Source organism: Corythoichthys intestinalis, chromosome 2, assembly GCF_030265065.1.
Source record: "Corythoichthys intestinalis isolate RoL2023-P3 chromosome 2, ASM3026506v1, whole genome shotgun sequence".
Taxonomy (NCBI): Eukaryota; Metazoa; Chordata; class Actinopteri; order Syngnathiformes; family Syngnathidae; genus Corythoichthys; species Corythoichthys intestinalis.
Window position 1 is genome coordinate 24,091,158 of NC_080396.1, and position 124,052 is coordinate 24,215,209.

A 124,052-nucleotide genomic window follows, 5' to 3' on the forward strand; every position below is an offset into this window, starting at 1 on the left:
TTGTTCACCAATAAAATATCCATCCTCACAACCGGCTGTCTGCTTTGGGATCCCCTCCTTGCTCACGCCTCCCTAACACATATATATATATATATATATATATATATATATATATATATATATATATATATATATATATATATATATATATATATATACAGTGCCTTGCAAAAGTATTCAGCCCCCTTGAATCTTGCAACCTTTCGCCACATTTCAGGCTTCAAACATAAAGATATGAAATGTAATTTTTTTGTCAAGAATCAACAACAAGTGGGACACAATCGTGAAGTGGAACAACATTTATTGGATAATTTAAACTTTTTTAACAAATAAAAAACTGAAAAGTGGGGCGTGCAATATTATTCGGCCCCTTTACTTTCAGTGCAGCAAACTCACTCCAGAAGTTCAGTGAGGATCTCTGAATGATCCAATGTTGTCCTAAATGACCGATGATGATAAATAGAATCCACCTGTGTGTAATCAAGTCTCCGTATAAATGCACCTGCTCTGTGATAGTCTCAGGGTTCTGTTTAAAGTGCAGAGAGCATTATGAAAACCAAGGAACACACCAGGCAGGTCCGAGATACTGTTGTGGAGAAGTTTAAAGCCGGATTTGGATACAAAAAGATTTCCCAAGCTTTAAACAGCTCAAGGAGCACTGTGCAAGCCATCACATTGAAATGGAAGGAGCATCAGACCACTGCAAATCTACCAAGACCCGGCCGTCCTTCCAAACTTTCTTCTCAAACAAGGAGAAAACTGATCAGAGATGCAGCCAAGAGGCCCATGATCACTCTGGATGAACTGCGGAGATCTACAGCTGAGGTGGGAGAGTCTGTCCATAGGACAACAATCAGTCGTACACTGCACAAATCTGGCAAGTGGCAAGAAGAAAGCCATTTCTCAAAGATATCAATAAAAAGTCTTGTTTAAAGTTTGCCACAAGCCACCTGGGAGACACACCAAACATGTGGAAGAAGGTGCTCTGGTCAGATGAAACCAAAATTGAACTTTTTGGCCACAATGCAAAACGATATGTTTGGCGTAAAAGCAACACAGCTCATCACCCTGAACACACCATCCCCACTGTCAAACATGGTGGTGGCAGCATCATGGTTTGGGCCTGCTTTTCTTCAGCAGGGACAGGGAAGATGGTTAAAATTGACGGGAAGATGGATGCAGCCAAATACAGGAACATTCTGGAAGAAAACCTGTTGGTATCTGCACAAGACCTGAGACTGGGATGGAGATTTATCTTCCAACAGGACAATGATCCAAAACATAAAGCCAAATCTACAATGGAATGGTTCAAAAATAAACGTATCCAAGTGTTAGAATGGCCAAGCCAAAGTCCAGACCTGAATCCAATCGAGAATCTGTGGAAAGAGCTGAAGACTGCTGTTCACAAACACTCTCCATCCAACCTCACTGAGCTCGAGCTGTTTTGCAAGGAAGAATGGGCAAGAATGTCAGCCTCTCGATGTGCAAAACTGATAGAAACGTACCCCAAGCGACTTGCAGCTGTAATTGGAGCAAAAGGTGGCGCTACAAAGTATTAACGCAAGGGGGCCGAACAATATTGCACGCCCCACTTTTCAGTTTTTTATTTGTTAAAAAAGTTTAAATTATCCAATTATCCATTATTTTTTTTAACAGATGACTGTATCCATGTCATAAGAAGACAAAATGTTGTTGACTTACCCAGTGAGAACAGTTTGCCAACATGACAGAATGAGTGTTGCAAGAAACTCAGTGAGCTGATGCCCAAAATATTACGGCTGTCTCAGTTTCACCAGTGAGCTGTCGCAACAATAACCACGTGACTACATTATACCAATCAGACATAACAATATTTTTCCTCCACTAAATGGCACTCATGCTCTTTGGACGGGGAATGGGTTGTAGTGTTCTAGTCTGTATTTGATGATTTTTGTGTCCTCCTTTTGGTTTAATATGGTCATGTAATAGGTTATAGTACAATATAATAATAACAGTTCATATGGAGGAAAAAAATTCAATTCAATTCAATTCAATTTTATTTGTATAGCCCTCAATCACAACAGAAGTCTCAAAGGGCTTTACAGAGGCAATATGATACACAGTTAGAAATGAAGCAACAAAGATGAATAGATGCAGTTCAAGTCCTGGGTCTCCCCTATCCTTAAGACCCTCCATGCCGGCAAGGAAAAACTCCAAAAACTCCAGAGTCAATTGGGAGAAAAATGAGAAACCTTGGGGAGTACCACAGTCAGGAGAGATCCACTCCCAGGACGGATAGACAGGAACCCCAGAACGGCTAATGGGAATTAGCAAGCGAAATTATAGTCCGTAAAAATACAGTGGAGTGAAGGTGCAAGAAGAAGTCCCTCTAGTCAGATGAGACGGGGGTAGCAGCGAGGACGTCTATCCAGCCAGGGGTCCGGACAGTCAGGATGCTGCAGCTGAAAAATAGCCCCTCCCCAGAGGGGAGGGGGGAAAGGGGACACCGGGTGACTAGTGATGAAGAGACTAGACAACTAGATATTAACATTGGAAAATAGAAATAAAATAAGACAAGTGGTAGGTAGAGTAAGAAAAGGAGATAGAACTCAGTGGCTGTACTGCCCCCAGCATTATAGCTTCTAGTGCAGCTTAGACTAAACTGTGAGTCTACTCCGACTTCAACTAGCCTAACCATAAGCTTTGTCGAATAGGAACGTTTTTAATCTAATCTTAAATGTGCAGACTGTCTCGGCTTCTTTAATACTAGCTGGAAGCTGATTCCATAAAACAGGGGCTTGGTGGCTAAAGGCTCTAGCTCCGACAGTACTTTTATGAACCCTGGGAACTACCAGTAGACCTGCATTCTGAGATCGGAGTGTTCTGTTGGGGCGGTATGGAACCAGAGCATCGGTGAGATAAGGTGGCCCCAACCCATTAATGGTCTTAAATGTAAGAAGAAGTATTTTAAATTTAATTCTAAACTCGACTGGAAGCCAGTGAAGTGCCTGGGGCACAGGGGTGATGTGCTCTCTTCTATTGTCAATACCATTAAAACAAAATAAAAGAAATCACACATTGTAAGTAGTTACTCACAATGTTACGCATTAATTGGGTTTTCTTTTTAACAAATACTTTTTTTACTGTTACTTGAGTAAATATTTTGTATCAATACTTTTACTTGTGTTATATCATTTAGAGGTAACGCCACTCTTACTTGAGTAAAATTTTTGGCTACTCTACCCACCTTTGCTTGACAGAGGCGAAAAAGTTTTTTTGTGTGTGTTTTGTTACTCCAGTTTCTTTACTATTCAATTGTCCCCTGGCTTTCCATAGAGTTGACTATTTAACATGAACTGGTTTGTGAGACATCCCACAATTAAACTTGTGACGTAACAAAACTAACTATCCTAACACGCTCTCGCTTGTAGGAGAGCACAGCGACTTTACACCATCCCAGCACATCCGAGGGTCGTTTGCTCAGTGTGAGTGGCTCTATAATTTTTTCTTTTGTTTCCCTACTGCAATTAGGCTTTACTTTTACTGTCATATTTACTGTATTGTATTTTACTTTACATTGGTAACACAACTTGTTGGTGTCTGATCAGTTTGGTAGGTCTGCAGGTATGTATGGGAACTATACCAGACTATTATTTGATTCTTTATTCTACACAATAGGAAAAACAACATGATCTGTACGTGGTATATGTAATGGTAATGAGAACAAAGTTTCTATAAGGTTTAAATAATAATTTGAGAGTTTTTTTCTTCAGTTTTTTTTTTCTTTTTGATGGTATGCATTGTCATAACAAGAGTATAACAAAGTTTGGGCCAAAAGTCCAAAAATTTACTCTGAAAAAGATATGTTCTTTGTGTAAACTATGTTTTCAAGTGTATTGTATGGTTTAAAAAAAAAAAAAAAAGACTTACTATCAAAATTCCTCAGACTGTTGCTGCAGGCATTTTGGCAGCTGTCCATCCCATTTTTATTGAGGCAAGACACATATTTTACATTCTCAAACCTATGTATACTGAAACAATTATAGATCTCATTTAATTATGTTTCCAAACTGACTTAGCATGAAATCTGGGCCTGCCAACCGAAACCCAAAATTGGTATATCAACAGACGGATAGGTTAATTATTAGTGATGCACTTAGTGATGCATTTTTCACCCAATACCGATAACCGATAATTTCCTCCTCGTTCCAACCGATAACCGATAATGTCAAGCCGATAATTCCATCAAAAGATTTATGTAAAATTTTAAAGTATACACAAGAGAAAATATTACTGTGCAAAAATATTATTGCTCTTTTTTTCAACATTAAATGTGAACAAGTAGTAAATTCCAACATCTAAATAAAGACAGATTGTCTGACATTGTGTAATGGTAAACTTTTGGCAACAATTACTTACAGAGTAAATACCTAAGTTGCACAAAAATGGCTTTAAAAGTAAGCCATTCCTAACGTATAACATTACTACACAGCAAAAACACAACTCCTTAAAACTAGTTAAATTCCCTTGTTTTCAGTGTAAATTTATTGGAAATAAGTGAAATTAACTGCCAGCACTTCAAGTATATTTCACTCAGATTTCTTGAAGAAAAATAGCCAGCTGAAAATAAGCTTAACAGCCTTATTTTAAGCAATAAATTATTATACATAATCCACAAAAAAAAAAAAAAAAAAAAAAACTTGTCAGAAATGTTCTTTATTCAAGAATATGTATGGTTCAAAACATTATTTGAAAGGAATTTATTTCTTGATTTAGGTGAAAAATGACATTTTTTAGATGTTTGGCCTTAATAAGAACAAATGGCAATATTTAGTTCAAGTAAGTGGAATAATCTGGCGCATTCATCTGTTAACTTGTCTTCAACACTCAAAACAAGATGGGGAAAATTATTTGACTAGATTTAAGAAGAATGATCTGATTAAGACGTCATAAATTTAAAGCGTACTGAATGCATTACTGACTTCTTGTGAGTGGTTTGGTGCATGTTACAATTATCAACTAACCACTGTGCCGTCATGATAAATAAACATGCTTACTTGACATTACTTGTCCAAATGTCCGTGGTAAAACTGATGTGATCGGCATGTCTTTCACGAAGAATCGTGGTCGTATAAACTGCATTATTTTTTCATCCACGGGTTTGGCTATCGGGTCATTTCGGGAATTTCCTCCCACCTGTGCCCTTCAGTCTGTCCGGCCGCCAAATTAGCACCCGCGCCAGGCCTCTGTCTTGAACCGGAGTGGCGGCGTCAGCTAAGTTCGTACCGGATACCCACCCGCCCCGGCCGGCTCGCTGCAGCGAATTCGGTGCATGGCTCTGCTCTGCCCGCCTAGGGTGAGGTGGCAGCGGCGGCCTGCCGGACCGGCGGGCTCCGTTGGAAGACAGCTACTTTTCAACTATCGGTCTCGTGAGGTGTTTAGCCATAGATGGAAGTTTTACCACCCACTTTGGGCTTTATTCCCAAACAACCTGACTCCGGGAGGACCGCAGCATCTCCGTATCGTCACAAGCCCCGTAACTTCCTTTATAGTTTATTTGTGTTTACAATAGCTTTAGCATTCGTGCTAGCAGCAGCCTCGCATTCGTTCCAAAAATCTTTGTGATGCAGTTTTAAATGGCTAATGGGTTAGTGGTGTTCCATGAGGAGGCTTTCTTTACGCCTTGTGGAACTTCTGCAGTGAATGTTTTGTAGATGGCGAGAGCGTCGTTTATTTCATTTCACACACGGGAAAATCAACGCACGCCAGTGAGAGCTCCTCACCACTGATAACACCGCCTCCTCAATGACGCCGTACTCCTCAACTCCTCCTCCCACAGGGGCTTCAGAGAGGGGAGGGGTTGAGCAGGCGGCGGTGGAGAAATGGAGAAAACTGGTTGGTTGCGCACATTTGGAGGCTAAATCAAGTATATAATTATCGGATTGCATTATCAGTTGATTTTTTTTTATTTATTTGTGTGACGTCATAATTGCCATTATCGGCCGATAATTATCGCTAACCGATATTATCGTGTATCTTTATTAATTATACTCTTTTCCACTTTGTAAAATGTTTTGTGATGCCAGTCACAAAGTCATTTTAATGTAATGTAGCTGATCGGAGATATATTTTTCAAAGTAACAAATATCTCTCATGCAAATGAAATTACTGTTGTAGACTGTCCACTCATATTGAGTTTGCTTTTAAACAGAAAAACAAATGGAGGAACCACCTCGACCAGAACTGTTTGACTTCCATGGCGTCTCCATGACAAAATTCTTCACTGACAACTGGGAAAACGTAAAGAAATTCAAGGCCAAACCAGACGATATTGTCATAGCCACTTACCCTAAATCAGGTCAGGATATAAATGATGATTTACCCAAATATATTTATCCACTAATTCAAAAGAGTTCATTCATATTTTCACCTCAGGAACCACATGGGTCTGCTACCTGCTGGATCGTTTGTACTTTGGAAAGACACATCCAGAGAAAGAGACATCTCTCCCTTTATATATGCGAGTACCTTTTCTGGAGCTCTGCATCCCTGGTCATCCCAAAGGTTCAAACACATTTATCAAATCAGTCACATGTAAGATTAAAAAAACAAAAATGGCTGTTTTCCGGGAGTACCCTAGCTAGTACCTTGTTTACTGAAGGAATCTGACCTTTTAGCCAGATTGCCGGAATCCAGAAACGCTGGAACCGCGCTCACGCAATTCCAACAACCCGGGCCGGCGGAAGCCCAACAACCCGACCAAAAGGCCAAAGTCCGCATGTTCACCTTAGTCTTAACCACTTGTACTGACTCCATTTTAAAAGCTGGAAAAAGGCCTCAAAACACAAGTTGACAATTTATTCCAAGTCGGCAGCAATCATACAGCACAGAGAGACCCAGTCGAGGAGGCAAACCGGATCCAAGGTCACCATATCACAAGTTAACAAAAAAGTCCCGAGAAAAATGACAACGATTAGTTAAACATTCAGTCTTTTAAAGGCTCTGGTGAGGCGGGCTGTGGTCGGGAAGAAGGGTGCGTTTGGGCATTGCTTAAAGCCGAGTTATGCTTCCGCGTCAGACCTGCGCCGTCAAGGAAGACCCGATTTACGACCCTGCGCCGTAGCCTTACGTGCTCCTACTGAATTTTCTAGCCCTAGCGTCACGTCGACGCATATGATGTAGCGGAAATCGACTGTGATTGGTCCGCTCAGACTGTTGTTTCCGGTTCACCGCGAAATCACTGCCATTATCAAACATGATTTTGATACATGCAAAAATGGACCAAGCAGACGAGAGTATCAACGAAGAGCAAGTACGACAAATTCTACAATGTCTAGAAGACATTATGAAGATTGCCAAATGTCAAGCAATTCGTTGGAGGAGATTGCTGAAAATACGGGGCTGGAAGTCAGCCAGTGATTGAATAAAAAAAATAGAAGGACCACCGAGACGTGTGTGTGTGTGTTCGGAATCGAACGGTCACACGAAGCGGTGACCCAGTCGGCCAAAAACTGCCAGCTTTTTATCACTTTATGTTGTATTTTTGGTTGGTGCACATCATCATTTTTTTGTGTTCATATGTTTGAAGTGAGTCTGTGACTTATATACGTGTCACACTTCAAGTATGTGAAGAATAAAGCGGAAGTTTGGTGTCAAAAGAGTTGTTTTGATGTTTAATTTTCAGCAACAGACAGTTCACACTCAGATACATCATCACTGATTGAGAGTGCCTCGGTGCTTTTATGATAACGTTAACATCAAGGCTTCAAACGCAAATCGGGCTGGAGGGCTTTGCAGACCTCGGACAAAATGTTGGACGCAGTGCTTGACGCCAGTTTGAAGCTAGCCGCCACAGCCTGCTGGTTTCCACCCAAAGCTAGAACTCTGTACATCAACTCTGGGCATCAAAAGTCTGCCAGACAGCCTCGAAACCATCTTTTGCGTAACCTGCGCCTCAACATTTGTATGATCAACATTTATTCAGTGTTGATGAGTTGAAGATTTACATTCAAGCGTTCCATCTTGCATTGTTTATTTTTTCTCCGTTAAAGTAGACTAGAGGAAGTCAACAAGCATGCCCCAAAACCGTACAAACATAACGCCACACTCCTCTAGTGGCTTGGCGGTGAATTACAGAGCAACGCGTTCCCTCATAGCAGAACTATCGAATGCTCATTGACGCAATAGTCATTTCGCCGTCACCGCAACGCAGGAGCATAACTCAGGCTTTAGGATTATTCTCTGTGTGGTTTGGGCAGGAGGGTTTTGGGTGTGACTGTTGTCAAGGCAACAAGAGTTGAGAATTTTGCCACCTCAGCGCCACGTGAGTGCTGAGTGTCAACTTCTCAGTCGCGGGTTCCTCGTTATCAAGTGTTTCTTGTGGCAAGACAAGATGCCCTGCCTTTTGTTCTGGACTGTCCAGAAGAGCTGATTGCGGGATTTGGTGGTGCAGACGTGGGCTTGTAGATGTCTTGCCTATCACCTGCTTGTCAGCGTTAACCTTGCTCAGTCAGCTGTATGATGCACGAGTTGGGCTTCCATGGTCAGAAGGCAGCCTGTATCTGTTCTGTCCTTATCTGCCCGTTGTCTTGGCGCTGCAAATTCTAATCATTTCAAGTCCAACTGTTCATAATATCAAATATATTCTGCTTGTTTTTCTTAAACCATGATACTGTATAAATGCTATTTGTTTTATATTGGGTGTGTTAGAGTAATACAGTCAAACAGTAAATACGAGAAAAGATACTATTCCCTTCATTCCAAACATTATGGAAAGGGTGTAGCCACTGTAGCATTACCTTGATCTGAACACAATGCCATACTTGAATTGCACTTCTTGGTTCTCTTTTCCATTAAGGAAAAGACCTGGCAGACCAGCTCACCATCACTCCTCGTCTCATTAAAACTCATCTACCGGTTCAGCTTGTACCAGATACATTTTGGGAGAACAACTGTAGGGTACGTCCATCACATCTGCTTACAATGTATCTGTTGAAGAATTTAATGCACATATTGTTTCTCGTGCAGGCAATCTACGTAGCTCGTAACCCTAAGGATGTTGTGGTCTCACATTTCCACTTTAGCCGCATGAACAGCATCCATCCTGCACCCGGAGACTGGGATGGCTTTCTGCAAAGATTTATGGAGGGGAAAAGTGAGGTCAAAGTGTAAATAGTGTACATTTATAATCACAAATGCTCCTTTGTGAACAAGCATTTTATGTCTTCAGTGGCGTATGGAGCTTGGCACGAGCATGTGGTCGGATGGTGGGAGAAGAAGCAAACCTATCCAAATCTGCATTATATTTTCTATGAAGACCTGACTGAGGTGATATTTTTGGTGCTTGTTTTCATGCAAAAGTCTTGCAAAAACATTACTTCGTATACAGTATAACATAACACTTTTAAAATGGCAGAAAACATGCCATGTAATTGTTACTACTGTCAAAAGAACATGAAATCCCAACTAGGCATGTACTGATATCAGGCCATTTGGGGGCCCTAAGCAAAATATTGCAAAGGGGCCCATATTTTTGGCCCACCATTTCGTCACAGTGCACTGTGAAACCCACACATGCAATCAGGGCCGGAGTGGGACTCATTTTCGGCCCTGGAATTTCATGCCTCAGACCGGCCCACTCATTTAAAATTATGTCATTATGCATACACGTGTTCAGTGTTCTCTAAAGCCGTGTACTGTAATTCTGTGTATTCCAATTCAGTGCAGGTAATGGTTGTTTAACAAGGTGGCTTTATTTTAACAAGTGCAACACAACATATTTTGAACAAATTTAAAAATGGATTTAAAAAAAAAACTATATTAAATGATACATTTGAAAAATAAATTAGGGCTGTCAAACGATTAAAATTTTTGATCGAGTTAATTACAGCTTAAAAATTAATCGTAATTAGTCGCAATTCAAATCATCTATAAAATATGCCATATTTTTCTGTAAATTATTGTTGGAATGGAAAGATAAGACACAAGATGGATACATACATCCAACATACGGTACATAAGGACTGTATTTGTTTATTATAACAATAAATCAACAAGATGGCATTAACATTATTAACATTCTGTTAAAGCGCTCCATGGATAGAAAGACTTGTAGTTCTTCAAAGATAAATGTTAGTACCGCTTATAGAAATTTTATATTAAAACCCCTTTGAATGTTTTCGTTTTAATAAAATTTGTAAAATTTTCAATCAAAAAATAAACTATTAGCCCGCCATTGTTGATGTCAATAATTACTTACACAATGCTCATGGGTGCTGAAGCCTATAAAATCAGTCGCACCCAAGCGCCAGCGGAGGGCGGCAAAACTCCATAAAACACAATAAGTGGGCATGTCATTGTACTGTCATTTAAATCTGTCTGAGCAGGGCATGTGCGTTAATTGCGTCAAATATTTTAACGTGATTCATTAAAAAAATTAATTACCGCCCTAAAATAAATGAATAAATAAGACCTCTTTTCTGCAACATCAACTATTAACAAAATGAGTGCTTACAGATAAAACAAACATAGCAACATAACAATATGAAAAATAAAGAATACGTATTGCACAATGTAACAACTTCTAATGATACTATTATCCATTTTCCATTTCCACTTTAAAAACGCCACGTAATTGATTATATTAATTCTAATGTTCACTCGCTGAACGACATGGCAATCCTACCTTCCAGCTCTGCACCTGTGGTGTGTTCATTATGGCTAATGCTTGCTGCTACATATCCCTTGTGAGGTGCTACAAGAAGCCAAAGTTTCCACAATTACATATTGTCGTATCACACGGTGCAAGTTGCATTTTATTCGCCATCTGGCCTTACCACTTTCGTTGTAATCCTCTGTAGTTTGAGGCAGCAAGGTCGTTGCATGAAAAAAATTAGCTATTTTCGCGCATTTTGCCGATTCTTTCACGAGTGCTTTTCTCTTTTTAATTCTTATTTTTCAGCGCCACCCTTGCTCTTTTTATCCATCCGAGCACCGAGATAGCAGCTAATTTGGCTCAATACAGACTACAATTAGGGGGCGGAGCTGCATGCTGTATTTTTCGTCTGCACACGTGAGGATGAGTCTGGAAAAAAATAATACTGTTTTTTTTTTTAAGACGGCCCACAGGGACAGCGGTAACAGAATGTAAGTTATACTCAGTGACACTGTCATAAATAAATACCAAACAAAAAATTATAACAGTGTAATTTTTTTTTTTTTTTTAATAAAACCCGGACCGGCCCTTCTGGCCGGCCGGCCCTTCTGGAATCGTCCAGAAGCTCCCGATTAGTCACTCCGGGCCTGACCAAGCCATACGTCCATATTTTGTATATTAATCCGATTTTGTTGCACTGCATATTTCAAACTTCTCACCCCAAATGATTGTTAGTACTTACAGTAGATAGCGCCAAACCTTTTTCTAAAAGAGGAAAGAAAGAAGTTAAGACGAACTTTTATTTTTTTAGACTTGTAATCAAGTATCAAAACTCACAAAAGTCAAATAAAGCAAACTGTAGTAAACAAAATAGAATATAAATGAAACAATTGCCAGATTGGGGGCCCCCTAGTAGTCAGGGGCCCTAAGCAGCTGCATAGTCTGCATATAGGCTGGGCCGGCCCTGACTGATATGACATTATGACGGTAACCATAAGCCAAAATATCACGGTTTCACAGTATCATGGTATTGCAATTACAGCTCTATGAGATATCTGGGTTTAAAATAAAGCATTTTTTTCCCCCATTGAACAGGATTTTTATTTTTCAAAACATATTAGCAAATGGGAACATAATTATAATGTTAAGTTCAAATAAATTTAAATAACAAAATATTCTAAATAAAATTAAAATAAATGCAGTCCTTTAAGTAAGCCATAAACCCACAGCTCAACATTATTACCTCAGAACAAAAATTATTGAATTATTTTCCATAAAAAGCACGTGTGTATGACTCGTATCATCTTTACATTATACACACACTCTCTTTCTCAACACAGAGTTGCGAGAGAGAAAAAAAAACACGGTTTAACCACAGTTAAACACACTGGAGTTAACTCTCGTAACTGGTCGGAAACGTTCATGACAGTAGTTACCGACCTTTAAGTTTGTATAAATGGGAAATCATATTGGAGGTATTGCCTCCTGGGCAGCCACCCTCCGCAAACATGTTTTATGGTTGGCCCTCCTCTAAACCGCGGCCGTCTGTAACTTTTCTGTAGCTGAATCATTCCCATACCAGCGATTTTGTTTTCTTCGATGGGGGAAAAAGTTCAGGAGTTTCACCTCCTTCAGCCATCATGTAGCACAGCTGACTCACTGACAACGAGCAACAACTGGTGGGCAGGGTTGAGCCTTACAGCTTCAAGCGAGGGATTTCTCCACGTTTTTTAGGACATAAAAAATTGCTAATACCTTAGGGACGGTATGACGGGAAAATGTGCTGTTTTGAAACCTTGAAGTTTTCACACCACGGTATACCTTGAAACCCGTAATCGGCACATGTCTATTTCCAACAGATGCTTTCCAAACAATGCCAAATGCTAACTTTCTTCAAAAATGTTGTGTAGTCCATGCTACATACTAATGTTCCTAGCAACAATCATTTCACTTGACGATAATGTTAGGTTAAAAATTTATGTGTAAGTAAAGATATACAGTATTACCATTCCAGTAAGTAAGCATTGGACCCCTAAACGTACAGTTTTATGTGTCATTTCTGAGTGTGTAGTTAGTTACGAATTCAAAATAAAGTGTTTTGTAGTTGTGTGACAAAGCCTTTCCTGTGCGCAGAACTTGGGACGTGAGATCGACAAGTTGTGTAGTTTCCTTGGCCTCTCCCCCTCAGCCGAAGAGAAGGAAAGTATCATGGATGCTGTAAAATTTGACAACATGAAAGACAACAAACTGACCAACTTCACCAATGCCCCTTTAATGAATCTGAAGGTGTCTCCTTTCATGAGAAAAGGTACAGAGTATGACATCTGTGAGTCTGCTTGCAAAGTTGTCCTTTTGGAAAGCCATCTGAATTTATTTCTGTCTTTTGAAGGGAAAGTTGGTGACTGGAAGAATCATTTCACCGTGGCCCAAAGCGAACAGTGTGATGAGCACTACAAGCGGAAAATTAGATCCCCAGGATTGCAGTTTCGCACTGAAGTTTAAGGCTTGAACCTATATAACTAACCGGTTTTTGTTTCTAGACTGTTGAAAGCTAGTCAAACTGCACTAGCAAGATTTTTAAGTTTTCTTGTTGTAATGTATTGTTGACACAATTACAGTCCCTGACAAAAGTATTGTCGCCTATCCATTTTGTAGAACCAATTGCTAATAACCTGACTTTTAATTATTCACTTGGTTTCAAAAATGGCTCATGTGAAAGCTAAGGCCCTCCCAAATTATGTTAAACGTACAAAAATATATTTGTTTCACTGAAAAAAGATTTATCATTTTATGAAGATACAGTGGGGAGAACAAGTATTTGATACACTGAAAATGGGAAAACCCATTGGCAGTGTATCAAATACAGTGAAAATGGGAAAACCCATTGGCAGTGTATCAAATACTTGTTCTCCCCACTGTATAAAGGTCAAATTTTCGCAAGACAAAAGTTTTGTCGCCTACAGAAAGTAGTGTGAAAATTGAACAAAAAATGTACTTCAAATACAAAAATGTTACATAACATAAGCGGATTAAGTCGTGGTGCTGTGAGATCCAAATTTAATATTTTGTATGACTTCCATGGTCTTGAAGGACTGCATCCATGCAGTTTGGCAATGATTCATACAATTTATTGAGGAAGTCATCAGGAACATCAAATAAAGCAGTCTTGCATGCCTCCCAGAGTTCATCAACATTCTTGGGTTTTGTCCTCCAAGCCTCCTCCTACCCCAGACATACTCAATGATGTTCATGTCTGGTGACTGGGCTGGCCAGTCCTGGAGGATCTTGATCTTCTTTGCCTTGAGGAACTTTGAGGTAGAGATTGAAGTATGCGATGGAGCACCATCGTGCTGCAGAATCTGTCCCTTTTTATGGTTAGGAATGTAAGAGGCAGCTAAGATTTGTTGATATTTCAGACTATTTATCTTGCCTTCCACCCTGCAGATCCCTTGCACACCCCCATATTGGATGAAACCCCAGACCATGATTTTGCCACCACCAAACTTCACTGTTTTCTGAGTGAATCTCGGATCCACGCGTGCTCGAGTAGGTCTCCTGCAATATTTGCGGTGACTGTGGTGTAATTCAATGAAAGATTCATCTAAAAAAATCTACCTTTTGCCACTTTTCCAGCATCCATCCTTTTGACAGGCTGCGGGCCTTGGCAAACGCCACACGGTTTTTTTGTCTGCACCCTGAGAGATCTGCAGGGTGGAAGGCAACATAAATAGTCTGAAATATCAACAAATCTTAGCTTCCGCTTACATTCCCAACCATAAAAAGGGACAAATTCTGCAGCAGGATGGTGCTCCATCGCATACTTCAATCTCTACCTCAAAGTTCCTCAAGGCAAAGAAGATCAAGATCCTCCAGGACTGGCCAGCCCAGTCACCAGACATGGACATCATTGAGCATGTCTGGGGTAGGATGAAAAAGGAAGCATGGAAGACGAAACCCAAGAATGTTGATGAACTCTGGGAGGCATGCAAGACTGCTTTCTTTGATATTCCTGATGAATTCATCAATAAATTGGATGAATACTTGCTGAACCACATGGATGCAGTCCTTCAAGCCCATGGAACTAATACAAAATATTAAATTTGGATCTCACAGCACCACTACTTACTTACGTTTGTATTTGCAGTACATTTTTTGTTCAGTTTTTACACTACTTCCTGTAGGCGCAAAAAACTTTTGTCTTGCTAAAAGTTGAACTTTATATCTTCATTAAATGATCTTTTTTCAGTGAAACAAATATATTTTTGTACATTCAACATCATTTGGGAGGATCTTAGCTTTCATATGAACCATTTCTGAAACCAACTGAATAATTAAAAGTCAGGTTATTAGCAATTGTTTCTACAAAATGGATAAGCAACAAGACTTTTGTCAGGGACTGTAATTCATTAAGCTAATTGATTTGTTCGTGAGTAGATCCATGAGTCTATGAAATGTAAAGGATTCAGACACAGTGAACTTAAATTAAAATCATTTCATAAATTCATTTTTATTTGAAGCCAAACATGAAATTCAGAAAAATGAAATATCAAATGTAAGATGATCCAAATAAACAGATCTAATACTGAATCTCTGAGCTGTAACTACACACTGGAGCGGGCACATTAATTCATTTCCTGTAGCATGTATGCTTTGTACAGGGGGCAACACTGAAAACACGTAGAGCTTCCTGCTTTGGCCTGGAAAAAAAAGAGGCGCGAACAGCAAGTGGGTAAAATCTCAGAAAGCCATTTCAATGTAGAACACAACACAATCCATTGGACTCAAAACACGAAACAACTATAGCATCTCTGGAAGAACTGGACATGATTCTGTCATGGTGTGATACATAAATAAAGGCAAATTATTCCTTGAATAATTTCTGAAATGATGATAGTCCAATAAATCAAATACATATTATTTTATGTAGATCCTTGCGGCAAAGTACACATTTTACATGCTTAATCAAGCTGCTTTATGCACACATGGAATATTTTAACTTGAAAATACGTTCAGCAAAATAAAAAATATCTCAATATTTTCACAAGGCATTCATCAATAGTTCAATCCTTAGCGCAACTCGGAAAGCTTTGATGTCAAAATAGCATTACGGCACTGTCAGCAAAACACTTTCGATTGTCTTTCACAGTGACAAATGGACTTTCATTTCAAATATATCATCATTTAACATAAAAATATTAGTATTTACATTTTCGCTTCTACACAGTATAATATATATCCAAAAGTTACTTTTATCTCTAGTACTAAAATATTTCAGTCTAGTGCTTTAATGAAAAGTTAAGCGCCGCGTTTGTGACTTTTTCGAGTGCCCTCCTGGAAAACTGTCAGGTTGAAATTTAATACAGTGGGGCAAATAAGTATTTAGTCAACCACCAATTGTGCAAGTTCTACTACTTGAAAAGATTAGAGAGGCCTGTAATTGTCAACATGGGTAAACCTCAACCATGAGAGACAAAATGTGGAAAAAAAAAAAACAGAGAATCACATTGTTTGATTTTAAAGAATTTATTTCCAAATTAGAGTGGAAAATAAGTATTTGGTCAAACAAGCAAGGTTTCTGGCTGTCAAAGAGGTCTAACTTCGTCAAATGAGGCTCCACTCATTACCTGTATTAATGGCACATGTTTTAACTCATTATCGGTATAAAAGACACCTGTCCACAATCTCAGTCAGTCACACTCCAAACTCCACTATGGCCAAGACCAAAGAGCTGTCGAAGGACACCAGAGACAAAATTGTAGACCTACACCAGGCTGGGAAGACTGAATCTGTAATAGGTAAAACGCTTGGTGTAAAGAAATCAACTGTAGGAGCAATTATTAGAAAATGGAAGACATACAAGACCACTGATAATCTCCCTCGATCTGGGGCTGCATGCAAGATCTCATCCCGTGGCGTCAAAAGGATAACAAGAACGGTGAGCAAAAATCCCAGAACCACTCAGGGGGACCAAGTGAATGACCTACAGAGAGCTGGGACCACAGTAACAAAGGCTACTATCAGTAACACAATGCGCCGCCAGGGACTCAAATCCTGCACTGCCAAACGTGTCCCCCTGCTGAAGAAAGTACACGTCCAGGCACGTCTCCGTTTCGCTAGAGAGCATTTGGATGATCCAGAAGAGGACTGGGAGAATGTGGTATGGGCAGATGAAACCAAAATAGAACTTTTTGGTAGAAACACAGGTTCTCGTGTTTGGAGGAGAAAGAATACTGAATTGCATCCCAAGAACACCATACCCACTGTGAAGCATGGGGGTGGAAACATCATGCTTTGGGGCTGTTTTTCTGCAAAGGGACCAGGACGACTGATCTGTGTAAAGGAAAGAATGAATGGGGCCATGTATCGAGAGATTTTGAGTGAAAATCTCCTTTTATCAGCAAGGGCATTGAAAATGCGATGTGGTTGGGTCTTTCAGCATGACAATGATCCTAAACACACAACCAGGGCAACATAGGAGTGGCTTCATAAGAAGCATTTTAAGGTCCTGGAGTGGCCTAGCCAGTCTCCAGATCTCGAAAATCTGTGGAGGGAGTTGAAAGTCCGTGTTGCCCAACGACAGCCCCAAAATATCACTGCTCTAGAGGAGATCTGCATGGAGGAATGGGCCAAAATTACAGCAACAGTGTTTGAATAGCTTGTGAAGAGTGACAGAAAACGTTTGACCTCCGTTATTGCCAACAAAGGGATCGCAACAAAGTATTGAGATGAACTTTTGGTATTGACCAAATACTTATTTTCCACCATGATTTGCAAATAAATTCTTTAAAAATCAAACAATGTGATTTTCTGTTTTTTTTTTCACATTCTGTCTCTCATGGTTGAGGTTTACCCATGTTGACAATTACAGGCCTCGCTAATATTTTAAAGTGGGAGAACTTGCACAATTCGTGGTTGACTAAATACTTATTTGCCCCACTGTATTCCTAACACCGTATTTTTCAGATAAGTTGCACCTTTTTTATCCGTTTGGATTGGCCTGAGACTTAAATTAAGATGCGCCTTATTTTTTTTTCTCACTAATATCAGACGAATTTTTCCTCTTTGTGTATTTTTTTGGGTGGTGTGACTTATACTCAGGTGCAATTTATAGCCTGAAAACACATTATTCTTGTAAAATTCAGTCACTAGCATTCATATCGCCCATTACTAATAAGCGCTTGTTCGCATGCACTGCTTGTTACAGCCATTGCGAATATGTTTTCTGTTTAACTACTTCAATATGAGGACAAAAAGGTCAAAAACAGCTGGGGCAGTCTAAAACACTTTATAAACTTAGGAATAGCTGATAAATCACCATGTTCAAGATGATAGGCAGAGGGTATACAAACAATTACACAGAACAAAGCGAAATCACTTATGGCACATCTGTACATTACAAAGAAAATTCCCAGGACCATTTGAACATAGATATGATTACTTTTGATATGCACACAAAAACAAAAGCTGTGGGATTTTTAAGGGCACATTTTGTCTTTTACCTCTAAAAATTATGATGCTTAGCAGTGTTACCAGGCTATGATTTGACGATCTAAACCTAGTTTAAGAGGAAGTTTAATGCCCTCCTATTAAAAATAAGAAAAAAAACCATAAGAAACTTTACTTTGGAGCAAGACCACTTTGGAGTGTGTTGGATCTCCATGTGTTCATCTTCATCGTTCAACTACATATTTTCCAGACGGTTTTTTCTTTCTTTTTTTTTTCTTTTTTTGAGATGGAAAATGCGTGCCTGCCGTTTTGCTTTCATCATTCTAAAGCCTAACAATCTAATCTGAGCATATGGACTTTGTTGTTCTGTGGTTTACATATAGAGTTTGTTGATCCCTCCCATGCTTGTGTGGGTTTTCTTGTACATTGTAAATAGATATATGTTAGCTTTATTGCAGAATCTATACTGTGAACGTGCGTGAGAATTCTTGTTTATTCATTTTATGTGCCCTGTGGTTGGCTGGCAACCAGTCAGCTTGGGTAGGCTCCAGCTCACCCGCTGATATTGCTTTCCTAGTGAGAGCAAGCACTAAAGACTACAATGCACGGAAGGATGTTTTATAGTTCAATTATTTTTCTCTGTAGGATCTGTCAAATATTTGATGGTGTATTTGAGGTGTTCTGGCCCCTGGTTCTCATGGTCAACATTTGGCTCATAGGTCAATAATTTCACTGCTCACACTAGCAGAGTCGTCATGTCGGCTGACTTCCAGATAACTTCGTGAAGCGACAGGCCTAGTGGCCTGCCCCCGTCCCCGGTCAGAGTCTGGCGTGATAAAGGGCCGCGTGTCGTCCACTCCATCCTCCCCCAAATGTCCCGTTGATGTTCTGGACGGGTGAAGTGAAACGGGGCAGGACACTGATGAGGGTACGTATCCCGCCTCGTTCCCAGCCCACCTGTGACCCTGATGGGACGGTGTGGGTGGAGCAGTCACCTGCCTGCTGGGCACACTGCTAAGAATGCTGCCCCCCAGAGGCATGGAAGACTCCGTGGGAGCCTCACTGCTCTCTGAAAACTGAGGGTCACTGTTCCTACGCAGCCAAGGACCCGGGCTGACTCCTGATCCAGGGGAGGGAGATTGTGAAGTTTGGTTAAAAGGATGGAACAAGCTTCCACCTTCAAGCAGGTGTTCACGGTGCAGAGCCTCGTCGATGCTGCGGGTGAGATTAATGGGAGAAGGGGGACGAAGGTCAAACTCACATAGTGAGAGAGAGGTATCCCTGTCCGGATCCACACTTCCGCTGACCGAACGTTGTGGAGTCAGTCCTAGGGCCTGTAGTCTTAGGAGGGAGCCCGCAGAGCCGTCAGATATGCCACGTTCTGCAGAATGTCCCCTGTGGTTGCGTGCTCGGTTGCTATCTTTGACGCTCTGTGGTTGGACACCTGTTTGATCGTGATTATGGTTCCTGATGAGATTCTTTGTAATGTCTACTCCAGATCGTTCTTGGCCAGCCCAATTGTTGGGAACCTCGGCTTGTCCTCCTCCGCCAACACCATTACTCTCTGACTTTTTGCAAGGCTTCCCCGTCAGACTCTGGACTATCTTGGACCAGCAAGTGTGTCTATTAGAGGAACCTCCAGAATGTCCGGGCGACGGCATGTCTCCTGTTGTTCTTCCGTCTCCTGTTCCGCCCTCGTCTCTTCCTCTGCAACACTGAGGCCTCCAGAACAGCCACGAGGCCAAGAGCAAGAGGCACAAACCCCAGGCCAGCTCTAGGAGTCTAGCCCAGAAATGAACCAGCCACCAGCCCCAGTTGAAGCTCATCCAGTCCCCTAGAAGTCCATAGAGCCAAAGGGTGGCATGAACATGTAGCCCACAGCACAGTGATCCTAGTACAGCACAAGCTGCCAGAACCTTTCCAAGAATCACTCCTTCTCTCCTGCTCCCCGTCCAAGCCTTTCTCCTGGTCTCTTCAGCAACTCCAAGGTGAGCAATGGGAGGGCATCGTATACGTGGAAAGACATAAAACAGGAATCCCAGACAGAGACCTAGACCCCAGCACAGGGAGAGAACTTGCAGGGTGACAGGCACTACAGGTGATAGGGCTGGGGAAAACAGATCTGCCGCCAGCAGCAGCGTGCACTGCAGCACTGCCAGTACGGCAACTAGGGGAGGACGCTCCAATGTTGAAGGTAACACTGTTACTCCAGCCACCCTTAAGGCCAGCAGGGCCAAGGCAGCCTGCGTCCACACCAGGAAGTGCAGCGGCAAGTTGTAAATGGCTGCAACTGCTGATCGAGGCAGGACTTTCTGTGTCCCGTAGGGGTCAATCAGAAAGAGACACGCCCTAAGTCCCCCGACCAGAAACAACAGTGTATTGGCGAGAGCAAGAGCCCCCCGATGAGGACAATTTGAACCTGGGGACAAGATGAGCCCAAGAGCAGAACCGGCAAACAAAAGCAAGAAAAGGCTTGCTGACCCGTAGACATGGAGCTGCCACGCAAAAGACAGACTCCTGCTCAGGTTGCCCCAGTAGATAAGGCTTCCATTTGAGGAGGTCTCAGCGCTGGGTGACAGGGATGGCTTAGAAATTTGATGAGGATCCACTAACAAATTGGAGCGGTTCTTCGGCTCGACTGGTGCAACACTGGCAGTCAGCGAAGACAAGTTCCCTGGAAATGAATAGAGCAAAAGTATTGGTATTAATATTTTAATTACTTTGCACCTATGAAATACCTTCTATGTATACCACAAAATCTCTTAAAGTGCGAGTTAATATAACATACCTGTCAAGTTGTACGGTTTCGGCGTAATTTGTACAAGTGAGCAAAGATTTTTAAATGTGTACGCCGTACGTTCAAAATTTGTACGTTTTTCGTGCATTACGTTTTTTTTCCCTCCGTTTGGATTTTGTCACCGTTTCGGCAACAAGACATTGCGTGTTACTATGTGTTACTACGTTGGTTGAATGACGCGAGAAAAGTCAGAGACACGGAGAAAGAAGAGTGGGAGTGGGAAAGGGGGAGTTGTGGCGCCGTTGCAAATGCGATGCTATGCTAGGTGGCTCCAATAATACCTGACTGTAGCCGACAGCCTACAAACTACGCCCACATGATGCTATGCTAGATATCACATGCATATGAGCTAGATGCGAAATGATACACTTGCTGGCGTTGGTAAACAGCTGCCATCTTAAAGCAGTATACTTCTTAGAAAGGCTCTGTTGTAGTGAACCTTACTAGCGAACCTAAGTAACCTTTTTAGAGCTGAAATGAATACTCGAGCAACTCGAGTAACTCAAGTTTAAAAACTGATCTGAGAAATTTTATTCACCTAGAGTAATCGTTTAATTTTGACAGCTCTAAGCTTCACGTTTTTCTCGTACTACTTTTAATGCGGGACAACACGCTGATGTCACGTGCGTAGAGGAAGAAGCAATAAAAAAAAAAAACAAAGAAAAAAAAAACAGCCGCTACAAATGACGCCGACGTTGCTAAAAACTAGCTCGCATGATGCTACGGTGGTAGAAGGTAGCGTCTGATGCGTCTCATAGAGATCACATGTATGTTGAACTAGATGCGAAATGACAGAGTCAGCGGCGTTTGTAAACAGCCGCCATCTTAAAGCAGTAGACTTCTAAGCGCTAATAAATAAGATTAGCGTTACTGTCACTCGCTCACGTAACGTTAGCCCTGCGAAGGGCTAGGTTTCTATTAATTATGACCACTGTCGATGCGTAGCTAACGCGTCTTACTTACAGGCTTTATTTAATCTGTGAAAACAGCGCTGTAGAGTGATGAGGGTGTAAAATAAAAACTTAATAATGCCAACTGTCAATTTTAGCTCAGTAGTCATTGCTGGATAAAACACCAAGTAGCACTGGTCCCTAATGTGCTCCAATACAGCAGGTATCATACATTTATTTTGAACACTGCAAAAACTCAAAATCCTTTCAGGATTTACAGTTGAGACTAACTTAAAACTTAACTAGAACTTAAAAACAGCTTTACACAAATAGAAATTCAATTGAAACACATGGGAAAAACACCTCACTTTTAAGTGATGTGTGTTACAAAGCGTAACGGCATTTTTAGGTAAGAAATATATATATATATATATATATATATATATATATATATATATATATATATATATATATATATATATATTTTTTTTTTATAAGATCTAAAAGTTTTTTGAGTGAAAGCAGTGAATTAGTCTTTTTTATTATTCTAGTTACATCTGAGATGAAATCGTTGGCTGTTTTCAACAATGTACATCGAAAATAAAGACATTCATTGACTGGAAATGGTCCAATATTAGATGAAATGTCTTGTTTTCTCATGTATATTTATAATTGCTCTTCACCTAAAAATATATGTTTTATCCGATTACTCGATAGAATTTTCAGTCGATTACTCGATTACTAATCTTGACTTTAATCTATCTTTAAATGATGAAACAGTTTTAAAACTTTCACATGTCGAAGTAGACAGAAGGGAGCTAATGCAAAAACGGGAGCAATTTTAACAACTTAAACGGTTGATTCACAACATTAAAAGACATAAACATAAAACATAAAACATACATTACAACAACATTAAAACATAGCAAATGTTACTATGTTTTTTTTTTTTTTAATGAAAAAAAAAAAAAAAAAGGACAAAAAAAAACATGAAAGGCAACACCAGTTACTTTGCCAAGTAACTTTACTCTTACATTCAGGTAACTGAGTTACTAACTCAATGACTTTTTGGGAGAAGTAATTTGTAACGGTAATTAATTACTTTTTAAAAGTAAGATTAACAACACTGGTCATAATGATGCAGTCTGCAGAATGAAAAGTGCCGAAAGCGGAGATTTTATTCTGCCAATTTGTTGCCGAACACAATTTGCCTGCAACTATTGCTGATCACTTCTCAGAATTAGCAAAAGAAATGTTCCCTGACTCAAAGATTGCATCTGTAAGTTAATTTTATCAATTGACCTTTTTAATTTATAATTGGAAACACTAACAAACTACCTTCAAGTCTAACTGAATTGCGAGCTTTAGTGCCATGAAGTGCAGCCATCAAAAGACATGATAGAAATTGCCAAAAGTGCTACATATAATTATAACTAAAGTCACTCTTAAATTTTAGTAATCATGATGTAGCTGAAGATATTGATTGTTCTTTGATTGCACCAGGTTATATGTGACAATATTACCAATACATTCATATTTTTCTTTAAAAATTGAGTTTTAGTTTTGTTTCATGTTGCACGCTATATAAAACGTTGTAAAATTAGTCACCAATTTGTAAGGGCATACGCCACTATTTGTAAGATTGCCAATGGCCTCGGGTTAACAGGTATGATATAATAAACAGAACTCTGACGAAACAGTAGACATTTAAAATGTGGTGTTTAAGCCACTAGAGGGGTGTAGTTGACCACCAAAATAGCAACGAGGAAGCATCTGGTTTAATCCAGTTATATTACAGATTTGTAAATGCAGCTCATCACGCACGGTTTAAATATGATTCCAACAAAGGAAGAAGACTAGATAATCAAATAAAATTTCTAATTAATGATTGTGAGTGTCATGAAGTAAACCCACAACACTGTAATTTCCACTACATGATGCCTGATAATCCCAGTTCATAGGGTCAGGAGAACCATTTTAAACCATTGCAGTGACTGCTGTGATATAATGGTCAAATAATTTTGTAGGTAATTTCATAGAAAGGCAAAACATCAGATAAATCTTAGATCCCATTATATGGCAATCATGATCATTAACATGTCAGACATAATCCAAAGTACAGTATATCCTCTTTGGAAAATCAGTAATTACGCAGTTTAATTATATTACATTATATAATTAATGACAAGGCACCCATATTACATAACGCCTAAGAACAATGCAACCTTTTTACAGGATTATATGGTATATTGCATCCTAATCGGTCATGTTCAGGTTTTAACACATGCCATTTTATTTCTTTATTGCATTTCTGGGAATGCACTATGACAGACAACTATTTGAGAGACAAAAGATGTATGATTCCACAGGGCTGATTTATGGCCATGTCAGCCTCTACACATATTTTGAGTTTGACAGACGACAGCTTGAAGCTGTCAAACAATCTTCTTTTTTACTTTAGCCACATGAAGGACCTGACTCACCCATCAGCATGAGAACTCACTGTTCACCACAAGTGTTGGGCATAACTCCGTTCGAAATAACGGCGTTATTTTTTTTCAGTAACGGGGTAATCTAACTAATTATTTTTTCCGCCGTTACCGTTACTGACCGTCAAAAGCGGTGCGTTTCTTACTCTGAATAAATTGAAGAAACTACCAGCCGTAGCGAGTCTACTTTGCTCTGTTTATTTGTCATCCAAGACTTGGGGTGTGTGCAGGTTCGAGAATAGCGCACGTTTTTTTGTTTTGTTCTTTTTCTGAGCAAAGATATATCACACAGGACGTGCTGGCACTCTGTTTCTTTAATGGCACATATAACTTCAACATTAACACAAACGTACGGCTCTCGGCAGGCCGTGTCTCTAACTCACTCCCGCATCATGTGGGCAAAACAATATTGGCGAGTTGTGCACTTTAGAGTGCCTCGGTGGTTCTGTATCAGAATATTACAGCAGGTACTTCTTATGACTTCAGGCTGTTTGTTCCTGCTCATTCAATTAGACAATGCTTTCCAAAGCTTGCTAACGTTTCTGTTTTTGCTACACCTGCATGCTAGCCTCTTTCCCATCCCCCCCTGTCAGCCAGCAAGAATGCTGCTTCCATCTTGAGGACGGCAGACGCTTTGAGGGTGACGGGAGGAGTAGGGGGACGAGGCTACCTGAATGCACCATCTGGATAGATGCGATGGAAGTGATTGTGATTGGCTGAGGGTTAGAGTCATGTGTCATGGTAAGCCAATCAGAGCCGGTGTTTTCACACACAAACCGGAACAGCGCGTGCGGCAAACACACACACGCAAAACAGATGCAGAGGGATGACAATAAATATTCTGAATCTGAATATGATGGCAGAGCATTCAGAGGTAAATTTGTCCTTTACGAGGTGGAGATATAAACACTATTTCAAGTCAAAATACTTGAAGTACAGGAGGCTATGTCTACTTCACCGGTTGTCTCAGGTTGTGAGAGTTAGATTTAATTGATTAAACTCACTTTATGTTGATTACTGCTGATTGTTATTTTATTATATTATTTACTGTTTATTTTTGTTGCACTTCAAGTGTAGGAGAAATCTGTTGCTGGTGAGGTGCAATAAATATGCAAGGTTCTATAACAACTACCTGTCTGTTCTTCTCTATTAAACTGCTCAGAAAATTTCCATTTCTTTGACATACAACAACTTCTTTTTAAAGTAACGGAAATAATTACTTCCCCTGGTAACTAGTTACTTTTGCTATAGACTAATTCAGTTACTAACTCAGTTACTTTTTGGAAGAAGTAGCGAGTAACTATAATTAATCACTTTTTTAAAGTAACGTGCCCAATACTGTTCACCACTAACATCTTTTTCTTATGTTGTGTCCTCCTGTTACATGAAACACTCACAAAGCTATTGGGGACACTTCTCAATTTAGGTCAAACTGTTTGACTTCCTTCTTTTAACATAATCCTAACATGGGTGTGATCTTACATTCCACAAAGCACAGCTGGTTGTGTTTAACCTTGGATTCTTCCTCTAACCAGGTGCATAGTTACCATGCACGGTATTTTATGTGTACATGTGGCGATGGAATAAAACAAAATGCCATTACCACGTTGGTCCCTAGTCATGTCCTATATGTCACACTTTCCTTTTTCCATATTCCTTTCTGAAAACCATGATTCAATTTACTTGACATCTGCTTTTCATTACCAACTTCATTGTCTGAGTTTCTATACGTTATTCCCAACCCATTGCGTCTGTATTCCCAAAAGTCCTTTTTTTCCTGAACCCACTTTCCACTTGCATGCCTGTTTGCCAGGGATTCCAGTTATTTCCTTCCCTTTCATCCCACCCTGCACCTCCTACTCATACCTTCTTTCATCTATCTATCGCTCAGTTGATAGATTTTTTTTAATGAAAATGGTCAACTTGTGCACATTCTGCAAGTACCTGTTGGTGTTGGTTTGACAGTTGCAGTTGCTCTGTTTGTCTCCTGATGTGCACTTTTGTTGGGTTTACTTGCTGCTCTGGTTGATATTTTCTCATCCATTCCAGTTGTTTTTAGGATACTAGCTGCAGTTGTTGCAGCGACTTTCTCTGTCACCATTTTTGAAAGAGAAATCTTGCTTTGATTGCTAACTGGCTCTCTGGGAGTTAGCGGTTGTTTTCCATTGGAGCCGTCCGTGGTGGTGGAAGGTCTGTTTAAAGTCAGCGCAACCTCTGACTCATGCTTTCCGTCAGTGGAAGGTGTCAAATCACCTGAGAATTGGAAAATAATACACAACTGTGAAGTGGAAAAGCACATGTTAAGGGAGGGGCTAATTAATATCCAGTTCCTCACCTGGCAATACAATGGTAGGAGGCGTGGCCTGGGTTACTACGGGAAACAGCGCAGCTCTGGGCACAGTTGTTGGAGGCGCCACAGTTTGAGTGTCCACCGATGAATTGCGCACATCAGCTATTTTAGTCTGTGCTGGTGGTTGATACTGTGCCATTTTATCAGTAGTGGTTGGCACAGACGTGAGCACTTCCTCCGTTTCAAGCATCAATGTTGTACTACCTGAACCAAGTTCCTTTAAATCACTTGTCTCTTTAAGTAGACTGCTAGATGTCACTGGTTTGTCACCGGAGGGTGAACTGAGCACAGATGTCAAGGCTTTTTCTTTCTCCAAAGTCCCACTGAGTGGCGGCCTAGTTGAGACCATCCCAGGCCCGATAACACTCACTTGACTCGTGTTTGTCCTACGGCTGAGTACACGAGAAGAAAGGGTTGACATAGTAGAGGCAGCCCAGTGTATTTTGTATTCTGTCAGCCGATCCCGCGCTGTAACCTCAGCTGGCACGTCATTATGTCCGCTGAGAGGAAAAGAGGACCAGTTTCCATCTGCTCGCTTGAATGGTTGAGAGTCTTTAGGAGAAAAGGATGGTGGTCCACCAATGATGACTCGGGCATCACATGGATGGAGGGAAGAGATGAGGAAGCTTACAGTAAGGAGTGGCACGAAAGCCATGGCCTTAGTAGCAAGCAGTGCCTTTTGCTGTTACATAATCCTTACAATGGGTTTCTGTTGTAAGAAAGAAAAAACAAGCGTTTTCAGCATTTTTCTGTGATCACATTAGAACATTGTTTTAGAATTTGAGTATTATTTTAACAGCACTAGTGGTTGGCAGTACAATATGCAACACTGACGTGATGAAATTAATGTGATGTTAGTCACATTTTCTGTAAGGCTTCTCTGCACTGCTGCTAAAATGGTCAACTATCTCTGGCGATGAAAATCTCTTCTCTTTTACAGGAGCGCCAAGCCACTAATTGACTGCTGATGTGAGGATTTAGACTATTCGTCTGCCAGATTTTAGATAAGTCAGTACAGCAATTTGTTCTACTTGAGGATAGAACAGCCTACTTTGCAAACGACTGTGCTAACTGTATCATTCAATGTTTCCACTCGCTTAATGAACTGGGGATAGCTTGCCACCATTTACTGCCCAAAACATGATAAGCAACTAGTAAACATTCAACTTTAAATCAGTGGTTCTAAACCTTTATCACCCCAGGAATTAAGAGCAATAAAAATAATGTATTGCTCTACCAGTAGCAGTAAAAAAAAGTGTATACATATCATATTTGTAAACTTAGGAAGAAACCTTTTAAAGAAAATGAATCGAGGCAAAGTAAATGGAATATACAGGGGTAGGACAAAATAATGGAAACACCTAACATTTTGGCATCATAATCATTGAACATCATTGTTAAAGAATGGCATAAGGAACATTCTAATGAAGTTGAGCATCTCCTATGCTACAATCCCCAGACCTCAACATTATTGAGCGTTTGTGGTCAGTTTCAGAGATTCAATTAAGACTTCGATTTCCACCGCCATCGTCTCTAAAGGAGTTCAGGGTATTCTAACTGAAGAATGGCTTAAAATTCCTTCGGAGACAATTCACAAGTTGTATGAATCAATATTTCAGAGATTTGAGGCTGTAATTGCCGCAAAAGGCGGACCTACACCATATTAAATTAGTTTTTGTTGATTTTTTTATAGGGAACCTCAGACTTAAAGACTTGTGTGCTCTAATGAGCCTAATTTTTCTCTTTTACTAAAATATATTATTAGGAACACATGAAATATTGCCATTGATTTAAAAATCTATAATATTTAGTACCTGTTTTGACCTACTGAGGGCGCCATGTTTTATGGACGCTCGGGGTGATGACGTAGATTGTCACTGTCAGGTGACAAATACTACCGGGGGACTGCAATTCCTTCTTTGCTGCAAGACGTCCAATACATGTGCTCTTCGGTAAAACTTGCAAGTACTTACTATTTGTGTTTTTATTGAGTCTTTACTGCCTTTTCATTGCCTCAAAATACTTTTTGCATGTGTTTCCCTTTTTAATTTGCATTAGATAATGTGTTCAGTTATATAGGTAATTTATATTGTCTTCCCATATGCTGTCACAATAGCATTGACCCTACGATTATTAAGTGAATTATTTTCATTATTTTCAGACTTACATTTACCCCTTTTTCACTTGCTGAATGTGCCATTCCATGTTTTTTTTCCTCAAACGCATGTTTGATTGGCTGATGACTTGAAACCCCACCCCCCCACCCCCCGACACACACACGCATGCTCACACTCACACAGCCCGATAGGAATATATGTCCACAACATGCCGCCTCCACAACCCTCTTCGAAGACGAGGGATATTAGAAGTTTTTTTCGGCCAGCAGCATCCATTTAAGTCATTTAAAAAGATGCCAATGTTGTGGAGGTAGGAAACACACCACTAATTTTGCTACTGAAAGTCCAACCTGCATCAAAGTTAGCATCGCATTAAACTGTGTAAATTTGCTAACCTGCAAAACTCGAGTAGGAAGCTGCTTAGAAGTAGCCCTGACCGCCGTTCACCCAATCTGTTTAGTCTTATTAATGTCCCATCCACAGCAAAATGTTATGCTGTTATATCGTCCCTACCAACATTGAGACCAAACCTACATCCTTGCCTGTCACTACATCACTTTATTATTATTTTGTTACCAGTCATGTTCATGGTCCAATGTATGTATGTGTCACTTATGTTAGTCCTATGTTATGTGTCTTTCATAGGGACAGCGAAACGCAATTTTGTTTTATTTGTATGTGCATATGATGAAGCTGACAATAAAGCCGACTTATGACTTACAGTTTAAGTTGGAACTCATTAAACAACGCTAACTGTGTATTATGAATCTGTATTATCAATTTTGCGAAAAAGCAATTGTAGACCATATAAAACAATAGGTCAGTTGAGTGAAACTCCAGTTTTACAGTATTGCAAATCACAAGTAGCCACACAGGGATGTCAGTTGTATACTTCCACAATACAGAGTAAGTAAGGAGACATTAGCTTTATTTAAGAAACCTTTCCCAGAAATTAATTGATTTTTTCTTTTATCACAGACAATTGGTTTTGGTTGTTTTTAATTAACGGACATGTTTCGCCACATGCCCGATATAAAAAAAAACCTTAAACAACTGTCTGTGATGAAAGAAAAATTCTACTAATCTATAAGTGTAGACAAAATTAACCCAATACAACTTTCCCAGAAATGTCTGTGTAAAGCTGCAAGAATTTTTAAATTAATGATTTTGTTACAATATACAGTGTATCAATGTTTATTTTTTCATATCAAGTGTACGCCCCTAAATTATATCTTTCTGACTCATTAATTTGACACATTTTCTTAATGTTTTTTAACTGACAATTTGTTCAAAGCAGTCAGTCACACTAAGAGTTCAATGATGCAAAGAAACACCTAAAGTCTCAAAGATTACCCAATCCTTAATTGCAAAACAAATAACAGCTGCCCTTCCCACTTCCCCAAAACTAATTTCAGCCTATTTTAGCAAGTTGCTTACGTAAACCTCCCTTGCTCTCACTGGCCTCTATCTATGACTCACAATAGAAGAAACCCCCCCGAGCAGAAGACCATGCGAAACTTAGGAGCAGAAAACACTGCAGACTGTGAGTGTGTGTATGTGTGGAGGCCTGTGGGAGAACTCATTCTATAGCCAATGACTCACTAAGGCATCATTGACAGGTGTGACGACTCGCTCAGTTTGCAAGGACCTGCACTTTCTATGCTCCTGAGCTCATATAAGGCGGTGGATTAATCTACACTTGGAAAAAGGACGGCTCAGTCCCAAAGCGTGAATGACGTCGACAGTGGTCTGAAAATTACAATCATAAAATCACCTATACAGAGAAATACGGTATGCAAGGAAAATAACCGTGAGTCCAGAAATATAAGTGTGCTGCACAACAGTATAACCTCAGTTTATTTTGCTTCCAGTCTCAGTCACTTTTATTCCCAAGCTCATTGGCTCCTGTCTAGTTTATCTTTCCTTTCCTCTATTCCTATTCTCATACAGCAGATTCCTGCCCCAGATCATTGTTGAATTTGGCCAGCGAAGATACAGCTGTAGACAAGGGGAAACAGGCAATGTGAACAAAAGTGTGGTGTTATTCAGGACAGGGTAAAGGGGTGTGAACCAGCACTGTAATAGCAAAGAAGGTGGAGAAGGCATGGTGATGAGATGTAACTGACAGAGTAGAGTACCGCAGGCGGATGGAGGGACAAAACCCTAACGAGAAGAACGCGTGACGGTTAAATTTAGAGCAGGAAGGCAAGGCTGGTAAAAAGGAACTGTCAATGAAGATTAAACAAAAAGAGAGTTATCAGGATGCTACACTGAAAAAAGTAAAATGTTGGCTTAATTTAATCATGCCAGCAATATGAAGCAATTATCAGAGAATCCCAAAATTTGAAAAATAAGGTCCTAATGAAACCTTTTTTTCAAATTTGTAAAAAGAAAAGTCAAAATGAATATGTGTAATAAGCGCTCAGATATCAATAACCTTTGCTAAATCCTGTTTGGTTTTTTTCATGGAACCTGCAGATGCATGCGTTGACTTGCATCCATCTTTTTTTTTTTTTCAAAAAGAAATGTCAAAATTCTGAATTAGTCTCAAAATCATGAAATTTTAGGTGTATCAAATGTGATACATTTGGCAATATAGGGTTAAAAATATTGGTTAATCAATCACACCTACATTGTAAACAAATTTATTGAGAAACAAATTAATTTATTAACCTTGTATTAGTATTATTAAAATTTTAGGTTTGATTGATTAGCCAATATTTTTTAAATGTTTACTTCTTTCAGTGGACTCTTCATATGGATATAGGTAATTCAGGCTGCAGCTATTGAATGTTGATCGTATCATAGTATGCATTACTGAAAAACAAAATGTGAATGTGAAGTGCAGGTATTATTGTTGAACAGTGATCCCTCGCTACTCCGCGGCTCAACTTTCGCGCCTTCAGTGCATTGCGGATTAAAAAAAAAAAAAAAGTTATTTAAAAGAGTTCTAAAAACTAGTGGTGCACAATAATACATTTTTCAGCCGATATCGATAACCGATAATTTCCTGCCCCTTCCACCCGATAACCGATAATGTCACTCCGATAATTCTATTCAAATAATTGTGTAAAATTTTTAAGTATACAAAGATCAAATGTTACTGTGCAAAAATGTAATTTAGTGCTATTTTTTTCCACATCAAATGTGAACAAGTAGTAAATTCCAACAACTAAACAATGGCAATGACGTTGTGTAATGGTAAGCTTTTGGCAACCATTACTTAGAGAGTAAACACCCAAGTTGCACAAAAATGCCTTTAAAAGTAAGCCATTCGTAACATATATCACATTACTACACTGCAAAAACACCTCCTTAAAACTAGCAGAATTGGACAAAACTGTTGATTGCGCACATTTGGAGGCTAAATCAAATATATAATTATCGGATTGCATTATCAGTTGAATTTCGTTTTATCTGGATTATCTGTGTGACGTCATAATTGCCATTATCGGCCGATAATTATCAGTGACCGATATTATCGTGCATCTCTACTAAAAACATAATAATGTACACTTTATTTACATCAACGTATTTATGCACACTTACACAGATCTGTGTATCATATGAGAGAGTGAGAGAATGTAGAGTACGTATTATTCATGAGTTATTTTATGAATGTTATTTATTTATACTTCATTCACATGTTTTAAGCTATTTTTTAAAGTTCTAATGATAACAAATCTATTTATAGGGTTTTGCAGTGGATCACAAAAGTGAGTACACTCCTCGCATTTCTGCAGATATTTAAGTATATCTTTTCATGGGACAACACTGACAAAATGACACTTTGACACAATGAAAAGCTGTCTGTGTGCAGCGGATATAAAAGAGTTATTTTATTTTCCGCTCAAAATAACTCAAAATATAGCCATTAATATCTAAACCCGTGGCAACAAAAGTGAGCACACCCCTTAGAAACTGCATCCCTAAATGTCCAAATTGAGTACTGCTTGTCATTTTCCCTCCAAAATGCCATGTGATGCATTAGTGTTACTAAGTCCAGGTGTGCATAGGGAGGGGTGTTCAAATTTGTAGAGCAGCTCTCACACTCTCTCATACTGGTCACTGAAAGTTCCAACATGGGACCACATGGTAAAGAACTCTCTGAAGATCTTAAAAGACGTATTGTTGCGCTACAAGAAGATGGCCAAGGCTAGAAGAAGATGGCCAACACCCTGAAAATGAGCTGCAGCACAGTGGTTAAGATCATCCAGCGTTTTGAAAGAGCAGGGTCCACTCGGAACGGGCCTCGGGTTGGTCGTCCAAAGAAGCTGAGCGCACGTGCTGAGCATCACATCCAAATGCTTTCTTTGAAAGATCGTCGCAGGAGTGCTGTCAGCATTGCTGCAGAGATTGAAGAGGTGGGGGGTCAGCCTGTTAGTGCTCAGACCATACGCCGCACTCTACATCAAATTGGTATGCATGGCTGTCACCCCAGGAGGAAGTCTCTTCTGAAGACAGTACACAAGAAAGCCCGCAAAGTTTGCTGAAGACATGTCAACAAACCACATGGATTACTGGAACCATGTCCTATGGTCTGATGAGACGAAGATTAATTTGTTTGGTTCCGATGGTCTCGAGCATGTGTGGCGGCGACCAGGTGAGGAGTACAAAGATAAGTGTGTCATGCATACAGTCAAGCATGGTGGTGGGAATGTCATGGTCTGGGGCTGCATGAGTGCTGCAGGTGTTGGAGAGTTAAATTCCATTGAGGGAAACATTAACTCCAACATGTACTGTGAAATACTGCTCCAGAGCATGATCCCCTCCCTCCAGAAACTGGGTCGCAGGGCAGTGTTCTAGCATGACAATTACCCCAAACACACCTCCAAGATGACCACTGCTTTACTGAAGAGGCTGAGGGTAAAGGTGATGGACTGGCCAAGCATGTCTCCAGACTTGAACCCAATAGAACATCTTTGGGGGATCCTCAAGCAGAAGGTGGAGGTGCGCAAAGTCTCAAATATCCGGCAGCTTTGCAACGTCATCATGGAGAAAAGGAAGAGCATTCCAGTGGCAACCTGTGAAGCTCTGGTCAACTCCATGCCCAGGAGAGTAAAGGCAGTTCTGGATAATAGTGGTGAACAGAATATTGACAGTTGACATGTTGTATGTTAATATTGACAACTTTCACTAAGGGGTGTACTCACTTTTGTTGCCAGGGGTTTAGATATTAATGGCTATATTTTGAGTTATTTTAAGGGGAAAATAAATTAAATCTATTATATAAGCTGCACACAGACTACTTTTCAAAGTGTCAAAGTGTCATTTTTTTCAGTGTTGTCCCATGAAAAGATATAAATATCTGCGGAAATCCAAGGGGTGTACTCACTTTTGTGATACGCAGTATATACACTTATTGATATTATATATACGCAAAAAATTAAAAATTGGAGGGGTGACACTACTATGCAATTTTTCATTTTACACGGTCGGTTCTTGTCCCCATTAACAGTGATAATTGAGGGATCACTGTTTGTTACATGACTGGGCATCTGGCTGTTAGGGCCTCTGCCCCTCCCCCCTGAGCCCTGGCCCACCTTGGGCATTTATGCGTGTTTTTATTCTGATCACAAGCTGGGCGTCAGACGGGTGGAGCGGCCACAGGTGATGGCAATGAAAATCAGCCCTCTTTAAAAGGAGTGGACGCCGCCACCTCGTTGTTCCTACGTCAGTTGTATCTAGCATTCCTTATTGAATTCTCTGATCACCGGCTCACGACAAGTTTGCTCTCGCCCTAGGTCCTGTTTTTGCACGCCCCTCGTCAGATTTTACGCCTGCCATCTTTCCGAGCTTCATCGCCTCAGGCCAATTCGACTACCCCGATCAGAAAGAATCACTACCTTGTTTTGGGATTCAATAAAGTACTGTATTTTAATTGCTACACCGTGCCTGTGTCTGCTCAAGGATCCTCTAACCGAACACTAGCATACTAGGTATGTAACAATCAATCGATCTAGATCGAGGTATCGATAGGTTAAGCACAATCGAATTGAAATCAATCAATACGCAAAACATCAATAAATAGCATAATCTTTTAGATAAGCCGTTTTATTAAAAGAAATGGTTTTGGTTATCTCTGCCTACAGCTGCCACTGGTCTTTCCCCTTTCCACTGCGTCCTGGGCTTCCAGCCTCCTACGTTCCCCAGCTGCGAGAGGGAGGTGCGGGTGCCATCTGGGCATGCCATGGTCAGGAGATGCCGGCGGGTGTGGGCGGCTGCTTCCAAGGTCTTGATGCGGGGGGTCGCCCGCATGAAGGCTGCAGTGGATCGTCGGCAGCGTCTCGCACCGGGATACAAACCAGAGCAGCGTGTATGGCTCTCCACCAAGGATCTACCATTGCGAGTAGATTCGAAAAAGCTTGCGCCAAGGTTTGTGGGACCCTTCCCCATTTCAAAGGTCATTAACCCTGTCTCTGTCCGCCTTCGCCTGACCAGGTCTCTCTGCGTTCACCCAACTTTCCACGTTAGCCGACTCAAGCCCACGTGTGAGAGCTCCTTGGTGCCGCCTGTCGCGCCCCCTCCACCGCCGAGGATGGTGGACGGCGGTCCGGTCTACACCGTCAGAAAGCTCTTGGCTGCCCGCAACCGCGGCAGTGGCCGTCAGTTCTTGGTGGACTGTGAGGGATATGGGCCTGAGGAGAGATCGTGGGTACCGGCCAGCTACATCGTGGACAAGACCCTCATCAAGGATTTTGACCGTGCTGCCTCTTCTCGGCACTAGGAGCCGGACCTAGTGGGGGGGGAGGGGGAGGGGGTACTGTTACAAGCCGCCGTCAGCGGAATTGATTTAGTCTTTCCATAACCTGTTTTATTTTGGTAGGTTACTTTATGTTCACTTAAGTCAGCTTTGTCTTCCTCCCCTAATCACCTGAGTGCCGACACCTGTTCCCATTAGCTGTACTCCTTAAATACTCCTCTTGTTTGTTGCCCTTTGCCAATGCGTTTTCAATGTTTTGGAGATTAGTAGGCCATCACGTCACCACCATCATTCAAGATAAGTTTTTGCCGAAGCCTGTTTTTACATTTCCTTTTGTGAATTAAATATTTTTTGGACATTGCAATCCTCTCTTCTCGCGCATTTGAGTTCAGCCGTGTGTGCCCCGCCGTGACAGGATTTCATTGAAATGTCCGAAATATTTTGGTGACAAAATTGTCAAAACCATAAAAGTTGCTTAGCATTTCTATTGCTTTGGGTGAAATGGAACTGCTTGTGTTAAACTGTATTACAGTATAACCAAATATCATATTGTTGTCCAAATCGATATAGTAGCACATTGTCAAGAAATGAGTGATTTCAACTTATTTTGTTTGTTAGTTACTGGAAGTCATTGACAGTGTAACATTAAAATCTTGTGTTGGTCATTTTAGATGAAATTTGGGAGACTTTCTCCAATATTTTGTTTCAGTGAGATTTTTTTCTAATATGGTATTTAACGAGGTCAAGGTAAATTGGCTCTTATGCTCCTTCACACCAAACTCAGTCAATCAAGCTAGGATCCATAATGCTTAAACAGGACTATTAGGGCCTAGCTCAACCCCTGGATAAATTTGTGACATGTTCCAAGACCTCTGTCTATACTGTGTGTTAAGCTCTACCATTTTCACTTGAGTACGCTTTTCATTCAAGTACACATGGGCAAGCAGCCAAACATAAACAACATCCCCATTGAGAAAAGGCTCTTAATAAACACGTTACTGTCTTTTTCCAACGAACTCCGGCAGGCATATGCCTGAAATGACTGAGTCTTAAAAGTGAGTACTGTATTAAAACTCAGACAGACGGCTGGTGGATCTCTTTAATGCTTTTTGTTGGAATCAGGTAAGCAGTGGAATGGAACAACTGCACCTTTTGGCAAAGGCAGTCCCAGTTGGAACTAATTCTTCGTCAAAGAGACGGTATTCTCACATTGGCTCCCTTTGTGGCAGTCCATGGGGGAAGATGGCAGATGTGTGCAGTCAGTCTTGGGTATTTTTATCATGTTTGCCCCTGGGGGGGTGAAAGGACACATCATTCTGTTCACTCAATTGCAGAGGGCTGTGCATGCTGAGGAGATGCCGTCACTCTTTTGTGCACAATATGGTCTTTATCCAGAACAGGAAGCGCTTACAGTCAATATGGAATAGTGAGGCAACGAAACACAGATTACGCGATCACATACTCGATCGCCTGACTCAGTAACACAGCAGGTGCTAATTGCTTAATCATCACCATATTGATGTAACGTCTACATTAATATACAGGACAGGAGGAGTCACTGTTGATTGTTAGAGTTAAATAAAATTGCGTCCGATCTCATTTGTTTTTACTATACATACATGGGTATACTCAATTACATTATTAAATGTATAGCCTTAACCGTATGATAATAACCCTGATATAAATGTACTTGATATTCTATTAATCAGTATTTAACTGCACGATCACATTTTCAGTAGACGTCCACTCAGCAGAACGGACCAGTAAGTCAAATGGTGCTGTCAGACAGCAAACGTGTCCTCATAAGTTGTCCTCTTAGTTATACGGAAACGTGCAGATGAGGAGGGAGAATGCATGGAAGATTTTGGAGATTTTTTTTTTTCCTCTGCCAGTGTACAGACAGGTTGGCAGCAAAATATTTCCTTCAATTTCAGAGTTTTTATAGACGCTCTTTGGGTTTTAAACTATACATATTATTTTTGCATTCACTGCCGTGGTACATCATTGCTAACATCAATTCATTGAGTGGCATTTTGACTTTTTATTTTAGGTTTACCTAGTTTACATTGTTAACCTCTGCTAGTAGGCAAAAACAATGTATATTAGACTGAGGTTATGTATTCAGTTCCATATGGCTGTTTGAATGTGAGATTTTTTGCTCCAAGATCTACTTTTCAAGGAGACAAAGTTCAGCAGTAATGTATGTTGCGAGCTATTAATGAAATGACCAAGTAAAAATGATCTACCCCTATAAAAGCCTGTCGCAATATGCAATAATTCCATTTATCGCACGGTAAATAAAAATGAATGCGGTAATTTTCCCGCTGCGATTTCATCACCACAAGTGCAGGTGCGCGCGCGTGCGGCAGACGTGCTGTTAAAAGTTTGGCTTCCTTGTTACCAACTACGCAAAATTCATCTTTGTTCCAGGTTCGGTCAGAGTCTGGCAAAAAATAGCGCTGGAGCCAATCCGTTCCCATTATATCCTATTGTTCAACGTATACCTACTGGCCGTGTCAGTGCTCCGGATTGACTGCGGACCATCTCCGGCGTGCCAGAGCCCGCCGGATGGTTTTGCCTATTTTCTATTTTTGCCGGAGACGCATCCGTCAAAATGGGCGGATTCAGGCCTGGAGTCAACAGCCCATTGTCTTATTCAAGGTTTACAGTTAACACCAGCGAACATGGAAGAAGAACGTTTCATCATGGAGGTGGAAAGTCACAAAGTGCTTTATGATGCAGGAGATCATTACTATAAGGACAGCATTGAAAAGGAAGCTGCAAGATGTCCTATTATGTGTGTTTTTCTGGCAATGATATCACAGACACGACGTGCTGACAGCTTTGTTTTTATTAACACGCGGCGCTAACAACACTTCCTTAACCTGTGGCACGTAACTGTAGCCTGCATTCAGGGTGCCTCGGAAAACATCCAATCAGAATATTAAACATGGAACGCCATAGCACAAGCTATGGGGGAGTTTTTATATGCAAGTCATGTAATTTAAAACAGTAATTAAATAGTGTCGAAAACTCATGGTAAAAGCAAAAAAAAAAAAAAAAAAAAAAAATTAATCGGGGAAAAAATGTTCAATCAAATCAAGTCCACCTCTCTCTGCTTCTCTGATGAGTACAGACTCCGTGTGTTTGTCGTTGTTTTGAATGCCACGTTACGACGGGACGGAGTTGGCGAACCGCAGCCGTACGCAGTCGGTATGTTTGCCTGTTTTTGACGTACTGCGAGGCACGCAGTCAACGCAGAGCCGTGCCGCACCCGGAACGAAGATGCGCCCGATGTATATAGGCCCTGTGTGTCTCTCACTGCCACGTCACATTGCGTGCGCTTCAGGGTGCCTCGGAAAACATCCAATCAGAATATTACACATGGAACGACATAGCAGAAGCTATGAGGGGTAAGTTTTCATTTGCCTAAATGCTTGTTATTAAGTGCAATTTTATTTTTTTCTTGAAAAAAAGACATTTATTCTGTGTTTCTGTGCGGTATTAATAGTGTTGTCTTTTAATTAAAAGAGGTCTTGTTTTTAGTTGTGATTTCTTAAAAAGTATTTTTGAATTTAAGAATGAACATTCATCATTTTTAAATGGGTGTACTTGATTTATCAATTTATACTGTATTCTCACTGTGTCATTGTAAATTGGTTTAAAAAAATTGGGCGGGGGGGCGCAATAATATCGCATATCGCAATAATTTATTAGATAAATTATCGCACACTAAAATTTGTTATCGTGACAGGCCTACCCCTATATATACATATATATATGTACTGTATATATACATATAGAATTTATTCAATATTCATTGATGTATGTGATACAGTATATACATTTGACTGGCTGCTCTGTGTATCAATCAAGTGATGGGATCGATGACATGCTTATTAGAGCTGGGAATCTTTGGGCACCTAACGATTCGATTACGATTACGATTCAGAGGCTCCGATTCGATTATAAAACGATTATTGATGCACCCCACTCCTTTTTTTTTTTTTTTTTTTTTAATTGTTCAAAAATCCTCTCAGGGTAAACCAAACTACTATTTCAGTATCAAGTTAACATATAGCAGTAAACAAATATACAAAAATAACAGTAAATAAAAAACTCCAGTCCCCATTCTATATCAGCAGCTTTAAACTACTTTCAATTAATTTAATGTTGTGAATCAACCGTTAAAGTTGTTAAAATTGCTCCTGTTATTCCATAATTTCTCTTTTGTCTACTTTCAACATGTAAAAGTTTTAAAACTATTTTAAAGATAGATTCAAGTCAATATTTTACCGATTTAGGAGTATTTTAGATAAAAAGTTAATTAGGTTCGCTTGGAAGGTTCGCAACAACAGCCTTGCTGGGAAGTGTACTGCTTTAAGATGGCGGCCGTTACTAACGCCCGCATCTAGTTTTTTGTAGATGTGCTGGTAACGATACCGAAGCTCTAATGCATCTAGTCCTATATAAATGATATCTACCGTAACATAATGTGGCTTGTAGCAGCTTTTCGGCAGCAGTTAAGTATGTTGTTGTTTTTTTTTTTTTTATCTCGTGGCATGAGTTGAGCTAGAGCCGTGAGTTGAGCATTGGCGTTACCCGAGGGGCCGGGTAATGAGAAGCATGATGTTTAGCTACTCTCGCTCCGTCCCTAATTGCGTACCGAAGACCGCGTGGTGCGCTGAGTGTGTCGTACTTCTATTTTACTTGGCATATTTCAATAATCGGAATTTGGATGTTTGTGAATCGTTCTCCAATCTTCCACGGCCGAATCGCGAATAATCTAAGAATCAGAAATTTTGCACACCTTTAATGCTTATGTCTGTTTTTTTTGTTTGTTTGTTTTTTTTGTTAATTCGATAAAATTGCATACAGCACCTACAAAAGGTCAGCAGCAATATTGGACAACAAAATATATTTAAGCCTTTTTTTGGCTTTTATAAAAAGAAAAAAATGCTGCGATTTAGCCACGATAGCGTTGCGATCGACTGTCAGATTGCAATTGACGTCACGTAATGAGCACCCCAGCACTGCAGCAATGGTTCTTTCTCATCAAGTACAGTGATAAAAACTCTTCATTTTGAAGGCATTGTGCCTGACAATGTCTAATTGGGAAGATCTGGGAATACAGTGAAACGCTAAATAAGAATAAAGTACGTAATTTTTGTCCTTCATGTTAATTCTTACTGTTTTATACTAGTCTGTTGAAACCTGGCATCTATTTATTTTGGTCCAGATATCATTCTGAGAAGTGAGGCGGCAAAAATACTCAAACATTGGAGTTGACTGCTCAAAAAAAGGTCACAGACTTGGTCCTCTAAAGCTGCAGCGTACGCACAGCAAGTAACACATGGAGCGGGGAAATGGGAGGGAGTGAAAGTGCGGTTATCTTGGTATGTGGGGTAGTGGGGGAGGTATGACCGTTAAGAATTCCACACCTTGGAATAACATGGGGATTGCCTCCATAATATTCCATTGGTTCTCATATTTATTTTACAGATTTCGTTTTCTAAACGCATCTAATAATTCTATTTATTTTAAGCTCAATAAATTCTGGAAAAAATAAACATGAGAGTAAATGATTGCACAGCTTGTTAGCAGAGCTGATACCCAACTAGCTCCAAAGCCTCTCGTTGAGCTTTTAAGACAGACCAAAGCTGGTTAAAGATGCCTCTCTCGTGGTGTCCCGCCACCTGGGGGAGGTGTAGAATTTGTTGCCTCCCACTTAGCAAGGTCACACTGTAAGGAGATGCTATGCAGAAACAATTGTGGTTTGCTTTTGATCCCCAACCCAAACGGATGTCCGGAACAAATTTCCTGAGCCCTATGACATCGTAATGTTGCACACAGAAATAAAAGGTCAACAGTGTTAAAATGCTATCCTGGAATAAACTGTTAGCTTTCTGATACTTTGCCAAAATTGGGGCTGCATAATTTACAAGCAGTAAACCCACTTATTCATAACGCATTCAACTGCTCCTCATTGCAATGGCCAGGACACTGAAAAAGCAAGCCAAGCATAAGTATTCAGTCAAATGTGAGTACAGCGCTGCATTAAAGCAAGCGATATGACACGCCTAATTCAAAACACTTGACTCAACATTCTCCATTAAAATGTATGGAAATGCTTTGTAAATCTAGACTCTTCAAATAACAAACAAAAATGTCATGTATAAACCAGTCATGTATAAACCTGACTTTTAAAATTTTTTTTATTTAGCTTTTTAAAAATATGTGATAACACAATTGAACATAATGTGAAGAATTTAAACAGTTTGTGCATCATAAAAATATATATTGTGTGTGACCTTTTTTACATTGTTTTGTTATTGCGACGTTGTTCTACACAGCGGATGAGAAATATACATATGTGAGCATTGAGATCGGTCTACATATGTCGCTGCCCAAAAATTGGTTGTGATATCCATTGTACAAAGCATTTTAACACTTGTTTGTTAGCATTAACCTCCAGATTTATGTGTATATTTCAAATAAAAATGTAATTCTCTGATTTTTCAAGTGGAGTGTGAATTATCTACAAACTTCTTTTTAATTTTTGTTGTTGTTGTAAAGATATGGCAAACTGTTGTTTGGTATAAAATTGAGTTCACAGCCGCTATAAGGTCCTTGTATCTCAAGTTTTTGCAAAAATGTCAAGGCAAAAAAATTGGCTGAATGACTGATTATATCTAGAAAAATCTATCTGTTCACTTGTATCTCAAGTAGGGCTGCAGCTATCGATTATTTTAGTAGTCGATTAATCGATGAAGTAGTTAGTTCCAATAATCGAGTAATCAAATATGGAACATGAAAAATTAAAATACCTGAGCTGAGCCTCAAACGGTATAAAAAATTAATAAATGAGGATCTATGTACAACAAAAGAACAATTGGCTAACTTACATAGCAAAAGTCCGCTAGCTTACATGCTATAAAATGCTAATTTTTTTTTTTTTTTTTACAATGCTCTTAACAAATGGTTCAGACACATATTCCCCCAACAACGACAAAATGTACTAAATTACGAATGCATTAAAAAAACATTAGTTCAAACAAAAACTTAGCTATGTTTGTCTTAACAGGGAGCAGCTGGATTCAGCCATGTGAAAAGAAAAAACACCAGAAGGCAGTGTATCCACCCAAATCAATAAAACGAATTGCAAACACTTTCAAAATAGACCATTACAACGCCACCCTAATTGAACGAATACTCGAAGCAGCAAAATTTAATTCAATTTTTTTTTCTAATCAAATACTCGAGTTAATCGATTAATTGTTGCAGCGCTAATCTCAAGGCACCTGACCTGACCTGCATCTGATTTACGTAGCCCTCCAAGAAATTTACAGTAATTATTTTTTGTGTTTCAACTGAAACAACATTCTTGGACATCAGCTCCCTAAAGAAAACCCATTAATTTTTGTTTGCTTTTTCCCCCTGTCATTGATGAACTCAAATACTACAATAGTCATTCCCATACCTGCACATTTCCTCATACACAGTAAGAATAAGTATGTTCAGGTGTTTAAAGAGTGGCCCCACATTCCCAGAGATGCACCACACATGACCATGCTAGACAGCTGCGAAATCAAGTGCAACCACCATATACTGTCAGGGACAGACACTACCCACATCAAAAGTCCTCAAACAGAGTAAAGCAAAAGTCTCACGCTGTTGCAGCTGGATGCAATAAAAGGCGTAATAAAAGTGAAGTGTTGTGTGGGGAACATTTGCCACTGGAAAATTAGTGATGCATTTGCATTACCGTAATTTCCCGAATATAAGGCGCACCCGTGTATAATGTGCACCCCAAATGTACTTGTAAAATCTAGCACCCTAATTTTAGAAGAAAACAGAGCTTGTGTACAGATACAGAGATGTCATTTTACTGACTGGTGAAACACAGCACAAGCATAGCACATTGGTAGTTCAAAACATTACCGTAAAGTGACAATATTTACGGTAATAATATGATTTGACAACTTCTCCAACTTACCAGAATCTAGGAGAAAACAAAACAGATGTGACTTTTCTTTTAAAGGCTGCTGTATAACTTGCTCGTTTCCTCATGATGAATAAATGTTTCTTCCATGGATTGATACGGTAAAATGAAAGTGAGAACGTAAGTCGTAAATCAGTGAGAGCTCATAGCTGTCAACTCGACAGTAACAAAAGGAACTATTGTTATTTGGGTTTGAGTTTCCCGAGGGACCGATATAGTTGACGGACACAGGAAGTGTGTGTCCTTACATTTGTTATGGTCCGAATTGCGGAGCTGCAATAAACGTCGACTCAAATGAGTTCAAGAAACTAAATTCTGTGCTTTATAAAGAGTGAAAAAAGCAGAATTTAACACAGACGAAATCATTCGGCCGATTAGAGTGAAGTATTACCGAAACAAAACGGTGACGTCACGTACCGTAATGGCCGGCAACGGGTCGCCGCATACCTTTCTTCAACACAACGTGGCCGTGTCAATGAAAAAAAATCGGTTTATATATATATATGTAATACATATATATTTCTGTCTCCATCCATGTACCCGTTTATAATGCGCACCATGAGTTTACAAGTTGATTTTGGGGAAAAAAGTGCGCGTTATATTCGGGAAATTACGGTAATGTAATTATGCAAAATACTTGTACACGGTACAGAGCTGTTAAAAGCCCCGGATTGTGCTTAATTCTAAGTCACGTAGGCTCAAGCTTTGCTGATATACTGATCATGATTTTTTTTTTGTTTTTCATTCAATGTTTTGACATTTTAAGATTGTGAGTTCTGGCAGGACAGTCTGAGAGAATCTATTGAACTACACTGCTGGTTTAAAAAGGCTCCAAGGTAAGCCATTAGTGTAGTCAAAGTACATGCAACTCAATCAAAAATGACAGCATGGTTTTTATTTGTCTGTCTTACACTTTACTCAAACGCCAACTTGGCCATGCGCAGACTGCAGAAGCAAGCTGTAAAACTTTAAGCTGCATTGGAAAAGAGATGAAGCTTTTTCGTCCTGCCAGTGGATCTGGGTGTGTTGTTATTCTTCTGAATTGAGTTCATCTGGCCAGTTCTGTCTCCTTGACATCCAGTAGCACATTAGCCCAGTTCCCTTCTCCCTCAAGGATATGTTCAAATATTCCTCAGAAGAGTACATGTGAATTCTCCACCATGTAGACACCAGACAAAACCGTGTGTGGATGTGTTGCAACTGCACTCAAACACAACATATTGAGCGTACCTGTTACAGTACTGTGAACCAAGCGCAGAGGCACGACTCCACTTGTTGCTCATTTAAGTGTGATGGCTATTTCCACTCTCTGTGTTGTTATGCAGTTTCAATTTCCTGGGTTATTATTCAGGGCCAATTTGGTTCCCCATTCACTCCAATGAAACCCAAGAAGCTGTGTGTTTAAATGAAGACGTGTGAGAGATGTGACAAAGAAGACGCAAACCCAAAGCCCTCATTATACTCTCAACTAATATTCTTTCCAATTGTTACCTTTTAGCTATTACTTTTAAAACATTTAACAATAGTCTATTGTCGATTTCATTCATAAACACATACATGTCTTAACTGTGTGTAGGCTGTGCTCGGTTTCACTTCTGGGATTGGTAAACAAGTATATTTCAACAAGCACCGGCATGACTAATGTGTAAGCCAACACCCTTCTTAAACTGATACACTACAATAGACCAGGATGAGGAAAAACTTACTGCTGGTGCTATAGATATTAATAAACTTTTGCCATAAAAACAAAATGGCATGTACATTCATGCAATATTCTCCTCTAGCTCTTGTCATTAAAATGGTTTAGACGTCGACTGCCGTCATTGGCTTAGAAAAATTACTCATTTGGCATTTAAACACTCATTCACGGCCGGCCCCCTAAATTTAAATAGATTTTATAGGACTTATACCATTTTCAATGTTGATGATTGTGTATGTGTATTAATTGATTATCTGTTGCGTTTAATTAACTGATCAATGATCTCTTAAAGCAATGAAGTGCACTAATAGGCTACAACTAGCATAGGTAATGCTAGTTAAATCTTAATTATTTTTTTTATAACAATAAAAGTAGTCAACAATCTGAGAAAAAAAAATTATTTGATGAACAAAAAAGTCGCAAATGCACTTTGAGGTCACTTAAACACAAATACAAAAGAATGCTAAAACAACCCATTGTTAAGTGACGTCATTCCCTCACAAGAGTAAACTACTGAAAGGCACACACACAAACAACACTACAGTTTGGATGTGTGGCTTTTAGTCGAATTACACTTTATGAAGTAAGTCTACTAATTCTCTTCTATTATCATCATTTTTTATAATAATTAAAATTACTTTATCAAGGGAATTATCAAAAATGTGTCTGTCGTAACGGATTATTGGCATTTAACTTTCCCTTTTAAATTAACTTAAAAATTTATTTGATATACGAATAAACTGTGTTCCAAGTTTTAAATGACACCTCTTAAGTCAGTGTGCCACTTTATTAAATATATATATTTATACAGTATTCATATACATGTATAGTAAAACAAAATCGGCAAATTCATATCAGTTGTACATCTTTATCCTCAAACTCTACTGCCAACCCCCAAAACATTTCATTTGTTTCCTCAGGAATGTTATGTTTACATTATTCCAATTTATGGAGGCCCTTTCATCTTCCAGCATCACCAATTCCTAACCAAATATAGTCACTCACACACTGCAATTTTACCCACAGCAACCCCCCCAAATTAAAATCACTCATGAGTATATGGTAAAATGTTACAATGGCGATAAACAGATATGAACTACAGTAACATTACTATTGGCACGATGCTTCACCACAGTATATCACTGCGCAAAGTGACGCCGCACCGCAGTGCCTTCACAATACTGTAAATATTTGACGTACCTGCTGGTTCCGCGGCTCGTCTGCGGCACGACGCCGTTTAGGATGTGTTATCTGGGGGGGGCAATGTCCATAATCCGCCGAGGATTCCTGGAGAAATACGAAACAGAGTGAACGCTCGATCAGCTCTGTGCTGCTCGGTAGCCTCCGGTGAGCTCATGAAGAGGCTTGACTGAAGTCAGCGAGAGGGATACGGCCCCCTCCCTCCGACCGACCGCCGCATCTCTCTCCATATGTTCGGTGTTCAACCCCCACCCCCGGGCAGGAGAACGCGATTGCTCACCAAGGAACCCGCAGCCAACCACGGACAGAGTGAGATCGGCGATCACATCGTGACGTCACACACTGATATCCTCGCGTGGTACCTTGACTTACATATTTAATTTGTTACGTGACCATGCTCGGAATTCAAATTACTTACACCGAATCAAGTGAAATGCTATTCACACTTTCAGCCATAACATTTTGGGAGAGAGGAGGTCCTGAAACATTTTACGCTGTAGACCCTACCCACCGACGTCACAAAACCACGTGCTCGCTGTATGGTTCCGCCCACTTGTCCGTCATTTTGTCTCTGGATTAGCATTGGTTTCAATTGATCGAGGAATTTAAAATGCATTTCATGGAAGACCCGGTGCTTTCTGATGCCGTAAACTCACTGGATGTTTTGCATAAAAGGCGTTATGTGGAAAAGCTTCGTTCTATACAGTCGCCAGATCCATATTTGATGCCCAAATCGATGTTTTTCGAGCCACTGTCTTCGCCCTGTCTGCCTGACATCTGCTACGCTGATATTTACAATTATCTTGTCCTCACAAAATCAGCCTATTCTCACGAAAATTTGAAAAACTTCAAGAGCTTGGAGGCTTATGAATACTTCGTTGCTGGTTGGGTGAAACAGGTCCTCGTCCACGAAAATTCGGCAGGAATCTATCTTGTGCTTGGAAAGGTGAGTTACGAAATTTTCAATTCAAAATCTTTTGTTATTGCTAACATCCACTGTCAAGTCTAATGTATTTCATGTCGTTTGTCAATGGAGTTAAGGCTTTTAATGTTTATATGGTTTAGCGATAGCACTCTCACTACATACATACGTGTATGTTGTCGGCGATTAGCCTAGCAATGATCTTAATTGTGGTTATTTGTCAGCCCCGTAGACGAGGCCAGTTTCTTTCACTTGTTACCAGCTAAATATTATTCAAAAAATAACACAAACAAACATCTTGAATTTGAAACTATATCGTACTACGTCGTATGTTGTCGGCGATTAGCCTCGCAATGATCTTAATTGTGGTTATTTGTCAGCCCCGTAGACGAGGCCAGTTTCTTTCACTTGGTACCAGCTAAATATTATTCAAAAAATAACGATGGTGGAAGAAAGGGAAGTCACAAACATCTTGAATTTGAAACTATGTCGTACTACGTCGTATGTTGTCGGCGATTAGCCTCGCAATGATCTTAATTGTGGTTATTTGTCAGCCCAAAACCCTCTAAGTATATCTTAAATGCATCTTACCGGATATAAAATGACTACTACATAGTCTGTGGTGATTTTTTGGTGCCCAGTTTTCACGTCGAATTGCAGCCGTCCATTTTGCTCTTCTCTTTGGATCCCTCGGAATACGGTAAAACTTCAAGTCTCTCCTTCCATCTTCTCTGTTAGTGCAACCAACAGCCACACACGCCTTCACCATTTTGATTATTAATGTTAAGGAGCAGAAAAACACGCCGTAAATAGGAGAAATGTACGTAGCCGTAACAGGTTAACACTATGTTTTGACGGACAAGTGGGCGGTACCATTCAGGAGAGCGGAGTTGTGACGTCACGTGGGTAGGGTCTATATACGTAAAGCTTAAATACACCTGAATGTTTTCAGGGGGAAAATACACTTTTCCACTTTTTTGCAATGTGGTTGAATTAGAAGATGATATTGGCATTTCGGATGCATTAGTTGCTAAGATCTATAGTACATTCATTGCAGAATTTGACTTTTGTCAGTTTTTCATATATATACAGTGTATCACAAAAGTGAGTACACTCCTCGCATTTCTGCAGATATTTAAGTATATCTTTTCATGGGACAACACTGAAAAAATGACTCTTTGACACAATGAAAAGTAGTCTGTGCAGCTTTTATAACAGAGTTAATTTATTTTCCCCTTGAAATAACTCAAAATATAGCCATTAATATCTAACTCCCTGGCAACAAAAGTGAGTACACCCCTATTAAAAAACGTAGATCCCTAAATGCCCAAATTGAGTACTGCTTGTCATTTTCCCTCCAAAATGTCATGTGACTCGCTACAGGAGGGCTGTCAGCGTTGCTGCAGAGATTGAAGAGGTGGGGGGTCAGCCTGTTAGTGCTCATACCATACGCCGCAATCAGCATCAAATTGGTGTGCATGGCTGTCACCCCAGGAGGAAGCCTCTTCTGAAGACGGTACACAAGAAAGCCCGCCCGTCTCATCAGACCATAGGACATGGTTCCAGTAATCCATGTGCTTTGTTGACATGCTTATTATAGGACATGGTTCCAGTAATCCATGTGCTTTGTTGACATGTCTTTAGCAAACAGTTTGCGGGCTTTCTTGTGTACCGTCTTCCAGAAGAGGCTTCCTCCTGGAGTGACAGCCATGCACACCAATTTGATGTACAGTGCAGCGTATGGTCTGAGCACTGCCAGGCTGGCCCTCCACCTCATCAATCTCTGCAGTAATGCTGACAGCACTCCTGTAACGTGTCACATGACATTTTGGTGGGAACATGACAAGCAGTACTCAATTTGGACATTTAGGGATGTACGTTTTTTCATAGGGGTGTACTCACTTTTGTTGCCAGGGAGTTAGATATTAACGGCTATATTTTGAGTTATTTTGAGGGGAAAATAAATTGACTCTCTTATATAAGCTGCACACAGACTACTTTTCATTGTGTCAAAGTGTCCATTTTTTCAGTGTCGTCACATGAAAAGATATAAATATCTGCAGAAATGTGAGGGGTGTACTCACTTTTGTGATACACTGTATCTTGACACTGTTCGTGTTCAATCCTTGATTCAAGCCAATGAAAAACAATATTAACAGATCCAACAGTGAAATAAATTTAAAATGCAGATCGTTGTTCGAACTACCCATGCGGCCAAAACAATGTCACACCAAACTACCGTAAGTAATTTTATTCTGCATGACTATTTTTTTTAGATGTGTAATCCGACTACAACAGAGAGGAGTGCTCTGGCCACTCGTGCCCGGTCAAAAAAATATTAGTGGTGAAAAAAAACGATGTGATATCACTCGCTCTGCTTGCCTAGACAGCCTGTTCCCTGCAGTGCATTATAAATGTTGCTGTTCATACTACCATTATTGACATGCAATAGTAGGTTTTAAAAACTTTATCCTGAAAACATAGCCAACATTACTGAATGCATTGGTCATTGATGATTCTCATGCGTGCATGTTGTTTTTTATTGGTATGCTAGGTAGGCACCATTGACTCGCACTAGCTTAGCCATTCAGGAGCCCTGAAACAAACAAATAACCACCATCTGCACCGAATTTGTTGAAATCAACTCCACTGACTAATTAAACCCCCGCTAACTCGAAGATTAAGCCTTATGTCAAAAATTATTAACTCCTTTCAACTAATATATTGGAAAGTCAATTAATTACGTGCAATTACATTTATCAGCCACCAGGGGAATCACTGCCCCCCCCCTCAATCTCCGCCTATGATTCATTGCTAAGAACACCAAACACACTCATACCATTATGTACAACACTCATGTCACGTAGACATACTGTAAAATAGTAATAGGGATGTAAAGACAAATAAATGTCATAAAGTACTAGTTTACTGTACATTCTGAAAGTCTAAAGTTACAACAACTGTGTACGCAACTGCAGGCTACGCTACTTTTGCTTGTTGAGGCTTTTTTTTTTTCACCATACATTTCTACTAATTTATCACTTTCTCTCCTTTTAATGCAGTTGCCTTGACCACCAGTGAAGGATCAGGCTAGAAGTGGCCAGAACAATGTCTCCAAATGTTGTATGCGTTTGCAGGTGAAGGGGGGAGCAGATACCATGCATCACCAAAGGGCAACATGGTGGAATATGAGATGAGTTCCATCTTACTGCATCATCATGCTGCACCTTGGCACTGGGCCTACTTTTCTGCCCCCACCTACTGTCTTTTGTGCTTGGGACTTGCTACTGGCACTGAGGGAACAAATGCATACAGTGCATAATGCCAACGAACCACAATGCAGTTGTAAAGAACATGTTATGAAAATGCTCTATTTTTCATTAATGTAAAACAAAATGTTAATGTTGTCAACTGACAAACATCAACAAAAAATATATCAATTACCTGCAGGTAATGATGACGACTGCAAAAATCGATCTTACCGTTGTGTGTTTTCAGATTACAAGGACAATTTGTTAATGCCTGGAGGTTATTGTCACAGGACAACGCATTCATGACAAATCAATTTTGGAGCCGGCGAGATCAAACAATCATCTTGAATAAGTCTCAAGACATAAAACTAGTAATAATTTCATAGTACAATCCAGATATGAACCGCAGTTGACAGTAGCAATCTGAAATTTGGGGAAGATTAACAAAAAAAAAATACCAGCGACACAATGACAAAATACTGTATTTATACTTCATTACCTACCACCACTCGATTACAAATATTGTTATTGTTCTTGGCAGTTACATAGAACCGTATTATATTATAACCGAGTGGTATCTACTGAGAAAATCAATATACAGTGTTAAACCTATCGGCCATCATGACGTTGCACAAAATACGACCACAATAATAACACATTGTGAAGAGTTGTGGCTAATGTACTAGAGTTCTCTTTCTTGGTGGCACATGCACAAAGCAAGCAGCCATTATTGTTACATGTGCAGTGCGCAGTGTAATCCTAAAATAACCTGTGCGCGACACAGGATTGCCCTAATACCATTAGACTGTAACTGAGCCAGCAAGATGAAGGGCTTAAACATGGGAAGTGAGAACTTTTAATTCAACACACAAATACAATAGTGCCTTTAGAAACTAGTTTGTTTAGCACTGTGACCACTTTAAAGTTAAAACATCTGTATCTTTAATCAATTTGATGAACACATTCCACTTAGTCATTTTAATTGATCCTAGGTAGAGGAGATGTGAAACTCCACACTGGACTTTCATCACTTGTCAGCCAGAGGCTGAGCCCTATCAATTGCGAGGAAGTACTTTGTACTTCATACAGAAAGACGGCTTCATTTAACAAATAACAGCCCAAATATATTCTCATGCAAACTTACACGCCCAACTTTTTCTCTGTCTGTGGGTGTCTTGACACGAATGATTAATCAACCCAATTATGGGCCCCTTTCCACGTGAGGACCAGCTCCAACAGCATTAGGGTTCCACCACTTGGACCACATCTAAGATGAATTCACATCTCATAATTTTATCCATCCTAGCCAATGTATTACACATTGCAATGCATCTGTTACTATTTAATAGTAACAACATTCATTGCTTAAGTAAGTAGAGGGTGGATATGCTTAGCCCAGTGGTTCTTTACCTGAGTTCAATCAAACACCAAGGGTTCAGCGAAGGTTTAGACACAGAACGTGTGTTGTTTGGTTGCGTTCTCAGTTTTTTTTTCCTGTATCCAGCACCTGATTGAGCCAGATGGGCGGGGTAATAAGACACCTGTGCTTCATTAGGAAAGCTCAATATTTAAGGAAGCATGTCACCATCTGCAAGTGTCGGACTATTACTTGCCAAACTGCTTGCTTACCGCTGTGTGCATCATCTCGAGTTCTACTTGCCATTTACGTTTGTATTTTTTGTTATCATGTTGTTGTGCTAGTATTTTTGTTGGACTTTGCCATCACTTGCTTTAGCCTTTTTCCGGCCTTTGTGCCTTCTCCTTGGTTCTCTCGCCGACAAGGTTTGTGCCATTTTTGATTTGTATTTTGTCTCGCGTGTTCTGGCGTGCTCCCTTAGTTATCGTTTCGTAATAAATACAACAAACTTCCAACTCTGTGTTTGGATCCATATTTAACAGCTCGCCTTTTCATAACAGAATGAAGACATTAAAAGAAAAACAAAAAATGAACAGTGAAATGAAATGTCTCAATTTTCTCACGAGAAAAGCAACAGCCTAAAGCAAAATTATTTCTATTCATTTTCCCCCCTAATTATTGTAGTTTTTGTGTCAAGATTCATGTTTTGCTTTTCTACTTTGCACTTATTGGTGTTATGTACAAATTTTATCAATCATTTTGTACACTAATAATTACATACAGTGTGTTTCGTTAAACTTGATATCATTTGAGATGTAAACTTACAGAAACTACAAGCTCAAAGTTTACGCAACTTAACAGGCTTAGTGTTGAACAATATTAAATTTATCCCTCCAAATTTGAATGAAAAATTCAAAGATATGCACATTGGGCCAGTCTTGGCCACGTGACGTGATGAAATGACTGTAGGACAGCTACATGCCAAATGCATGTTTCAGGACTGTAAAGATTAAAAACAATAAACATCAAATTTTGACCCGTTTAAAAACATGTCAAAATGAGATGAAATCTGAACATTAATTTGCTTTGATATTAGCTTGCTAGCTTACCTATATCGGTTCTAAATTTGGAAAAACTGCTTTATCATCTAATTCCGAAGGGTTTGGTGAATGCACATGTGAAAATTGTGGGGTTCGGTACCTTTCCCAAGGTTAAGAACCACTGGCTTAGACCATTTGGGGGAAGTATCAGTTTTTTAAACTAATTGTAGTTTCAATGCCCTAATTACATTTGCAGATGTGTTCTATACAGTAGAAGGGTAAAATATATAGCTACACTTTATTTGAATGCTTCTTATGACAGTTCTTAGACTAATAATCATGTCATGACATCTGTCATGGATATGAATGTTTATGACAGATGTCATTAAGTGTTGATTAAATTTGATCACTTTTGATGCAAAGATGACATCTTTTCAAATGTCTTTTGAGATTTGTTTTAGGAACTGTTAGGGTTATGACATTTGCCATAACCATCCATTCTTGATTATGAAAGGTGTCATGTAATGATTATGAGTTTTATGACATTGTCATAACAAGCATTCAAATAAAATGTTACCAAATATGTTGCTCGTGGTTGCTTAAAGACAGTTCAGAAACAAATACAGTGGCACCTTGACTCACATGTTCCCTAATTTACATTTATTTATTTATTTATTTTTTAAATAATGGACCATCACTTTTTTTTGGGGTCACAATACAAAATTGGAGTCACGAGACTCAGAAGTGGGGCTTTCCCTCAAGAACCTGCAGTACTGAACAAGTGAAGTCACCCCCGTCTCATCTGGCTAGATGGACCTCTTCTTGCTCCTTTACTCCACTGCATCTTTACGGACTGTAACTTCGCCTGCTAATTCCCATTCGCAGTCCTGGGGCTTCCCGTCTATCCGTCCTGGGAGTGGATCTCTCCTGACTGTGGTACTCCCCAAGGTTTCTCATTTTCTCCCCAAGACTCTGGAGTTTTTGGAGTTTTTCCTTGCCGACATGGAGGGTCTAAGGATGGGGGATACCCAGGACTTGAACTTTATTTATTCATCTTTGTTGCTTCATTTGCTGTTTCTTATTGTGTATCATATTGCCTCTGCAAAGCCCTTTGAGACAACCTTGTTGTGATCCAGGGCTATACAAATAAAATTGAATTGAATTTTTCAGATGTATAGTGAGTGTCAAATGAGAGTCTGTTCTTTTGGTGTCAGTTGATCCTGGATGGTTGTGTATGCTGGTGAAGTATCCTCAGTTGCAAGCAACTTGCAGCGAGCGGAGATTTGGAAGTATTACGTCAAGGACGGAAATTCACTAAGCATGGATGAAGTAAATATGCTGACTATAGCTGTGTGACTTTCAGTATGTCCAAAGTGACGTCAATCGAACTTTCTAAAATTATTTAATTCCTTTTTATAAATCATATTTTCATTCAGAGCTATGTTTCTCTACTAAAAACATAAATTTTGGAAATGGTGTTTTCCGGGCCCCAAGAATGGCATCTAAATTCATTTCAAAAGGGAATATTAATCTGATGAATGAATTCAGTTACCAGCTTTGTCACTCAGTGAATAAACGGTAAACTCGCGAGTTATATCAGAAGACAACTTTTTCTTCTGCGACGGCAAAATGCTACGCCCCCTGGTGTTGAAGTAACAAAGGAGTCAAAGCAGATGAGATCCCCACAAACACAAACACAAAAATATCACTTATATAACTTGTATGTTCAGCTGCAGCACGTGGCCTTTCCTTTCAAAAACATGTGTCTACCCTGAGTGTAGTTTGCCAAACCCTCCCTTTTTGTTTCATTTTTGCTGCTCTCTTAACTCCATTCTCACTCTGATGTTCCTCTCTCGCCTGACTCTGCCCTACAGCAGGGCCCCAGCCTGTGTTCAGCTTAAACCGAATGGGCATGAACGCTGACTCACATTTTCATGAATACACATGGCTGCACACTTGCCTGTAGAAAAAACGCATACGGTCGTATGACACACACGTAAACATATATGCAAGTGCATTCAAAATGCACCTCAATACTTTCGTTGAGGAGAAAATAAAACCTTAACATGTACACGATGAATATAGATATCGCATATTGTTAATGTCACAAAGTGTCAGTGTTTTTGTCAGAAAGGCAGTGACAAGAGACAGCTACAATCCCTGCTGTAAAAAGGCCAGCTGACACAGGCAAACTATTGCTAATAAAAATGAGGACACAAACACCGAACACAACAGAAACACACATCAATGTGATACAGAACAATGCCCATTGACGTGTTTTGGATTCTTACACAAAAGTCATGATGTATTGCATTGATACCAGGAATACGAATAAAGTACATTCATTCACTCAGTGAAAGACTGCTGCTTGCTCTTCATGTTTAAAATAGACTGGTTAAGGCAAGTGACCCATATGTGACACTGTCATGCAAGGTTATATTTCCCAGTGTGTACTGCCATCTCGAGGCCATTTCTGTGAAGCAACGTGTGTGGGCTTGCTTTTTCAAAGGATGCATGCTTGCATAGTTCCATGCAAAGGCGAAGGTTTGGTTTCAACATTAGTGGGACGCTATAACAACATAACCTGAATGTACACTTTTTGCAGGGGACAGGACATTAATAAGACAAAATAGATTCATTCAGATTCGCTCCATATAAAGGAAATTTACCGTGGTTGTTTTTTTGTGGGTGCTGCGGGGGAAAATACTACTTAACCCAAGGGTCGGGAACATTTTTGGCTGAGGGAGCCATTAACACCACATTTTTAAAAATGCAATTCCGTGAGAGCCATACAATATGTTTTAAACTAAAAATACAAGTGATGCTTGCACTTTATGTGATTTCAACACCTAGTCATCAGCCAATCAAACGTGCATTTGAGGAGGGAAAAAAATGGACTGGCAGTTCAGCGAGACGTAAATGTAAGTCTGAACTTAATGAGAATAATTCATTTAATATTGGTAGGGTCAATTCTATCCATACAACATATGGAAAGACAATCTAAATGATCCATATAACTGAAGTCATTATATAGTGCAAATAAATTCCTTAAAAGTTGGTGGGGACAATTTGAGCATCCTGAAAAGTTGGTAGTGTTTTGTCCCTACCGTCCCTAGGTAAACCTATGCCCTTGTTTCCATGTTTGAAAATTCATAAAATAATAGATCTATATGAACGAAGAAGTGACTTTTGCCTTGCAAGTTATCATGCCCTAAAGTTACCCGTTTGCATTTATATTTCTTCAATAAAATTGTAGTATCAAACTGTACACTGTAAAATTATGTTACACTACCTTCTCCTCCTTAATAGAGGTTTGTCGTTTCTTTTGAAAAGCTGATTTGGGTTTCCCTTTTTTTTACTGTAGATTTTTTTGCAGTCTTAATATTTGCTTTTTTGCATGTTACCATGCTTTCACAGTCATAGTCGTTCTTTGCTCTTTTCAGGTGTGGCATTTCTTTCATCTTTTGGAATTTCTTGAGATCAGCACAGAATAACACCTAAAGAATTGAAAGACACTTTGTGGTTAAAGTGAACAAAATGTTCGGAGAAGTTCAGTGATAGATGAACTTACAGAATGTGCCCAGCCAGCATAAGGACCCCACAGATTCCTAAAGAAATCCCCTGTGTAGAAGTGTAAAACAAATTACTGCGGGTTGACTTTGATGGATGTTTCCAAAATGTGGCAGAAGAGTAAAATGAATACAAACCAATGTCTTTGTGCATCTTATCTGTGAGGCTTTTGGGTTCATTGCTGGCTGCGTATTTATAGTCCCGCTTGGCAATTTGCCACACGTGAGTGTCAACTGGCACAGTGCCTGCCTTATCCAGGGACATCAGACATACACAATCTGCCACCTGAAGTACCACACATAACCAGGGGAGCATTTTACAAGTTCACTTTGGACCAGGTTGCCATTTCATCCACTATACCTTAATGCCCACCCCAGGGAAGGCACGGAGAGAATCACGAGCCTCCACATATGGGACACTACGCAGAGTTTCAAGCCATTCAGGACCATGCTGGTTTAAAATCTGCTTTGCACTTTGTTGCACGAACCGAGCTCTGTAGCCAAAACCAAGTTTCCTGAGGCATGCTTCTACACTGCTGTCTGCAACGCACAAAATGCTTGTTTCGTTAGCCCTGACACCACATTATGAGTACTGTATTATATTTACAAACCACTGTTTAAATACCAAATTAATAATTATTGTTATTCTAAAAATGGTTTTAAAAACTTAATATCTGTTTTTCCATCATGAATTTGGCCATCAACCTGTCAAACTCAATTTGAAAAATGTAATATAATAAATAGGGCTGTCAAAATTATCGCGTTAGCGGGCTGTAATTAATTTTTTAATCACGTTAAAATATTTGACGCAATTAACGCACATGCCCCGCTCACACATTAAAATGACAGTACAGTGAAATGTGTACTTGTTGTGTTTTTCTGAGTTTTGTCGCCCTCTGTTGGCGCTTGGGTGCGACTGATTTTATAGGCTTCAGCACCCATGAGCATTAATGTGTAAGTAATTACTGACATCAACAATAGCGGACTACTAGTTTATTTTTTGATTGAAAATTTTACAAATGTTATTAAAACGAAAACATTGAGAGGGGTTTTAATAAAAAAATTTCTATAACTTGTACGAACATTTATCTTTTAAGAACTACAAGTCTTTCTATCCACGGATCGCTTTAAAAGAATGTTAATAATGGTAATGCCATCTTGTTGATTTATTGTTATAATAAACAAATACAGTACTTATGTACCGTATGTTGAATGTATATATCCATTTGTGTCTCATCTTTCCATTCCAACAATAATTTACAGAAAAATATGGCATATTTTATAGATGGTTTGAATTGCGATTAATTGCGATTAATTAATTTTTAAGCTGTAATTAACTCGATTAAAAATTTTAATCGTTTGACACCCCTAATAATAAACCCATACAGGGAAAAGCATTATGGTTAGATAAAACTAAGGATGATTATATTTGTCCAGAATTCTAAAATGTTCATCAAGATCTAGTAGCACCTGTAAATAGAAAACAAACCAAAAAAAAATTTTCAAATGAATTTTGTGACAAATGCAGAATGACCAACAACCGTTTCGACAAGAAACATGAAATAAACACATTGATTTGTTTTAAAAGCTTGTTGCGTCTTGAATTTGACCCCATTTTACTAGCACAACACAAGTGGCAAGTTTAAATACTGCACCTGCTAATGCAGACAGAGAAGGAAAGTCATAGTATGAGGTTTCATCCAGCTGGCAGAGAAAGTTACCATGGGCCTGACACAACCTCTCCACCATGCCTTGGATACGAGAAATGTGGTTGTTGGAGGTGCAAATAAAGGAAAAGAGGCATTCAGTGGGATCCTGCCGGAGCATCCGCACGCCTGTTGAATGAAAATTCAAAGCAGATTGAATATGAGTCATTAGTTGTTGATAGGTGATGCAAGCACCCACTAACCTGTGAAGATGTCAGCTATTTTTTTGAAGTGCGGGTCTCTTGCGCCCCATTTCTTGTACAGATCACACAGATTCACTTTTAATTGGAAATAATCTCTCAGGGTGGCTTCATCATTTTTGTCATGCCGGAGGTTAACGACTTCTTCCTCCTTCATTGCTCCTTCACATTTGATCTGCAACTTCTTTTCATTGCGGAAAACGCCAACATTTTCTCCCTTTTCTTCTTTACTTGCTTCTCTTACATTTTGTTTGTAAACGTGATACCACAAAGTGTCATCTGTCTGTGTCAGTGTCCACACGCGTCCTCCGATCACTCCGGTCCAGTGGCCGTCTGCGGTCTCTCTCCAGCTGTAGGAAAATATACACTAACTTAGTTAAAATCTATTTTTGGGTGATGTCCTATTTGTTTTCATTCAGTGTGATGACCTACCGGAAAGACTGCCCACAAGCAAGAGTGAGATCCAGTCGCAGCTCTGATTTGTGACATGCTAGAGCTCTCCACGTGTTCGCGCCATTTGACAGAACCGCATGAGTTGCCATAGCTTTAATCATTTAAAAAAAAAAAATATTTTTTACATATTTGTAAGTAACTGAAAGCGTATGTAAGTAAAAGGAAAGTCGCATAGCATCGTTGGAGCGATTCGCAATCAGCCGCCGGAAGTTCGAATATGTCAAACCGGAAGTAATTAACTTCTCCGTCAAAAAGTCGAAAAAAATTGTTCTTTTTTTTTTCTTTTGTAACTCAAAAAGTTAATTAAAAAAAAACCATTTCTTTGATAAGAAACTCTCCCCGATTTTTCTTGTTACATTTCAGCAGCGAACATGAAGACGCTGCAGTTTTTCACACACAGTCATTACAGATAAAATGTTGCAAAATACAAAATGTTTCGTGTTTTTTTCGTTTAATGCTCAAAATAGGTAAACGAGCTTGTGCTCTCCAAAAATCTAAATATTTAAAAAAATGTCTGGAATTGTTTTCTGACGCAATATTTCTTCGTTTTCGTCTCCCTTTTATGACAAACACGCTGTGATTGGCTATATTCTTTTTAGAAGGCTGGGCTTTCTAGTACAACTTTGTATGATTGGCTGAGACGGTCCTGACACGTCACTTCAATTGGTTTATATTATTATTTCTCTTTTTTTCTCCTTTGCAACCTACACAGGAAGTATTTCTCTCTCTCTTGCCCTCTCTTTCGAAGCAGTGATTCTGTACGGCAGTGGCGTGTCGGTTCACCTCGTTGGAGGAAAGTGGAAAAATGGATGATACATCGACACTTTTCCTCTCTATCGGGCTCAGTGAGCAGAAAGTGAAGGAAACATTGAAAAATGCGGCGTTGAGTACGACCCTGAAGAATGCAATCGTCCAGGTTTGACACACATCTATTCGTGGAACTCGTAGGACAGCTGTGACAGCCAAACATTCTCTTCACTTCTTGTGTCACAACAAAATTAATTCTTCTTTAATTAGTCTTTTGATATGAACACATTTATTTACGTTGACACATCTTATTTAACTAATAGAGCTGTCATTAACACTTAAACACCACTTTTTAATGGTCAACATTTACATGAATGCTGTTGGTTTTTTATTTTAAAATCCCAACAGTCGTTGATCATGGTCAAAAGTTGTCGTACTGTTCATCATTTTCTGTTTGCTTTCATTTTGACTGTAGGCTCGCAGTGTCAACGGAGCAACAGAAGTGGACAAAGCAACGGGTACACTGTTGTATAGCATGGCCTCTCGACTCAAAGACTCAAAACGTCTGGTGTTCCTTGTGGAAAATATAGCTCAACGCAAAATAACCACAGAGCAACAACTCGCAGGTAACTGCATAGATCTGTGCCATGATGTAAGACCACACCCAAAGACAAGAGCATATATAGGGTTTAATTATGGCCGAAGGCAAAGCCTGTAAATCATTGCAGTGCTTTTACTGTAGTTGATAGAAGCATTAATCAACAGTTGATATGGTTTACCACTTCATCGCTACTTCATACTGCTGGGCTGACATTGACAGCTATGCTACAGCAGCGCATATTGTTGCTATCACACGTTATGGTGTGTTGTTTCTACATCTGTGCCAACAAGTCTGCTCATGTTCAGTAATAAGATGGAATAGCAGTGTTTTCCACCAAGGCCTGGTGGTACAGAGGCCACCAGCCCACCATGTTTTGGAAAAACAAATACATAAATGAAAATGTTAATTTGACAAAATGTTCATATTGTGACTATTTATATAAAGCACAGCTGGAAACATTGGAATAGTCCATTTTTTCGAGAACAGAACAGTCGTAATTATCATGATCATGACATTTTGGTGTTTTTAAAGCTTTTAAATTGAAACTAAAGCAATAATTACTTGAGACATTTTGGGTCACCAGAGCATTGACTGTGTTTCCTCCTGGGCATGAATCACACATGTGAGGATATCACACAGGGTTATTTAGATTAATGGTTGCCTATAATACCCTGCTAAGTTACTTTCAATATTAGGTCAGATTCACATTTGACCTAGATTGGAAACAACATTATTTGTGATAACTCCTAACCAATGATCCCTCTAATTTTTCATTTGTCTGAGCAGACACACAAGCTCCCTGAGCACACTGCGGACCACAGTGAGCAACATCAGTGTACCCTGTGGCCACACATCAGTATAACGCCTGTTCAAAACCTTGGATCATAGCAAGTTACATTGCTTATTAAAAGAATTAAACTACTGCACCAATTTTCATTAGTTTACTTTTAATACAATTGATGTGGCCCACTTAAAAAAGAAAAAGACAAAAATCTTGTTGTTCATCAGATGTGCAGTATGTTATATGTGAGAGTCCTGCTTTAACCATAGGAAGAGTCCTGCTTTGGCCTGGGTAAGGTCCAGTTGTGGCATAGGTAAGTTGATAAATAAAACATAAAAAACAACCACAACGGGAGTACACTTTATCAAACTCCCACATTAAAAATGTTCAGAAAATAAGGACACTCAAGATTCCTGTTTCCTGTGTCTGAGCAGCTACACTGCAAAAACACACCTCCTTAAAACTAGTTTAATTCCCTTATTGTCACTTTAAATCTACTAGAAATAAGTGAAATTGTCTGCCAGTGCTTCAAGTAAATTTTAATATTTAAAGATTTCCTGAAATAAGCTTATTTTCAGGTATCTTATTATTGGCTGGACACCTGTTGCTCATTGAGTTACGTTGCAAAATGGTACAGAAAACAGTTTTGTTGGTCTAATTAACTAGATTATATCAGTTCTAAAATTAGATATTTATTAATACTGTAGCACTTGCAAAGATTGGCAGCGGAATGTTGCTTCAGTAAATTAGCACAGGAGTCTCACTCACTTTTCACCACCAAATGGAGCGTCCCGTTGCCGTATCGAACATACCGATAGGAGTGTCACGCTGACACATCAGAGCAGCGCTGACAGTTGTCTGAGTTGTGTTGCCGTATCGAACGCACAAATAGGGGCGTCGCGTTGCCGTATCGAATCCACCAATAGGAGTGTCGCGCTGACACACCACTACGGCGCTGACAGTAGTAGTGACGCTACAATACATTTCTGTTGAATTTTATTTTGTGCGCTGCATAGATTTTCTTGTGAGCTGAGTATGTGAAAGCGGTGTGCGATTGCGCACGTGCGCAGCTTGCAGCTTAGAGGGAACATTGCTCCTAACTACAGATGTCTTGTATTTCTGAATCTGCAGCTGCTTTGGAATATGTGAAGACTCACCCTCAGGACCCCATTAATCAGAGAGAATTTAATGAAGCCTGTGGAGTGGGTGTGGTCATAACACCAGAACAGATCGAAGATGGCGTAAGTGCGCTGTCACGTGTACAACTATCAAGTTTTACTGTACACATCAGTAACAGGGCATTGTTGTACAGGTGGAGTCTGTGATCAAAAAGCACAAAGAACAGCTTGAAAAAGAGAGGTACCACTTCAACATGGGCCTGCTAATGGGTAGGATCACTTACTTAGGAGGGCAAATATTTCAAAAGCTAGTCAAGCTGCACAGACAGAAGTCCTCAACTGTGGCTTTGGTGTTCGTTGCAGGAGATGTACGCTCTGCTCTAAAATGGGCTGATGGGAAAGCTCTCAAAAATGAGGTGGACATGCAGGTAGGTCTGATCAGAAGTGCATTGACATTAATAAGTGAAAGTTCTGCCACTTTTATTGTTTGAAATGCATTTTTTTTGGCTTTATAACCTTATCCGAAGTAAGTGACGGTGCCTTTTGTTGTAAAGGTCTTGCACCTTTTAGGACCCAAGACAGAGGCTGACCTGGAGAAGAAATCAAAGGTAAATCAGAAAAGGGTAACTTACTGAATAATTTTTTTGGGACCAAACATGTAATGCCCGGGCTAGGTTAGCTCTTCCTCACCCTTTTAATTATTTAAGTTTAAGCAAACAACTCCCTTCTGAGGCTCCTCAATTAGTGACATCTCATTTTACTTGTGGAAATGAGGAAAATATTGCCAATTTAATGTACTTTATTCTTTGTTCTCTGCATTTCTCTCAATACCATGAAGCCCCAGAAAAATAAGGCTGAGAGCGAGGTGACGGTGAAAAAAGAGGAAGTGGCAGTGAATGGTAAGACCCAAGACCGACGCGTAAGTTTGTGTACTTTTGTTTTAACCATGTGCGTTGTTTAGGTGAGGCCACACATGTGGAAGGAAAGTCACTAATGGAGCAGCTCAGAGGAGAAGCCCTGAGGTTCCACAAACCAGGTGAAAACTGAAGCAACCAAAAATTCATATACAATGAATTCCTTCCATTATAAAGCATCAATATTGTTTCTTGAATAACCAATATGCAGGTGAGAACTATACAACTGAGGGCTATGTGGTTACACCAAACACGATGAACTTGCTGAAAAAGCACTTGGAGCTTTTTGGTGGACAGGTGAGTTCTCATGTAAACAAAAAGAACAACAAACTGAAAAAAATAATAATTGCACAATTTGACTGTTGTCTTAACTCTTGCAGATACGTACCCGTTTCCCTCCTGAGCCCAATGGTATTCTTCACATTGGACACGCCAAAGCCATCAACTTTAATTTTGGTTATGCAAAGGTATCTCTCTCCACCATTTTGTTCTCTTGGTATCTATTAATCAATGTAGCTTCCTCTTAAACCTGCACTCTTACGCAGGCAAACAATGGAATTTGTTACTTGAGGTATGATGACACCAATCCTGAGAAGGAGGAGGAAAAATACTTCACTGCCATAAAGGATATGGTGGAGTGGCTCGGTGAGTTGATGTTTTTCCACTTGTGAAGCTCGTTACAGTAATGATGCCGTGGTCTTGTACAGGTTACACGCCATATGCTGTTACACATGCGTCGGACAACTTCCAGCAACTCTATGACCTTGCACTGGATCTGATTCGCAGGTGAGCGCAAAAAAGTATGTGTTTTAAATTGCACAATTATGATGGAAGATATCTCATTCTTGCCATTGTCCCAATCTCCTAGGGGTCATGCGTATGTGTGCCACCAAAAGGGAGAAGAGCTGAAGGGCCACAATACTCCTCCGTCACCGTGGAGAGACCGTCCAATTGAAGAATCATTGGTTTTGTTCGAGAGAATGAAAAAGGGGATGTTTGCAGAAGGAGAGGTTACACTCAGGATGAAGATGGTGATGGAAGATGGGAAAATGGACCCCGTCGCATACCGGATAAAATATACACCGCATCATCGAACAGGAGATGAATGGTAAGCATTTTGAGTCTTTCGTGATCCTTCTCAACATTTTTATTTTAATCAGAATAATTTTAAACACGTTTCCTGAATGTTTTTTTTCAGGTGCATTTATCCCACCTATGACTATACCCACTGTCTGTGTGACTCAATTGAAAATATCACACACTCTCTCTGCACCAAAGAGTTCCAAGCCAGGTAAAGGTTCATTATTTTTTTTCTGTTCGTTCATTACTCTTTTTGGAGGTATGCTGAACTCAGTTGTTGTTGAAATTTCCATCACTGTTTCTGTTTTTGTTGGCAGGCGGTCATCATATTATTGGTTATGTAATGCTCTGGACCTGTATTGCCCCGTTCAATGGGAGTATGGCCGTCTGAACCTCACTTACACAGTCGTGTCCAAGAGGAAGATCATCAAATTGGTGGAGACAGGAGTGGTCAGGTAACGTGGCAAATGGCAAAGTTTGTTCTATTGTTTCTTTGTTTGTTCTTTGTTATTACTATTATGTTATGATAAGTCATTTATTAACAATAATTAAACGTAGTCTTACAAAAAGGCAAAAATCTTGAGATGCAGTTTTAACAAACGAAAAAATACACTGCTGTTCAGTGCAATGGGAACAGGTTTGATCAAACATGTCGCCATTACTTTTTCAAAAGAATGAACAGATGTGGTTAAGATATAATACAAATTAATATACGTTTCATACTTACTTTTGTCGCACTGCTTTAGCCTGGTGCGGGATGGGGGTGCAAGAAAAGCTTGGCGACTCGTCAGACCTATAGAGCACTGGGGAAACCCTTCTATAACACCGTCTTAATTCATCTTTGTCAATGGCTATCAATTGAATATGCTCTATGTAATTGCAGAGATTGGGACGACCCTCGCCTCTTTACTTTAACCGCACTTAGAAGAAGAGGCTTTCCACCAGAGGCAATCAACAACTTCTGTGCTCGGGTATGCAGTTGAATGAAGAAATGAAGTAGTTGCTTGTAATGCTTTAGTAAAACATGAGTTTCTGACATGTTGGTAGGTGGGAGTCACGGTTTCGCAGACGACAACTGAACCGCATCTTCTCGAAGCATGTGTCAGGGATGTGCTCAATGAGACGGCCCCACGAGCAATGGCTGTGCTGGAACCTCTTAAAGTTACCATAGTGAACCTTCCTGAGGGCTCAAAGGTATGCTTTCAACGGTATAGATTTGCATCGGGACAGTGGGGACATAATAACACTACCAACTTGCTCAAATTTTGCCCAGCAACCTGAAATGCATTATATAATGAGTTCAGTTATCCAGGTAATTTAGATTGTCCTCCCATATGTTGTAAGGAAAGAAGTGACCCTGCCATTATTAAGTGAATTATTTTCATTATGTTCAAACTTACATTTACCCCTCACTTGCTGAATGCGCCTGTCCATTTTCCCCCCCTTTCAAACGCACTTTTGTTTGCTGATGACTTGACCCACCCCCGACACACACACGCATGCTCACACTCACACAGCTTCGATAGGAATAAATGTCCACAACATGCCGCTTCCTGAACCTTCTTCGAAGACTGGGGATATTAGAAGTTTTTTTTGGGCCAGCACCAGCCACTGTAAGTCATTTAAAAAGACGCCAATGTTGTGGAGGTGGGAAACACACCGCTAATTTTGCTACTGAAAGTCCGACCTGCATCCGCGTTAGCATCGCATTAAACTGTGTGAATTTGCTAACCTGCAAAACTCGAGTAGGAAGCTGCTTAGAGAGAAGTGTCCTGTTGTGTGGGTTTTTTTTACTGTTAACGTTAATTAAACTGTGAGAACTGTAATGAATTCTGCTGGAAACTATAGAACCAGATAATGTGAGCAAGAAGCTGCTTAGAAAGAGAGGGGTGCTGCATAACCTCAAATGTTACTCACACAACACAACAATCGTAATTAACTGTCCAAAAAAAAGAAACGTTTTTTTGGGATGCCACAAGCTACCCACACTAGCGTTGCGATCAACTGGTCGATCGTGATTGATGTAATGAGCACCCCTGATTTAGCATATCAACTAATTAGCTTCATATTCATGAGAAATGTAGGCCTGACCCCCGTTTACCCAATCTGTTTGATCTTAATAACGTCCCATCCCGAGTTAACAGTGTACATATAGGTTATGCTGTTATATCGTCCCTACCAATCTTGAGACCAAACCTATGCCCCTCATATCCTTACGATGGGCAAGTAATCAACATCAGGAGTTGTGCTTGATCTACTACATCTTAGCCAGATTTATGATTTTACTTTATTGGGGTACAGCACGGCAGGGAAATTACTTATTTTGTAGACACACTTTCCCAAAATATTTTGTTCCTTTTTTACTACTTTAGGTGTTTAGGTGACCTTGGTCGTCATGGTGTGTCTGTGGATTGCTTTTAGGTTCTGTCTTGACGATCTAAATAGCTCAAATCTTTTCCTCTTTCAGTCAGAAGTAGGAGTGCCAGACTTCCCTGCTAATGAGGCCAAGGGCAGCCACACTGTGCCATTTAAAAGCACCATCTTCATTGAACAAAGTGACTTCAAAGAGGTTTGACAGACAAAAACAACTATGAAAAAGTAAGTCTTATTCTTGGTAGAAGTGGACGGTTTACCGTTTTTGTTAAGGTAATGGAGAAGGGCTACAAGCGTTTGACGCCAGAACAGCCTGTAGGCCTGAGGCATGCTGGGTATGTCATCTCTGTAAAGAAAGTCATCAAGGTACAGCTCAGCATGTTTGAGATAAATGTTTTCCGATAGTGTCTGCGTGTATCTTAAATGCATATTTTTTTGCAGGACGCTCAGGGAAAAGTTCTGGAACTTGAGGTTAGCTGCTGCAGCACTGATACGGCAGAGAAACCAAAGGCCTTCATCCACTGGGTCAGCCAGCCACTTACGTGTGAAGTGCGCCTCTATGACCGGCTGTAAGTTGTCATTCTTGACAAGACTTACAGTACAAGCACCAAATTCCTTCTAAAAATGAACAATCATATTATTGTATATTGCATTTGGTTATCACTGTTTTCCATGATTTTGGATATTACGAAGATCAAAGTTACCTGGGTGCTTTTTTGCTCACTGTCGCGTCTATTGAGTAATGACTAGTGATGCACGATAATGCATTTTTCAACCGATACCGATAACCGATAATTTCCTCCTCATTCCAACCGATAACCGATAATGTCAAGCCGATAATTCTATTAAAAGATTTATGTAAAATTTTAAAGTATACACAAAAGAAAATACTACTGTGCAAAAATATAACTTATTGCTCTTTTTTTCAACATAAAGTATGAACAAGTCGTCAATTCAAACATCTAAATAATGACAGAATGTCTGACATTGTGTAATGGTAAACCTTTGGCAACAATTACAGAGTAAATACCTAAGTTACACAAAAATGCATTTAAAAGTAAGCCATTCCTAACATATATAACATTAATCCGCTGCAAAACACACCTCCTTAAAACTAGTCAGTTTTAAGTGTAAATCTATTGGCAATAAGTGAAATTATCTGCGATCGCTTCAAGTGTATTTCTCTCAGATTTCTTGGAAGAAAAATAGCTAGCTGAAAATAATCTTAACAGCCTTGTTTTAAGCAATACATTATTATACTTAATCCTAAAAAAAAAAAAACTTGAAGAAGGAAAGATTTTGAATAATATTTGTGGCTACAGAATATTGATTTAAGAATTTGATTATCTACTGTGACTGTAATTGAGCAGACAAATAAGTTAAATAATTTGAAAAGTGATTGCTAATGTTACATGCTTTGTTGCACACTGTGAAAATGATTACCTCAAAAGAGCGAGATGTCATGTACCCATTCTGCAGCGCTTTGTTTACATTTGCGGCTTTCACGACATTTGCGTTACAGCAGCTAAACTGCTACACGGCAGTACTATTTGGACGGAGTTGGAGCTCCCATCCGCGTGCGTGTTGTTTTGTGCCTGAGTTTTATTAAGCCGAAAATAAAGGCAGCGTTACAAAGTCATCTGACCGCTCGTCATTTCACATTCTGAATGCATTATTGACTGGCTGACTTCGTTTTCTCCATGTTTAAATGATCTTATAACCACTGTGCCGTCATGATAAGCTTGCTTACCGGACATCACTTTTTCATGAAGAATGGTGGTCGTATAAACTGCATTATTTCTTTTATCCAGGGCTTTGGTTCTCGGGTCATTAAGGTAAAAAAAAAAACACGTGTCTCGTCTCGGCGGCGGCGGTAGCTACATTCGTACCGGATAATCCGCCCGCCCCGGCCGGTTCACCGCGGCGTATTCGGGTCCTGGCTCTGCTCGCATGCCGTGGGGGAACGCTCGAGAAACCGGGGTTTTCGCCGGAGGTCCAGAGGCCGGGGAACCGGGCTCGGCCCGCCCCGCCTATGGCGAGGCGGCGGCGGCCTGCCGGACTGGCCAGAGCGGCGGGCTCCGTCGGAAGACGGCTACTTGCCGACTATCTTTCTCCAGTAGTGCCGGTGTTTAGCCTTAGATGCGAATTTACCACCCGCCTTGGGCTGCATTCCCAAACAGCCCGACTCTGTATCGTCACAAGCCCTGTAGTTTAACTTAGTGTTTACAATAGCTTTAGCATTCCTGCTAGCAGCAGCCTCGTATTTGTTCCAAAATTCTTTATGATGCATTTTTAAATGGCTGCTGGGTTAATGGTTTTGAATGAGGACGCGTTCTTTCTGCCTCGTGGAACTTATACGGTACATGTTTCGCAGATGGCGAGAGCGTCGTTTTTTTAGTAACAGCCGCCATAATATTCAACTACTTCTTGTCTTGTAACTCCGCCTCCTCAACCCCTCCTCCCTCAGGGGCTTCAGAGAGGGGAGGGGTTGAGGAGGCGGTGTGCTGAATTCTTTGGTTGCGCACATTTGTAGGCAAAATCAAGTATATAATTACCGGATTGCATTATCGGTTGAATTTTTTTATTATCTGGATTATCTGTGTGACGTTATAATTGCCATTATCGGCCGATAATTATCGGTGACCGATATTATCGTGTATCTTCAGTAATGACCCCTAATTTGCAGTGGATATGCTGTGCAAAACTGATGTTACCACACTGATATAAATTCTTTTATATATCAGCACTTTGGTAGAAGTTATTAAAGTTATCAGTTATTATTGGCACAATATATGATTTAAAAACGTGGCCACCCAGTACCGTTCATATTAGGCCTGCACAATATATTGTTTGAACATGGCCATCCCAATGTGCTCGGGCGCAATAGTCCTATCGCAGTACAAGCAATGTTTTTTTTTTTTTTTTTTTTAATAATCGTAAACTTTTGTTTTTCTATATAAAAGCAGCAATTGTACAGGGACATGGCTTCCTGGATCCCTTTTGTATACACCAATCTTCATCATTCACAGATAAACCCACTTAGCCTGGATTAAACAGTATTACATGAATACTAAGGATGTCCCGATCGAATAGTTTTGCACCCGAGTCAGAGTCTGGGTCACCTCATTTTGAGAATCTGCCGATACGGAGTCCCGATCCGATACTGAAAAAAAGTTTGTTTATTTATTTATTTATTTATTTATATTTGGCACTCATGCTGCCAAGAACAGCCTCTCACTAACACCATGAATGAGTTGCCTCATCACACTTCAAACTGTGTACCAAGTTTAAGGGTGATTAACACATTTGTGCCCTTGATCGTAGATCTACCAAGGCGTCTCTGTCCAGATCAAAGCTACAACCTGTCAATTATTGTTAACTTTGAGTACTAAACGCCAGCTGCACTGGAGACCAAGAAAAACAATTTGGTCACTCTGCTTTTCAGGAAGGACCGTGAGAGGCTGTAGAAGGCAAGCTTGAAGCAGAAAAACATTTTTTTATTGCAACCCGATCCTTTTCACCCGATTCCAATACTCTAAAAAATGGCACGATCGGCCCGATTTCCAATGTGATCGGATCAGGACATCTCTAATGAATTCAATGTGGTCATAGTGAATCAACCAAAGTCTTCCCAAACAGAGCCATTCAAGTTTGGGGAAAATTATTCTAGTTTTAGCATCGCAATATACATCACAATATATTGCAAACCCCCCAAAAATCCCAATGTCAGTTTTTTTTTCCAATATTGTTTAGCCCTAGTTCATATGTATTGCAAACAAAATACATGCATGTTCTAATCTTGCCATCTTTGTAGATTCCTACATAAACATCCTGAGGATCCAGCTGAAGTTCCTAACGGCTTCCTGAGTGACATCAACCCAGTAAGTTTCCTTCATTCTTGCACAATGCTTTCTTGTGTTCATATCATTGAAAAATACTTCTTTCTTTTTCTCAAATGTAGAATTCTATGCAAGTGATCAACAGTGCCTTAGTTGATACTTCGGTCAAGGGAGCAAAAGTTCTTGACAAATTCCAGTTTGAAAGAGTTGGCTACTTCTCCGTGGATCCTGACAGCACTGCAGACAAGGTACAGTACACTAAACCATCTGCCTGATGTTAGAGATGACAAACTAGTGTATGGTAGCTATAATAGAAATCTGATAGCAGGGATTTTTTTCTTGAAAGAATGTGTTGCCTCTTATCGGCTTCTTTTTTATATTCACAGCTGGTCTTCAACCGAACAGTTACTCTCAAAGAGGATCCGGGAAAGATCTGAATGTCAGATTGCGATCAAGCTTTGCGTACCTCTTCCCATGAGCCCACAGATACAGAAAATCATTTGCATCATGTCATGGATAAAGCTAGCAACTGCTTTGGTTAAGATTAAAATAAATTAGACCACATTTGGGAACCGTGCTCTTCCACATGTATCTAAATTAGAAAATATTGTTGTTTTTACTCGTCATATTTTACAGTACAAGTACTTTGATATCTTCTGTATCAACCCTGTAATTTGTGAATGAGATTATGAGTATTTTAATTGCTCATTATTACCTCTTTGATGCAACTCAAACCTGACTTTCAATATACAGTATTTTCTCTGTGACACACAGATGCCGTCAAATACCGTACATGACATGATTATCACAAATCATTACCTCTTTTATGCCAGAGAGGGTGCTCTCGGGTATCAGGGAACATTAAATTTATTAGAAAACAGTTTGTGTCTGGTATCAATACTTGTTATAAAAACATCCCAGAGCAACACTTATACTTTTTAACCGAGTATCACAATGTAATACACCAGGGGCAAATTCCATTAAATGCAGTCTATTTTTAAGGACCAAATATCAGAATTGGGCATGCAAGGAAGTGTCAAAGGTGCTTTGAGGTGTGCTCAGTAGAATCTTAATTTTCTCTGTAATGGTACGCTAATCGTGACCCTCTGCTTCAAGTCCTCTGTACTTAGAGAAAATATTGCCCAGTTTGAACTAAGTGATTTGTAAATAAGTACTTAAATTGCAAGACTATATAACACATGGCAGCTCAGTGGTTAGCGTGTCCCCCTCACAGTTCGGAGATCAAGGGTTCAATCCAAAGCTTCAGCCTTCCTGTGTGGATTTTGCATGTTCTCCCTGTGTCTGTAGGTTTTCTCCAGGTACACTGATTTCCTCCCACGTCCCCAAAGCAAGCATGGTAGCCTGACTGAACGCTCTAAATTGTCAGTTGGTATTAGTGTGCGTGTGAATGGTTGTTTGTCTCATTGTGCCCTGCGATTGGCCGGCAATTTCGGCAGTACGTGCCTAGTACTAACCATAGATAGCAGGGATAGGCTCTAGCACGCCTACAACCCTCATGAGGATTAGCAGAGCGTACTGTATGTAAGGTAATCAAAACAAATTTCAAATATGTTTGTTAAATTATAATCATTCCAATAATTTGTTAACATAGTATTATGTTATTGATTAACAATAAATGGTAAACAGGCTTACACCTTTATCGCACAATGGCATCGTCAAGGTATTCTGAGCACTTTGACATTTCTTTGTTCACCTACTGATGGTGTAAGTTCAGGAGCTGCGTGGGTTTCAGTATCTGGCTCAAGGACACCATGTTATGGTCACCAGGGTGGGGGAATCAAACCTACAGCGTCTGGGTTGAGAGACGACAACTCTAACCCTGAGCCATGCTGGTCCAGTACTGTACAATAATTGAAATAAAATCATAATGAATAATATACAGTAGCTACAGTAATTAAGTAATTCCAAGTGGAATGATAGAAACAGCAATAAAACCAATTAGGGCTGTCCCAAACGACTAATTTTCTCCCGATTAGTCAGCCGACTATTTTTACGATTAGTCGACTAATCTAATAATTTTAAAAAATGTTTTTTTTTTGTTTTTGTTTACTAATTTAGCAATGAAATTTTTGTTGACACTTATCAATTCACAAAAAACATATTGAAACACCTAAATTATTTACTAAAGTACAAATAAACACGTAAATAACAATAATAAATCACAAATAAACAATGACTTCAAATGCTGATAGAATTAACTAGTGTAGCATCCCGATTGAAAAGATGGTCTCTTAAACTGATGGTTTACAACTTTTATTCCATCCTTGATGTAATCACACTGTAAGAGCTACGGGGCACACAAATAAAACAACACAATTAGAAATTAACGAAAACTTTTCACCTTTTTCCTTTTAAACCTTATTTATATATCAATGAATTGCCTATATGAACTGCCTTTACCTTAATTTATTACCTTATCATTGACAATCTCTTCCTTGAGTGCAATCGCTGTATATACTGTATATATTTATGACCTTTTAACGTTATATAATTTTCTATACCATAAAATAAACAATAACATGAAATAAACCTTTCAGTTAGCAATACTAATAGCACTTATAGGCCCATTGTCAATGAAACATTGCCTGGTACACCAGACTCACCGCTGTTCCAGCTATTGAGTCTGGCCACCATTCACTCGGATACAATTTCCAGGGCGGAGCAAGCCACAGCAAACAGACAGCGGAGTGGACCAATCAGCGACGGGCAGACGTGACGTTAGTAAAATGGCGACGGCAGGACGAGGGACCTGCGCGCGGAAGTAAACATACGAAGAGAGCGGAGTTTATTCAACATGGCTAGTGCGAGACAGACTGTTGTCAATGACTCGTGTCGATGTGTTTTTGGTCATTTAAAACTGATTTTACCGTGGACTGGAACATATTCTCGGCTCTGCCGTTCACCATCTGTGTTGTTGAAGAGACGACTTTCGACGCGCAAGAGTGACGTTGCTCGTGAAGAACACGTCACGCAAATAAACGAATCTGATTTGTCGATTGATTTTGTATCTGCTCGAAAAGGCCGTAAATGGGATGGTTCCCAGACTATTTCTCTCAGTGGAGAATAGTCTGGCAGAGCCAGGCAAAATGAAACATTATTACAGTATTTAGTAAAGCGACAGCACCCTCTGGTGTACAAAAAATGCAAAAAAATTTTTTTTACAAACGGTGACGGCGCTTGAGGTGTTTATTCACGGCCGACGTGCAGCCAAGCTTGGCAGTGAAGAGACAGGACACAAGAGTGTACCCTCCTTTATTTCTTTGAAATAAGTCAATGTTTTGGACACTCTGGTGCGCTTTTTTGGCTTTGTGCCGCTTTCCCCGCTTGCATACAGAGCATCCGACATTCTGAACTTTCCGCGCATATATTTTTTAAACCCTTCATTAACCGTCGACGGGATGTGCTCTTCGACGGATTTACGTCATCGATGACGTCGACTATGTCGACTAGTCGGGACAGCTCTAAAACCAATGTGACATGTAGTTATTCTATGGTCGATCTGTGTTTTATTTATGGTACTACTACCCTTAAAAGGAATGGTTATTGTTTAATAATAACTATATTACGAATATTGTATATAAGGCTACGGTATCTGTTCTGTCAATCATTTAAAAGATCGCTGGCATTGTACTAAATGAGCTTCTCCATTGTTTAAAAAAAAAAAAAAAAGTTAGAACTTGATATTTCAAGTACAACACTAGAAATTTCAAATCTAGATGGAAAACTCAAAAACCAAGTTATCGATTGAAACTCAAATAAGTAAACTGGACTTCAGTACTTCAGATTAGTCAATACCGGTTTATGCTGTTCTTCAACCAGTGCCGGAACAAAAGTGAACAGGGCCCAGGTGCGATGAGCATAAGTGGGACCTCCTGAGTGCACCGTCCAACGGGGGATGCTAGTGGACGATTACTCGCCCCCCCCCCCCCCCCCCCCCAACGATTATCGTCCGGGGTGTGTGTGTGTGGGGTGGAAGTGGAGTGAGGGGCCGGGTCAGTTTGTAACAGAAAAAGTGTGACGATTGCAGGAATGCCTAAATGTAAAAAATTACTGTTTTTTAGAAAGCCACAATCAAATAACCCTTTCTGGATTCTTCAAGGAACAAAAGTAAATAAAATAATAATAATAATTATTATTATTATTATAAAATAATATATAATATACTATAAATAGTGTTATTATTATTTATTATTTAATTAAATAGATAATAACCAAACAACCCTCTCTGGGTTCTTCACAGAAAAAAGCCAGGAAATAACACTATTGGAAAAAAAGAAATGTTCAGGGGGCTGGAGCAAATGTGAAGGTGGGCTGGATAGGGCCGTAGTTTGGGGACCCCTGCCTTAGAGGCTTGGGCCTGGGTGTGGTTGCCCCCTCAGCACCCCCTTGAGTTCTGCCCCTGACTTCAACTATTTTCCCTTAGCAGTATAGCAGCGAAGGCCTTCACAGCTGGAAAGAGTTGATCAGTCAACCAATCTAACATGTCTTCATCTATGTTAGTTAAGTGGTTACTTTGTTCAGAAGTTGCTACACTTGGTTTGTTTGTGTTGACAATTTGATTCTGGTGCATTAAATTGTTTTGTCTTGATTGATATTATAATGATTTTTGTGGCAACACTAACCCAAGAATTTTGGGGTCCTGTAAATATAGGGAATAATTTGGAGTTGTTTTGGGTTCTTGGCATAGTTGTGGATTTTGGAGAATTTTTCTTTGGGGTTCTGTTGAGAGAAATGTTGGGAGAAATGTTTTGTATTCATAAATGTGTCCTCAGTTGATGTGGAAATAATGTTCCTATTGCTTGTTATTATTGAGGTATTGTCTTTTCACCACAAGATGGCAGGATGGGACTTAGTTGTGTAGAGTGCTACTTGTGATACGTCATTTTTTTTGTTTGACTTTGATTAATTTGATTTGTGGGATTGCCTGTGAAGACAGCATGAGAGATGGATGGGCCCAGGAGTCATTCGAAGGTAAAGTCAGTTTCCACCGTGTAGAAGGTCGCGAAGGGCAACGTGCTCACGGACTGCTAATTAGCGGAAAAAGCTAACAAGCAACATGGATCCACGAGTAGGAACAAGTAGGTTGCCTCGACTGGCATTTGACGGAGATGAAGCTAAATATGAACTCTGGGAAACTAAAATGTTGGGACATTTTCATCTAATCGGGCTAAAGAACACAGTCCTGGTAGGACCAACCACTGAAGCCGAGAGAGAAAATGATGAAATGAAAAATGCGGACGCCTATGCTGAAATGATACAACTTCTTGATGATAAAAGCCTCTCGTTAATAATGAGAGATGCGCCGAATGACGGAAGAAAAGTTCTGAAAATATTAAGAGAATATTATGCTGGCAAGGGAATACCCAGGATTATAAAATATGCTGGGAAGGGAAAACACAGCATTATAAATTTGTACACCACGCTCACATCTCTTCAAAAGGGAAACGAAGAAAGAATAGTGGACTACATAATAAGAGCTGAGACCGCCATCACAGTATTGCGGAATGCGGGTGAAACAATGGGAGATGGTCTACTTATCGCAATGGTCTTGAAAGGGCTGCCTGAAAGTTACAAGCCATTTGCAATCCATGTGGTGCATACCGATGAGAACATAACATTTGCAGAATTCAAAACCAAACTCCGAAACTTTGAAGAAACGGAAAAATTAAATGCAGCAGAATCAAGCGACAGATTGATGAAGACTCAAGCAAAAGCTTCAAAGCAAACCACAAAAGAAAACGCTCGTGACCGGATCAAAGACGACGCCGAGTTGGTGTGCTTCAAATGTGGGACCAAAGGCCACCGTGCAAAATCATGTCAACAAAAGACATTGGTTCGTCGGTGCAAAACTGACACGCACAAAGACGCCACTTGCAGACGCAAGGACACACCAGACGGAGCGAGAAAAATGTCTAAAGATGGAGATCCTGACTTCGCGTTCAAGGTGAGAGATGGACAGCCCAACACCAGGCGGCAGGATAAACAGCACCCGGGAACGAGGCCTGATGGCGGACACGGGAGCGACATCTCATATCATCACTGACGTGACCAAGTTCAAACGCTTCAAGGAGACGTTCAAACCAGAGAACCACAGCGTCGAGTTGGCAGATGGTACCCGTTGCAGTGGAGTTGCACTGAAATGAGGAGATGCAGAGGGCTACCTGTTTGACAACAGAGGACAGCAGCGCAAGGCAACACTCAGAAACGCACTCTTCATACCGAAGTACCCACAAGACATCTTTTTGGTGAGCAGCAACATCGAGCGGAGCCACGGTACTTTTCAAAGAAGGTGAAGACGCATTGATAACCAAAGGCGGTACAGAATTCAATATTCATTTGTATGGCAAGCTGTACTTTTTGCATACAAATGGTGAAACTGACAAGTGCAATGCATGTTATGATATTCACACATGGCACCAAATATTAGGCCACTGTAATTATGAGGATGTGCTCAAATTACAGAAAATAGTTGATGGAATGCAGATTAAGGGCAAAGAAACAAGACATGAACAAAAGTGTTAGATATGCGTACAGGGAAAATTTATCCTGACTCCAAATAGAGACCCAGATACTTGAGCAGATACTCCTTTAAAATTGGTACACTCAGATCTTGTGGGTCCAATTACTCCAGAATCCATTGATGATTACAAATTTGTGCAGTTATTCACAGACGATTACTCTGGTGCTATTTTCACATATTTCCTGAAAAAAGGAAAGTGACACTGTTCTAGCAACAGAAACATTTCTCACAGATATAGCTCCTTATGGAAAAGTAAGGTGCATCCGATCTGATAACGGGACTGAATATACTTGCAATGAGTTCCAAACATAGTTGAGAAAAAGTGAAATAAGACACGAAACATCAGCACCTTATTCCCCACAACAGAACAGGACAGCTGAAAGAGGATGGCGTACACTATTTGAAAGGTGTAGGTGCATGCTAGTCGAAAGTGGGCTACCAAAATACCTATGGCACTATGCAGTACAAACTAGAGCAATGGTACGCAACAGATGTTATAATAAACGTACAGGGCAAACTCCTTACCAGATGTTGACAAACAAGAAACCAAATATTTCCAGAATGCACAAATTTGGGTCTGTATGTTACACATACAAACAAGAAAAGGGAAATTTGAATTCTAAGTGTGGCCAACGACAGTTTGTTGGCTATGACAGAAACAGTCTAGCATATCTAGTTTACTATCCAGACACAAATAAAGTACTAATACATAGGCAGGTAAAGTTTGTGAAGAAGGAAGTCATAGAAAAACAGACACAGACATGTGACATGAATCAAGATGAAGAATACAACATGATAAGGTTTCCAAAAACTGACCAAACAAATGTTGAGGTCAAAAACAGAACTGAAGATCCTCAAAACCAAGTGCACATGGTGAGAGTCGGGCAGCTGATACTAGCGACAGGCGCAATACTTAAGGATACTGTGTTTTCTAGGGCAAGAAAAGTTCTCCAATTTCTTGGAAAACAAAGAAACAGCCTACAGTCGCACTATCTACCTTTGAAGCTGAATATATGGCACTGGCTTCAACCATACAAGAATGCCGATATTTAGAACAACTACTAGGTAGCATTGATCATTATCAGTACACTGCAACAACTGTACACGATGACAACCAGGGGACAATCGCTCTTGCCAAAAATCCTGTTAACAGACAGAGATGGAAGCACTTAGACATAAAATATTATAATATTTTATTAGATGTCATTTGAATCAGGGAAGCTTAACATTGAAGTATTGTCCAATGGATGACATGATAGCTGATATTATGACAAAACCTGTAACAAAGTTGAAATTGAAGAAGTTTGACAGTGTTATTTTTGGTATTTGAAATGTAAAAGTTCATTTGTTTGTTAAAAAGGGCATAAACATGAGAACAAGTGGGGGTGTTGAGAGAAATGTTGGGAGAAATGTTTTGTATTCATAAATGTGTCCCCAGTTGATGTGGAAATAATGTTCCTATTGCTTGTTATTATTGACATACTGTCTTTTCGCCACAAGATGGCAGGATGGGACTTAGTTGTCTAGAGTGCTACTTGTGATACTTCATTTTTTTTTGTTTGACTTTGATTACTTTGATTTGTGGGATTGCCTGTGAAGACAGCATGAGAGATGGATGTATCCGCATGTCGGTGGAAATTAAACACGCCGAGTTTTGGGTGAAAGAAAACGTATTCTCCGTCAATTATTGCTACGAATGCAACGTTAAGCTGCAACCACCTCAACAGGTTCGTTGCATAGCTCATGGGTTTGCAGTATGTGTTGTGTGCTCTGTGTCCGATGCCCAAATTATTTTTGTTATATTAAATAAAATTGGTGGTCTCTATTTCCTTCATACACCTGTGCTGTTTTATGTTACACTTATGGCCTCTGGTCACCAGAGAAAAATATAACAGTGGGAAACAAGCTAGTGCTGCCACAATGGTAGCGGACAACTGAGCTACTGTCAGTATTCTGGTTCACAACGCAGTTGCCAGCGCACTCTTTTGAAGGCATCGTGAGTGAGTTTAGGCTAAATAAAGACACATTTCAATTCCACTTTACTCAGAAATTTAGGAATGGGCCACAAATTTTATATGGCAAGTTTTTAACTCTTTGAATAATGTGTGAAATATAACTTGAAAAAAATGATTTCTGATTACTAAAATTACAAATACTTAAAATCTTGCGTTAACATGACTAAAAGTTTTGGTTTTATCGTGAAGGAGAAACAATCGAACCACTGCGGGGAGTTAACACTTCATTGCACAGAGTTGGTTAAGAAACACTAGAAGTGTCTCCGCTTCTCATTGAGACGACCTTAAAATCTAAAGAAGTCAGTGAACCACTAGGAACGAGTGTCTAGAAAATGCTGCTTTTAAGGTAGACCTCTATCTCAGGCCTCCTTTTTATCGCCTGTTCGGCGTGTGGCGTCTTTAACAAAAACAAGCACGGCGCTTGTTTTCGCGAGATCGCGCGTTCGAAATCCCGCGAGAGCATATTAGCTTTCCAACTCGCCTTCCCATTGGTCTGGAGGTACTGTTGTAAAATGGCGCCCAGCGAAATATAAGTGGTCAAGAAAAAGAAAAAAACTGTCTTCAGCTAGAAAATTATTACAAAAAGAAGAAGCCTTAAAGCCACAGAGACAACTTTAAACATTTGCTTCCTCGACGAATAAGAAGGAGCGGGTAGAGAAGTGGCCGGCCCAAGACTCGGCACCATTGAGGAAGAGAGGTAGCTTATGCTATCGAGCCTGCAAAACCTTTGCCAGCTAGCGGCGCAGCTAACATTAAACACAGTAGGTCTAGCGCTACTAACATAATAGTTATTGTGGCACCATATGTACTGCTCTTCGATGTAAAAGCCACATGTGAAACCGATGCTAACAGTAAAGACTGATCTCACACTGCACCTCGCCTTTTATGGCTGTCTTTAACCAACAACATGCGTGCAGCTAGTTAGCCGTAGTGTTGGCCAAGCTGGCGTGTTGTGTAATCGACAGCGAGAATATCACGTTATATTATCGTGTCCTTTAAAGTGGCGAGAAACAACTATTCAGGGAAACGATTCCGCTAAATATGTATTGACTGCTGTGGCCGATTTGGAAAGTGAGCGCGCTTTTGTCACCAGCTCGTCTACACGCAGTCAGAATTAACCCTTTCGTATTATCTTACTACCCGCTTTAGACGCTACATGACAGTGAGTTGCAAATGTTTTGACAGAACTGATCACAGTGGCTCGCAATGTCCCCGTGGAGGTTCTGTGTTTGTAAGTTAATTTGGTAAGTCGTGATGGTTAGACATTATGGAATATTCATCGTTGCAACTCCTTTACGCCCCACCATTTGTGTAGTTCTGTGGTTGATCAGTAATTACTGTGCTATTGTACACGTTATTGCTGAACTTATTCTTTCCCATCCATTTTTTCAAAAGAGTTTGTTGAGGGTTTTGTCTGAATTTTTTTTAGGTCGAGAGAATATCGTGTTACTGAATCTAAAATATTATTCCCCTATTCACCCTTTTCTATATTTCAGTAATCAGCAGTAGGGCAGGTAGTTATTTAAATATACAAATTATAGATGCATCTTTAAAAAATGCAGACAATTTGCTTTTGTGTCACACAACAATCAAGAAGAACAGTCATCATGATGTTGCTTTCGTGAAACATCAAAGGTGAACAGTGGTTTAATTCTAAAAAGTCAATATATTACATTTGTTGTGTGTGACTGGGAGAGAATTTACAATTATCATGCCAATGGTAATTGAGGTCTGTGATCGTTAGACATTCATCCGAGTTATGCTTACTTGTATTTGTCACTTTTATCTGTTCGTCAGACTATGCGTTGTGGCAATGATCAAATCTATACATTTTTCCATATGTACATACATCCACATCGTCTGTTTTATTTGTGAAATTTCTCCGACATGAAACAAACGCACCAGAGTAAAATAAAAAATGATTTGCTGCCCTCTGTTGGTATTTTCGCCAGATTCACCATGTGAAATTCCACGGACGTGTTGTATTTGAAACGCATATGAATGTTTTTGACCCTGAATGAGTTAATGACTTGTGTCTACTTGGCGTGTCTGAGCGAGAACTCAGTTCTAGAGTAGAGGTTTTTCTTTCGTGTTCCCCCCACAATGTCGCATTTAGCCTTTTCCTGGTTTTTGCAGTCCATTTTATAGTGTGTTAGATCCCTGCAAAATTCCTAGAGATTCTAGATTTGTGATAGAACAGATAGGTAGGTAGATAGATTTTATTAACCGACTCAAGGTCCAACAACACAGCACAGCAATGGATTAAAAAAATAAAAAGTAAAGATATAGTAAAACAATAACACAGCACTGGGTATCCTAGCGTCCCACATTCAAAAGGCACGTACAGTGGGGCAAATAAGTATTTAGTCAACCACTAATTGTGCAAGTTCTACCACTTGAAAATATTAGAGAGGCCTGTAATTGTCAACATGGGTAAACCTCAACCATGAGAGACAGAATGTGGAAAAAAAACAGAAAATCACATAGTTTGATTTTTAAAGAATTTATTTGCAAATCATGGTGGAAAATAAGTGTTTTGGTCTATACCAAAAGTTCATCTCAATACTTTGTTACGTACCGTTTGTTGGCAATAACGGAGGCCAAACATTTTCTGTAACTCTTCACAAGCTTTTCACACACTGTTGCTGGTATTTTTGCCCATTCCTCCATGCAGATCTCCTCTAGAGCAGTGATGTTTTGGGGCAGTCGTTGGGCAACACGGACTTTCAACTCCCTCCTCACCCTGTGGCGTCAAAATGATAACAAGAACGGGGAGCAAAAATCCCAGAAACACACAGGGGTACCTAGTGAATGACCTACAGAGAGCTGGGACCACAGTAACAAAGGCTACTATCAGTAACACAATGCGCCGTCAGGGACTCAAATCCTGCACTGCTAGACGTGTCCCCCTGCTGAAGCCAGTACACGTCCAGGCCCGTCTGCGGTTCGCTAGAGAGCATTTGGATGATCCAGAAGAGGACTGGGAGAATGTGTTATGGTCAGACGAAACCAAAATAGAATTTTTTGGTAGAAACACAGGTTCTCTTGTTTGGAGGAAAAAGAATACTGAATTGCACCATACCCACTGTGAAGCATGGGGGTTGAAACATCATGCTTTGGGGCTGTTTTTCTGCAAAGGGACCAGGAAGACTGATCTGTGTAAAGGAAAAGAATGAATGGGATCATGTATCGATAGATTTTGAGTGAAAATCACCTTCCATCAGCAAGGGCATTGAAGATGAGACGTAGCTGGGTCTTTCAGCATGACAATGATCCCAAACACACAGCCAGCGCAACAAAGGGGTGGTTTCGTAAGAAGCATTTCAAGGTCCTGATCTCCAGATCTCAACCCCATAGAAAATCTGTGGAGGGAGTTGAAAGTCCGCGTTGCCCAACGACAGCCCCTAAACATCACTGCTCTAGAGGAGATCTGCATGGAGGAATGGGCCAAAATACCAGCAACAGTGTGTGAAAAGCTTGTGAAGAGTTACAGAAAACGTTTGGCCTCCGTTATTGACAAAAAAGGGTACATAACAAAGTATTGAGATGAAGTTTTGGTATTGACCAAATACTTATTTTCCACCATGATTTGCAAATAAATTCTTTAAAAATCAAACAATTTGATTTTCTGGGTTTGTTTTCCACATTCTGTCTCTCATGTTTGAGGTTTAACCATGTTGACAATTACAGGCCTCTCTAATATTTTCAAGTGGGAGAACTTGCACAATTAGTGGTTGACTAAATACTTATTTGCCCCACTGTATACCAGTGCTTCCAAATCCGTGACAAGTCGCGTGTAGTAAAGCTGTAAAAAATATTGGTCAGGCCCAACACAATCACATTTTTGGAACCATTCAGACGACTGATAAAATTAAACATGTATACCCTAAAACAGACTGGAGGGTATTCACCCGAGCTACTACAAACATTTCTGAAGCACTGGTCCATCTGAGCCTTTTCAACAAGATTCTCATGGAATTGTCCACTTGTAGTCTGTGGAAATTTGCTTTGTTATAATTAGACCACAGATGTGCAGTGTAGAGTGGTGTACAATAGGCCTTAAAAAGGGCCACCGTGACCTCATCAGAGCACTGACCAAATTTATGGGGAAGGATATTAGCTTGGACATATAGAGAACGGCATTGGCGAAATATGTCCTCATTGTCTGTTAGTGTGTCGGTGATCATATGGCAGAGATATTTCACCTGACTGCAGTACTTTAACACTTGACCTGCCAACTTAGTCAGGGAAGACCAACTGTTTATCCCCAATAGATCTTACGATCATGACGACACTCTTAGCATCATTATATTTTATATCATGAATCATCAGAATGTTTGTGTTTCTATGTTTTACCAAAGCACACCACAGTCGGTGATGACAGTCTTGGAACATTTCTGTAACATCGTATGTATCCTTTGGGTGTATCTCCAATTACTGGAGTCAAATACCTTGTGTTTTAATATACTTAGTAATACATGATAGGAGTGTTCTGCAGTTAGAGCCATTTCCTCTTTGGGTCGGTACTGAGCAAACTAATCTTTTCACTTATTAGAGTGTGTGCAAATTATCCCACAGAGCGACAATGCAGGGGGTCTGTCAAATTATTTAACCCTATTGTATACTTTTAATGACTAGTGTGGATTATTTTAAACTGCAACATTTATGATGAAAAAGCTCATTAAAGTTCTTTCTTCTGATTCTTTTCAGTTTCTCCTTAAAGTAAGTGTTGGCAACAATGAATAATTCCCTGGATGGTACAAGCTCCTATGAGGAGCTGGTGCGACAGAAAGCTCGGAGTATCCCTCAGCATCGCATGAAGGAGTTTCTTGAGTCCTTGGCCAGTAAAGGCGCAGATGCACTGCAGGAGTTCAGCCAACAAAGCGGAGATGTTACAACCACCACAACAACGATGGTGTATCAGCAAGATGCGAATTGCATCTACACAGACAGCACTGAAGTTGCAGGGTCACTTCTGGAACTAGCTTGTCCGGTAAAACTAATGGCTACACATTTATTGAAAACTCATGATGAGGAGCCATCAGAAGTGAGCTTTGTATTTTTGATGCAGGTTCAGGTCCAAGTTCAGACGCCGCAGCAGATCCAAGAGTCAACAACCGGGCAACAAAATGTTGAGAACGCAGAGATAGTACAGGTTTGTTCGATGTGTCTTTTCTTCTCGCATGTTCATTTTTATCACGTCACCGTTGTAATTTCATAACACCAGGTGCAGATTCAGGGTCAGTCGCCAGGGCAGATGCTGGGTCAGGTCCTTCAAGTGCCCTCTAGTTCCCATCAGCAGCTCCAAGGTGTGACAGCACAGCTAATTCAGCCAGGAGAACTTACTGAGGAACAGCAACAGCAGGTACTAATTTACATGCATCTTATATGATTGGCATTGCATATTATACTTGAGTTTTGATAAGTTAAAATAATTTCTTTCTGTTAGCTCCAAGCCCAGTTGGTGGCGGCTGTTGCAGGGGGTCAACAGATCCAAATTCAAACAGTGGATTCCCTCTCTCCAACTCAGCAACAGGACAGCACCGAGAGGAGGGCTTTGGGTGCCTCCTCCCAAGGCGCAGGTGTCCTCCAGCCAGCCAAGAAACGAAAAGTGGACATGCCCATCACAGTGTCCTATGCCCTACCTGGTCAGCAGGTGGCGACAGTCTTGGCTATCCCACAAGCGCAGGGTCAGCAGCAGAGTTATGTTTCCCTGCGACCTGACCTGCTAACAGTGGACAGCTCCCACCTTTACAGTGCTACTGGCACAATCACCAGCCCCACAGGGGAGACCTGGACCATTCCTGTCTATTCTGCTCCTGCAGGAGCTGGAGGACGGGAGCAGGTCACGCACATTGCCATCCCTCAGGAAGCCTATGGAACTGTGCAGGTAGCCGGGGCGAATACTACAACCATGACCACAATGCCAACACAAGTCACTGTTGAAAATGACAAGTTGAAAAACTCGTCCAGTCAAAGTCAGACAGCTCAGGCTGTTTCCAGCATAACAAGCACTGGAGGAATTGGGGGGCAAGAAGAAGTGGTGCACACCTTGGCCGCGAACACACTGTTCCCTGCTCAACTGATGAATGGCAATATCCACATCCCAGTAGCAGTACAGGGCTACTCCAACACTACGCAGTCACTCATTTGGGACCCGCAGCAGCAGGTGCTGCACACACAGGGACTAACTGGGCAGGATGGACAGCCGATACAGGTACCCTCCAAGATTTTATCACTACACTGTCCTATTCAAATGCCATGTTTTCTGGCATATAAAAATCAGACCAGCAATAGAGATATCCAAGCTTTTTTCATCACAATAACCTTTGAAGAGACTGACAACACTTTAAATCACAGGTGTCAAACCGGTCCTCAAAAGGCCGCAGTGGGTACTGGATTTCATTCCAACCAAACGAGATGAACGCCTTTTCACCAATCTGGTGTCTTACAAGTGTAGTCAGTTGATTGCAGTTAGGTGCTGCTTATTTTAGCAGAAACCTCATTGGTTGAACTGTCTGTGCTGGATCTGTTGGAACAAAGACCAGGACCCACTGAGGCCCTTTGTGGAATCGGTTTGACACCCCTGCTTTAAATAAATTACCTTCATGTTTGTAAGCATACTAATGGGGTATTTCTTAGGCCTCTGATAATGGAGAAAATGTTTAACTAAGGTTGTAACGGTACATCTATTTGTATTGAATCGTTTTGATACGTGGTGCTCGGTTCGGAACGGAGGCGTACCGAACGAGTTTCTGACGTAATGTAACCCTTACTTTTTGAGGCTATGAGTCGATCGGGTTACAGTTTCTTTGTGTAGATTATATTTACTCCGTCTTCTCTATTATAATGAGGACCAACACGGTAGGACAGTATAACCCAGAAACGTCTTGTCGCCGCCACGAGAACGCAGTGAAACGCGGGCGTTAAAGTCAATCAGCCAATGCACACCAGTCACAGTGCGGCCACGTGTTAGCGGCTACACACGACGCACGCGAAAAGAACGGCGGAGTTTATTATTTGACGCGAGACGCGACCCTCCTGCGTCTATACTACTACCGATAGCTAGGATCGGGCAGACCGGAAGTCACTCGTGTAAAAATACGGTGGATCCGGTCGATTTTCAAACTAATGTGCAATCGTAACCCACTTTTTGTGTCCATGAAATCTCTTGAGTGGTAGATCGGGGCACAGTTGACTTGTCTTTGTTGATTTATTGCTGTAACACAACAAGTATGAACCAATATTCACATAGGATCTAAAGTTATACAACATAAAATATTCAATATAAATGAATACTACATCACATTTGTAAAATATAAACACATAATAAAATAAATAATAGTCCATTTAAATAAATAAAATTGAAATGAGCTAAAACACCTGTAATTAGATAATAAGAATAATACACAGATCCTGCTTACACAATTAAATTTATTAATTTCTGTGTGGCTCTTTAAGTTGAGAAAATCCACCAATAAAGCTTTTGAAAACCGTTCATAAGAGAAAAAAAATGATTTATTGAAGCATTTCATTTGTAAAATACATGTTAAAATCTTTGTCATTGGGATTGCTTTTCTCTGTAGCACAGGACTTCTTTTTCTTCTTTCTTTCAGAAAGAAAGCTGACCAATACGCGGGGTCTGAAAGGCAAATTGTTGTTGGATTATCTTTAAATACCCGCTACTTTTTGAGCAGAATTCCAGTTTTGTATAGGCTAATGTTCCTATTGTTGAAAGCACAAAGGTGTGTAATAAACAACTAGCACATTTATATTTTGCATTTTGTTTTCTTACTGTATGGAAAATGAACTGAACCGTGACCTCAAAACAGAGGTATGTACCGAACCGAGATTTTTGTGTACCGTTACACTCCTAGTTTTAACACAAAAAAATGACATTGCTTGTGAATGCAGTGATTTTTTTGACATCAGTTAAACCCCCCCACATACACACTGATAGACTCCAGCACATGTATTAATTGGGTATAAAGAATGTAATAAGGAGGACGGGTGAGCTGTGATGCTTGAATTTGATTGGCTAAAGTAATACCGGCATTGATTAAATGTCTGCTGTCATGTCGGGCAGCCCCTTCCTGCAATACTGGCTTTTATTTACATTTTGCTCAAACTATTATGCGTTAAAGAAATTAAATTTTGTGATTTTTCAATGAATGAAGCAAGATTCTTTCCTCTAGAAGCCACATAATGGTGTTATATTATGTGTTACAAAAATTACCAATTTTGTGATTTTTACTTTTCTCTAGAAGGCACATAATGAAGGTGTTATCTAGCCCTTAAACCTCTGCTTGCAAGTTGAGTTAGAATAATCTTTTTAGAAGGAAGAAATTGAATGTCTGAAATACTGTGGTTGCATAAGTGTGCACAGCTTTTTATGTGGCGATGTAGCTTTGTTCAGTCACATCCAAGCTTATGTTAAAGGGAACGACAACACCTTTATCATGTTCATCCCATAATAAATTTAAACATTCGGGATGCTACAGCCAGGATGCTTTAGGATGGTGGTCTTTTAATGATATGCAACGCAAACATACCTTTTTAGAAGTCACTGAACCATAGTTCTCTAAAAGGTGTTAGAAAAAGTTAATTAGCTGTCAGTATTTAGATTAAACATTCAGGCATTTGATAAGAGAGACCTCCAAGAGCACCTGAAATGTATTTGTGATTAACTCATTGACAGTGTTAGATGTCTAATCCATTTGAACTGAGATGGCTGGCATTAAATGATCATATTTCTGTGCCATTGATGGCAATAGACGTCCAATTAGATTGGATTGGACGTCTACTGCCGTCATTGGAAGTCATTCTTAATTTATGAAATAACATTATAGCTGATCCAACAGCAGGTAAGTTGATGATCTGTTTCCTTAGTCTCAGTTTTGTAAATTGTAATTTGACAAAATTACGGTGGGGTCAATGTAAAAACAGCAGTTTTTTTAAAGCAGCTGTTTCGTCTATCACTGTCAATGACAGTGAATGAGTTCACAAGTAGCATTTCAAATGGTGCAGGTGTGTGCCGACTCCTATTCATAATTGTTAATTCTGAACACTGTCACACCTTTGTTATTAGAAGGGTGTGGACATTTTTGCAACCCCAATTTTTAATCGGCAGTGTGTAGACTTGGCATATCTGCTGTATGAATGCAAGTCTGGCATTTCCAGGTTTTAACTGAGGAACCTTTCGCATTTGTGCAGGCCCAGGCAGTGGTGGCAGAGGTCGACGGGCAAGGCCAGCAGCAAGTGCAAGTTCAGGAGCTTCTCCTTCCTGCCACTCTCAAACCAGAGGAAGGGCTGGAAGTGTGGTGTTCCTGGGCTCAGCGGAAAAATGCGGAAATGGACAAATCAGATCAAAACAAACTGGCTCCCATTGGCCGTAAGTGCACCATTTTCACAATAATGCGATATTTCGGCATTTGGCTCTTTGCTTCAGTTAAGTTCAGCGTGTGTGTGTGTGTGTGTGTGTGCGTGTGCATGTGTGTGTTTTCTTTTAGGACGGCAGGCGCTGCGTTTCCAGGAAGACTTGGTCTCGTGTGCTGTAGCTGAGCTCTGCATGGGTCTCTCTTTAATGACCACAGAGGCCCGAGGCCTAGAAGGAGAGCCATACGAAGCTGACGTCCTTTACTATGTATTTCTGTGTATCCAAAAAGTGGGTTCACTTTAGTGCTGCAACGATTAATCGATTAACTCGTTTAGAAAAAAAGATTTGAATTAAATCTTGCTGCTTTGAGAATTCCTTTAATTAAAGGGGCATTCAAATGGTTTATTTTGAAACTGTTTGCATTTAGTTTGATTGATTTGGGTGGATACACTGCCCTCGAGTCTGCCTCATTTCACATGGCTGAATCCAGCTGCTCCATGTTAAGACCAACATAGGCCGTGTTTTTTTTTTTTTTTTTTTTTTTTTTTTTTTTTTTTTTTTTGAGCTATTGTTTTTTTTAATTCATTCGTAATTTAGTTTATAGGTATATTTAGCCATTTTTATGTGGGAATATGTGTCTGAACCATTTGTTAAGAGCATGAAAAAAAAAACAAAAACTAGCGGTTTATAGCATTCAAGCTCGCGGACTTTTGCTATGTAATTTAGCCAATTGTTCTTTTGTTGTACATAGATCCTTATTTAAAAAAAAAAAAAAAAATTATACCGTTTGAGGCTGAGCTCAGGTATTTTAATTTTTCATGTTCCTTATCCGATTACTCGATTATTCAAACTAACGGGTTCATTGATTAATCGACTACTAAAATAATCAATAGCTGCAGCCCTAGTTCACTTAACATACATTTGCATTTTTATTTGTACAAGTCGAGACTAAATCCCTTCTCTTATCTTGCAGTATCTGTTTGATAATGGTCGCGTGGATGACATCTTTTCAGACCAGTACTACACTCGTTTTGGTAAAAGTTTACACCAGATTCTCCAACCCTGGACGCCGTCTGTTCATCCACTTGGTGAGAGCAGATATGATGATTTTATAGATGGCGCCTTTGAATTTATGTTATATTTGGTTTAGAAACCACAGAAAAATGGCTATTTATGCTCTGTGTATCTCGGTCAAGGCTATATAATCCCCAGTCATGTGACAGAGGAGATGCTGTGGGAATGTAAACAACTTGGAGCTCATTCCCCATCAACGTTACTTACAACTCTAATGTTCTACAACACAAAGTAAGTTATGGACCCCATTCATTGCCACATGTTTACAGGCAGTCGAATCATGATTTAATTGTGTATAACAGTAGCAGCTTTAGAGATATATTAAAATTATTACTATCATATAATTATTAAATATTTTTCTGCAACAACAAGAGCCAAAATTTTGTGCAACAGCTATCTTTTATTCTGCAGGACAGAGGAAGGTGCACGTTTGTCACAAGACAATACGGCAAAACATAAACTATAAAATTTCGAGTTGTCCGATATTATTGGGTATTCAATAATATGGGGTAATATCGACATTGGTTTTTCATTATCGGTTTAGGACTAATATGCATGTTGCTTCCAAAGGGAACGTAAAATCCTTCTGCCTTTGTATAAGGTGGGTGACAGCTTAGCACAGCAGTTATACTTATTAACCATTAGATGTCTCCAAACTAAGATGTTTTGGATATGTTCAGTGAGCAGACCATTTGCTTTCATCATCCTAACATTAAATGAACAATAATGAATTATAAACTCATTACATATAACTACACGGTTACCAGATTTAGGCTAATTTCGATTTATAACATTTATATGGGACATTTACTTTCTCTAACCTCACTTAAAGTTGTTCTATTTTTCACAGAATGTTTATTTTGTTTGGAAAACCTTAAAGTTGTTACATTTGTCATTATTAAAGCATGCAGTAGGATACAATTTGCAATAACACATTAAGTGCACGACTGACCACATATATAGATTTTTGGAGTTGCCCAATTTCTGGATATCTATTATCGGTTAAAATGATGATAATAATAAAGAAAATGTGGAATAAAGAACAGAAGAAATGTGGGAAAAAAACTCAGGCAAAGGTCCATTGTACACTCAGAGGCCCGTCCCTAGGAGGTAGAAAATTAAAAAGGGGGGGGGGGGGGGCTCCTTCTCCAGGGATCGGCCAGTGGGATGAACGGGCCAGACTTTAAATTGTTCTTATGCAATTAAGCAAATTCATCCCAGCCTCCGTGGCTGATTCATCGGATCGTACAGGTTGGACAAATACTCGCAGTTGGTGAAAAGTAAATAATAAATTCCTATGTTATCTTATCAAGGATTTTTGGAGGAGAGTTCAAATGTTTAGAGAAGAAGGAGCAGCCACTTCTGTGCATAAGCATGAGCACAGTAATAGAGCAGTTATACATGATTATGTGAAAATACATTTCTACACAGCCAAAACATCTTTTTGTTTTTTTGGGTCAGGTATTTTCATCTGAAGACAATTGAGCAGCATCTAAAGGTTGCCTTTTCTAAAGTCTTAAGACACACCAGGAAGAGTCCCAATAATCCCAAAGACAAGAGCACCAGCATTCGATACCTGAAAACAACAGAAAGATTCATAGGTCAGAAAGGTAAGAGATACATGGATTAGTTATACACGCTCACTAAAGCTTGTTTTAAAGACTAATAAATGCGTTGCTGTTTATTTAGTCACAGATGACATGTACTCAGAGCAGCTGGAAGACCCAGAAAATCCTTTACGATGCCCCATCAAGCTGTATGATTTCTACCTCTTCAAATGGTGAATATCTTTTTTATAACAATGTGTTTGTGACACATTTCCTACTGAAATGAAACAGGAACGTATAATATAAAACTTCTAATAAAAGAAAAGCTGAAATTTCTACTTCAATATAGTGGCGCCTGGACATGCGAGTTTAATTCATTCCAGGACCATGGTCTTACCTCAAAACATGCATAACACAATTTCTTTTCTCATTCATTTCACTGAACAAAAAAAACTAAAAATCGTGGTTTTGATTAGAAAATAGCACATATAATATGTAATATCTATTTTTTTATACTATGAAAACAGTAATGACATATTTAAACTATGTCAAGAAATGTCTTTAGTAGTGGTGTAATGCTACGCAAAAATCTTGGTTCCGTACGTACCTCGGTTTTGAGGTCACGGTTCGGTTCATTTTTGGTACAATAAAAAAAACAAGTCCTGTGCTAAAGAGAAGCAATCCCAATGACAAAGATTTTAACATGTACCGTATTTTACAAATGAAATGCCTCAATGAAACATTTTTTTTTTTTTTTTTTTTTTTTTTTTATGAACGGTTTTCAAAAGCTTTATTGGTGGATTTTCTCAAGTTAAAGCGCCACACAGAAATTGATAAATTTAATTGTGTAAGCAGGATTTGTGTATTATTCTTATTATCTGATTACAGGTGTTTTAGCTCATTTCAATTTATTTTATTTAACTTGGGCTGTTATTTATTTTAAGTTTATATTTTACAAATGTGATGTAGTATTCATTTATGTTGTATAACTTAGTTCCTATGTGAATATTAGTTCCTACTTGTTTTGTTGTGGTAGAAGGGTTTTGTATTGAACACGGGGCCGTGTTGGTTATTATTATAGCAGAGAAGACAGCAGTAAATCAACAAAGACAAGTCAACTGTGCCCCGGTCTACCACTCAAGAGATCTGATGGACTCAAAAAGTGGGTTACGATTGCATATTAGTTTGAAAATCGACCGGATCCACAGTATTTTTACACGAGTGACTTCCGGTCGGCCCGATCCTAGCTACCAGTAGTAGTACTGACGCAGGAGGGTCGCGTCTCGCGTCAAATAATAAACTCTGCTGTTCTTTCCGCGTGCGTCGCGTTGAGCTGCTTCTGCGACGCGTCTGACACGCAGCCGCACTGCGACTGGTGTGCATTGGCTGACTGACTTTAACGCCTGCGTTTCACTGCGTTCTCGCGGCGGCCACGTTGTCACGCCGTTGACGTTTCTGGGTTATACTGTCCTACCGTGTTGGTCCTCATTATAGTAGAGAAGACGAAGTGAATATAATCTACATAAAGAAACTAACCCGATCGACTCACAGCCTCGAAAAGTAAGGGTTACATTACGTCAGAAACTCCTTCGGTACGCCTCCGTTCCGAACCGAGCAAAACGTACCGAAACGGTTCAATACAAATACATGTAGTGTTACACCCTTAGTATTTAGTAACATTTTTGCTTCAGTTCAATGGACATTGCTCTGCTCCTTCCTGTGTGCGTGCACCTTGTTCATGTGAGGATAATACTTGGAAAATGGGTATAGCTTCTACATATTTAGGAATATTAGTTGTATATTTTCAACACGTCATCTATTAAAAAAAAGAAAAAGAAAAAGTCACCATTGTCAGTTTGGGCCAGAGATGGGTCTCTCAGGATGATCCTTGCCCTCTTTAACTTCCAAGAGATTGCTATGTCCTCCAGGGATGGCAGTGGAGATCTTGTGTACAGCCTTTATGACCCCTTGTAGGGCTTTTCTGTTATTGGCCATGCAGGCGCTGTACATTGATGCTGTATGACAATATGCTGTCTACCATGGAGCGGTACAAAGTCTGCTGCAGATTTACCTCCAGATGGCATTTTTTACAGCAAGCTTACAGCCTCTGTTATGCTTACAGGTTACTGCTGCAGTGTTGGTATGCCATATTAGGTCATCTGCCACATGCACACAAAGCAACCAGTAGAAGAAGACTCTTTCCACACAGGCACTGTCTAGCTATACCTTTCTCTTCCAGACAATCAACATCTTAATTGTCATGCTTGTTTTCAACTGCAGATTGTTTCATACGAGTCTCTGGACCTCCTCCCCATAACTCATTGGCTGCAATTGGCGGTGATAGTCTAACGACTCTACAGTTGCTCTATAAATGAACTGTTATGACACACAGGAATTTGGCATACTACCACATACAACATTTAAATTAAGGAAACACAACAACTTTACTATTTTACTAAGGGATTAAATCCTATTTCTTAAATTAGGGGTTATAACGCCACTGTACCAATGCTATTTGGTCGCCTGTCTACACTTTTTTTTTTGCCTTGTTTGTTGCATTAAGTTAAGCAAACATAAATGTTTATTGTTTTAAACACACAATTTATAATTCACCGTTTAGTTCGACTGCAAACGTTACCTGAAAGTGGCAATAAACAGCTTCTGAGTTGTGTTAATGTACCACTACCGTACTGTGCTCATATCAAATTATTGTTTGTAAGTCAAATGAAAAAAATGGTCTTAATGACAGCTTGAACTCTTGAGTAATTTCAATGTCAAAGAACCTTTATTGATCCCTTGCGTGATCATCATATATTTTCTTCAGTCCGCAGAGCGCCAAGGGACGTAACGACACATTCTACCTAACTCCAGAGTCCGTTGTTGCTCCAAACAGCCCCATCTGGTACTCTACTCAGCCGATCCCAAAAGAGGAGTTGGAACAGATGTTGACTCGCATCCTTGTTGTCCGTGAAATCCAGGAAACCATCAATAGCTTACACTAATTGGACCGAAAGTGTTACCCACATGAACAAAACTGCTCCTTTATCTTCACCATGCCTTGAGAACTCATTTAGTAGTACTTTCTATTCCTTCACATCTCTTGCAGGCATGGATATGTTCATATTCATTTATCTGCAAACCTATTATCTTGTACATGTGAAATGTACATACAGTCAGTACAAGCAATTATTTCACTTATTCAAAGGAATACCTTAACTACTCTGCTGTTTTGTTCCTTGTTCCTTGGCCAAAGGATGATTGGACCTAATCTCTCAGCTATAATTTTGTATATTTTAACTGTGGGTCTTTTCATTATTCGCTATGAAATGTTTATATGCTTTCCAGAAACAACCGTAATATATTTCTTTTGCTACTTTTTACGGACTTCCTTTCCTTTATATTCATCTCAGCGGTATTAATGCTGAGGGTGGTTTGACAACTTTATTTTTACTCTTTCTGTCTGCTCACGCAAAGGATATGGAACTTTGTGGATGCTGGTTGTGTAGAACTCCCCCACCCACCCCAATTGGAAATTAAGCGCCTCCAAGTTGTCTCGCGATGGACATTCGGCAACGGGGAGGGCCCTGCATCGCTCTTAAATCATGCTAAAGAGCAACAATTTGTTTATTATGCGAGTCTAAATACTCTTCCAAGTGACAAGCCTTTAATGTTCTATAATGTAAAATATTCAGCTCCTCCATGTAGTGAGACTGGCTGTGCCTGAGGGTTTTCTGAAACATGACCTTTTTTGTACAGCTGCTATACCATGTGTTTGCCTTTCTAGTAGGTTCAGTGTCTGTTCTGCACATGCATCCTTAAGTACTAGTAGCTCGCATTGTGTCATAATAAAATGCTGCACAATGAATTTTCAAACAGGTTTTAATTAAGAAAGAAATCACAGTTTTAAAATGACTTACAAAAATCATGAGTTGAAAATTGTGCAATAATGACATGCGTGAGCATCATTAGGTCTGACAATTTTCGTGCAAATGCAGCTGCTTTGTTCGCTTGACATCCGAACAGTATTTTTAACAGGTTTAACCTGCTGGGAAGGTTTTTCCCTATTGCTCATGTGCAAGAGTTACTTTGGTTTTATCAAGCAGGAGTGCTGTTTGGGCCCTCCAAAGCTGCAAACAGAAAATACTTTTTTTTTAAGGTCCCTGTCAGTCCTGCCCACTTAGAATTGTCACATTATGCCACATCATATAATGTCAAGAGGCACGTAGAGTAGGATTTATCTGATTAAGAGGGTAACAGCCTTCGCAGTAGCTTCCCGGGTTGTAAAAATTGCTGCAATATACTGTTTTGCTCAGATGGATGCATCTGTCTCTGATGGCGATTTCTCCTCCTCAACTCACGGTTTGCCTGATCTGAGTGTGTAAAACTGTTCAAAAATCAGAATAAGATTAACAAACATCAGCTGATGATTAACAATTTCGGGCTAGAAGGAATTTGTTTGCGAGTAGCAGTCTTCTGTTAGCTCACCTTGATGACCATGAGGACTTCCCACCGCTTAACCAGTACAGGAGACACTGATGAACAAATATGTACTGCTCCTGAAAAAGGAAAATACTCCACTTTAAAACTCCCTTTAATCAATCTGATGGAGAAAAAAAAGGTTAATTAGGGACAAGTTGATTTGTTTTCTCAACATTTTGATGCGTGACTATGTTTTAGATTCTTCATTCTTCATCATTCGTTTATGCAAAGTACTTTTCCTCTGGCCAACAGATACCCAAACAAAAGAAATACTCATACTCTGGGGAAAAAACTAGGTCATAGACTTCATAATATAATAATATATATATATTTATAATTATGAAGTCTAGGACTAGGAATTATTATAAAATCATTTAGAAAAGTATACAAAGATCAAGTATCTGCTAATGACAATGACTGTTGCGACAAAAATGCAAAATGGGAAAAATTAAACATGCCGCTTCGATATACTTCAATCAATTACGAGCAACTCATCGTCCAATTGCTTAAAAAATACGCTCTTCCCCATCAAGTTTGACGACTGTGAGTCATAATATGACTCAGTCATAGGCTCTGTATAAAGCCTCACAGACAGATTCTTTCAAATTAGTGTGTGATACTGTATTTCTTATATACCAGATTCTGGACCATCCACATTCTATGAAGTCGTAGGTCAGTCACAGTAGCTCGTATATCAGGACGTATCCCCCTAACACACAGCTGCATCAGCCACAGCAGTGTGACGAAGCTCCCTGAACGGCCTACGCCAGCGCTGATAGGCACAGAGGGATTGTAAACACACAACAGTGAATGGGCACGAGCGTCCGGATGTCATGACAGTTCATCATGCCAGTATGACAAAATAAGACGACTTAGCAGAAGTCAAACCTGCAGTGCACAACAGCCGGGCCCAAACGTGGAATGGTTTCCAAATGCTGTCGCACATGATCTGTGAAGGCACAGAGTGACGACGGGTCTTTTGGGACGCCCCGGTCTGGCCAGGATGGATAGTGGTAGTGTGTTAGGATCCGATCTGTTGGACAGTCTCTCTGAAACACATACCACCTATCTTTAATCCAACAGAAACAGCCATTAGGCTGGGCAGAAGGCACACACCTCAGTCAAGACTGAGGTGATTTAAAAGCAGTTGACAAATTATTTTACCTGTCTGATGTTAATGGTGGAGATAAAGTAGTCTGGGCCTTGTTTCCGAGCCATTGTTGTCACTTGGAAAGGGCCGTGATAAACTGTTCCTGGTTGCAGAGACCAATACTCATCACATAGTACCTGCGTGCAAAGAAACATTTGAACTAGCCTTCCCAGACTGATGGATGATGTCCACTTCCTGGACAAATAGTCGACAATTAACGAAGCAATGACATTAAGTTGGACAATAAAGGCAGTGATTACTCTAATGTAAGCTTAATTAATGTAGTCAGCAGTTTTTCATTGATTCAATCACAACTATTGAGAGCAGATTTCACAGCAATTCCCAATAACTGAAATATATTGTTGTGTTGTGTGAAATTAACCAATTTAACTGAATTGGAAAGAATAATAATCATTTACATACAGGGTTTGGGCAGAGCAACTTGCTTATTTAAATTTGGCGCCCTGAAGCGATGGTTGCTCTGAGGATGTTAGGGATGGACTTATTTGAGTGGGTGGGGCTTAAAGTTTGGTTCTTAACACGCTTTCGCTGTTGAGGCATTTTTTCCAAGCGGTCGCTCAATTGTTGCAACGCAGCGTGCATTTCATAGACATTTCAATATTTCCCCCATGGTCGTGTTCCTGGCCGGCAGTCGATTGTTTAATGGGTAAACAACTTCAGGGAAACGGGTGATGTAAAGAAAAGAAACTTGGCCTCCCACAAACCGCAAGGACACCCCAAAACATTGACATGGTGAGACAATCTGTTTTGAGATCTCCCTGACCGTCTGCCCGCAAACACGCATCTGCTCTTAGGTTGTCTGCTCGTTCTGTGTGACGAATCCTCCATGAAAAATTAAAATTTCATCGCTACATATTAGCTATGGTGCAGGAACTTAATTTTTTATTTTATTGCTTGTGAAAATGCATGTGAGGCGCTTTCGGACGCACTTATATTTCTCCGTGATAAGGCTCACTTCCATCTTTCAGGATCTGTAAATAAGCAAAACATGTGCTTTTGGAGTCCGGAAAACCCCAGAGAACTTCGTCACCGTCCTGTACACGTACTACGTGTAGCTGTTTGGTGTGCACTATTGGGAGATGGCATAAATTGGCCCATGGTTTTTGAAGAAAACGAACAGGCATTATCAGTGACATCTGATCGTTATGTCGACATGATCAATGAGTGTTTCCTCCCAACACTGAACCAGGTCGACTGCCGGCCAGGAACACGACCACGAGGGGCAATATTGAAATGTCTACGGAATGCACGTTGTGTTGCAACGATTGAGCGACCGCTTAAAAAAAAAAAAAAGCCTCAACAGCGAAAGCGCGTTCCGACTTCGTCCACTCCATGATGCTCAGTGGGGTTCCTGAAAAATAAACATAAAATAAATAATGCACATTAAGAACCGAACTTTAAGCCCCACCCTCTGAAATACGTCCATCCCTACCATCCTCAGCGCAACCATCGCTTCAATGCGCCGAATTTAAATAAGCAAGTTGCTCTGCCCCACCCTGTACTACAAAATGTGTATTTTCATCAACAGTATTTATGCCAGCAACATATAGTGACAAACAAAACAATTACCATATTTTATGAACTATAAATTGCACTTTTTTCCCAGTCTGACTGGGTCAGAGAGGTAGGAATTACACAATCATAAAATGAAGACTTTTTCATATTTCACATTGTAAAAAGGCAGTCGTGCCTTGTGATTGAGAAGCACGAACAAGTAGTGTTAGTGATCTTAACTGGAGCATGTATTCATTGCTCATATATTTATCAAACCGTTCTAATAACGATTAAAAACGATGATCAGTTTGGAGCTGTTCCTGATTTTAATTAATGAAGTTCTATGTGTTCTTATGTTCATTCAGTTGTTTTTGATTACCCCAACACCGGTAGGCCTTGGTGTTCTAGAACATGCTCGGATGGTCCGCTCCAAAATATTACCCCAAACCATGAGTTAAAAGACTGCTTACATGCCATGAAAGTAATACGAAACTGACAAAGTGGCTGTTGACGAGCTGAAGTGCTGTATCATTGTAGTTTGCTCAGCTAAAGGAAGCTTATTTTAGCATTAGCACTGCATTATGTGGGTTACTGTGTGCAACACGGCTAGCCATGAAGAATGCAACAGTCCGATGTGACTTTACTTTTTTCAATTTTCTTTGCCATAACACATTTTTTGATTAGTGCGACTTAAAACTCCGAAGTGACAGATACAATAGTACAGAAAATAATAAACGGTAACTGTACAGTCCCTGACAAAAGTCTTGTCTCTTATCCATTTTGTAGAAACGATTGCTAATAACCTGACTTTTAATTATTCAATTTGTTTCAGAAATGGCTCATATGAATGCTAAGACCTTCCCAAATGATGTTGAATGTACAAAAATATAATTGTTTCACTGAAAAAAGATTTATCATTTAATGACGACATAAAGGTCAAATTTTGGCAAGACGAAAGTTTTGTCGCCAACAGAAAGTAGTGTGAAAACTGAACATAAAACGTACTTCAAATAAAATATGTTACATAACATAATCAAATTAAGTAGTGGTGCTATGAGATCTAAATGTAATATTTTGTATGACTTCCATGGGCTTCGGCAAGGATTCATACAATAATTTATTGATGAAGTCATCAGGAACATCAGAGAAAGCAGTCTTGCATGCCTCCCAGAGTTCATCAACATTCTTGGGTTTCGTCTTCCATGCTTCCTCTTTCATCCTACCCCAGACATGCTCAATGATGTTCATGCCTGGTGACTGGGCTGGCCAGTCCTGGAGGATCTTGATCTTCTTTGCCTTGAGGAACTTTGAGGTAGAGATTGAAGTATGCAATGGAGCACCATCGTGCTGCAGAATTTGTCCCTTGTTATGGTTAGTAATGTAAGACTCAGCTAAGATTTGTTGATATTTCAGACAATTTATGTTGCCTTCCACCCTGCAGATCGCTTGCACACCCCCATACTGGATGTAACCCCAGACCATGATTTTGCCACCACCAAACTTCACTGTTTTCTGAGTGAATCTCAGATCCATGCAGGCTCCAGTAGGTCTCCTGCAATATTTCCGGCGACTGTGGTGTAATTCATCTGTAAAATCCACCTTTTCCCACTTTTCCAGCGACCATCCTTTTGACAGGCTGTGGGCCTTGGCAAATGCCACACAGTTTTTTAATTGTCTTATTTTTTAATGCTGGTTTATGGGCACTGATTCGACCATGGAGGCCATTTCTAGACAGAATTCGACTGACTGTTCTGGTTGACACAGGGACTTCAGGTGACCTGTTCTCGTGCAGCTCTGCTGCAGTGGAAAAAGATCTAGCTCCTCCAGGACTGGGCAGCCCAGTCACCAGAAATGAACATCATTGAGCATGTCTGGGGAAGGATGAAAGAGGAAGCATGGAAGACGAAACCCAAGAATGTTGATGAACTCTGGGAGGCATGCAAGATCGCTTTCTTTGATGTTCCTGATGACTTCATCAATAAATTGTATGAATCCTTGCCGAACCGCATGGATGCAGTCCTTCAAGCCCATGGAAGTCATACAAAATATTAAATTTGGATCTCACAGCATCACTACTTAATTCGCTTATGTTATGTAACATATTTCTGAATTTGAAATACATTTTTTGTTAAACTTTCAAACTACTTTCTTGAGGTGACAAAACTTTTGTCTTGCCAAAATTTGACCTTTATGTCTTCATTAAATGATAAATCTTTTTTCAGTGAAACAAATATATTTTGTACAACCAACATCATTTGGGAGGGTCTTAGCTTTTAATATGAGCCATTTCTGAAACCAATTGAATAATTAAAAGTCAGGTTATTAGCAGTTGTTTCTACAAAATGGATAAGCGACAAGACTTTTGTCAGAGACTGTAGATGCTCTTCCACAAGATTGCAGAAGCACAATGTGTATCTAGCTTTGTGTTCTGTTCATTAAAGAGACCCATCAATTATTTTGCACCTAGTTAGTGAGGTGTTACATTAAGAAAAAAAATCTTTTCATTGAGCTTCTAGTAAGAAAGTGTTGATTCTGTTAAGGAATGTATTTCTTTCCATGAGACAAATCAGATTTCTACGCTCTTGCACATCCCACAGGGGCAATGTGTCTCACCAAGTCTCTGTATCTCAGAGCTGTCACCATGACAATTATCCTGACATTCTGCTCCCACACCATCCTCCAGAAATCGTTCATGGTGTCGCGCATAGGACCCTGGGTGCAGATAAAGTCTCTCTCAGATCTTCCACCCTGCACACACATGTGCAGAAACAGGTACTTTTGTTTTACCAGTCAGGCAATATTCACTTAGGGGAGTGAAGGAAATCTTACAGGTACAAAATTGGCATTGATGTAGTCAGAATTGGGAAGGGAGTTTTGAAAAGATAGCCTTACGCGGCAGTGGTCATCTGTAGTCAGACGAGGGTGAGAGAAAAACATGTGAAGGATTGTCATGAACAGTGGTGAACATGTATATAAATATATATATTTTTTAGAAAATTATGTTATACTCTTACATGGCAATATATATGGGTATCGGTTCTTTTCCCTGTTAGCCTCCAAGTCGGCCGCCTTGGTTGAAAGATCTTTGCCGACATCCTTCAGCTCCTTCACAAAAATGTTTGTAGCTTTGAATTTATAATCGAATAAAGCGTGACAGTTAAAAGGTGTTACTTGTAAAGAACTGATGGATTGACCACGACTGGTAGGAAACATAACTTGACCCTCATCATTTAAAAGCAATACTAAGAGGTTTCTTACTTAGACATGATAACAAATCTATGAAAGTTTTAACTTGAAAGCAGCAAATGATTTACCTCAAATTCTTGCTTGAATCCTCTGTTGTCAGAAGCAGAGAGCGCCTTGCACTTAGACTCAAACTCATGCAGGATCTGTGCTCTTGAGAAGGTTTGCAGTCTGGAAAATACAACAGTCATTTAATGCTGTACCTGCAGAGGACACAAAAATTCTATGCACACCTGTTCTAATACCGATTTTTTAAAATGCGGAAAATAAAACCGAGATACTAGAGAAAAACTAATGTATTTTTACAGCCTACCTATGTTTTATTGCTAATTAATTATGCCATTCTGTCTCACTGGAGACATAGCAGATACAAACCTTTCTGGAAAGAGGTCATTTTCATAAATGTCTTATCATTTTACCCGCAAACATATTTATAATTATTTTATCATCTAGTCTCTAGAATAATCGACACACCCAAAAATGTATCTAGGATCTATTTTTTTAATTTGTTTATGGATTTATTTCTGCAAGTAGAGGTGCCACTAAATAGAGAAAAACCCTGTCTGCAGGATTGCACCGAATTTATATTGTTTCCCCCCCAAATAGTACAATGATATACAATGGCTCATTTTAGTCATTTTAGAGTACTCTTCCGAGTTAAATCAAATTATATGTTATTATTCATAATGTTCTTGCAAGATGACATTAGCTTGTTCCACAAAAGTCCCCATTTGCCCTCTGGTATGCTATGTCTGTAAACATTTTTCATATAATAACATAGGTCTAAATAAAAAAAAAAAAGAATCATGTATGTTGTCCTGTCCTTAGGTAAACCGAAGCAGAGATCATGGCCATGCCTTAATAAAAAATGCACGTACAGTATGTCACATGACAGAAACTAATGCCAATTGTTTGTTATTTTGGAATTTTATATACGTATATAGGTCAATCCATCTGAGGCGTTATGTTCCTATACAGTGGGGCAAATAAGTATTTAGTCGACTACCAATTGTGCAAGTTCTCCCACTTGAAAAGATTAGAGAGGCCTGTAATTGTCAACATGGGTAAACCTCAACCATGAGAGACGGAATGTGGAAAAAAAAACAGAAAATCACATTGTTTGATTTTTAAAGAATTTATTTCCAAATTAGAGTGGAAAATAAGTATTTGGTCACCTACAAACAAGCAAGATTTCTGACTTCTTCTAACGAGGTCTAACGAGGCTCCACTCGTTACCTGTATTAATGGCACCTGTTTTAACTCATTATCGGTATAAAAGACACCTGTCCACAAGCTCAGTCAGTCACACTCCAAACTCCACTATGGCCAAGACCAAAGAGCTGTCGAAGGACACCATTGACAAAATTGTAGACCTGCACCAGGCTGGGAAGACTGCAATAGGTAAAACGCTTGGAGTAAAGAAATCAACTGTGGGAGCAATTATTAGAAAATGGAAGACATACAAGACCACTGATAATCTCCCTTGATCTGGGGCTCCATGCAAGATCTCACCCCGTGGTGTCAAAATGATAACAAGAACGGTGAGCAAAAATCCCAGAATCACACGGGGGGACCTAGTGAATGACCTACAGAGAGGTGGGACCACAGTAACAAAGGCTACTATCAGTAACACAATGCGCCGCCAGGGACTCAAATCCTGCATTGCCAGATGTGTCCCCCTGCTGAAGCCAGTACATGTCCAGGCCCGTCTGCGGTTCGCTAGAGAGCATTTGGATGATCCAGAATAGGACTGGGAGAATGTGTTATGGTCAGATGAAACCAAAATAGAACTTTTTGGTAGAAACACAGGTTCTCGTGTTTGGAGGAGAAAGAATACTGAATTACATCTGAAGAACACCATGCCCACTGTGAAGCATGGGGTGGAAACATCATGCTTTGGGGCTGTTTTTCTGCAAAGGGACCTGGACGACTGATCTGTGTAAAGGAAAGAATGAATGGGGCCATGTATCGAGAGATTCTGAGTGAAAATCTCCTTCCATCAGCAAGGGCATTGAAGATGAGGTTGGGTCTTTCAGCATGACAATGATCCCAAACACGCAGCCAGGGCAACAAAGGCTTCGTAAGAAGCATTTCAAGGTCCTGGACTGGCCTAGCCAGTCTCCAGATCCCAACCCCATAGAAAATCTGTGGAGGGAGTTGAAAGTACGTGTTGCCCAACCACAGCCCCAAAACATCACTGCTCTAGAGGACGATCTGCATGGAGGAATGAGCCAAAATACCAGCAACAGTGCGTGAAAAGGTTGTGAAGAGTTACAGAAAACGTTTGGCCTCCGTTATTGCCAACAAAGGGTACATAACAAAGTATTGAGATGAACTTTTGGTATTGACCAAATACTTTTTTTCCAGCATGATTTGCAAAAAAATCTTTAAAAATCAAACTATGTGATTTTCTAGGTTTTTTCCCCCCACATTCTGTCTCTCATGGTTGAGGTTTACCCATGTTGACAATTACAGGCCTCTCTAATATTTTCAAGTGGGAGAAATTGCACAATTAGTGGTTGAGTAAATACTTATTTGCCCCACTGTATATCATGATTATATGATCATTTTTTGTCATTCTATTATCAATAGCAGTATTATTTTGTCGTATTATTTTTCTACTATTATCAGATGACGTCCCAGTGACAAACTGTGTGCCCAGTGGCAACAATTGTTGGCAGTCATAAAAATGATATTTTCTTCAGAACAAAGTACAAAATAGAAAAACTTCAAACATAACAAGATTCAGAGGGACTCAACTGATAAAATGATATGCCATACAACTCTGAAAATAATGTGGCCACAAATGGATTGAGAACAGAAATGCTATTATTTCAAATGTTTTTTTTTAAAAAATCATAGAACAAAATATTTATAGGGATGATAAACAATCTGATAAACCCTAAAAAGTTTTCAAATGTTTGAAATATTTTTTTTCCTGACATTTTTCTCTTTCTAGCAGAACCCCCTTGGTTTAATAGATTTAGTCCTTTTTTTGAAATTTGAAAACACACACATAAAGGGACCCCCACATGCGTGAGTGCGCACACACATGCACACACAGGTTTTTAACATTGCATATGGGTTTGACAGTCCTTATACTGTATTTGTGTGTGTGTTTGTGTAGTAGTCTGTCCTTCCACTGGTTTTGCTGACAATAGGAAAACGGATCCTTTGAGCATATTGTAGTCTGAAAATATTAGAGTGAATTTTTTACAAGGCTGACCTCATGTTTCTTCCTGCTGCAAAGCACTAATTCAAGCAGGATGTTGAAGAATTACTTCCAGGTCTGGATGCTGTAAAATAGAAAACACATCTTACAAAAATCACTAAACTTTTGTCATTTCAAATAAACAACAGAAGCAGTTATATTCGTGTCCAGCCGCTATTTCCCAGCTTTTTTCTTTCATTTGTTCCTCCTCATCGAACCCAACAAATTCAGTTTAGCTGATTTAAGTAAGAAAATGTGAAGTTTAGCTCCTTACTATATGTCTCCCATGGCTGTACATAAGCTGAGCACAACTACGTTCTTTCAGCTCAAAGAGTGCCACATCTCCACCAACAAGAAAAACCTGCTCCAACACATTTCTAACCTCAATGGTTCAAACAGTCACAGTTTCAAGGACAGCAGGTTTTAACTAGTATGGTTATTATTTAGAATTACCTTTGTGAACACTTTGCTGCAGATCGAAGACAAACCACCGTACTGTTTCAAGTCTGTTTTTAATAATTCTCTTACTGGCATAGAGTCATAGGCGGGAAGTCAAGCGGTATGCAGGGTGGAGTCAGAGGGTGGAGACTCGATTTGTGAGGAAATGAAAAGGAATATTCAATTCAATGTTATGTCACGCGGCCAAGAGGTAGTCATCCTTATTCTTTGTTTCAGTGAAAAATGTTACCTCATCTGGGAAATCTACATGATGTTCTCAAAGCTTATTTCCCTGTGGTTAAGGTTATTATGCATATTGATTACAGAAACAGTTGTTTATTGTAATATATGGTCACACCCGTCATAATGATCATCTTGTGACTGCTGTGCTCCATCTTTTATTGATTACACACAGGATTTCAAGGGTTTTGTGACTGTTCTTCAGCTCGCTGGTTTACTTAATCCTGATGAAAGTCTTCATGATTGATTTCCTTTAGTCACAGAATAGATTGTTTGAAAAACTGTTGTAGCACTACTAAATCAAGACTCAATCCCTGACAGTGCTGCTAGTCTGCAAAAGAAATGTAAAAACCAGTTTGTGAATTGTTCTTATCCTAGTGCCAAGATGGTTCCCAAAGTGAGAACACTAGCCGTAAAGCCGTGTTTAACTCTCAGTTATTGTTTGTGGTCACCAACATTTTTCACGTGGTTTATGAGTCTGATTGTAGTCTACTGACTGTAAGTGAGGCCTTCGTTTGCCTTAATGTGCATTGCAGCCAACAGTTTTAGACACAGTCAACACATACAGTGTATCACAAAAGTGAGAAAGCCCGGAGGCGTCACGTCCCATTAGGCAAACCAGGCAATTGCCTAGGGCCCCCAACCAGCAGGGGCCCCCAAAGGGCCAACAGATTTAGCACACACAGTTTTACGGCACTGTCGCAGCGACAAGTGCCAGTGAAAGCCATGTGTCTGAGTTCCCTGAAGGGGCCCCTTCACTCGCTCTACAACCCCAACCCCTCCCCCCTCCCTCACATGACTCAGAGTGAGAGTGAGCGGCGATTTGGCTCTTTTTTAATTGGCGTACATCCAAAATGAAAAAAAGTTTTCCTTCTGGAAGCGACAAAAGAAAGACAAAAAAGCAGAAGAGGAGAAAAGGAAGCAAGACAGCGGTGAGTGTACTATGTTACTGTAGTTTTATGTCCTAATGTAGTAAAAGCCGGGCACTTTTAGTGTCCTAAAAAGCGCTCTATGAAACGGAGATGTAATTATTAGGGCTGTCAAATTTATGGCGTTAACGGGCGGTAATTATTTTTTTAAAATTAATCACGTTAAAATATTTAACGCATTTAACGCATGCGCGGGATGACCCAATCATGCACTGCCACAAACAGACTACAATGGCGCCGTTTTATGTACAGTATGTTAAGAGCTAAGAGGCAGAGGGACAAGTGGACTCAGGCTTTCATTGGGGCTGCGCTATTTATTGGCATAAACTTTGGAATCTCTTCCACAACAATTATATCTATTGTGGCTAGTAACGTGGGGTATAATAACAGGAGATAATCTTTTTCTTAACACCTTGTATTGAACACAACGCAGAGAAGATATACCATTTGCAGTCACCACTGACAGTCATGGTTGCCCAACTTCCCATCATGCATTTGGGCGGAACAGTTAAGTCGCTACAGTATCATTTACTGAAACACAACAAAAATAATATTCCTATCTCTCAAAAAAAAAAAAAAATGTTCACAAAAAGAAAAGCGCTCAATGCAAAGAGAACTGGCATTCCCAATCAAAATAGCTATGCAAAATAATACTCAGACTTTGGCCAAACTCTATTCAAACATTTCGTTTAGCTCAATAAATACACTAGATGGAAATATATAGTCACAATACCCAAACTATCAGAGGTCTCGTATGTTGTGAAGTCAACACTCAAATAAACGTAAAGTACAATGAACCTGGAAACTACGGCGTCAGTTGAGGGGCAAAACGCACTAGAAAAACTTGGCTAGATCTCTAATTAATTTAAAACTCACCCTTGACACCTTCTTGTGTATTTCAATCACTACCTTCCACAATGGCAAGCTATTAGTTTATTTTCTGATTGAAATTTTTACAAATTTGATTAAAACGAAAACATACAGAGGGGTTATAATATACGTAAATTCCTATAGCTTGTACTCACATTTATCTTTTAAGAATTACAAGTCTTTCTATCCGTGGATCCCTTTCACAGAAAGAATGTTAATAATGTTAATGCCATCTTGTTGATTTACAGGGTGACCCAAAAAAAAGTTTACACTCAGTTGACTGCTTGTATAAAAGCCATTGAAACATATCTAAATAGGTTGTCATGCTTAAGTGATTTATTAAGGTCACTCAATGCAGCTGGTAATCTCTCGTCTCTACAATTCCTGTGCTTCTGCTGAAAATGAAGAAAACTTTAGCTGTACCTGAATTGCTGCGTGCCGGTCTGACACCTACTGAGATTGCAGCAAATCTGAGAATATCCAGATGTGCAGTCTACAAAGTTAAAAGGAAGCTGAAAGATACTGGAACAGCCTCACGAAAACCTGGGTCTGGAAGTGCCGATCTGTGCGGACCAAAAAGTTGATTGACAAGGTGATATGTGGCCACCCCAGAGTCCAGATCTCAATCCCCTGGATTATAGCATATGGGCAACTGTGGAGGACAGTGCCTGTAAGAAGCCACAAACTTCTGTGGCAGCCTTGGAGAGGTCCATTGTTAGATCTTGGGAAAAGATGACAGCATCCTACATAAAGAAGACCTGTCAAGCATTCCGCAGGCGCCTGGAGGCTGTTGTGACACTTAAGCGAGGACACATTGAAAAATAGAGTGTACTGTACATGTTCTTTACAATAATGTATAATTTGTGATTAAATTCTAATTCTAAGCTGAATAAACATGGCATTTAAGTTGTATTATGGCAGTGTAAACTTTTTTTTGGGTCACCCTGTATATCCTATGGTCTGATGAGATGGTCTGATTTTTCGATTTTCTTGAAAAGCACTAGATCAGTATTCATTCGTTCTACAAATCTGTCACTATTTTTCGATTTTCATGACAATACGAAAGCGCGGCCCTTGTAAATTAATACAGGACACGTACTTTTGTTTCTGAATAGGAAACTGTAGTGGATGTGTAGTTACAATTTATTCTAATACAACAAAGAATTGTCGCCCCCTCCCCAATTTAAGAAGTACTGAAGTAAAGTCAGAAGTGGTTTCGGCCTACTGCATTGCTGCTCCAGGGCTTCCTCTACAGTGTGCATAAGTACGGTAGTGGAAAATACGCATTTGTGAACACTGAACACATTGTAATGTTACTCAAATGAGGCAGAAGTTTTGCTCCAAGTACATTTATTGTTGTTATAAACCACTTTAGCAGTTGTTAATAGTTTGAAAATTAACACTGGGGCTGTGTATTACAGTTTGAAACGTACAGTGATATGATCCATTATGGCAAAGGGATATAGAAATTTGCAGAACAGTATATTTGGCAATGCTTATCAAACTTGTTTACATTTTTTTCCTAATGTTTACAGATGATATTTGTTTTTCACATTTGTTTATGTGTTTCTAAATGGGTATAGAAAGTAGGTGTTGTGTGTTTTTAAAATTCTGTCATTCTTTCACATACATACATACATACATACATACATACATACATACACGCATACGTACATACTTACATACATACATACATACATACATACATACATACATACATACATACATACATACATACAGTTGTGGTCAAAAGTTTACATACGCTTGTGAAGAACATAATGTCATGGCTCTCTTGAGTTTCCAGTTATTTCTACAACTCTGATTTTTCTCCGATAGAGTGATTGGAACAGATACTTCTTTGTCACAAAAAACATTCATGAAATTTGGTTCTTTTATGACTTTATTATGGGTTAACAGAAAAAGTGATCAAATCTGCTGGGTCAAAAATATACATACATGGATCTGAAAAAGCGAATCATTGACTTGAACAAGTCAGGAAAGTCACTTGGAGCCATTTCAAAGCAGCTGCAGGTCCCAAGAGCAACAGTGCAAACAATTGTTTGTAAGTATAAAGTGCATGGCACTGTTTTGTCACTGCCACGATCAGGAAGAAAACGCAAGCTATCACCTGCTGCTGAGAGAAAATTGGTCAGGAGGGTGAAGATTCAACCGAGAATCACCAAAAAGCAGATCTGCCAAGAATTAGAAGCTGCTGGAACACAGGTGTCAGTGTCCACAGTCAAGCGTGTTTTGCATCTCCATGGACTGAGAGGCTGCCGTGCAAGAAGGAAGCCCTTGCTCCAAAAGCGGCACTTTAAGGCTCGACTGAAGTTTGCTGCTGATCACGTGGACAAAGATAAAACCTTCTGGAGGAAAGTTCTGTGGTCCGACGAAACAAAAATCGAGCTGTTTGGCCACAATGCCCAGCAATATGTTTGGAGGAGAAAAGGTGAGGCCTTTAACCCCAAGTACACCATGCCTACCGTCAAGCACGGTGGTGGTAGTATTATGCTGTGGAGCTGTTTTGCTGCCAATGGAACTGGTGCTTTACAGAGAGTAAATGGGATAATAAAGAAGGAGGATTACCTTCAAATTCTTCAAGATAACCTAACGTCATCAGCCCGAAGATTGGGTCTTGGGCGCAGTTGGGTGTTCCAACAGGACAATGACCCCAAACTCACATCAAAAGTGGTAATGGAATGGCTAAATCAGGCTAGAATTAAGGTTTTCGAATGGCCTTCCCAAAGTCCTGACTTAAAGTGCCTGTGACACGAAAAAGCATGTTTATTTCATAATACACGCGGTATTTTATGCTCCTGAATGATATGGACGGCTTGGATGTGTGTGGAAGCGATCGCTATATTTATTTAGTTTTTTTTAATCCCGCGCCAGGAAAATGAGTGACTTCCGGCTTCGGTCTTGCATTAAGGAGGAGGGCGCTGTGACGTGTACGGTAGAAGACGTCCTCTTCACGCTACAGTGTACTGTTGTGTATGAGGACGAAGGATTCAGCTGATTTTGCGGATTAATACGTTTATTTTTCGCATCACGCCAGCCAAACGGCTGCGGAAAAATAATTCTGTATGAGGGAGAGGCGTATGCGCCTTTTTGGAGTTTCAAAAGGTTCCCATTCACCGTGGATATTTACTGTGGGACCATTGGACTTACGATGAAGTGAGTAAACATCTTGTTTTGTATTATGTCAAATACGAATACAGCGATTACAAAGTAAACACTACAAACTTCCTTTAAATGAAGGACTACTTACGTTTGATCATTGATAGGCATGTAAAGAGCTCTCCTAATGCATTAGCAGCAGCACGTTAGCTGCGTAAGCTCCAGCCACCCTCCTCCGGGGAACGAACTGTAAATTGCTCTCCGCCGGGTGGTTTGCCGATCCGCTAAGACATTCGACAACCGGGTCGTCATGTCAAATAATCCAGGATAGCTATGTGTGATTTTCCGCTTTGAAGACTTTGAAACATCACTCGGTTCGGGTTAGCATGTCGGCTAGCTGTCACGCCTTCTGGTTTGTTTACATTCTCCGAAGCCGGGGAAGGGAAATGACATATGTCCGATTTAGGTGTCATAAAATATCATTCGGGAGGTGCGACAGTAAAGGTGAAGTCGACAGTTTTGACCATTATGGAGTAATTTTGCCATGTCGTCCTGAATAAATGCATTTTTATTATTTCATATTCCATTCAGCACAAGACTGTTATTTGTCATGACCATGCCATTTATTTAGCAATTGGGGAAAATACTTGGATAAAAAGAGTATCCTGTAAAAATATTGAAGTAAAGAGACAGAAACAATGACATTTTGCCGCTCTCTTCGTCGCGTTTTCCTCGTTGTGAATAGTTCCCCCTCAACGGGCTGACTGGTCCTTCTCAAGCCATTTATATAGCTATTGGGGAAAAATACTTGGGTAAAAAGAATATCCTGTTAAAATATTGGAGTCGAGAGACGGAAACAATGACATTTTGCGGCTTTCTTCGTCGCGTTTTCCTCGTTCTGAATAATTTCCCCTCAATGGGCTGAATAGTAAAATCGATGAGCCAAGTCTACCGCTGACGTCATCCACCTGTTGGGGACGCTAAAGCCCTATAATGGTAGGCGTGGCTAACCGGCAGATTAAAAGACTAATTTCTCGTCATCTGTGCTTTGCTAAATTGTTGTATATAGTCGAATTGTCTCAAAATATGATTCTAATTCACATAATAATGACATTTTAGACTTTTTTTCTCGTGTCATATGCTCTTTAAACCCCATTGAGAACTTGTGGACAATGCTGAAGAAACAAGTCCATGTCAGAAAGCCATCAAATTTAACTGAACTGCACCAATTCTGTCAAGAGGAGTGGTCAAAGATTCAACCAGAAGCTTGTGGATGGCTACCAAAAGCGCCTAATTGAAGTGAAAATGGCCAAGGGACATTTTACCAAATATTAGCGCTGCTGTATGTATATTTTTGACCCAGCAGATTTGATCACTTTGCTCTGTTCACCCATAATAAAGTCATAAAAGAACCAAACTTCATGAATGTTTTTTGTGACAAAGACGTATCTGTTCCAATCACTCTATCAGAGAAAAATCAGAGTTGTAGAAATAACTGGAAACTCAAGAGAGCCATGACATTTTGTTCTTCACAAGTGTATGTAAACTTTTGACCACAACTGTACATACAGTGGGGAGAACAAGTATTTGATACACTGCCGCAGTGTGTCAAATACTTGTTCTCCCCACTGTACATACATACATACATACAGAGTGAGACATTACATAATCATTGCGTCTTATATTAGATATTGCGCGACCATTGTACTCTGTTCAAGGGCTTCAAACAACATTAGACAAACCATTAAAGGTGTCCCGCCTGTTCTAAAAGCATTCTCGAAAGTTAACACAATACCCAGATTTGCATCCTTTCTCCACCTCTGAGTGCAAACTGAAGGATTCCCAAGCCTGCCAGCAACTTTGAAATCAATAGTCAATCTAAAAGGCTTAAATCATATCCTTGACGCAACTTGTCATTTGCAAAAATTTGGGCGGTATTGTTGAAAAATTCAAACAGTATAAGTGGTGACAGAACACTCTGTTACCTCATATATTTTAAGACATAATAGAGTTCTCTGAGTGAGGACAAAGAGGAAGGTCAAGAGTTGTACTTGAAAATGAAATAGATGAAAAGTACATTAACCACAGGAAGACAAAATGTAATAGTGACATAACCATATCACACATTAAATAGCTTCTTGACTGACACTCTTATTGTCAACATGCAAAACCAAAAGAGACATTTGACTCATTGGCTGTCAGTGAATTATCATGTTACAGTGCCATTGACGGCCAGAGACGTCCAATCCATTTTGGCTGGGAGGGTTGGCAGCGGTCCTTGCCCAGTCAAAATATATTGGACGTCTATGGCCGTCAAAGGCAGCCAGTGAGTTAATGTACTAATATATTCAGGTGTTAATGGCTCCCCCTACTTGTGAAAAGTGAGTATTTAACAACACATTCATTCTTTGTATGCAATGCTTCACGTGACCATTAGATAGCGCTGCGTGTCCCGCTGACCATGACCATAAACCATTGAAGTAGTTGGACTGTGGCAGGGCCATGGACTGTGGCTTTCTCCCAACCACTCTTACCGTTTTATTTGCAAATGAGTAGAGTTGGACTCCTACTTTAAATCTAAAACAAATAATATTTTTATGTGTAACATTCACGTCAGAATTGCAGAATAATGTGGCATTGAAGCAGCCTGTTTTATTTCTTCCTCTCTTGCGCACAGTGCAGCACTGTGGAGGTGTGTTTGTGTGTATGTGTCAGAGTGGAACAGGTTTTTGTATGTGCCCTAGTGTTGGTGCAATGATAGTGACTCATCGCTGATTTGTGTGTGCCGTATATATAAGAGAGATGGTGAGAGACGAACTGGCTGTATATAATGAGATATAACGCAACCACTGCCTGCATAGGAATACTGCAGTCTTACATAGAGCCAAATCTGCTTGACTTTTCATTTCAAAAGCACCGTTAGTTTCCCAATTAAGCAGGAAACCATGGAAACTACTCGAAAACAGACAGGTGTGATAAAGAGCCATCTAAAAAAAATACATGTATCAAAATCACTCTTGTGTCGTCTTTCTAGCACTTTTATTTCTAAGTGCGGCTGAAGCAGGGACAAGGTCAATCAATTCATTGGAAGTTCACAAGCCTAGCTGCTACACTGCCCAAAATAACAAGGCTCACTTTCTGCCTTAGTTTTTTGAAAAATAAACGTGATATTAAAAAAAATAAAATAAAATAAATGTCGGTGAAGTATGAGTGCAATTTAACCATGTTTCCACTAAAGACTGTTTTTCGAAAACACTGTTGGTGGTATTTTGGCCCATTCCTCCATGCAGATCTCCTTAAGAGCAGTGATCTTTTGGGGCTGTCGTTGGGCAACATGGACTTTCAACTCCCTTCACAAATTTTCTATGGGGTTGAGATCTGGAGACTGGCTGGGCCACTCCAGGACCTTGAAATGCTTCTTACGAAGCCACTCCTTTGTTGCTCTGGCTGTGTGTTTGGGATCATTGTCATGCTGAAAGACCCAGCCACGTCTCATCTTCAATGCCCTTCTTGACTGAAGGAGATTTTCACTCAAAATCTCTCGATACAGGGCCCCATTCATTCTTTCCTTTACATAGATCAGTCGTCCTAGTCCCTTTGCAGAAAGAAAGGCCCCAAAGCATGATGTTTCCACCCCCATGCTTCACAGTGGGTATGGTGTTCTTCGGATGCAATTTAGTATTATTTCTCCTCCAAATACGAGAACCTGTGTTTCTACCAAAAAGTTCTATTTTGGTTTCATCTGACCATAACACATTCTCCCAGTCCTCCTCTGGATCATCCAAATGCTCTCTAGCGAACTGCAGACGGGCCCGGACGTTTACTGGCGTCAGCAGGGGGACACGTCTGGCAGTGCAGGATTTGAGTTTCTGGTGGCGCATGGTGTTACTGACAGTAGCCTTTGTTACTGTGGTCCCAGCACTCTGTAGGTCATTCACTAGGTCCCCCCGTGTGGTTCTAGGATTTTTGCTCACCGTTCTTGTTATCATTTTGACGCCACGGGGTGAGATCTTGCATGGAGCCCCAGATCGAGGGAGATTATCAGTGGTCTTGTACGTCTTCCATTTTCTTTACACCAAACATTTTACCTATTGCAGATTCAGTCTTCCCAGCCTGGTGCAGGTCTACAATTTTGTCTCTGGTGTCCTTCGACAGCTCTTGGTCTTGGCCATAGTGGAGTTTGTAGTGTGACTGACTGAGTTTGTGGACAGGTGTCTTTTAACCGATAATGAGTTAAAACAGGTGCCATTAATACAGGTAATGAGTGGAGCCTTTTTAGACCTCGTTAGAAGAAGTTAGACCTCTTTGACAGCCAGAAATCTTGCTTGTTTATAGATGACCAAATACTTATTTTCCACTCTAATTTGGAGATAAAATTCTTTAAAAATCAAACGATGTGATTTTCTATTTTTTTCCCCACATTCTGTCTCTCATGGTTGAGGTTTACCCATGTTGACAATTACAGGCCTCTCTAATCTTTTCAAGTAGGAGAACGCACAATTGGTGGTTGACTATATACAGTGCCTTGCAAAAGTATTCGGCCCCCTTGAACCTTGCAACCTTTCGGCGCATTTCAGGCTTCAAACATAAAGAATCAACAACAAGTGGGACACAATCGTGAAGTGGAACAAAATTTATTGGATAATTCAAACTTTTTTAACAAATAAAAAACTGAAAAGTGGGGCGTACAATATTATTCGGCCCCCTTGTGTTAATACTTTGTAGCGCCACCTTTTGCTCCAATTACAGCTGCAAGTCGCTTGGGGTATGTTTCTATCAGTTTTGCACATCGAGAGACTGACATTCTTGCCCATTCTTCCTTGCAAAACAGCTCGAGCTCAGTGAGGTTGGATGGAGAGTGTTTGTGAACAGCAGTCTTCAGCTCTTTCCACAGATTCTCGATTGGATTCAGGTCTGGACTTTGAATTGGCCATTCTAACACCTGGATACGTTTATTTTTGAACCATTCCATTGTAGATTTGGCTTTGTTTTGGATCATTGTCCTGTTGGAAGATAAATGTCCGTCCCAGTCTCAGGTCTTGTGCAGATACCAACAGGTTTTCTTCCAGAATGTTCCTGTATTTGGCTGCATCCATCTTCCCGTCAATTTTAACCATCTTCCCTGTCCCTGCTGAAGAAAAGCAGGCCCAAACCATGATGCTGCCACCACTATGTTTGACAGTGGGGATGGTGTGTTCAGGGTGATGAGCTGTGTTGCTTTTACGCCAAACATATCGTTTTGCATTGTGGCCAAAAAGTTCAATTTTGGTTTCATCTGACCAGAGCACCTTGTTCCACATGTTTGGTGTGTCTCCCAGGTGGCTTGTGGCAAACTTTAAACGAGACTTTTTATGGATATCTTTGAGAAATGGCTTTCTTCTTGCCACTCTTCCATAAAGGCCAGATTTGTGCAGTGTACGACTGATTGTTGTCCTATGGACAGACTCTCCCACCTCAGCTGTAGATCTCTGCAGTTCATCCAGAGTGATCATGGGCCTCTTGGCTGCATCTCTGATCAGTTTTCTCCTTGTTTGAGAAGAAAGTTTGGAAGGACGGCCGGGTCTTGGTAGATTTGCAGTGGTCTGATGCTCCTTCCATTTCAATATGATGGCTTGCACAGTGCTCCTTGAGATGTTTAAAGCTTGGGAAATCTTTTTGTTTCCAAATCTGGCTTTAAACTTCTCCACAACAGTATCTCGGACCTGCCTGGTGTGTTCCTTGGTTTTCATAATGCTCTCTGCACTTTAAACAGAACCCTGAGACTATCACAGAGCAGGTGCATTTATAAGGAGACTTGATTACACACATTTGGATTCTATTTATCATCATCGGTCATTTAGGACAACATTGGATCATTCAGAGATCCTCACTGAACTTCTGGAGTGAGTTTGCTGCACTGAAAGTAAAGGGGCCGAATAATATTGCACGCCCCACTTTTCAGTTTTTTATTTGTTAAAAAAGTTTAAATTATCCAATAAATGTTGTTCCACTTCACGATTGTGTCCCACTTGTTGTTGATTCTTGACAAAAAAATTAAATTTCATATCTTTATGTTTGAAGCCTGAAATGTGGCGAAAGGTTGCAAGATTCAAGGGGGCCGAATACTTTTGCAAGGCACTGTACTTATTTGCCCCACTGTATGTTGCCACGTTTCGTTCGTGTGATCAGCTGACCTCTTGTCCAGCGGCAAATTCATTCAAAAAAGGTATTTCCATTGAGTTTTTGCAATATATTTTGACATTGAAAAAATATATCAGAAAAACCACCTCATGAAAGTGTAAAAAGCTTTTGAGCAATATTTGACTGTTTTTTTTTTCTAAATCCAGCTATTTGTATTACCAGTATCAAGACAGAAGCTGCATTACCCCTAGTAATTTGCAAAAGTGAAATTTCAAATTGAAAACCTGGCAATGGAAACACCTGAATTTTGAGAAGCACTCAAATGTCGCAAAAAAGGTTATACACTTTCATGAGGAGGCTTTTCAGATGTTTCGTTGTTAAAATATGTAGCATAGTGTTGTCCAAACCAAACAGAACCAAACCAAACCAAACCAAACCAAACCAAACCAAACCAAACCAAACCAAACCAAACCAAACCAAACCAAACCAAACCAAACCAAACCAAACCAAACCAAACCAAACCCTCAATCCACAGTCCAATTTATATTGGCCCGCGCCAAATTATGAAAATATTATTGAATATCGCAGCATAGGATGGAAGGATGCTAATGTTTTACGATGGTCGGCGTATGATACAGACTCTACTCCTTCAAAAACTGACGATGGATTCAAACAATGGTGTAGCATAGGCATTACTGCATATTGGTCAATATTAATGGGAGAGAACCTTGACTCTTTCCAACAACTCGTCAACAAATATGGTCTGGGGAAGGCTGATTTTTTTCCCGATATCTTCAACTACGCCACTATTTTTAACACAAGCATTTTAAGTGGATGTGATATACACCCAATAATTACTATCTTTGTGGATGATTCAAAAGGAACACTTAATAAAAAAAATGATTTCTAAAACATATTTATCACTATACGGGATGAAAAAGCTGACCACTACACATATCAAGCTTAGGTGGGAGAGGGAGGCGGGAATAGAAATTTCTACTGAAGACTGGTTAAACATATGTAAAATAGTGGCAACTACGTCTAGCTTTGATTTAAGGCGTGAATTGTCTCGGAAAAACACTGTTTTTTTTTTTTTTTTTTTCTTAATCACACCAAGAGTAAAGGAACTCCAAAGTAAAAGTCTTGAACATGTTAAATGTTGGAGGAAATGTGAATAGTCATCTGTGGGCTACTTCCATATTTTCTGGGAGTGCCCCAAGATCTCCTCTTTTTGGAAAAATGTAGTGACGGTTGTTGAGAAGATTTTGTGTTTAAAATTAGAAGTGATGTTCAATGTTTTATCTAGGTAACATCCCAACTGGGCTTACAAAACGAGACAGGCACCGCTTACAGATATTGCAAGCTGCAAGCAAGAAAACAAACTCAAACTCAAAAGTGGTTAAATGAAGCACCACCTGCAGTCACTGAATGGATGAACATAATGCAGAAGATTTATATTATGGAGCGAATGACCTTCTGCCTAAGACACTCAGCTAAAAAATGTGAAAGATACTGGGAGAAATGGGAACTTTTTCTTACTTTTGGGTTGTGATGCCTTTGTTTGCATATTGTATACACAAACCCTAAATGCCTCTCTTTTTTTCATTTATTTTAATTTTTTTATTCATTTATATATTATTTTATTTATCTTCGTTCGGTCATTTTGTTATTTTTGACAACCCACACTGCTATTGCTGAAAACAAAAACCTCAATTAAAAACAAAGTAATAAATAAATAAATAAATAAAATAAAAAATAATATGGCCCGCATTAGAAGCTTGAGTTGAGTCTACAGTGGTATGAAAAAGTATCTGAACCTTTTAGAGTATCTCACATTTCTGCATAAAATCACCATTAAATGTGAGCTGATCTTTGTCAAAATCACAGAGATGAAAAAACAGTGTTTGCTTTAACAAAAACCGCCCAAACATTCATAGGTTTTCATATTTTAATGAGAATATTATGCAAACAATGACAGAAGGGGGAAAAATAAATACGTAAGTCAACCCTCTGCCTAAGGAGACTTAAAGAGCAATTGAAACCATTTTTTACCAAACAACACAAGTCAGGTGTGTGCCCAATCACTGATGAGTGGTTTAAAGCTGCCCTGACCACTATAAAACACACACCTGGTAAGGATTGTCTTGATGAGAAGCATTGTATGATGTGCATCATGGCTCGGTCAAAAGAGCTGTCTCAAGACCTGCGATCAAGGATTGTGGATTTGTATAAAGCTGGGAAAGGATACAAAAGCATCTCTAAAAGTCTGGATGTTCATCAATCGACAGTCAGAGAAGTTGTCTACAAATGGAGAGTTTGGCAATGTATCTTCTCTCCCATGGAGTAGCTGTTCACCAAAGATGACAGCAAGAGTTCATGCGATCAAGGATTGTGGATTTGTATAAAGCTGGGAAAGGATACAAAAGCATCTCTTAAAGTCTGGATGTTCAGCAATCGACAGTCAGAGAAGTTGTCTACAAATGGAGAGTTTGGCAATGTATCTTCTCTCCCATGGAGTAGCCGTTCACCCAAGAGTTCAACGCAGAATACTCAGAGAGGTAAAAAAGAACCCTGGAATGTCTGCTAAGGACTTACAGAAATCACTGGCACAGTCCAATATCTCTGTGCGCACACATTAACTATACAGTATGTAAAACTATGGCCAAGAATGGTGTTCATGGGAGGACTCCACAGAGGAAGCCACTGCTGTCTTGAAAAACAAAAAACAGAAAGTTACTCGTTTAATGTTCGCAAAAAGGCACTTGGACACTCCACAGAGGTTTTGGCAAAATATTTTGTGGACTGATGACACCAAAGTTGAATTGTTTGGGAGTCACATACAACGTCATATGTGGAGGAAAATGGAACAGCTCACCAACATCAACACCTCATCCCACCGTGAAGCAGGGTGGAGGGAGCATCATGATTTGAGGCTGTTTTGCTCCCGCAGGGCCTGGAGAACATGCAATCATTAATGGAAAAATGAATTCAAAAGTTTATCAGGATGTTTTGCAGGAAAACTTGGGGCCGTCTGTCAGACAGCTGAAGCTAAAAAGAGGATGGATGCTGCAACAAGACAATGATCCAAAACACGGAAGTAAATCAACTTCAGAATGGTTTCAGAAGAATAAAATACACATTCTGAAATGGCCAAGACAAAGTCCAGACTTGAACCCCATTGGGATGCTGTGGCATGACCTACAGCAGTGCTTCTCAATTATTTTCTGTTACGCCCCCCCCCCCCCCCCCCCCAGGAAGACGTAAATGTTTCGCGCCCCCCCAAACTCTGCTGCCACTATAAGTAGTATCATTTGGCTATAATATTACTATTATAAGTACGCCTCTGCCTCACATTGTGTCCTTTTTTTCTATTAGAGAAAATAACAGAGATCAACTTATAAAGTATAACTTTATTAACATTGTTTTGTTTGTATAAGAAAAGACAACGCACATCAATTTGCCTGAATTAAAAAAAAAAAAAAAAGAGTCACATCCAAGCTATAAAAATACACTCAAGGTACATTTTTGACCATTTGATACTGAAGCATTAAATCAGTAAATAATAACAAATTCAAATTGATTAGAAACATTAACTCATGAGGACAATATGCCCAAAAAATTTACCGAAAAAACAAAACTGAATAAAATAAAAAAAAAAGTGTCTTTGGACAGAAGGACAGTTTTTATTTTCGCTGCTCGCTGCTCACAGTATCACCTCCAGTTTGCAATGGTGTGGGGTTATTTTGCAGTGAGCATGCTAACAGTGCTCACTGGTTTACTGATATAACACTGACAAAGCGGGACGATTGTTGGCAATATTCGGCATGTTTTCGCTGAAAAACAACCAAGCGGCTTATGAATGAGATTGGGGTCTAATGTCTTTAAGTGGCGTCTTAATTGATTTGGTTCCGGCTGTCCGCTATAATCATTTTTAGACACAGTAAACAGTGGTCTTTCCTCATCTACCACTGTATTAAATGTCAAAGCCAAAAAGCAAACGGCCCGAAAAAAGCGCATTCTCGCCGAAAAAAGCGCATTCTCGGCGGCCGAGGGAGAACCGTAGGTGAGGGCGGTCGTCGTGACGATCCCAAGCCGAAAATGGAACTTCTCGGGCGGACACGTGAGATCCGGAGAAGACAGTGGGTCGCTGCGTGAGTCCGGCCGGAAAATGGCTTTTGAAAACGGCTCTTCATATCTCTCTTCTGTGTGCTCTTGCTTACTTAAAAAATACTGTGCGCACTTTGAAAATGAGGGTGCCACTGCCACCAGCTGAGTGGATGTGCAAGTACACTTTATTCTAGTACGGCCAAAGAAAAAAAAAAAAAAAAAAAAGCATGTTCCCCGAGGTCACATGCGCCACCCCTGGCATCACTCTGGGCCCCCCTTGGGGGGGGGCGCGCCCCACTATTTGAGACGTACTGACCTAAAGACAGCGATTCATGCCAGACATACCAGGAATCTGCCTGAACTACAGCAGTTTTGTAGAGAAGAATGGGCCAAGATTAGTGCTGATCGATGTGCCAGACTGATCTGCAGATACAGGAATCGTTTGGTTGAAGTTATTGCTGCCAAAGGGGGGGGGGCACAAAATATTAAATGTGATGGTTCACTTACTTATGTTTCCCTCTTCTGTCATTGTTTGCATACTATCCTCATTAAAATATGAAAACCTATTCATGTTTAGGTGGTTTTAGTTAAAGCAGACACTGTTTTTTTCATCCGTGTGATTTTGACAAAGATCAGATCGCATTTGATGGTTATTTTATGCAGAAATGCTAGGAATCCCAAAAGGTTCAGATACTTTTTCATACCGCTGTATCTCTGGATTATTTTGTTGCTTGTAGCCCTTAACTCTTATAGATGTCAATTCTATTTTCCTGGGAAAGCTGTCATTGAGTGATTATTTCACAGCCAATAACGGAAATAGGCATTGAATCCTAGGGGTGGCTTGATTTCTTTGATTTTTCTGAAAGCGGCCATCATAGAAAAAAATTGGACCCCACTGATGTAACAAAAGCGCAATGGAAACACTTTCCCCCTTATTTTTAAAAGGATTTATACGCCACAGGACATGTCATACCTAGTCATCATCACTTCTCTTTTAAATCTAAAAGGTTTTGGGCAATCAGTTTCTTACAGTAAAATCTCGGGGTATGAGACGTCACAAGAATTGCGAGGCTATTTACAAAAACAGCCTTCAATGGAAATGTGCTTAATTTTTAAAGTTTTGGGAAAAACTTGTAATGAAAATACAGATAGACTGCTACCACTTTCTTCACTTGAAAAATAGGCTAAGCCAACAACGATGATGCAAACATGCTCGTCCACCTTTATCACTACTTGCACTGATTTCCATCCAAACAAGTGACTGTACTTTGTTCATCAGAAAAGAAGTGAACAGTGAGCCCCACTTGGCTTGAGTACAGCACATAGATCTAAAATTAAAGCTCTGCGCACATTTCTTGGCTGACCCAAACACTGTGAGGCGCGAAGTAGCACATGATGGATCACTGCAGCACAGGAGGAGTCAAAACTAAAAAAGATGAGCAGGAATGTTCACCTTTCTTATGTTGTATTTGGAACTAAGACAAACACACCTGTGGAGAAAAGATAACAGGATGAATAACAATGAGCCTCATTCAAGGACATCACATTTTACCTTGTTCTCTTCAGGTTCACCATTGTTGGGGAAAATACGGTAGGTTTGCGTTTAATTTCTATACAGTAGGAGTGGGAACCTCTTGGTACCTCACGATACGATACGATTTGCGATACAAAGCTCACGATAACGATGATCTGATGATATGGCGTTACAACGATTATCGATACATTGGCCAGGAAATCATTCTAGGATATTAAACAAAGAACTAATAAACAGAAAAACAAGCTTCTGCTGTGAATTGTAATGATTTTTTCACTAGTAGATGTCCAATCCATTTGAACTGGGAGGGTGGCAGCGAATGAACATTCGTTCATTCGCTGCCATCCCTCCCACTTCAAACGGATTGAACGTCTATGGCCGTCAGTGGCAGCCAATGCCAGGCAATGCCAGGCAATGCCAGGCGATGAGGTAATTTTGGGCCATTTAAGAGCATTTACCTGTTGATTTTCAGTAACTTCCTGTTGATTTTGGGGTATTTTATGGGTCACTCCTGTTTATTTTGAGTTACAGAACAGGAAATGACCTGGGAATCACCCAAATGAATAGGCAGTGACTCAAACTCAACAGGAAATGACCTGTAAATGCCTTAAAATGAACAGCATGTGACCTGTAAATGCCTCAAAAATCGGACCGAATGACTGTGAATGCTCTGGTTTTGGACTGTGAATGCTCTGGTTTTGAATGAACGAATGTTCCTAGTCTAAATGGATTGGGCGTCAAGCACTGTCAAGCACACAAAAATACACACGGTCCCAGGCTTCAACTGGGACAGTGTGCTTTGGTTAGATGAGACCAAGATTGAGCTTTTTGGCAACAAACACTCTAAGTGGGTCTGGCGTGCCACGAAAGATGCGCATGCTGAAAAGCACCTCATACCCACTTTGAAGTATGGGGGTGGGTCAGTGATGCTGTGGGGCTGTTTCGCTGCCAAAGGCCCTGGGAACCTTGTTAGGGTGCATGGCATAATGAATGCTTTGAAATACCAGGACATTTTAAATCAAAATCTGTTGCCCTCTGCCCGAAAGCTGAAGATGAGTCGTCACTGGGTCTTTCAGCAAGACAGTGACCCTAAACATATGGCCAAATCTACACAGAAATGGTTCACCAGACACAAAATCAAGCTCCTCCCATGGCCATCTCAGTTGCCAAACCTTGTTTTGTTGGCAAAAGGGGGTTGTACAAAGTATTAACACCAAGGGTGCTAATAATTGTGACACACATTATTTGATGTCAAATAATTTTTTCTTTATGTGGGATTTTTTTCCCACTTAATGAATGCACTTGTATTGAAGGTAGGATTTTTCTCCTTTTTTCCATTAAGGTCCCATATTATTTGAATTAAAAAATATATATATTAGAAGCTAAAAAACACATATTTTTCAGGGGTGCCAATATTTATGGAGGGCACTATATATTTAATCATTTGAAAACAATGTTTTTATTTATTTAAACTAGGGCTGTCAAAATTATCGCGTTATTTTTTTAAATTAATCACATTAAAATATTTGTCGCAATTAACGCACATGCCCCACTCAAACAGATTAAAATGACAGCACAGTGTCATGTGCACTTGTTACTTGTGTTTTTGGGGTTTTGTCGCCCTCTGCTGGCGCTTGGGTGCAACTGATTTTATGGGTTTCAGCACAATGAGCATTGTGTAATTATTGACATCAACAATGGCGAGCTACTAGTTCATTTTTTGATTGAAAATTTTACAAATTTTATTAAAACGAAAACATCAAGAGGGTTTCTAATATAAAATTTCTATAACTTGTACTAACATTTATCTTTTAAGAACTACAAGTCTTTCTATCCATGGATCGCTTTAACAGAATGGTAATGTTAATGCCATCTTGTTGATTTATTATTATAATAAACAAATACAGTACTTATGTAGAGTATGTTGAATGTATACACTCACCGGCCACTTTAGGTACACCTGTCCAACTGCTCGCTAACACTTAATTTCTAATCAGCCAATCACATGGCGGCAACTCAGTGCATTTAGGCATGTAGACATGGTTTAAGACAATCTCCTGCAGTTCAAACCGAGCATCAGTATGGGGAAGAAAGGTGATTTGAGTGACTTTGAACGTGGCATGGTTGTTGGTGCCATGCTGTGTTGGTGAGTATTTCAGAAACAGCTGATCTACTGGGATTTTCACGCACAACCTTCTCTAGGGTTTACAGAGAATGGTCCGAAAAAGAAAAAATATCCAGTGAGCGGCAGTTCTGTAGGCGGAAATGC

General features: G+C 39.9%; 6 protein-coding genes and 1 long non-coding RNA gene across 14 annotated transcripts; 3 read left to right on the forward strand and 4 right to left on the reverse strand.

Annotated features, from left to right (window-relative positions):
* The first annotated feature begins 6,061 nt into the window (after positions 1-6,061).
* LOC130909956 (cytosolic sulfotransferase 3-like) lies at positions 6,062-13,375 on the forward strand. Its single transcript, XM_057826922.1, has 7 exons — positions 6,062-6,337; positions 6,415-6,543; positions 8,837-8,937; positions 9,007-9,133; positions 9,209-9,306; positions 12,767-12,941; positions 13,023-13,375. Exons 1-7 carry the CDS (start codon positions 6,199-6,201, stop codon positions 13,133-13,135), a joined length of 882 nt encoding a protein of 293 aa, XP_057682905.1. The 5' UTR covers positions 6,062-6,198; the 3' UTR covers positions 13,136-13,375.
* A 1,746-nt stretch (positions 13,376-15,121) lies between these two features.
* Positions 15,122-46,779, reverse strand: LOC130909360 (proline-rich transmembrane protein 3). 2 transcript variants are annotated; one of them, XM_057825728.1, is made up of 5 exons: positions 46,607-46,779; positions 46,327-46,413; positions 26,591-27,314; positions 26,200-26,508; positions 15,122-20,753 (listed from the first exon to the last, which is right to left on the reverse strand). In XM_057825728.1, the coding sequence occupies exons 3-5, from the start codon at positions 27,258-27,260 to the stop codon at positions 18,793-18,795; spliced, it is 2,940 nt and encodes a 979-aa protein (XP_057681711.1). In that variant the 5' UTR covers positions 27,261-27,314; positions 46,327-46,413; positions 46,607-46,779; the 3' UTR covers positions 15,122-18,792. The 2 variants fall into 2 exon arrangements, with proteins under 2 accessions (XP_057681711.1, XP_057681702.1); XM_057825719.1 differs by lacking the exon at positions 46,607-46,779 and having other exon boundaries at positions 46,327-46,562.
* Positions 46,780-50,490: 3,711 nt separating this feature from the next.
* Positions 50,491-59,033, reverse strand: ogg1 (8-oxoguanine DNA glycosylase). The gene is made up of 7 exons (XM_057825742.1): positions 58,804-59,033; positions 58,375-58,721; positions 58,121-58,300; positions 56,827-57,005; positions 56,604-56,751; positions 56,468-56,517; positions 50,491-56,393 (listed from the first exon to the last, which is right to left on the reverse strand). Exons 1-7 carry the CDS (start codon positions 58,923-58,925, stop codon positions 56,199-56,201), a joined length of 1,221 nt encoding a protein of 406 aa, XP_057681725.1. The 5' UTR covers positions 58,926-59,033; the 3' UTR covers positions 50,491-56,198.
* Positions 59,034-59,513: 480 nt separating this feature from the next.
* qars1 (glutaminyl-tRNA synthetase 1) lies at positions 59,514-71,174 on the forward strand. The gene is made up of 23 exons (XM_057830705.1): positions 59,514-59,740; positions 60,047-60,197; positions 62,085-62,194; positions 62,266-62,341; positions 62,435-62,499; positions 62,626-62,679; positions 62,910-62,970; positions 63,033-63,107; positions 63,197-63,282; positions 63,366-63,452; positions 63,531-63,630; positions 63,693-63,771; positions 63,854-64,093; positions 64,184-64,276; positions 64,383-64,520; positions 64,949-65,036; positions 65,113-65,259; positions 66,533-66,634; positions 66,712-66,804; positions 66,880-67,007; positions 70,253-70,319; positions 70,400-70,525; positions 70,664-71,174. Exons 1-23 carry the CDS (start codon positions 59,630-59,632, stop codon positions 70,712-70,714), a joined length of 2,328 nt encoding a protein of 775 aa, XP_057686688.1. The 5' UTR covers positions 59,514-59,629; the 3' UTR covers positions 70,715-71,174.
* Positions 71,175-72,354: 1,180 nt separating this feature from the next.
* Positions 72,355-73,324, reverse strand: LOC130912512 (uncharacterized). Its single transcript, XR_009062614.1, has 3 exons — positions 73,166-73,324; positions 72,902-73,047; positions 72,355-72,585 (listed from the first exon to the last, which is right to left on the reverse strand). It is a non-coding gene; the product is annotated as an uncharacterized LOC130912512 (long non-coding RNA).
* Positions 73,325-78,404: 5,080 nt separating this feature from the next.
* Positions 78,405-94,695, forward strand: LOC130912334 (transcriptional regulator QRICH1-like). Of its 3 annotated transcripts, none has more exons than XM_057830354.1 (12): positions 78,405-78,545; positions 83,544-83,826; positions 83,905-83,988; positions 84,061-84,198; positions 84,283-85,050; positions 88,047-88,224; positions 88,343-88,497; positions 89,183-89,297; positions 89,406-89,514; positions 90,745-90,893; positions 90,973-91,063; positions 93,655-94,695. In XM_057830354.1, exons 2-12 carry the CDS (start codon positions 83,572-83,574, stop codon positions 93,830-93,832), a joined length of 2,220 nt encoding a protein of 739 aa, XP_057686337.1. In that variant the 5' UTR covers positions 78,405-78,545; positions 83,544-83,571; the 3' UTR covers positions 93,833-94,695. The 3 variants fall into 3 exon arrangements, with proteins under 3 accessions (XP_057686337.1, XP_057686336.1, XP_057686335.1); XM_057830353.1 differs by lacking the exon at positions 78,405-78,545 and adding an exon at positions 79,305-79,594; XM_057830352.1 differs by lacking the exon at positions 78,405-78,545 and adding an exon at positions 79,306-79,530.
* Positions 94,696-94,708: 13 nt separating this feature from the next.
* LOC130912335 (receptor-type tyrosine-protein phosphatase V-like) lies at positions 94,709-105,099 on the reverse strand. Of its 5 annotated transcripts, none has more exons than XM_057830358.1 (11): positions 104,882-105,099; positions 104,444-104,513; positions 101,289-101,388; positions 100,989-101,079; positions 100,867-100,880; positions 100,588-100,722; positions 96,474-96,596; positions 96,198-96,358; positions 95,946-96,081; positions 95,316-95,386; positions 94,709-95,214 (listed from the first exon to the last, which is right to left on the reverse strand). In XM_057830358.1, the coding sequence occupies exons 2-11, from the start codon at positions 104,446-104,448 to the stop codon at positions 95,073-95,075; spliced, it is 978 nt and encodes a 325-aa protein (XP_057686341.1). In that variant the 5' UTR covers positions 104,449-104,513; positions 104,882-105,099; the 3' UTR covers positions 94,709-95,072. The 5 variants fall into 5 exon arrangements, with proteins under 5 accessions (XP_057686341.1, XP_057686340.1, XP_057686338.1 ...); XM_057830357.1 differs by having other exon boundaries at positions 100,588-100,686; positions 100,804-100,880; XM_057830355.1 differs by having other exon boundaries at positions 100,804-100,880; positions 104,882-105,097.
* Positions 105,100-124,052: the final 18,953 nt, after the last annotated feature.

Coding starts and splice junctions, on each gene's coding strand:
- LOC130909956 (XM_057826922.1), top strand. CDS start 6,199: ATGGAGGAACCACCTCGACCAGAACTGTTTGACTTCCATGGCGTCTCC. Junction 9,134..9,208: donor AAGATTTATGGAGGGGAAAA/GTGAGGTCAAAG, acceptor TTATGTCTTCAG/TGGCGTATGGAGCTTGGCAC. Junction 12,942..13,022: donor GTCTCCTTTCATGAGAAAAG/GTACAGAGTATG, acceptor TGTCTTTTGAAG/GGAAAGTTGGTGACTGGAAG.
- LOC130909360 (XM_057825728.1), bottom strand. CDS start 27,260: ATGGCTTTCGTGCCACTCCTTACTGTAAGCTTCCTCATCTCTTCCCTC. Junction 26,509..26,590: donor TCCTACCATTGTATTGCCAG/GTGAGGAACTGG, acceptor TCCAATTCTCAG/GTGATTTGACACCTTCCACT. Junction 20,754..26,199: donor TGTCAAACCAACACCAACAG/GTACTTGCAGAA, acceptor ATTCATTTCCAG/GGAACTTGTCTTCGCTGACT.
- qars1 (XM_057830705.1), top strand. CDS start 59,630: ATGGATGATACATCGACACTTTTCCTCTCTATCGGGCTCAGTGAGCAG. Junction 66,635..66,711: donor AACAAAGTGACTTCAAAGAG/GTTTGACAGACA, acceptor GTTTTTGTTAAG/GTAATGGAGAAGGGCTACAA. Junction 70,320..70,399: donor TCCTGAGTGACATCAACCCA/GTAAGTTTCCTT, acceptor TCTCAAATGTAG/AATTCTATGCAAGTGATCAA.
- LOC130912334 (XM_057830354.1), top strand. CDS start 83,572: ATGAATAATTCCCTGGATGGTACAAGCTCCTATGAGGAGCTGGTGCGA. Junction 83,827..83,904: donor TTCTGGAACTAGCTTGTCCG/GTAAAACTAATG, acceptor TTTTTGATGCAG/GTTCAGGTCCAAGTTCAGAC. Junction 83,989..84,060: donor AGAACGCAGAGATAGTACAG/GTTTGTTCGATG, acceptor TCATAACACCAG/GTGCAGATTCAGGGTCAGTC.
- ogg1 (XM_057825742.1), bottom strand. CDS start 58,925: ATGATTAAAGCTATGGCAACTCATGCGGTTCTGTCAAATGGCGCGAAC. Junction 56,752..56,826: donor TCCCTGGGGTGGGCATTAAG/GTATAGTGGATG, acceptor GTGGTACTTCAG/GTGGCAGATTGTGTATGTCT. Junction 56,518..56,603: donor TAAGATGCACAAAGACATTG/GTTTGTATTCAT, acceptor ACTTCTACACAG/GGGATTTCTTTAGGAATCTG.
- LOC130912335 (XM_057830355.1), bottom strand. Junction 101,080..101,288: donor GATTCAAGCAAGAATTTGAG/GTAAATCATTTG, acceptor ATTTTTGTGAAG/GAGCTGAAGGATGTCGGCAA. Junction 100,881..100,988: donor ATACCCATATATATTGCCAT/GTAAGAGTATAA, acceptor GTCTGACTACAG/ATGACCACTGCCGCGTAAGG.